Source organism: Peromyscus maniculatus, chromosome 8 (genome assembly GCF_049852395.1).
Source record: "Peromyscus maniculatus bairdii isolate BWxNUB_F1_BW_parent chromosome 8, HU_Pman_BW_mat_3.1, whole genome shotgun sequence".
Classification (NCBI taxonomy): domain Eukaryota; kingdom Metazoa; phylum Chordata; class Mammalia; order Rodentia; family Cricetidae; genus Peromyscus; species Peromyscus maniculatus.
The window spans coordinates 51,679,730-51,801,625 of record NC_134859.1 but is presented as its reverse complement, the minus strand read 5'-3'; the positions used below and the strand labels follow the sequence as shown (position 1 = coordinate 51,801,625).

The 121,896-nt window shown below is 42.9% G+C and overlaps 2 protein-coding genes and 1 long non-coding RNA gene across 5 annotated transcripts; 1 reads left to right on the top strand and 2 right to left on the bottom strand.

Moving 5' to 3' along the window:
• The first annotated feature begins 1,110 nt into the window (after positions 1 to 1,110).
• Positions 1,111 to 15,500, top strand: LOC107400764 (uncharacterized). 2 transcript variants are annotated; one of them, XR_013041693.1, is made up of 2 exons: positions 1,111 to 2,422; positions 14,789 to 15,500. It is a non-coding gene; the product is annotated as an uncharacterized LOC107400764 (long non-coding RNA). The 2 variants fall into 2 exon arrangements; XR_013041692.1 differs by lacking the exon at positions 1,111 to 2,422 and adding an exon at positions 7,319 to 8,307.
• Positions 14,829 to 39,530, bottom strand: Myh1 (myosin heavy chain 1). 2 transcript variants are annotated; one of them, XM_076542628.1, is made up of 40 exons: positions 39,440 to 39,530; positions 39,147 to 39,179; positions 37,521 to 37,764; positions 37,284 to 37,427; positions 37,007 to 37,163; positions 35,773 to 35,800; positions 34,903 to 35,017; positions 34,716 to 34,808; positions 34,539 to 34,602; positions 33,784 to 33,882; positions 33,592 to 33,695; positions 33,335 to 33,473; positions 33,003 to 33,121; positions 32,765 to 32,914; positions 31,780 to 31,950; positions 30,237 to 30,549; positions 30,069 to 30,145; positions 28,899 to 28,986; positions 28,692 to 28,809; positions 28,319 to 28,442; positions 28,096 to 28,232; positions 27,739 to 27,994; positions 26,109 to 26,351; positions 25,822 to 25,998; positions 24,909 to 25,054; positions 24,741 to 24,831; positions 24,261 to 24,650; positions 23,578 to 23,704; positions 21,842 to 21,960; positions 21,457 to 21,653; positions 20,153 to 20,336; positions 19,718 to 19,883; positions 19,504 to 19,628; positions 18,775 to 19,083; positions 18,487 to 18,690; positions 18,065 to 18,190; positions 17,807 to 17,977; positions 17,138 to 17,242; positions 16,926 to 17,021; positions 14,829 to 15,089 (listed from the first exon to the last, which is right to left on the bottom strand). In XM_076542628.1, exons 3-40 carry the CDS (start codon positions 37,722 to 37,724, stop codon positions 14,937 to 14,939), a joined length of 5,829 nt encoding a protein of 1,942 aa, XP_076398743.1. In that variant the 5' UTR covers positions 37,725 to 37,764; positions 39,147 to 39,179; positions 39,440 to 39,530; the 3' UTR covers positions 14,829 to 14,936. The 2 variants fall into 2 exon arrangements, with proteins under 2 accessions (XP_076398743.1, XP_076398744.1); XM_076542629.1 differs by lacking the exon at positions 39,440 to 39,530 and having other exon boundaries at positions 37,521 to 37,760; positions 39,147 to 39,399.
• A 2,472-nt stretch (positions 39,531 to 42,002) lies between these two features.
• On the bottom strand, positions 42,003 to 68,547 carry LOC102914287 (myosin-2). The gene is made up of 40 exons (XM_076542630.1): positions 68,489 to 68,547; positions 68,324 to 68,366; positions 66,343 to 66,566; positions 66,099 to 66,242; positions 64,631 to 64,787; positions 63,546 to 63,573; positions 63,350 to 63,464; positions 63,163 to 63,255; positions 62,555 to 62,618; positions 62,337 to 62,435; positions 61,427 to 61,530; positions 60,839 to 60,977; positions 60,420 to 60,538; positions 60,182 to 60,331; positions 58,942 to 59,112; positions 58,545 to 58,854; positions 57,875 to 57,954; positions 56,437 to 56,524; positions 56,233 to 56,350; positions 54,529 to 54,652; positions 54,306 to 54,442; positions 52,797 to 53,052; positions 51,006 to 51,248; positions 50,718 to 50,894; positions 50,490 to 50,635; positions 50,318 to 50,408; positions 49,839 to 50,228; positions 49,085 to 49,211; positions 48,021 to 48,139; positions 47,711 to 47,907; positions 46,903 to 47,086; positions 46,657 to 46,822; positions 46,432 to 46,556; positions 45,983 to 46,291; positions 45,695 to 45,898; positions 45,031 to 45,156; positions 44,784 to 44,954; positions 44,598 to 44,702; positions 44,394 to 44,489; positions 42,003 to 42,283 (listed from the first exon to the last, which is right to left on the bottom strand). Exons 3-40 carry the CDS (start codon positions 66,544 to 66,546, stop codon positions 42,131 to 42,133), a joined length of 5,829 nt encoding a protein of 1,942 aa, XP_076398745.1. The 5' UTR covers positions 66,547 to 66,566; positions 68,324 to 68,366; positions 68,489 to 68,547; the 3' UTR covers positions 42,003 to 42,130.
• Between the last annotated feature and the right edge of the window lie 53,349 nt (positions 68,548 to 121,896).

Sequence of the window (121,896 nt, the reverse complement as noted above, 5' to 3'; positions counted from 1 at the left end):
CTGGCCAGAGTAAAAGCCTCCGTGGAGTGGAGGAGGGGATGGTACAGAGAGCAGTATGTTGTTTGCTAGGGTCAATGATGACAAGAACAAGCTTAACCTTTTGTAGACTTTCCAGAAAGAGTCTTGGTCTCTTGTTATACACAGTGATCTTCTCAATTTGGAGTTGGATATGAAATCTCCCACATACTGTAGCTTACTTAGAATCAGTGAAAGACTTATGGTGAGACACGGAAGCTAAGACATGTTTTCAAGGGACAGATATTGAAACATTGGATATTAGCATTTGTCTCTTCAAATGCTGTTTTATGACATTGTTTTTGCGTTTTTCCATGAAGCACTTTAAAATCAGCTACACACTGTACCTTAATGATTGCTGCTAAGCAGTAGATCCTGAAAGGACATCATCTCTCTACTCCTGTCTCAGTGGTCCTTTGTCACCTTTGTCACAAGCCTTCAAGAAGCCTCTGATTTGGTGTGTGGTGTTGGGATCTGTCCACACAGTAGTAATTGCCTCCAGTGTCAACCAGTGACATTTATTTCCTTGGAAGCAATACATTCTCTACCTTTTTTTTCTAAATTGTTATTACCTATTATGTTAAATATAAACTCTTTAAAATCAATTATTTAATACATGGTAGGTTTTCTTTATTCTATATGTTCTTCCCAAGATTCTTAATCACACCTCTGCACTTGCATACGATGGGGGACCCACTGAGTGCTTTGATTTGGTGGAAGAGTCCTTGGCAACCATGGCACCTAGGGGCTTAGGTTCTAGATAGTAACAGCCAGGGGACGTTAGCAGCTGACTGGAATCTGTCCTTCTGGTTTTACTGATGAGGAAACTAAGGTTCAGCAAGGTAAAGGGTCATCTAGGATCACCAAGGTGGTAAGTGACAGTGGAGAGCTATGAGCTCGGCTATCTAAATCCAGGTCTAGTGTTAATTCCCTTGCAACACATGTGTTTGAAGACACGGAAAAGCTAGCAGGCTTGACCCTGGGAGCTGGAGTCAGTGAAAAGCCTGCACTGGCACCTGGAAATTTTGACTTCTGGAACAGTACTTTTTATTTTAGCATGTAGCCTCTTTTATTGGTTAAACTGTTCACATTCAATATTCAATATTCATGAGGGTTGCTTTCTTAATGAAGTTCCAACAAAATGTAAAAGAGAAATTGCATAAAATTCTGTTTGAGTAAAGTCAAAGTTTTATGAGAAGCTGATTTTAAAGACCAGTTGCTCCTATGCCCAATTATACACTAGAAAATAAATAGTCACTCATTAAACTGTAACACTAGAGAGAGCCCTTTGTTCTTTGGAGGGTAGTAATAAATTTCTCTTACCTCTTGTGTTACCAGATGAAGAAGGAGGCAAGCTTGAGGCAGTCAAGTACTGTTGAAAGAAAAAACAGAGATGCTGGGCATTTTCTTTTCTTTCTTTTTTTTTTCCCCATTTAATCACAAATACTAGAACTGTACTGTATGCAATGTCTTTTTCAGGGATGTTGACAGTAAAGCTTGGGGAGGGATAGCAATCTCCCTTAAATGAGAACTCACTCACATCAGGGGTGCAGAGCTAGCTGTGTATTCTGCCACACATACATACCTTTAAGGATTTGAGGAAGGACGGGACAGAGGCACCCCAGCTCCACTTTTATAGAGACCGTTCTGCAAACACAGCAGCCACCTCAGCTGTCCTAGCTGGGGACCTACTTGGCCAAACCATTTTTGGCAATCTCTTTGCACAATATTCACTGACTGTGGCTGTGAATGGATATAATTAGAAATATTTCTTGCCACCTATAAATAATTTGACAGAGGATGATCTAGGGTTCTTTATAGGCATTTGATAGGGGATGGGGATCCAGGGCTTTCAGAGGCTGTTGCTCCGGCTTGGATGTTGTATCATTCATCACGGAATTCAAAGCCAGGTTCCTACTTACTCTCGTGCCTATAAAGCTGTTTTGACAGGATGAGCCTGACGTGAGGGGAGGAGGACTAATTGATCTGTTAGTGCTTGGAGCCATGAAGGAGTCTGGATTGAACTTCAGCTCTGCCGCTGTGTTTGGAAGCACTGAGTGATGGATATTAAGATAAAATTCCTAGGCAAGGCTGGGTGTTAGAAAGATGGGTGATAGATTCTTTTGAAGTCTGAAAAGTCTGAACACGAAGGAGAAAGCGAAATCTTAGGTTAGGCAGTGGTGATGGGCAAAGCAGTGAGGCAAGGCAGGGTTAGAATGGATAAAAACTCTGCTCCCTTTCTGGAGGATTTGCCGTGGATGTCTCCCACTCATGTTTCCACAGCAGGGGCAACAGGCTCCTGTGTGATGCCCCATGCATGTTTCTACTGCATCGTGGAAGGAGGAGATGCAAACACAAGTTCCTAGGGCATGGGCAAATGCTCAAGGCTAGCTGTAGCTCCAATGAGGTGGGTACTACATACTTTTACTTAAGGTGGGAGGGAAGGCATGCTGTCCACAAAACTCTCCCCGTAGACAGAGAAGGTGGGTGGGTGGCCTCCACACGTGCCCTTGAAAGGCAGAAATTGGGTTTGGCTAACTTGATACAGGCACAGCTGTTGCCGAATATGACAGGAAATCTACTCACTCTGACTGCCCCTGTGATCTGGCGTGGTATTTTCAACTGTCGCCTCCTGACTTAAATTGCTAATTCAGGAGGTGGCCATTTTATAATCCTGTTATGTAGAATTTGTGTTTTACATGCCGGCAGGCTAAATCTTTTATGCTTTTAAATCGTCTTTGGATGTAATGCTATGAAATAAGTGATCAGGGTATTTTGTTGTTGTTGTTTTGTTTTTTTTCTTTTTTAACCTTCATGGCAGTGACCCACACAAGTAAGCAGCTTACTCAAAGTGTTAGGCTCTATACCACCAAGAAAATTGTTCTGATTCTGAGATTTTCACAACTCACTTTTCACACCTCTTTTGGAAGTTTTGATCACTGTTATAGATATAATAACTATTTATTAAATCTATTTGGAGCTGGAAGATGAAAGAAGAAAATCTGAATGAGACCAAGGCAGAGAGTACATTAGTAGCTAAAAGAGACAGACTGTGTGCCTAAGTATCAGACCTTTAATTAGTTACAATCTTGAGAACCCTGAAACACGACAATGACAACATAGTGGCAACCAGCAGGGACCACAATAGTAGACATCAGAGAACACCATGGAGTGTGGGCAGGGCGAGGAGAAGAGACACTGAAGGAGGATGGAGACAACACGTTTGGGCTTGCTTGTCTAAGGGGTGTCTAAACAGAGAACACAGAAAATTCACCTGAGCTCCCTTGTACTCAGGAGGTTCCTTCTGACTACTTACGTGTGGGAAGGACCGCCTTATTCCAAAATAGAATATATTTTGGATGCATTCTTCAATAGCCTGATAAACACTTTTTGCTGGCAATTTTTCTCCCATTATCCTCACAGATGAGCAAATACATGTTTCTGAGGCTTTGTAATTTTTTTTATCCATTGCAAACAAATCTGGGAGAAATTTAACAGTTTTAACCTCACATGATCATAAAAGTTAATTACATATTATACATTATTGTGTTAAACTATATCATTATGTGTGAATTGCTATACCTTCTCTTTCCTGCACACACTTCTGTAATCAAACGCTCAGGACAGGGTCACTAGGGGGCGCTAAGGTACACATTCCTCCTTTAGGGAGGCAGGTCACAGCTGTACCGGGATTCCTGAATCTTCAAAGGAGTTAAAGAGGTCGTAAAGGACTTTAAATTTTGTAACAGAGTTGAAACCTGGACCTAAGATATTCATAGCCTAGTTTCTATCGTGTCCAGCCATGACAGCACACCAATAAAGCTTCTTCAAATCCAGCAAACTCAATTGGTATTTGTTTTCTTTTAACTTGCTCTGAGACTCCCACCATCATCACTGCTGGGGAAAGTTATGGATCCATTCTTACGTCAGTCATTAATTGCGATCTCCGTTCTTCTTCCAACACATGGTGTCTTGCCTTGGCTTCCAGTTTGCTTCCCCTTTCCCTGTTCTGCCATGTTAGGTGTGTACTGCTGTCATATTATGTTTTTGACTCTGAGAGGCAAGATCGTAGGCTCTCATAATTCTCCTTCAGACACACTTCATTTGATGGACCCTTCCCCCACCCTTCTCCTTCCCCTTTCCCATCACTCAGCTTGATATGTTGCTACAACGTCCTATTGCACATACCAGAAATTGACATTTCCAAAGCCAGGAAGCAATAAACTAAAACCACGACACGCAGAACTATGAAAAATACATGAGTCTGAAAGACAGAAATATGTCCAGACTTGCGTTCTTGTGTTGCTGGATATAAATGGGAAAATTCTATCTTGGTGACATAACATCATTTGGCCCCAACACGTGCAGGACTTTTACTCACTCATCACTTCCTTGCTTCTCTACACCTTTCTTCTTCTTCCTCCACTAGGAGAAGCACCTGCTGGGTGTTATAATTAACTCTTAGGCACAGAGCTTAGTAAAATATCTCTCAGGAGGGGAAGAAGGGGATGCTTCAACTTTCTGTCACAACCCTGGTCTGCTTCATTCTTTAGGGCCCCACCGATTTGGGGGGTTGTGTGGTATTTGAGAGATTTATCTTATTTCCTCCTCATTGTCTGACGTTTCAGACTTGAGGAATCATATGCTGTCCTCACTATTCAGGCAACATTAATAATGAGTGTTTGAGAATCTAATTCCTCTTGTATTGATGAATTATAATGAAAATAAATCAGCAGATAATTTTAATTATAGCTGCTGTCCCCTTAAATCCTCACCTGCTTAATTTCAGTGACAGCAAGGTTCTCTTTGTTGTGTTGCTATAGGAGGAGGCCTTGGAGGTTTTAAAAGCCACAGTAACTTTTAGGATTTATTTTTCTCTTTGAGTTTTGGGTATGGCGCTAGGACACCTTTAATGCAAAAAAAAAAAAAAAAAGGACTAGGGAGCCACTGCCACAACTGTTGGCAGCTGGCTACCACCACAGAATTGGAAGGAGAGTACACTATATCCCCAGTGTCAGGATATCCATGAGGAACGGCTGTAAAGAGATAGGATATACTGCAAGGAGAAATGGAGTCAATATTTTAGTTTTCATGTACCAGTTGTTTGTGGATATGTTGGGAGTCTATAAGTTTACTGTGCAAATGGTTGCCAATTGGTTAAAAGTGTTGAAACTAAGAAAATATTAAAGAAAAATGGATTTTTCTTAAAGGTATGTTGCATTTGGAGAAAATTCAAAAATAAAATATGACTAAACACAGCTACCTTTATTGAAACAAGTAAAACAGATGTCAGTCTAAAATTTGGACTTGTCTGGAGTAACAGAACAGAGACATGGATGTCACGACTTAAGAGGAGAGGTGAGTTAGGATGGAGCAGGAGAGAGAAGACAAGCAGTTATAACTGAATGAGAGAGAAGATGTGGTAATTTGGGGAAGGAGGGAAAGAGAGAGCAAGTGAGAGAGAAGATAGTGTAATAAAGGGGGTTAGAGATGAAACAGGGCAGAAAGTGAATAGGAGCGGCCAGCTGGAATGACTGGACGACCGAGAGGAACCAATTCAGTAGCTGAGGAGGTGAGGTAAAATAGACGTGAGCAAGACAGCAAGCCTGGATGAGGAAATGAGATGCCAGCAAGCAGTCACTGCACTTGGGTGGTATGCTAGGATGTGCAAGTGAGTGGAAGCCATAGGACAGAACAAAATAGATGGAGAGGAAAGATGAGATGGCTTAGAATGCCTGAATAGTAGAGAGGAGACTAGATATAATACACCAAACCAAGAGATGGGACAGGATCCAACAATAGAACAGGAGAGACAAGAGAGGATCTGTGGTTGGGCCTGGAAAGAAAAGCAGGATGGAAGACACAATCAGATTAGGGTGGAGTAACTCAACTGGATGAAATTGGAAGCAAGAGCCAAACAGAAAAAAAGCATCCAAGTATCAGTACCTGCTTTAAACTCTATGATAGGACAAGAAAGATCCCAAGCCTGCACACATGAGGCTTACATTTTCATGTGGTGGAAATATATCATCTATAGTTTTCAGTATATGAGCAATAAACAAAGAAACACATGACTGGGAGATATAAACTCCTCTTTAAATGTTTTATTTTAAATGTATGGTGTTTTGCCTGCGTGTGTATCTGGGTACTATGTGTGTGCTTAGTGCCCTCAGAAACCATAAGATGATAGCAGATCTCCTGAAATTGCAGTTAGAGATGGTTGTAGTCTGCCAGGTAGGTGTTTGGAATTGAAATCAGGTCCTCTGGAGGAGCAGCCAGCTATGCCATCAACTCTATAGCCTGAGTTATGAACTATTCTTCAGTGTGTACTAAGATTTTCTTAAAGAAATGTGATTCAAGTAAGACTTTGAAGATGCTTAAATCTTAACTTCTACCTTAGTTACTTTTCTGTTGCTGTGACAAAACCCCAATGGCCAAGGTCATTTATAAAACAACTATTTAATTTGACTAATGGTTTTTGAGAGTCCATGATGGTGGAGTGAAGGAACAGCTGAGAGTTCACATCTTGATCTATAACTGTGAGGTAGACAGAGCTATCTGGGAGTGGTATTGACTTTTGAAGTCTCAAAGCCCACCTCCACTGACACATCTCCCACAAGGCCACACTTCCTCATCCTTCCCAAACAGTTCCACCGGCTGGTGAACAAGCTTTCAAATTTATGAGCCAATTCCATCCATTCTTATTCAAACAATCACAGCTTGTCAAAGCATCAGGGTAAGAGGCAATGAAGGTTTCTTGAAGATGAAGAAACATGATGTGCTAAGTCCCTAATCGATGGACCTGAAAAGTTAGTGCAGCTGAGTCATAAAGATGGAAGAGGAGAGTATCACCAGCAAAGTAAGCAGTCAAGGACTCTTTTTGTGAAGAGCAAAGGGGTGGTTTTAAACTAGAAAGTGATGTCAAATGTGATTAACCAGTTTCCGTCTACAGCTGCCTGCTGTCAGGTAGTCTCCACTATTATGGATTCTTAACTTTGTGGAATCATAAGTCAAAATAGACTTTCCTTTCAGTTGGTTCTGGTCATGGTATTTTGTCACAGCAATAGAAAACCAACTAATAGAGAACTTGATTTATTAGGTACGGGAAAAAATGAAAAGAAAATATAGATCTTGAGCATGAGCAACTGTTGTCTTTCACTGTGGTAGAATATGGTATTAGATACAATCACGGTCTGAAGACAACAGAGAAAGGGCATGAATTCATTTTGTCTATTTTAGGTTTAGAATGACTATTAGCAGAGATTGAGCCTGGATCTCAGAAGAAGAAAGAATTAGATATAAATTCACTTAGGGAGAAGAATGAAAGTGAAAATGGAGGGGGCTTTGCAGCATCAATTCCATCCTGAGATGCAGAGTGTGATGCCTACGAAAACACACTGAATGAATTTGGTTGTGTATGGTGTTATAGTGTATCACTGTGTATGGGGCTGATGCCACAAATTGTTTTGAAATATAAAGACAAGGAGAAGCTTTCTTGGAGCATACATTCATAATTACTACTTAAAAGATGTATTTTACCATGTGAAAGCATCAGAATTCAGCCAATACTCATACTGAGAAAATAAAGGCTGAATTTTACTCCTATGGGTTTGAAAACAACCTACAGGGGGAGGGAGATATTATCCAAAACACATCCTATATCTTTTTCCAATTTAATCTCATTATATTGATTCTTCTGAATGGCAATAGAATGAATATGAACCCTAGAATCAGGATCTGGTTCAAACAGCTCAATTTCTTTACTTGTAAAAGGGAAAAAATACTATCATTTCACTGAATTATTGTAAGAAGTAAACCTTTGATAAAGTAGTCAGAAGAGTACCTGCCATAGAATAAGACTGTAGCAGCATTCACTTCCATACTAATTAGTCATTCACCCCATATCAACCCATTAACCCATTAAATTATGTCATATTTACAATTATTTTTAAAAAATTGAAGGGCCTAAAATGTGACTTGAGTCTATCACACTGAGTTTCCAGGAGCATCTGGAGATTTGGCAAAGGAAGATGATAAACTGACGAAGAAGAGAGAAAGGCTGTCCAGAGACACAAAGATGGCCAGAGGAGATTGGAGTCTTAGACACCAGAGAAAACAACCATCCAATAGGAAAAGACGGTCAGAGGCATTCCATCTTGGTGAGAAGAGTCAAGTTAATTAAGGACACAGTGTTTGGTTTTGAATAAGAGATCATCAAGGATCATAGAGACATAATTGAAGGAGAGCAGAGGAGCAAGAGCTAGGAGAGCAGGAGCTGAAGAGTAGGGGGAGGTAAGAACATGAATGTGACATATTGTACATACATACCCGGAAAGGAAAGCTGAGAAAATAGACAATATTTGGAGGACAGTAAGAACAAAGGAGAATTTAAAAGAATTCAGTACATTTGAAGAGATCTAGGAAGAAAATAGAAAACAAAGATACTCCACTGAATAAAACTCCCAGGAGGTTGGAAGGGCAAGTCTAGTGCCAAGTAGAGGAGGGCCCTCTAATTTGGAGAAGAGAGTTCCTTGTATGAAGGAAGAAAATGGCAGTAGAAATGTGGGGTAATTCCCACTTCTTGGCATTCATTTTCAGCCTTTCTTATTTTAAAATATTTTATTGATAACAGTTACTGACATTCAAGGTTTACAGTGTCAGCGTGATGATTTTTATATATGAAATGTATTATATATAATGCATGTCCCCATCAATTACCACACCCTAATCAATATGTTTATCATTACACATGCTGCATATTAAATCTTGAGAACATAGTCATCTCTTGAGAGCTTCATACCCTCTCACTAACATTTGTCCATTTCCCCTGACTCTCGGCCCCAGGAAATCACCACTATATTCTCTGCTTCTATGAGTTTGGCTTTTAAGATTCCATACAGAAGTGAGATCATGCAACGTGTGTCTGGCCTATTTGACTTAGCATAATGTTCTGTGTTCAGCCACTGTAGCTACAAATGGCAAGGTCTACTTTTTAATGACTAGAAATATTGCATTGTATGTTCTAGAGCAGTGTTTCTTGAATTCCCCCCTCCCTTCACTGAAAAGTGTTTACACAATACTGAATATACAGTTCAAACATCCTGTTAAAGCATTTTATGCCATTGGCACCACATTGTACATACATTTACACTGTGTATCTGTTAACAAGTTATTGCATCTGTAGATATTTTTAATACTTTTATATTTTAGCTTATTCTAGAATTAAAAGTTATGTAATCATTACACTATTAGGGTATTCAAGTGAGGAGTAGCTGCTCACACCTCTAATCCCATCACTAAAGAGGCTGATGCAGGATCGCTACAAGCTTGGTGGGGCCAACCTGGGCTACAGTGTGAGACCCTGTCTCAAGAAACAAATACAAACAACAATATTAGGGTGTTCTGATGACTGTGTACTTACCTTAAGCTGTGAGTTTATAGTTTTAGGTCTCCATGTTGTGACTTAGAGTTCTTTAATTTTAATGGGAAGGACTCTCTTCATGATTTCTTGTAAGATAGCTCTTACAGTGATGAATTCTTTCAACTCTTGTCTTCCTAGAAAAGTCTTTAAAAAAAAAAAAAAGAAAGAAAGGTCTTTCTTTCCACTCAATTCTGAAGGATGGTATTTCTGCGTACAGCATTCTTGCCTGGTGGTTCTTTTAGAACTCTGAGTATGCTACTCCTCCACCCCCACACCCCAGCTTCTGGTTTGTGGAGAAGTTCTCTGTTAGCCTCCTACAGATTTCCTCCTACAGGTCCCCAAGAGAACACTTTTCTCCTGATGCCTTTAAAACTGTTGGCAATCTGATCATAGCATGTCTTAGAGTCTCCTGTGGGTTACCCTTTCTTGGCATCCTTCAACTCTCATGGTTCTGGATCTACACCTCTCCAAAGATTTGGGGAAATTTATCCACTATATCTTTTTTTTTTTTTTTTTTTTTTTTTTCGAGACAGGGTTTCTCTGCGTAGCTTTGTGCCTTTCCTGGAGCTCACTTGGTAGCCCAGGCTGGCCTCGAACTCACAGAGATCCACCTGGCTCTGCCTCCCGAGTGCTGGGATTAAAGGCATGCGCCACCACTGCCCGGCTATCCACTATATCTTTAAGGTAGCCTTTTGCTCCCTTTTCCCTCTCTTCTCTTTCTGGCACTCCCACGCTCACATATTTATATGCTTGATGGTGTTCCATAATCGCTTATGATTTCTTAGTTCTTTTTTCCTTTTTTTTCTCTTATAACTGGATACTTTCAAATGTTGTGTCTTGGAGTTCACTAATTTTTCTTTTGCATGACTGAGTTTGATGTTGGGATTGGGTCTTTCAGTTATGTCCTTGTGTTTGAGGTCCGTTCATCAGAGAACACACACAAACTTTCATGAAGCTGAAAAGGAAGTCTTTATTGCTGGCTGGTGGCTGCATGGGGAATGTTCCCAAATCATGCAGCCCCTATCCTCACAGTTCTTTGTATTTTATGTACAAAACACATCCTGGTTTACATACTTTGGTCAGCAAGAATAGTTAGGGTGAATCAAAACTACAGAAGCCAATGGCAATGGTTAGTACATGCAGGGACTTTCCTGGATCCTGGGACTATGGACCAGTCTTTGATGGACAAGGTCTTCCCATTTTTGCAGGTGTTGGAGTCCATAAGCTGGGCTTTAAGGTCAGATTGGTGCCTCTAACATGGCATCAGTTGTGCTAAGATCGGTAGACTGTTAAATTTGTATGCTCAGCTCCTCGATTTTTCTTTTGTTCTTTTTCATTGTTCCTTTTTTAAAAAATATTATTAAGCTCCTTATTTTGTTTATAAATTGTTGTCTCAATTTTGTTTAGTTGCTTACCTCTGGATTTTAAGAATGTTCTATTTTATTATTTCTTTAAGGTGATTATTTGAATTCTTTTTCATGGTCTTCATTGATCACCATTTCTCTAGTTGCTTATTGGAGCTTTATGTATTCCCTTTCCTAGTGTTGTCCTTGCTTGATCATTATCTGTGTAAACTTACATTAGTGTCTGCACACATAAAAGAATAATTACAAGTTTCAATCTTTACACATGGGCAAGACCTTACCCTGTTGCACCCCAGGGCTCAGAGGATTGCCTCTGAGTTTGTGGCTGAATGGGGTTGGAACCGGATTCCATGACTGCTTTGGGATCTGTAATATGATCTGCATTTGGCAGTTCTATTAACAGGGTCTCAAGGAGATGTGTCTTTGGGTAGACGGACTAGACCCTGGGACACTTTGTCAACAGGACTGATGCTTCAGAATTTACAGATAATAGACTTGTTGCTAACAGATATGTTTTTGAGGGTCCCTATAAAGGCTCTTCTGGGCCACTGAGTAGTTAGTTCTCTGAGAATGCAATGCCAGCACTGAATACAGGATAGAAGAGTTGGAACTGAATCACAGCTCCTTTGGGGTTCATAGCAGAAGATGGGATACCAACCTGTTTCTGCAGGCAAAGGTAGGTATGTCTCTCTGTGAGTCACTGGATACTTAGGCTGTAGCTCAGAGGTGCTGGCACTGAATTGCAGTGTTATTCCAGCATCCACAGCCAGAATGTATGTGATTGAGTCTGTCCTTCCTGCATCCCTGGGGTGTGGTTCTGGTAGCAGAATCAAAGCCAAATGAAGCTATCGCCCAGTTCAGAAGGCATAGAAATGCTTTTGGCATTTGGCCAGAAATGCTTCTGGACTTATGGCAATGTTAGTGAATCGGTCACTCAACGTGTCTACCCTTTTGAAACAGTCCTCCTAGGTTTAGACTCTATCAGGGTTTCATTTACCACCAGTAAACTGTAGCTTCTCTGTAGCACATTAATTGCTGTGGGGAGACAAGTCTGGAGCACTTCTATTATCTAGTGTCTTGATCTAATTTTTCCCTTTTACACAGAATATAAGACCATTTGTTGAGGTCAAAAAGGAAAACAGGGTTTTAAGGAGACTGGAGATTTTAAATAAGGAGCAATTTTTAAAAGGGATTTAACAAGCTTACTATATAACCCTAGCACTGAGGGGTTAGTATGCATGAATTTGTAATGGTACCATTTTCTCTCAGATGTGGAGAAGGCAACCACAGGAGTTATCACAATGACTGTCTTTCTACGTGGGTATAATGGGGAGGGGATAGAGAATGACATAGGAGTTTAGGGACATGCCAACAAAGTGATCATAAAGCTGGGTTATGAATTTTTGCTCACTTGGGAAGAGAAAGATAAAATGGTATTTGATGGATATGGGCCATGTGGGAAAGAATAAATGCCAGAGAGGCCAATGGAGGTGAAGAACTGCTATGCTTGGGATGGTCCAACAAGCCAGCTCTGAATTCAAGGGAATGATGCTTGACTTAGTGACTTGGGAGGCTGGGAAGTTTTGATAGTGTGTTCTAGAGTGAGACTGTGGAAGGGGGAGACTAGAAGAAAAGGTAACAGAGGTGGAGGTCAGTGTATTGGGTACCTTACCCATCAGACACTGGAGTCTCATGGGGATGTACTAAGAACTGAGTGGGAAGGGAAGACAGGGACCAACATCTTTACTGAAGGAAAAGCCAGGGGATGTAGCAATGGGTTTGTGCAACAGGTAAACAGCATGAGCCTCAAAGGAAGACAAACTAGAGGGCACACAGCACTGGGGAGTTGCATGTATGTATATGTTTACATAACAATTCCAATCTAAAAGGCAGAAATCATGAATTAGGTCTTTAAAAATAGTACAGGCTGTAAGTCTTAACGTGGTACTGGCAATTGATAGAGGTATTATTTCTAGCTAAGGACAAAGGAGAAGACTGGGAGAGAAGGAGAGGAGAGGGGAAGAGAGAGATGGAGGGGGAAGAGGGAGAGAGAGAGAGAGAGAGAGAGAGAGAGAGAGAGAGAGAGAGAGAGATGGAGAGAAACAGAAAAAGAGATGGGAGAGAGAGAGAGAGAGGGAAAGAGCACATGCAGATTTCAGCTTAAGCTTGTGGGTGGGGTAGTGTCAACAGTATGTAGACATCTTGTGTTTTTCAGCACCGTCAGGATTAAGTGAAGGTCCAGCTAATATTTGCCAGCACCGTCAGGTCCTTTGCTCCTTTCCTGCCTCTTTCCTAACATCTGTCCACTTATCTACCCATTTCCCCCAGTAAGTCAAGAGCTAGATGGAATGGCAATGTGATCACGGCATTAAATATTAACCTTTGGCAGAGAATTGGGTGGGAAAGACTGTTAAAACCACCTTGTAAATTGTTTTAAAGCCTACCTCAAGATTTAGCATTATAATTACTCATTGGCTCCAAATAGAGGCTCCTATCAACCTAGCGAGAATCTTCTAGGAGCTGAGGTCTAGGATGTCACACAATTTAACCTATTGAGTAATAAGGTTAAAAATGCTTAATCGTGCATTGTTCCATTTTAACTGGTTATATATTGTTCTCAAAATACCTTAGTTATATTTCTAGTTAAGCCATTTACTGTTTTATTTATTCACGGTCTGCTAAAATTGACCTAAATAGAAGGCTGGTGCTTATCTCAGCACAGGTTGAGTTGTGGTGGGTATAGTGATGATGATAACAACTGTCATAGCACTAAAGAAAGCATCTCTTTGATCTGAAATATCTAGGCGTTTGACATTTTTAACCAAAATGTAATTATATATTGTGATTTTTTTTATTTGCTGCAATTCATTAAATGTCAGAGGTACTTTGGACCTCAAAAGTTAGGATTTCTAAGTCACTGTGTGAGTTTCACATAATGAGCTGTTAGTGGTGAGTGGGGTGCTATATACTAACTAGATTTTTCACATCTGCATAGTATATTACATGTATTTTGTGGTATTGAGGTTCTAGAAAGTTTAGAGTGTCCAACATGCATTTAAGGTATATTTTTAAACAAATATATGGTGATTAAAATATTTAGAGTTGAAAGTATCACATTTCATTTTGCAGTCTTTTCAACCATGCTATCATTAAGATGCTTTGTATAATGCCAGACCATAGCAAGCTGGAGAAACTAATAAATATCAGAAATACTTTCCATTAAAGGAAAGTGTGTGTGTGTGTGTGTGTGTGTGTGTGTGTGTGTGTGTGAGAGAGAGAGAGAGAGAGAGAGAGAGAGAGAGAGAGAGAGAGAGAGAGAGAGAGAGAGTAGGAGCAGAGAAATGGCACGCAGTATATATGTAACTAATGTAAAAATACAACATGTATATGCTAATTGACTTAGTGCTATCAAAGACCGGAGGAGGCCTAAGATACGGAAGTTTCTAAAGGATGGAAGAAAATAAGAAATCTTCTTAATTCCTCCTTGTCATTCTTAAATGTCAAGCTGGGAGCAGGTGCAATAAACAAGTGTCTGAACATCTGTAGATGACAAAGGTCACATGTCTCTACATCCAGATGACTGTGAAATGGAGAGCCTGTTATTTCAAGGAATCTTAACCCCAGCTTACTGATTCTGTCATTATAGTAAAGGATTTGCATTAAATATTTTTGACAGTATTTAAAGATATTTTTTAATCTTTACTCTGATTGTATGTGTGTAATTACCATTTTAATTTATTTGTACTCCATCTTTTATAAAGGAGATCAATAATCTCATTAACAGAGGCCAGCTGATGGGCCAAGCAGGGCTCCTTGTGCATGCCATGGCATGCCTTTAGGCTTCACCCTCTTCCCACAGGCATGGGTGGCACTTACGGGGCTTGGCCTGCTACCCTCTAGCATGTTTCACCTCAGTGACTAAGCACTTTGACATAAACTTAAGCAAAATGTTTCTCTCTCTTTTTCTCTTCTTCATGTGTACATGAAGACCAACTGGCATGGAGGAGGGGAACAAAGAGACTCACGAGTTCTTGGCAGATAAATTTTTTATCTCCAAAAGCCATAAGTACAAAATAGAGTGACAAAGATCTTCACATTTTGCTCATCTCTTGGTCACTTTCCTGCATTTGGATGAATTACTCTTCGCTTATAATTTTGGTGTGAACCTCTCGGCTCTTCACCCGCAGCTTGTTGACCTGGGACTCGGCGATGTCAGCCCGCTCCTCGGCTTCCTCCAGCTCATGCTGGATCTTGCGGAACTTGGCCAGGTTGACATTGGATTGTTCCTCCTGTGAATGGGAATGCATTTATGAGGGGAAAAAATGTTTCCATTTCTAGGCTCTTGTGTCAGTGTGTCTTGAGTGTCTTTTTGCTTAAAACCAATACACTCCAGCAAATTTTCAAAGAAGTCTAGAGAAGTGTGTGAAATTTTTTCTTCTATTAACTCCCCTTATGCTTTTTGAACTCATTGATAAACACAGGTAAAGCTGCCTCTGAACTTTTGGAAAAGCTGAAACTACTGTGACTACGGCACATTCCAGGCTTTGTTGCCATTGCTGTTAAGGCTCTTGAGGACGGACCAGACTCCAACAAGCAATCTCTGTAACACCAAACTGAATATAAATTATTGCCACTTGGGTCTTAAATTATCTCTCACTTAATAAAGTTCAGATATTAAACATGTTTACTATTCTCTAAAATAGTCTGAGTGGTCTCTGATTGTGCTTGTAGGTACAGCAATGAATTTGGAAAGGCCAGTTTTAATTTAGTCTCCAGTAATCATTCTTTTTTAAAACATCTCATTAAGAACTCTCGCAAAATGTGACATTCAGCTTAAGAACATTTATGGAGCTTAGAATCACTTTAAATAGGGTAGCTCAGAAAAGCCCTTGCATCTCCCTCTCACAGAAGAAGAAAGGAAGAGCTGGAGTGAAGAAAAGCTAAGTGGCTTGCCAGAGTGTGGGTGCGGGGCGCACGTGTGGGCATATCTGCTCTCTCGTTTTCCTTTGCTGCCCCCTCCTCTTTCTCTTCCTCTCAGAGCTAAGAGGTCAGGGGGTCAACAAAAGCCACAGTGGACAGAGGACCTCATGTGCAACTTGTGGATACACACATTCACAGAGAGGCTAGTGACACTCAACTCCTTCAGATGAGTCACAGAGGGGTAAATGCGGTGACGTAGTGCTGCCGTCACCTACTGGTTGAAACATTCCTGAGCTTTCTGGCCTCCATTACTATGAGACTTTGGCTGCTCACTGGATCTCTCCACCATGTATACGACAATGCCTTGTGTTTAATGTAACTAAAGTAGAATTCCTGTTTTCTTCTCACCCTGATCATCTGGTCCCCTTAGGTTCCCATTTCAGTAATGCTTATATCACCCACCTGGCTACTCACACCACAACTTGATGGATTGATTACTCCTGCTTTGCTTCCTTTTACCTCCTACTGGCAAATCCCCTACTCTATCTCCAGGACCAGTTCTGAATCTCATAAATTCTTTCTGTTTTATTCCTGCTGTAATGCAAGCCACAGACTCACCTGGAAACTTTCCCAACAGTCTGCCTACATTTACTTGGGTTATCCAGAAATCTTTTCTCTACGTTGTAGCAAGGACACTCTTTTGAAAACATAAAGCAGGCCACATCTGGCCTGGATGGGAACACCACCCCTTGCTTCTGTGGCCTGACTGTACTTATTTTAAGATGCAGGCTTCTTACCAGGGCCCAGAAGACCTTGTGACCTGCCTTCTGCCTGGTTCTCTAGCCCCAGGTGCACTGTTCTTCTCCTCCATCCTTTTGTTTCTTGAACCAGACTCCTTACATTGCTCCTTCTCCTCTCTAGAGTACTATAGGGACTATGTTTTGATTGATTGAGTCTGATGCTTACAACTGGATGCCAGGTCCACCTTCTACCCCCAGCTGTACCCCCATCCTCATTCTCCCTAGGACATTTTTCTCTGGCTTATGAAGTGCCAGTTGCATCACGTTCTTAGACCCTTGTTAGGTCATTTCTCTTTTATACTTCCTTGTCTTTCTTATCTTTTCATTTCAGTCCTGTAACTACTTTGGCCTCCTGTGGTCTGTGAGCTGGAGTCCACCAAGGCACGTCAGGGATTTGGAACTCACCGCTTCCTCCGCCTGTCTCTTGTAGGCTTTCACCTTTGATTGTAGTTTGTCCACAAGGTCCTGGAGCCTGAGAACATTCTTGCGGTCTTCCTCAGTCTGAAAGAGTTTAATGTGTCAGTTTCTCGAAAGTTTCCCCTCGCTTTCTGTACATACGGTTCTTAATGTCTTAAAGACGGGGGTAGGAACCCAGAGAGGCCCCGCTCTTTCCTTACTTGGTAAGTGAGTTCCTTCACTCTCCTCTCGTGCTTGCGCAGACCCTTGATAGCTTCAACGTTGCGCTTCTGTTCATTTTCAACTTCTCCTTCAAGTTCACGGACCTTCACAAAAAGGTGGATTTAAAAAAAATTTTTTTTTTAGATTTGTTATTTTATTTTGTGTATGAGTGTTTGCCTGTATGTGTGTATGTACACCACAGAGGTCAGAAGTGGGCATCAGATGCCCTGGAATTAAAGTTACAGACAGTTGTGAGTTGCCATGTGGGTGCTAGGAACTGAACCTGGTCCCTATGCATGAGCAGCAGGTGTTCTTGACCACTGAGCCATCTTTCCAGCCGCTAAAGGCAGATTTTTAAAAAAATATTTCCATATATAATATAAATTATATATATATATATATATATATATATATATATATATATATATATATATTTAAAAGTATTTCCTATCATCTAACCAGTCAATGAGTTTCCACTTCTTCAAGTGGCCCACTGATTGATTTGTAGTTCCTGATGTCTTAGTCCAAATGTCCCATCCTGAACTGTCAGGCAACAGGGATTATCTACCCTTCACCTCAGGATGCCCTACAATGTCTAGCAGTCTTAGGTATTGAAAGTCACATGCTGGAGTAGAAAGAGAAGAATACATGTTGACCGGGAAACTCACCCTAGCCTCCAGTTTCTGGATCTGCTTCTTGCCGCCCTTCAGTGCCAGCTGCTCAGCCTCGTCTAGACGGTGCTGCAGGTCCTTCACTGTCTGCTCCAGGTTCTTCTTCATCCGCTCCAGGTGGGCGCTGGTGTCCTGCTCCTTCTTCAGCTCCTCCGCCATCATGGCAGCCTGGTGAGTGGTAAGACAGAGTTGGTTAAGAGCTGGCAAGGCCCGGCAGGATTCAGATTTGCCATCTGCATCTTGCCCTCTGCTCACATCAGTGATGGCTTTCTTGGCCTTCTCTTCTGCATTGCGGGCTTCTTGGACGATGTCCTCCATCTCTCCCTGGATCTGGGAAATGTCCGTCTCCAGCTTCTTCTTGGTGTTGATGAGGCTGGTGTTCTGTTTAAAATAACAAACACATAAATACTAAATGTTGAAGGATGAAGTTAGAATACAGGATGTCCAAATGAACTTGTAAACTAATTATTGACTAACATCCCTCAGAGTTTCCATACATTAACTGAGTTAACAACATATTTTTAAAAGACAGTCAATTCTGCATGTCATAGATCAGATAAATGTTACCCCTTGCCAGTTAAACATGTTAAACCTAGTTCTTCATAAAAGATTATGGATAAATTTCCAAATACGATAAGATATGAGCAAGAATTTACCCTTCATACTTGTAAACTTACCTGGGTGTGCAGGAGCTGCACGCGCTCACTGGCATCCAGCAGCTCCTGCTCTGCAATCTTCCTGCTCCTCTCTGTCTGCTCCAGCGTGGCCCGCAGCTCCTCAATCTCAGCCTGCAACAGGTTGGCTCTGCGCTCAACCATGGCCAGCTGTTCCTTCAGGTCCTCCTGGCCTCGGAGAGCATCATCCAGGTGCAGCTGGGTGTCCTGTGCAATAAACAATCAATGAGACACCGTGTCCTCAGGCTGAGTCACCCCACTCATCTGGGACCATGTCTTGGTGCCACCTACCTTGAGGATGCCCTGTGTGTTCCTGTAGTTTCTCAGGGCCTCGGCAGCCATGCGGTTGGAGTGGTTCAGCTGGATTTCCATCTCATTGAGGTCTCCCTCCATCTTCTTCTTGATCCTGATGGCGTCATTCCTGCTCCTGATCTCCGCGTCCAGCGTGCTCTGCATGGACTCCACAACTCTAATGTGGTTTCTCTTGAGCTGGTCGATCTCCTCATCCTTCTCGGCAATCTTCCTGTCAATCTCAGACTTGACTTGGTTCAGCTCCAGCTGGATGCGCAGGATCTTTCCCTCTTCATGTTCCAGAGATGCCTTAAGAAGAGCAAGAGGAGATATCAGCAGAAGAATGGAAGTGTGCAGTGTCCTAGGAAAGTTAGACTAACCTTCCTCACTAGTTCCTGTCTGTGTGCTACCATCATAACCCTTATGTGCATCTTTACTCCGTTGCTATGGAAATGTCCAACGTGTGTAATTGTTGTTTTTATAGTCATCTATCTCCCCAGACCAATGATTCCCGTTAAGGGAGGACCCTCCTCTTACTCATCTTTGTTTTCTGTTTCTACCACAGTTCTTAATATGTATTTATAGTGCTTGTATTCATGTTCAGTGTTTATCTTCATTCTCAGTGGAGAAAACCAAGAATAATTTCTATTTCTTGATTCACCAATCCTTGCACCCCATAGAGCCTAATTCCTCTTGTAATTCTTGTAAAATGTACAATAGAATGTCTACCTCTGCTTCCTCTAAAGCAGCCTGGAGCTCGGATTTTTCCTGTTCAATTTGCTTCTTTATTTTTTCCAGTTCATGGATACGTTTCCCTCCTTCTGCGATCTGTTCCGTGAGATCAGAAATCTCCTCTGTTATGGAAAAAAAAAATAGGAATGTATTTAGAGATGGAAAGCATTCTTTCAAATCTCTTATAAAAGAAAATGTGAGATGCACTCACGTTGCAAATTCTTATTTTCCCGTTTCAAGGTTTCAAGATGGTCTAAGGATTCCTCATAAGCATTCTTAATCTTGAACAGCTCTGTGCTGAGGGAGCGGGCCTCCTTTTGAGAGGCTTCAAGCTCAGCGTGGGTTTCTTCATACTTCTGTTTCCATTCTGCCAGGATCTGAATAGCAAGGGATGAGGAAAAAAATGCAACAGATAAAGTTTGATGGGGTAGAAGGTAGAAGCCATGCATTCTAGAAACTCTGAGTTTGATCTGAGTGATCCTGGATTGAAAAATAATTATGAAAGAGAAGAACTAATAAAGCTCGGGTCATCCCTGCTCACACAGTCCCTGCCAACGGACAAGGGCAGCCGAGCTGAAGACAATGATTAAGTGGTTTGGAAAGCTGATCACATTAAAGCCTGGAGAAGGGAGATTTGGAAGCAGACCTTGTCAAAGTTTCTCTGCTTCTTGTCCAGGGCAGCGCAGGCCGCGTTGGTCCTCTCTACGTCAATCATGAGGTCCTCCACCTCATTCTGCAGCCTCTGCTTCGTCTTCTCCAGGGAAGCACACTTGGCGTTTACGGCTTCTACATGCTCCTCAGCATCCTGCAGACGCTGAGCCAGCTTCTTCCTGAGGAGTGAATATGGATAATAGATGGGAACAGTTATCAGTAGAACTATTTCAAAACGGTTACAAGTGAGTGTTTCCACGGCCAGACTTCCTCAATCAGCAAAGCTTGTTTTGTCCAGTGCGTTCTCTGGAAACTTACTGTGGTTCTCCTGATACCAGCTGCTAAGAGCAGCCAAATCTCATCATCGCTATACATCATGGACTCTGAGCCAAAACTTCACACATCTTTTGTAGAACTTAGAATCTATCTCGAATTACTGTCAGTGTGTCTGTGTCTCCACTGAGTTTTAATGCTCAGAGGGTAGAGTTTATATCTTATTAGTCTTTGTATTCTCATAGGCCAGTGCACATATTAAGTACTCTAGCTGTAGACTGCGTTGAATTCAAATGAAACACTCTTGATTTGGTCTGCATAGTTGTATCTCTTCTTTTTTGCCAGCTTTTTGTTAATCCATCAGTTAGAGATCTCTCCCAGAGTCAATATAAATATAGCTGTGAGAGTTTCTTTCAAAATCACCTTTAAGCATCTTCTAAAACATTAATTTCATCAGTATATAGGTTGTGCATTATTCAGAAAATGGATGCATGTTAAACTAGCTGTTGAGTAAGGTTCTTTCTTACCTACATTCTTTCTCACAAAAATTCAGCCTTGAACTTTTGAATTGTGTTGACTATTTAGTCCTTTATAAAACAGTGTGCTTCCTCCCTTACTGCAGCATCTCTGTCTGTACCCCACATTTGTTCTTAACCACATAGTTCTATTTCCTCCTCCATCGTACTTTTGTATGTAAAAAGAAAGAGCTATTATCAATCCAGATTATTTTTCTCTTTGTACCCATACCCCTAGGCCAATTATTCCATTAGTGGCTGAGAGAGAGGAGAAGCACACGAGAGGATATAATTAACTGAGTAAGTTATTATAACAATTCTATCTGCACCTCTGTAGACAGAATGAGGTCAAAAGTTCCCCCTTTGAAAAATTACTGTTCAGCTTCCTCTTGCCTTGCACCTTTTCTCCTTCTGCCATTCTTTCCGTGGACTACCTAGGTATTTGTACTTCCTGTTTAGATCGATGTTCGTATGGGTATATATTGCCACTTTAACCAAGTCAGGCACATACTTGGCCTCCTCCAGCTCCTCTGTGCGTTGGATGGCATCTGTTTCATATTTTGTCCTCCACTGGGCCACCTCACTGTTGGCTTTGGACATGGCCCTCTGCAGCTCAGCCTTGGCTTCCTGCTCTTCTTCATACTGTTCCCTCAGTAGGTCACAGTCATGGCGGGAAGACTGAAGAGCATGAGCCAGGGCACTCTTGGCCTGAAAAGTAAGAATTTAGTAACATAATTTTATGTGTTCAAATTGGTATTTATTCTCTAAGCTCTTAGAGGTCACTGCAAACACACACACACACACACACACACACACACACAGTAAAACTACACATGGAAACATAAACAACCACAAGAACAATGATAACCATAACAACAAGAATCCTTCCAGCTCACCTTTATCTCCTCTTCAAGTTGCCTCTTCAGCTCCTCAATCTGTTGTGTGAACGCCTGTTTGCCCCTGGAGAGCTGGGACACTAGTGAGTCCTTTTCATCTAGCTGGCGTGAATATTCACCTGAAAAGACCAAGGTCCAAAAAACTCAGCCTGATTTTAGATGTGAAAACTCTAAAATAAAAGCTGAAGCAGAGAAAAGATGCTGAGCTCTAAAACGAGGTGAGAGGTATAGATTTTATTAAACCTTTAACATCCACTTCACTGCTGATGAGCAAATAAATCTAGGTCAAGTGAGACTGGGGGGGGTCTTTGAGCCAAATTTCCTGTTTATGATAATCAACCAAAGAGGTTTGGGGAGATATTTAAGATGATCTGATCACAGTTGAAAGAGATGAAGGAACACCTGGGAAAAAAAAAAGTACAGCGAATGGACATGACACCCAGATGCTTTCTGGCCAAGGGTATTCTGTGTTACAAAGTCACCTGAAGCAATGACTTTGTGTGTGTTGTGAGGGGGTGCTTAAGGGAGGCTGAGGAATGGCAATCTTCAAATAATTGACCCTGTAAACAGAACTGATGTTCAGGAGAAGCTCTGGGAAGCATGTTCATGTTTGGAAACAAGCAAGCATCTTTCTGTCCCTGGAACAAGTTGGTTCTGAAAAGTAAACAGTTGCTAAACCAAATGGCAAAGAAAGCCTTTCAGTGCCCCATGTGAAAATTAGGAACTTGCAAGTCTTACCTGTTTGGAAATTTATTAGGAAGCATTCACTCTTTAAGATCATACTGCTGGTAGGAATAAAAACCTGTCCTGAAGAGGGGAAGTCGCAGGGAACATGCTAACCTGAGAACAGCTTTTGTTTTATGCTGGATGTCCTGTGCACCTTAGTAACAGTAATACAGTCTTTGAGTGTCACAAGACCGAGCAACATTGGAATGGTGTTGCAAGAGTGGTTCCAGGACACTGTCACCTGCCTGCTACTTTGATAGCCCATGTGATCTATGAACCAACTTTCCATCATGTTAGCTCTGACTGAGGGAGAAAAAACTTCAGTAGAAAGTCGGTGAAGTCAGTAAGAGGTGTTCATGCAGAGGCTTCCCAATCTGGCTGGTCAAGAATATAATCTCACTTGTGCTCCTGGCTGTTTCCTTGCTGAACTGTGCTCATCCCTAGCAATTTGTACTTGGACAAAGTACTCCATCATTTCCATGACGTGTCATCTTCAAATGGGGATAACATTATGCAGACTAATGAGAAAAATGAATGCCAGTTAGCTTGTGACAATACTTTTGAAAAGTGAAGAGTTACTTTGGAGATATACTTTGTATTTGATTAATTCTGTTTGTTTTATTTTGAGGTCAGGTCTTGATACATAGCCTAGGGCTGGCCTGGAGTTCACAGTGTATGTCAGGTTGACTTTAAACTTAGCATCCTTCTACTTCAATTACCTGGGGCTACAACTCTGGATACGTGCCTAAATGTCCAACCCATATTTAATAACTTTTTGGTTATGACCAAACCTGCTACAGGATGTCCACAAGCAAGAGTGACTATATCAACCAATTTACCTACCTACCTATCTTCTGAACTACCTATCTTCTGTAAGACAGCAACCTTATGCCATTGACCAAGAATGAGATACCTCCAAGGAAAGAACCATATGAGCTCGAGTAATTCAGTACAGTTTTCAGCAAATTGGCAATCTAAGGCACATTTGGGGTTCCAGAGAAACAGCCTACCTGACTCGGTCTGCAGACGCCCTCTCTGGGCTGTCAGCTCATTGATCAGCCGCTGCTGTTCCTCCTCCTTGGTTTTCAGCTCACTCACTTGGTCCTCCAGTGTGCGGCACATCTTTTCAAGGTTTCCCTGCATTCAAAGAGTTGGGGGAATCATTCAAGCAAGTCCTCGTACCAAAGAGAAGTTGGAGTGATTTAGACATCGCAATTGGTTTGAGAATAAACTGACTTTACAGAGTAATAGTGAGCATTGGGGGTCATGGGAAGGATAACAAGACACATGCTCTGAGCACACTGCTTCTACACTGTTCTGTGAATCCAGTGCCTTCTCTAGATTTCCTTAGCTGTGGTGTAAGATAATGATGCCTGATTGAGCTCATCACGTGTTTGTGAGAAACAAATTTTGTTTGAGCTTAAAGGAAAAAGGAAAAGCCCCATGATTGACATGAAGCATTTTAGAACCTCAAAATGTACAGCTGGGTAGTATTTTTTGTTTTCTGAAAGAGCTCAGACTTCACTTTATTATTTGGGTATGGCTATTCTCCCTTAGGGTGAGCACACCAGGCCTACTCGCCATTTCTCTAGTCCCAACTTGTGATTCCCCTCCTTCTGTCGGTTCCTAATGACTTGTCCAGGTTCACACCTGTCTTACAGAAATCTCCTGGACTTTTAGATCATGTTTGTACCTTGGATTTGGAAATAACTTCCATGTTACTGGCAAGGTCATCGATTTCCATCTTCATCTCGCTCTTCTCCTTCTCCAGCTTCTGCTTGACACGCTGCAGATTGTCAATCTGCTCCCCAAGTTCAGCCACACTGTCCGCGTGCTTCTTCCTCAGGGTGGCTGCTGTGGCTTCATGCTGCAGGGTGGCCTCCTCCAGGTCCCTGCGCATCTTCTGGAACTCAGCCTCTCTCTTCTTGTTCATCTCGATCTGGGCTGAAGTGGCCCCACCGGCTTCTTCCAGCCTCTCACTGATCTCCTCCAGTTCCCGGGAGAGGTCAGAGCGCTGCTTCTCTGCTTTGGCTCTGGAGGCTCTCTCTGCCTCGATTTCCTCCTCCAGCTCCTCAATGCGGGCCTGGGGGGTGGTGGAAGTACAGACTCAGCTTCTTGGGTCAGTCCTTTTTTTTCCCTGATGAGTTAGACTGATGGAAAACCATTTACTTACTTGCAGCTCCTTGATTTTCTTCTGCAGCTGCATGCCGAGGGCCTGCTCATCCTCAATCTTGCTCTGCAGATTGCTCATTTCAAACTCTTTCCTATGGGGAAAGCCCTGGTGTCCGTCACAGAGCCATTAATAGTCCCTTCCCCCAAGACATTTATCCTCATTACTTACTTTTTAAGCTTTTCATCAAGCTGCTGTTTGTCATTTTCTACATCCATTGTGGACTCTTGGGCCAGTTTGAGGTCCCCCTCCAGCTTCCTCTTTGCCCTTTCAAGATCCATCCGGATTTTCTTTTCTTGTTCCAGAGAGCCTTCAAGCTAAAAGTTAACAATTCGTGAATGTAGTCCCTAGAATAGCATGGCATTTGCCCCAGGGTTAAACTTGGTGACATTATTTCATAGTGTATCAGATGGTCTCTGGCAGTTTTATGAAATAGGAAGATCTTCCTCATCAGTACTGTCTTTGGACTGTGCTTAGACTAAAGAGTCAGTGTTTAAAATGTGAAATGTGCAACATGTACCAGGATTACCAGTGAAACATCATGGCTTCTATATCTCCCACTGAATCAGTCCACTGTGAGCAGTATTTCCCACACATGATGGGCAGCACAGGGATGTTTCCACACCATGACTTTGGCTAATGTGTCCTGTTCACATACATTTCCAAAAATTCTCTGTTAGATGTCAGGTCAACATGTGCAGCCAGCTTATTGCCCACGCCCTTAACCAGTATTTCCTTTCCTCCCTCTGTGCATGAGGCCTGTTGGCAGGTTGCTGTGCTTCCTGCTTAGATATGTGCCTTCTCCATTGTGTTGCTGAAGCCACCAGTGTCTCTAGTTCAGCTAAAGACTGTTCTGTTCATAGACATCTTATTGAACAAACCCTCATTGCCTTGAATTCTTTTCACTCATAAGATAATCAATAAAGACAAGTAGCTGTGAATAACAGATGATATGAAGCAATTATGCTCTACAGTTCTTGTGTGGGGGAAGAGCTTTGTTAATGCTCAGTGCATCACGAGGAGACAAGCTCACGTTTGCCTAGTTATAAAAAATTGTAAAAGGTTTCTATGGTATTAGACTCACATCATCCACTTGCTGTTCAAGCTTGATTTTGGCTTTGGTCAGGGTGTTGACTTTGTCCTCCTCTGCCTGCAAGTCATCCAGGGTCTGCTGGTGGGCCTCTTGGAGGGCCTTCTTCTCCTTGGTCAGCTTGGCGATGGTTTCGTCCAGGCCTGCCATCTCCTCTGTGAGGTTTTTCACCTTCGGAAGCAAACATGCTTTGTATTACATGTTATGTTTTAATAGACTGGCTCTTATGGTTTACTTCATAATTTAAAAGGGTCATAACTTTCCATGTATATATCCTATACCTTGTTCTCTGTGGCATGCTTCTCCTTCTCAACCTTGGCCAGTGTCAGCTCCAGGTCGTCGATGTCTTTCTTCAGCTCTGAGCACTCATCCTCCAGCTTCCTCTTCTTGGCGGTCAGCTCAGCGTTGATCTCCTCCTCATCCTCAGCTCTCTCTGTCACCTCCTTGATTTTGGCCTCCAGCTGGATTTTGGTTTTGATCAGCTGGTCACACCTTTCCTCGGCGTCAGCCAAGCTGTCTGCTTCCTGTGGAGAGATAATAGACATTTTTAAATTTCAGTTCCCTGGACCTTTTAGATTTTATTAATATTTTGAAAGCAAGCAAGCAAAGTATGTTTGAAGGCATCAGGTTTCTTCTGAATAGCTTTCTACTACTGAGCAAAATTGACAGAGCATTGACTATGCACTTGAATATTAACAAAGAAATGTAAGACATGGTTTCTGGCCCTGGTGAAACTATGATACTATTGTTTTGCTATAACATACATCAGCATATAATTTCAAATTGGGCTTCTTAGTTTAATGTTTATTTTTATTAATGTTTACAAAAGAAGACATTAAAATAAAGAACCAAATATCAAGATCTTGTTAAGAGGACATCAAAAAATGACTTAAAAGGAAAGAGTGTCCTCCAATGGCAATGTAGCTTATATTTTAAAAAATGGATGGAAGAACCAAGGAGAATGGGTCGTAGAGACTGGAGGTACTTTGAGAAGTATAAAGTATTAGCCTTGTTTCTCATAAGAAAAAACACATACATTCATATATAATACATATGTGTGTGTTTACTATAGTTGGATCAAGCTTAGGCACCCTCTTCAATAATCTCTTTATTCTCGGTGGTGTGATGAACTTCTCCTCCTCTTGGAAAACCTCAGTCTATACAAACTACAGTAATGATACAAGCCAACCTTGATGTTTGCAATTCATTTTGTTACATATTCAGAATACATAGACCCTGTGGGACTGATTGCTTCCCCTTCTGAATTCCAAAAACTCAAAAGTAAACTTTTCATGTTTCTGTGCTTGATTATGATAGTAGTTTGGGGGAAACAAAAATAGATTAGATGGTAGCACCTGGTCACATATTATTTTTCAAGTCTCTGGATATTTATTGGGTCACCAGAGTGAGAGTATCAACCCAACATCTCATACTGTGCATAAAAATGGACACTACCTACAGAAAGCCTTGCCATGTTCCAATTCTTTCAGGTAGTCTAAAATTTCTAAAAGAAAATTGAGTAGAAAAATTTTAGAGGACTGTAGGTTGAAAATTCGGAATATTAGTTTGGGGTTGATACATTACTATTACAAGGTCCTCTCTCTATCCACTACTAATATTGTTCTTTTGGCATTTGTCAATGGTAGAATTGTGGGAAAGCAAGTATTCCCCGTATTTCCCATCCTCAGTGTGCCAGGAAAAGTAATTTTAAAAAAGGGTAAATGTTTTGTAGTTCCTTCTGGGCAACTGAGAACCCTACTGCACTGATTTCCAGCAATGTTGTATGGAATGTTATAGAACACTCAAAGGAGTTGTCCATTTAAAAGGTCGGTAGCCAGTCACTTCATTTTGTGGCATTCTGGGTCATCATTGAACAGAGATTTTAGCATCAGAATGAGCTTTGAGACTCACAGACTGAACTTGGAGCTGCAGATCATTTTTCTCTTGCATCAGAGCTACCATCTTTTCTTCCAGTTCTTTCCTTTTGGCCTCAGCCTTGGCAAGGTTTTCTTTAGCTTTTTCAAATTCTTCCTTCATGTTGGCCATCTCCTTCTCTGTCTCTGCACTCTTAAGCAGGGGCTTGATCTTGAAATACAGCTTCATCCAAGGCCAGTGCTTGACATTCATGAAGGCACGGACATTGTACTGGATGCAGAAGATGGACTCTCTGTGGAAGGAACAGAAATGTTCTAAGTCAGATTCTAATGGGAACCACAATGAAACGGACTAGAACAATGAACTTAATTAATATGTTGTTCTTATTCACACCTTCTTTCCACCATCTTCTGGTACTCCACTCTTGCCAAGTACCCTCTGCACATGGCCTGGGTTCGGGTAATCAGCTGGGCCAACTTGTCATCTCTCATCTCCTCTAGGAGCCCCAGAAGACCAGCTTTGAAGAACACCTGTGTGTGGACAATGTTGAAGATCAGAAACTTCATACAAAATTCAAATGGCAGGAAGACATGAGGCTGGATTTCGAGAGGATTACCTTGGTGTGACCAAACTTATATTGAGTGTGGTCAATGTCGATGGAGCCAAGGAGCTTCTCAGAAGCCTTCTTGCTATCGATGAATTGTCCCTCGGGGATGGCACTTGCGTTTAGCACCTTGTATCTGTTTAAACCAACCAAATAAATGACATAGCTGTTGTCACCAAACAAATCTCTCTACCATAAAAAACACCAATGCTGTTGGGTAGTCTAACAGAAAAAAGAAAACATATGACCCTTTATCTATTCTTTGTGTAGTCAAAGAACATCACAGTGTGTCCCCAAGTCACTTGAATACATTACTTTCCTCTTTGTTAAAAGGAAAAAGCAATAGTAAAAGCCCCAAAATAATTCACAGTGAAAAATATCCAACCTCTGCTTGAAGTCTGCATAGAGGATCCTGCTTGGGAACCCCTTCCGGCAGATTCGGATGCCTTCCAGCACCCCATTACACCTCAGCTGATGCAGGACCAGTTCATGCTCCATGGCACCTGAAAAAAAAATACACATGTGTTTCACGGTCGAGTCTCTAAAGCAAACACACTGGGACATGTCTGTGTAGATACCGGAAGTGTCTTACCGGGGGTCTTAGTTTCATTGGGGATGATGCAGCGTACAAAGTGGGGGTGGGTGCTCCTCAGATTGGTCATTAGCTTATTCAGATTCTCCTATGGAGTCATAGAATATCTTGTTTAATATGTACTGTTTCAAGCACTCATTTATAGACATAATGGCCATGGGCTACCACTCTGGTTCAGTTCTGTTGAATAGTATCAAGGTTTGGATTTTCCAGAATCATGTCTGGAATTTCTAAGGTCTTGACATGCCCTCCTGGTTTCTGTTTTGTACACCAGGAGCATGTTTCCCTGTTAGCTGCTGATGAATTTCCTGGCACGTGTTATGTATTTATCATGGCACTGCAAACATACAAAGGTGCCCCATACATACACGGACCACGTATTGAGATACTTGGTCTGGATTTGCTCCTAATCCGATGTTGCCTCCAAACCTCCCATTTCTTCCTTTCCTTTCAGAAACTCTTTTCTTATCCTACCACACAGCTCCATAGAAAATGTCTATTTCATGCCTCCTTCTTGGAATTGACAAAAACTAACAGTCATATTACTGAGTATCAAAAGCTTACCACCTTTCAGAGAGAGTCTTTCAGAATAACAAGAACTTCCATTCTTCAAGATGTAATTAAGGGCTGAGATTGCCAAGAAAAAAGTAAAATTTCCTTGAAGACTTTTTTTTTTTTAAATCACATCTGGTTTCTTATATTCCCTTCCTCTGACTCACTCTCCAATTCCGTCTACTGTTCACCTGTCCTCCACTTTCAAATCTACTCATTGGAGGCCTCCGCTAGTGTATACGTAGGAATCTAAATCACTTGGAAGCTCTCCAAAGTTCTAGAAAACTCATGATATAGGCAGTCCTCTCCTGTTGGAGATTTTTAAATGCCAAATGACCTCACTGCCGACTTCCCAAATTGAGTGTTTCCATCTGAAGCTTCTGTAGCTCACTCCTGACCCTTATCTCATTTATTGAGGTATTTCTTCAAAGCTATTCTGACCTTCCCTAAAAATCAGGTATACCTCTGTCAGCTGACCCACCCCACCCCACCCCACCTCCATCACATCCAGTTCCAGAGCTTTTGAGACAATATCCACTCCCCCACCCCACCCCCCATATACAGCAGCATGAACTCTTAACATCCTAAACCCATCTAAGGAGAAAGTGAAATTTGTACCCTGAAGAGAGCAGACACGGTCTGGAAAGAAGAACCCTTCTTCTTAGCGGCTTTCTTTCCACCACCGCCACCAGACTCTGAGGGGGCAAGGAAAGTGCAAAGAGTCAGAAGCCAGGCTTCTCTGCTTAGAATTTCCACATTACATACAAATCGCTGATTGACAATCACCTGCTTCAGCAGCTGCTGCTGCCCCAGAGAAGAGGTAAGCCAGAGTTTTCATTGAAGACTTCTGGTACAGCCCCACCACCGTCTCATTCAGGGGGTCCTTGTTCTTGTCCAGCCAGCCAGCGATGTTGTAGTCCACGGTCCCCGCATAATGCACCAGCGAGAAGTGGGCCTCAGCCTTGCCTTTGGCGGGCTTGGGCTTCTGGAAGTTGTTGGACTTTCCAAGATGCTGTTCATAGAGCTTGTTCTTGAAGGAGGTATCTGTTGCTTTGGGGAACATGCACTCCTCTTCCAGGATGGAGAAGATACCCATTGGCTAGAAGGATAAGTACAGAAACAAATGCCACATGAAATCTGTCTGCTCACGGAAGTGACAGATGACATGAATGGCCAGATTCAGACTTCAGTTCCACAGAGCTAATGAAAACTCATTTGTGTGGTCAGAGGTCACTGACTTAATGAGACCCTTAGCTATGACAAAGAAAGACAGATATGCTTTTCTGGACTTTGTGTCTACCTGAAAAGTCTTAGAGCAGGGCCTCTCAAAGTGTGGCTTCCTAACTGGTAGCACTTGAGTCCCTTGCTAACAATGCAGACGCCACGGCTTATTTGGCATTTGCTGTAAAATACTCATGGGGGTGAGAGCAGGGGACACTGTTTTCAATGCTTGGGGTGACTTTGACACAGCTGGAATTTGGACGTCTCTGTCTACAGCATTAGAAATTTGTATTTCAGAGGTCAATAGGTGGGAATCTAAGGATGTCAGAGAAGTAAAACTATTCTAATAAGTGCTAAATTTTTACATGGAAATAGCTTTCAACGTTAAGGCTGTGGGTAGACATAGGATTCTGGACTCTGTAGAACATATTCTGTCTCAAAAGTGGGGAACAAGGAGAATGGAAGAGTTGGAAGTTGAGGGATGGGTGCTGTGAAACATTGTCATCTGGACATAGCTGACCACTGAGCTCATGATCTCAGTAGCTGTGTTTACCTGTCCAACACCTGCAGGAGATGGGGACTGTTAACCTTTCACCTTGGATGGGAGGTCTCATAGGCCCTGCCCTTCCCTGAGGAGCTTCAAGCAGCCAGTGGCAGTTGGGGAAGAAAGGGGTCTCTTCTTCTGTGGTGTCGCCACTGGTAAGCTGCCCATGGTGTGGTAAGCCATCCCCTCCCCCCACGCTCATGCATGCTCATGGAAACTCAGTGGGTCTAAAAACAAAAAAGGTAGGAGAAAGACTTGTTGAGGAGAAGGAGTTCAGAGTTGAGGGGCAAAAGAGGGTAATATGGAGGTGGGAATAACCAAAATATGTTATATACAACATACATTTTATATATATATATATATATGTGTGTGTGTGTGTGTGTGTGTCTGCAAAACTGTCAGAGAACGAACATTTTTTTAAAAGAAAAAATTCTGTCTCATTTTACCAGCATACTTCCCTCATTTTGTGTGTGGGTAGCAATCTTCTGCCATCACACACACCAAGGTTTTTATTGGTTTTTGTTTAAGCACCATACAAGTGTGATCTGAAAAGGGTATACTAACCTTCTCGATGAGCTCGATGCAGGCAGCCAGGTCCATCCCGAAGTCGATGAACTCCCACTCGATGCCTTCCTTCTTGTACTCCTCCTGCTCCAGCACGAACATGTGGTGGTTGAAAAACTGTTGCAGTTTCTCGTTGGTGAAGTTGATGCACAGCTGCTCCAGGCTGTTGAACTAAATAAGTGGAGAAGCAAATTAGCCTCCGATTTCTAATGAAGGCATCTCTGGCCTCACCTCAGCTGGGCAGGCTAACTGATCTCTTAGGATGGTGGGGTTTTTTTTGTTTTGTTTTGTTTTGTTTTTTTGTTTGTTTGTCCCACTTGTAGTAAACCCCTTCATTCAAATTTCATCTAGTTATCAATATGCTCAAAGAAAAAGATTTTCAAATATGAGTTGAGCATGAGACCAGTTAGAAATACAACTGGTAGGTAGAGAGTCAATCACTTTGACTGACCGGATTGTATAGCATTCTTTCTTAGGCAGACATATTTGAGTTTACTCAGTTGCTGTTTCCATCCACTGGACCCGGTCATTGCAGCCGTTACCTTAGTGACAGCCTCTCTGATTAAGCAGACAGGAATCTCAGGTTCTGTGTCTGTTTGCCATCATCTTTCCCAGTACCATTTGATGCTATTGTTGGCTAATCATCTTCTCTATCATTTACTGATTGCTGATTGTGAATTGGGGATTATACTAAGGGCTCTAAGTGCATCAATCTCATAACTGACGAAAAGATCCGCAAGAGGGTGTTACATAGATCGGTAGGTCCTCCTTGAAATGGTGTAATGGCACATGCCATTCCTACTGTCCCACAGAGAGGAAATGACAGAGCCAGAGTTTAACTCCAGAATCTACACTCTTTCCTAGGTTTCCAGTCCTCTCATGTGAATCGATTTATAATGTGGTTATTTTTCATAGCATTCCCTGGATGACTACAGGAACAAGACTCGCAAATGTTTCTGCTACTACGAAGTTTCTGCCAACTCACATCAAAGATCTCAAAGCCAGCGATGTCCAAGACCCCGATGAAGTACTGCCTGGGCTGCTTGGTGTCCAACTGCTGGTTGATGCGGGTGACCATCCACAGGAACATCTTCTCATAGACAGCTTTGGCCAGAGCACCCACGGAGTTGTACACCTTCACAGACAGGGTAGTTCTTGTTGGCATCGTTAATGATGTCAAGGAGGTCTCGGGTATGTGCGCTTCACAGAGGGCATGCATTTACCTGCTGCACTGTCTGGCCTTTGGTGACGTACTCATTGCCGACCTTGACCCTAGGGTAACACAGAGCCTTGAGCAGGTCAGCAGAGTTCAGATTCTGGAGATAGGCAGCCTTGTCGGCAACTGCAGAAACATAATTCAGGGTCCCAATATTACCTTCTCTAGGCCCCATAATCCTCAGAAGCAGAGCGTTGAGTAGATTGCTTTGTATGTTCTGTGTGGGGATAAACTTGTGTGTTCCCACTAGCAGCTCAGTTACAGAGGAGACAGGAAGGTATTTTCTCTGTAAACCCATGTAGAGAGTTTAGTTTGGTTTTGACTGTTCAAGTTTGGTACCTTCGGTGCCATCCGGCTCGGCCTGCTCCTCTCGCTGCTTCTGCTTGAACTTCATGTTCCCATAATGCATCACGGCTCCCGTGAGCTTATAGATGGAGACTCTTTCATCAGACGTGAAGCCCAGAATATCAATGGCACTCTGTGAGGAGTCACGAGAGGATAAATGTAAGGGTGGAAGACACAACTTACTTGGCAGAATTCATAGTTTACCCTAACTAGGCTATTGCTATCATGCTCATACATAATATGTGACTTACATCTGTGGCCATCAACTCTTCTTGGTCATCAATGCTGGGCACTGTGATCTCCCCCTGACTGACAAAGGCGTAGTCATATGGGTTGGTGGTGATCAGGAGCATTTCTACGTACGTAGGATTCAGGGTATATGTTTAGTATTAGAAAATGTTAATGAAAGCACTAACTTCTGTTTATGAATTTAAGGTTATTACCAATTAGATCTGGCTTCTTGTTAGACATGATCTGATAAAAAATGTGGTAGCTTCTTTCAGCTTTTAGCTGGAAGGTGACTCTAGACTTCTCCAGAAGATCTGTAATGGAGAGTCAACATTAGATTAGAGGGGGCTTATCAAGTAAGTGTCTTAGAGTTGTTTTAGAATATGAGGTCTTCAGCTAAGTCTTCTGACCCCTGGAGATCGTAGCTCAATGATCATGAGGTACCACACACTACATCTCTACAGACACGGAGTTCCCTCTGACCACCTCTAGAGTGAAGATAAAATGTACTTGCCTAAAGGAACGCTCACTTCTCATAGAGAAGAACCTTGACATTTAGAATATAATCTAGTCCTCATACTGCTGCTTCCATGAGTCTCCTGGAATTCTAATAGACAGGCTACTAAGGGAAATAGTTACCAAGGCTCAGAAATGGAAGACTCACATACTTTGAACCCATTGGCAACTCAAATACCCCTGTGTTACCTTGCTCTTTGAGCATTTTGAAAGTGTAATGAGCCAGGATATTTCAAACGAGTCCAAAAATGCCTGGCAGTTCCTACAGAATCATTAGCTCATGCCTGGGTGGGTAAGAGCACACTGTGGGCTTTGCCTAAGGCTGGCACTGACTGCAAGCCTGCTTGGCAGCAGAGGTGTTTTCTGGGCTCCATGCTAAGCAGGCGCTGCAGAGTGTTCCTCCAAACCCTCGTTTGTTATTCTTGGATTCTAGTTAGAAGGTCCAGTTACTCACATGTTTCAATATCAGCAGAAGCCAGTTTCCCTGTGGTACCAAAGTGGATCCTGATGAATTTACCCTTGGAAGGGAAAAGGATGATGTTAGCATCAAAGCCCGAAGCACCCAGAGAGGAGTGAATGCAGTGTTTCCGCTATGGTTTCAACTGAAGTCAGAGAAGACTAGGAGACTCACAAAGCGAGAGGAGTTGTCGTTCCTCACGGTCTTGGCGTTGCCAAAGGCCTCCAGCAGGGGGTTGGCGCTGATGATTTGATCTTCCAGGGTCCCCTGCAAGGGAAAGATCAGTCCTCACATCTCAGGCTCAGGGCTTTCTTGCCTGAGAGCCCCAACAGAGCCTGGACTCTGTGACAGTCAGACTTACCTGCATTTTGCCAGAAGGGGCCTCCTCCTTTTTCTTCTCCCCAGTGACTGCAATTGTTGCAAAGTACTGGATGACACGTTTCGTGTTCACAGTCTTCCCGGCACCAGATTCTCCGCTGTCCAATAAAGACCAGTATGTGGAAAATTAAGCTTTGTGGCCGATGAAACTGTTTCTGCCAACAGTATTTTCTCTCTCCTGCGTCTGCCTTTACATCTCTGTCATAGTTGTCTAGGTTAGGTCTTTTCATCCCACAAATAACTCATATTGTTTCCCTTAGTTTGCACTGACAAATAGGTAAATTCATTTATTAATTCATTCATATGGTGTGGGTGCTTAAAATGTTCCAGGTTCTTTTTGAGGTGCTGAGACTTGTTCTTGAAGAGTCCACCAAGCAGCCGCTCAACAGCTGCGTAGTGAATGGAAGGATGAGTAAGGAACCCTAAGTGATGTGTGTATTCCTTGCCTGCCTTAGACTAGAGATAAGGCTCCAGTTAGATCTCACAGGGGTTAGAAGTTCCCTAGGTAGGCCTCCAATAACATGGCTGGTGCTAACCCCAGATTACCTTCATTAGACTGTGTGCTACCCTCTGCACTGGACTGAGCTCTGGCCAAGCTCCAAGAGGGAATTTTGCATTCCCTGCTTCTGGGAATGCCACATGACAATCTCAAGGCTATACTGACCAGCAACATATATTACAGCATTGTTGTTTTACACCTGGACTCAATCTACTTTCTACAGTGAGTCCCAACCAGTTCCTAGTTCCTCACCAATTGTATCATTTCTTTCAGCACTAACTAATTTCCTCTTTGAGTTTCTCATTTTCCCAGTGAGAGTAAAACACCAGTAAGTTTCAGAAGAGAAATACATACGTGATCAAAATAGACTGGTTCTCCCGATCTAGAAGAAAAGCAGTGTATAGTCAGCACATGTATTAGTCACATAGATTTTTCTTGAGTCTCTGTGTCATATTTTTCATGGAAGTTTCTTTTTCTTTGTTTTTATTGTATTATTGTAAAGTTATAGATAGGATTTATTCTCTGGTCTTTTGAGTCAAGATGGAAAACCATAAAATGCTGTCATAACTACATCACCACAGGAAGGGTATCCTCTCGGTTTCATACAGAGAATAGTATACTCCAAAGTCAGACACACACCTTCACCCCAGTGTCCTTCTGTAGCTCTCAATGGCCCACTTCCCACTGATAACTAGCTGTTACTAGAAATGCATTATGTGCTCTGGCTTTACAAGTTAGAATGGTGATGCTCAAGCCAAGGTCAAGATTTCATTTCCAAATGGGTGGATTCACCTCACAAAGACAGAATTTCTTGTCCTGTGGACCCAGACTACAACCCTATGATTAGCCTTCCTCGAATTATTAAAGGGTGATCATGAAGACATCTTAAAGGGATTCTGAAAGTAAAATCCCTTGTGGGGTGAAAAACTTCTAGTTATAAAATGTCTAGGGACCCCAAAAACCATCTTTACTAAGCAAAAGCCACCATCAAGAACACATCCTGAGGACTTAAAACATGACAGTACTTCCAAAAGTATCCAGCACAAGTGACATTGAATGGAGGCGGTGTGGGAGTGGATGGCATGATTTGCACTCCTGTCCAAGCCATGTGTCCCTCAGTTACCTTTTTCTCATTATTCAAACACACAGAGGGAAGCACACTCTTCCCGAGCAAGGAGACTATAAGATACTGAGCGGCATGAAGAAGTTGCAAGCTCTGCTGAGGTAGTGGAGGGAGGGTCAGAAGCAACAGAGTTCAGCCCCTGGCCTGATCATGTCTGCCTTTCTCTACTTTTTTTTCCCCCGAGACAGGGTTTCCCTGTGTAGCTTTGCACCTTTCCTGGAAATCACTCTGTAGTCCAGGCTGACCTCGAACTCACAGGGATCCGCCTGCCTCTGCCTCCCGAGTGCTGGGATTAAGGGCGGGCGCCACCACCGCCGCCCGGCACCTCCCTCTGCTTTTGAGAACACCGTGTTTCATGGATAATCATGAACAACCATGAACAATTGACTCTTTCTAAAGGCCTTTTGGACTCTAACATTGTTGGAGTATAGGTGATGAAAATAGTTCATATGAAAACTCACTTACCCGTCAGCATGAACTGGTAGGCGTTGTCAGAGATGGAGAAGATGTGGGGCGGGGCCTCCTGGCGCTTTTTGCCTCGGTAGGCCGCCACCACCTCTGCATTGTACACTGGCAGCCACTTGTAGGGGTTGACAGTGACGCAGAAGAGGCCCGAGTAAGTCTGCATCAAAGCGGGGGGGGGGGGAGGCATAATTATTGGATGGCACATTTATTATCTACTATTTAAGAAAAAAAAAAAACTTAATTACTCTGTTGAGCGAAAGGGCGCGAGAGAACTCACGTAGATCATCCAGGCTGCGTAACGCTCTTTGAGGTTGTACAGCACCGCGGGCTCGTGCAGGTGGGTCATCATGGCCATGTCCTCGATCTTGTCGTACTTGGGAGGGTTCATGGGGAACACTTGATCGTCTTTTACTGTTACAGTCTGTCCATGAACAAAAGATTTTAGGTTAGGAACTAAGTGTCAGTCAAACTAGCCCACTGGTGTGGTGTCACCAGGTCCAGATGTTTTACTCACAGCTCCACCTTCGGTCTTGGCTGTGACCTTCCCCCCTTCCCTGCTCTGCACCGTGGCTTTCACAAAAGACTCCTTAGCATCCACCACGAACACGGACGACTTGGCATCAAAAGGCTTGTTCTGAGCCTCGATCCGCTCCTTTTCAGACTTTCGGAGGTAAGGAGCAGCCTCCCCGAAAACGGCCATCTCGGCGTCGGAACTCATGGCTGCGGGCTATGGGTGGCAGCCCAGAGAGAGAGCCTGCCTGGCAGAGGAAGAAATGGTAGAAATTTAAAAACTGGGCTATTAGAATCACATGCATTTTTTTTTTCATTCCCTGACAGTTGGGTGAATGCATTGCACCACGCCTAACCACCTCCCTGGCTGTGGTGTGGTTGAAATGTCAGACTGTCTGTTCCATGCCAGTGCTGACAAGTACTTAATCATGCATTTGGATGTAGTTGTTTGTGGATCACCTACTGTGAGAGATGTGGAGGCTGCTTCCTGAGCCTTGTTTGTTATGTATATTAACCTTTAGAAGCTGCCTACCATCAGCTCATACAGAACCCAAAGTGAAGAAGATGCTAAAATGTTCTCTGGCTCTTTGTACTTTTTTTTTTTTTTCTCTTTCCCATTGGAATTTCAGCACCTTGCAGCAGGGAGTCCTCCTCTTTCTGGCATCCTTCACACCTCTGAGAACACATGCTGGATGCTCAGAGCTGGCTGCCTTGGTAATAGAACAAGCCGGATATGTGGCTAAAGTTTTAGGAGCTCCCTTGTATGTGGAGAGCTTTGGTTTTTATTTCCCTTAGAGACTCAGCAATTACAAAGATTACACACTAGAAGAGAAAGCAGAAAGGTGAAGAACTTGGTTTGGCCTTGTTTTGTTAAAAACGACATCTTTTTGCAGGCCTTTTATCCCATGCCTGCATTTTGGCAAACTTCATTATGTTTTCTTGCTCCTTTACTCATATTCTTTTAAATGTTTTTCCTTTAAAATCCACTTCTTGCCATTCACGAACCCTGCCAATAGGCTTTATACGTAATCTGTATTGTAATTTTAAATGGTACCTCTCCTGGGAAAGCTCTGTTGGGTAAACTTTTCCCCATTTCTCCCTTCAAACTGCAATACCTAGTATCAAAATTAAAGTGCTTTGTCTTGCTGAAACCATTTTCTCACCATTTAAATTTTTACTTGACTGATTATGAGGCAATCTGCAGATTTACACTTTGTTAAGGCAAGGGTTGATACAGTCTGTCTATCCATCTAGACATCATCTCACAGTTCTTATTAATTAGTGCTAAAAGCTATAACATAGGATGCCTATGTTTTTTCCTTTTAAATGAGTAAAGCATGTTACATTGCATGCTGTAATCACTGAAAAGACAAACTACAAAAGTAGATATAGAAAAACCTCATGCACAAAGCTCCCAAGACTCTGAGAAAGCCTCTCATACACTGCAAAGGATCTGGGTTAGTGAGATCTAGTTTCCTAAGTCCCCTTGGAGTTTTCCAAGAGAAGCATGGTCAGCCATGACATTGAAATGCTTTTCATTTTTCAACCCCAACAGACACTTTCCAAATGCTAAAGAAGATTCCTTGCACTCAGAATGAAGAAGAAAAGAAAAAAGAAAAAAATCCCTTACCTTTAGTGATGTAACCTCAACGGTGGGTCAGAACTGTAATAAAAAACAAAAAACAAAAAACAAATGCCTTCTGATTAAATGCTAGTGACTCCCAATCAGAGCACAGTTCTTATCTGAAGAAACCAGCAAAGGACTGGGAAGACCACAACATCTAATTACAATTGCTACAGAGTAAGTTGGTGCTTCACTGGAAGGCCTGCCAGGGGCAGTGGGAGCCAGGATGTGTGGCATGCACACTAGCAGCCAGGCATCCCTTCCCGTCCACACAGAGCCCTGTCCTCACACACTCTTACCTTGAAGCTTTATGAGGAAAGACAAGTCATTCTCATTCCAAGGGTACTTTTATAGGATCAAATATGGAAAACACGTAACCTCCTCCTCTTTCTTAAAGCATATTTGGCAAAACGTGTTTTTGGCAATGAAGGTCTCCAAGCCTAATTCCCCTCATATTAAAGATGTTTGGATATAATTAGAAATATTTCCTCTCACATTGGGTTAAGTATATGAACCAATCTCCTATAAATAATTTGAGTTGTTGGTGATAGGAAAATGATCCGTCCTTGGAATAATGTAAGGTGTTGTTTTAAAGACTGCTGAGTTCTGGAATCCCTGGACTTTGTTGCCTGGAGCTCTTGTGTTTCACTGAGTGCCCTGTGTGAAGGCGCTTCAGCTGCCTGCACAATTGCAATATTATACCACGGAGGAAACTCTCTGCTTCTTCCCGAGTGTCGCTAAAACACGCTGCTTCCTCCCAAGAAGACAGGACTTTTTTTTTTTTTTTGCAGTTCATTGTCCTTTTTGAAGGATGCTTCAAAGCTTAATTTTAAAATCCTGTTGATGAAGAACAGCCAAAGATAGACAGCTGCTTTTGTTTCCTGCAGTCTGTCACCTCTGACTCACTGTCAAATCATCCTCTTCCCACTTCAGACCTACCCCAAACCGCTGCCTAGCCACACACACATTCTCTCATTAAGAAAAAAAAAAATCAAGTTGCCTGTGAAACCCTCTTTCCTCTATGAAATGGATATGAGGAAATATTAAAAACTGGGTACTTATTGTTTATAAATGCCAGCGAGTTTGACTTCTCCAGCAGCCCCTTGGTATATATTTAATTTTTCACTTACAAACAACCCCTCAGCATTGTTTCCTATTTTAACGTTTGTTCGCTTTGCCATCTGAATGGCCTTGATGTCACATGACTGCAACTGAGCCCCCAGGCTCTTGTTTGGCACCCAGCTGTAGTCCACTGATGAGGTAAAACAAGTTGCCCCGTGAAAGTAGATCTCTATCTAGAGATGCAGGTTGTGATAATCATATGATTTTATTACTGCATGGGACTGTGTGATCCACATTTCTCATTTTTCTAACAAAGCAACCAAGCTCAAAGAGTAGAGGAGAGTTCCACAAGTCACACAGCAGTTTAGACTTTGGGTGACTGAGCTGGGCTCAGCACACTCGCTGGTGACACTCCTCTTTCTAGAGTGGATTGACGGCACCAGGAAGGGTCTTGAAGGGCTGTGCATCCACCAGGAGCTTTCCTAGCCAACTATTAGCTGCTTTGCTCCATCAGGTATATCACTTTGCTTCTTATGTGTTTGTTTCTTTATTGGGTACCTGTAAAATGCGGCTAACAGTTCTCAGAGCGAACATTGTCATAATTCTCTGAATAGGATTTGATGGGAATTTTAAAACGGACTTGGGTTCTATTCTGAGAAAACTCTCCAGGGAAAAGAAAGCAAGGCCTTTTTGTTGTTGTTGTTGATGATGATGATGATGATGATGATGCTGCTGCTGTTATTACTACCAAGTTATAAGATGCTTAAGCATTGATGGGTGAAGTGGGGTGGGGGAATGAGAGACAGACCAATACAGCAAGAAGAGCAATCCTGTGTTCTTCCTAAGACCAGTGCAAACCGGCTTACCTGCTAAGTTGCCTCCACGTGTTTGATAGAAACCAGTCTCAGACTTGCCACTCAAGCCAAGACACTTTTGCTTTCGGCTCACATGGGAAGTTAGCATTTAGCTTTTCCCGGGTGCTGTCTAGGAAGGCTGTGTTTTTGGCTGTGCATCAACACTGTCTCCAGTTCTAAAATGTTAATCTTCTAGGAAAATGTCTCAGTAATCTAGATAGCAACCATGTCTGTTTTTATATACATTTGAGTAAACTGCTTTGAGATTCTTGGTCTGGTCTCTTAGTCATGACTATAGGCTCTTCATATGATTATAGAGGAGGCTATAAAGATCATGAAAAGTAAGCACACAGCTTATTGATACCAAATTATAACATATAGAATAGTGCTTTCTATGTGTCCAGATTTGATAAACACCCTACAGCTTTCAAAAGAAAGAGTTATTTCCAACTGGTGACACAGGAGACCCAGTGCATATACTGTGGGTATATTCATGGTATTAATATTAATGTGGGAGAGAGTTTTCATGAGCTAATGAAGAATACTTGGTGTTTGCTCTCTTTATGCAGTTGTTAAACAAGGAGAATCAATGACATGATTAGTATGAATTATCTCTGTAGAAATATACTTAGCACAATTCCTTGTCTAGACCTGGAAAATCGGGTTTGTGTGATGGGATGTAGAAGCTACCTGGGATTTGACAGTACCAAGATACCAGGGACCACTAAAACGAAATAGAAATGACTTCCAGAGTTCTGTTCATTGGGACAGGCTTTCTTGATAAGTGACAACTTTATCAACTTAAAGTGTCTCGATAAACCAAAGATACACAGGAATATGTGCATATTTCTTAGCAGCTGGGTGGATGTGGCTATTAAACAGCCTGAGATTTTTCAAACTTTGACACTGCTTTAGGAAGGTGACAAAAGACAGGCCAGCCTAAGGATATTGCTCGCAAAGGAACTTAGGTTCTTTATTTCCTTGCAATAGGATGGAATAGAATCCTACAGGGACATGACCAAAGGCTTCACATTTTGTGCCTCCCTTCAGTCACTCCCCAGCATCAGGACTTGCTCACTCTTCACTTATAATTTTGGTGTGAACCTCTCGGCTCTTCACCCGCAGCTTGTTGACCTGGGACTCGGCGATGTCAGCCCGCTCCTCGGCTTCCTCCAGCTCATGCTGGATCTTCCGGAATTTGGACAGATTTGTGTTGGACTGTTCCTCCTGAGAATAAAAACAGAATTGTGATAAACCCATGCTGTAATCTTTCTAAGCTCTGTAGACAGGCAGAAGCAGAATTTGGCATCAACAGAGAAGTAAAAATCTTACCCTTTCCAAGATCCTGCTTACCACTGAAATTGATTTTATGATTAGAGATCCGAAAGTTATGTCATTTCAATTTTGTAACCAAAATATCTTTTTGTAAGGATTTTGTGTGTGTGTGTGTGTGTGTGTGTGTATGTATGTATGTCGGTCTGTTTTCATTTGTGTATGCAGACACTCTTGATGACCAGAAGAGGGCGTTGGATCTCCTGGAATCTGGAGTTACAGGTTGTTAGCTGCCTGGCATGGGTGCTTGGAACCAATCTCAGATCCTTTCAGAGAAACAAGTGCTCTTAATGACTGGACCATCTCTTCAGCCCCAACAACCAAAATATCTGAATGGACATATGCCATGAATAAAGCAAGGAAGAAAAAAAATCAGAGAAGTCAAGAACATAAACAAGGCCAGCTGGTTAATGCTAGCTCTTTGGTGATAATTGTTAAGTGAAATTAGTGATTCCTTATCATATTAAGGATGATTTAATAGTCATTTAAACATTAAAATGTCCATTGAAGTTTACTATAGATTATTTTGACACAAAGTGATTATTTCCTCCTGCTTTTGGTATAACAGTTGTATTGCCAGATCTCCGAATAAGACGTTGCATTGTAGGACGTGAGCCTATTTATCCAGTGATAGACGATTCCTTCAGTTAAGTGTGGGTTTTAGTATGGAGTGGGTTTTAGTATTAGTGATGTATCCGTGCTGTGGCTGCAATCAGGAGTAAGGATGCCTTCATTTCTGCCCACTGTCCTCCCTTGGACGGGTTTTGGTATGAGGGTTATGCGAGCTTTGTAATGCGAAGTGGAATGCTTTGCATCTTTTCTCCTGCTCTTGAACAGCTTACACAGCTGAGGATTATCTGTCCCTTGAAATTTGAAAGACCTATCCGGACCTGGGTCCATTTCAATAGTAATTCCGATGTAACTCCTTTGCCTGACTTGGTGCTCATGTTCTCCAGAAAAAATAATCAGTGTCTTTGTGACCTGAGCTCTTTGAATGGGTTTAATATATTACACTAAAAACACTTCTCTGTGTACAAAGCATGTTTCCCTTTTTATTAGTGGCATGCTCTTTGCATTTCCTCTCATTTTCTTCATTAAGCTAGCTATAAATGTATTTGTTTTATTAATTCTCCCAAAGTTATCAGGTATTATTAAAATGTCAAATTAGAAAACAGCATACTCAAATCAGCTAATTACTACCTTTATCTTAACAGAACTTCTTGCTTCCATTTGTGTTATGAGTATTAATTTCTAGATTGGATATGAATTTATTCATTTATTTTTATTTTTGATTAATGCTAAAAGCCTACAAAGCAATTAATTAACCCTCTAAACAGCTTTAGCTGTGTTCCATATATTTGCAAAAGTCACATCTTCCTTGTAATTTTATTTATAATAAATAATTATCTGGTAATCATGCTTTTTTAATGTCTATGTTAGCCCAAGAGTTATTTTTACTTTTACTTTGTATTTTGTGTGTGCAGACATTTTGCCTGAATGTATATCTGTGAACCACTTGTTTGCCTGATGCCTATGGAGGCCAGAAGAGGGTGTCAGAGCCCTGCTAGAGTTACAGATAGTTATGGGTGCTAGGAACTGAACACAGGTCCCCTGGAAGAGTAGCCCGTCCTCTTCACTGCTGAGCTGTCTCTCCAGCCCCCAAGAATTATTTTTAAGTTTGCTTGTTAACAACTAGGTGTCTGGGGATTTCTGCTTATACTTCTTATATCTGTATCACTTCATCCAACCATAGCCCTCAAGAACAGCCTTATTATTTCTGTTTTTAATTTTGGGAGGATTTCTTTGGAAGTTGGGGTTTTCCCTTAAAACCAACCTATTGATACTTAGAAACAATAAACAAAAAAGTACAAAGATATACAAAGCCCTGAAGTACAGAGTCTGTATACAGCAAATGCTTCTTTACTAAATGAGGTAGTAAATCAAATCCTTCAGTAGCTTTTCTCAGTTCTAGAACTTCACTATTCCCTCTCCTCAGGATACTCACAGCCTCCTCGGCTTGTCTCTTGTAAGATTTCACTTTTGCCTGGAGTTTATCCACCAAATCCTGAAGCCTGAGAATATTTTTTCGGTCTTCTTCTGTCTGCAAGATTGTTAAGAACCACAGGGCATTACTCCCAAAGCAAGTGCTATTACTGTGTCCCACACATATCTGAAGGGGGCTTCCTTGCTACCAAGGCCCACCGCCTACCTGATAAGTGAGCTCCTTCACCCGCCTCTCATGTTTGCGCAGACCTTTGACGGCCTCCACATTCCGCTTCTGCTCACTCTCAACCTCGCCCTCCAGTTCACGAACCTACAAAAGGGAAAGCTCTGAAGAATTTTGATCCAATGAGGTACTGGAAACACATGGAAATGGACAAACACAGGGACCCACCCTGGCCTCCAGTTTCTGGATCTGCTTCTTGCCGCCCTTCAGCGCCAGCTGTTCAGCCTCGTCCAGACGCAGCTGCAGGTCCTTCACTGTCTGCTCCATGTTCTTCTTCATTCGCTCCAGGTGGGCGCTGGTGTCCTGCTCCTTCTTCAGCTCCTCCGCCATCATGGCGGCCTTATTAGGAAAACAAGAAAGCTATTGATATCAGGAGGCTTCACTGCTCACTCTGCAAAAATGTGACTCTACTCACGTCAGTGATGGCTTTCTTGGCCTTCTCTTCTGCATTGCGGGCTTCCTGGACGATGTCCTCCATCTCTCCCTGGATCTGGGAAATGTCTGTCTCCAGCTTCTTCTTGGTGTTGATGAGGCTTGTGTTCTGGTTAAAAATAAGTGTTACATTTTCTATGTTATCAAAGTACTTAGTGGTAGTTATTTCTTGAAAAACATAAGATAAAAATGTGTAAGTAAAAGAAATGCCCTTTAACATTAAAGAATTCCGTTACATACCACAGTTATAAATAGAAAAGAATAAAAAAAATGTTGCAGAATAGTCAGCATTTTCATGTGCATTAGAAGTAGATGAATCAGCTTTATGATTTTATAATTGTCATCTACCAATCAGACTATCCACGCACATAAATAATATTACAACAGATGTTTGTAACATGCCATTTCTTCACAATAAAAACGTCAATGTTGATAGTAAGGGTAAATAGATATAAATAGGCACCCTTAAAATGTTCTAGGGAGAAAATCAATAACAATTGCTAACATAAAACAGTGAGAGATTTCTCAAAGTAACACAGTGAAATTGGGCAGAAGTTAAAATCTGGCTGTTATATTAAAAGTTCAGGCTTTTATGTTCTGAGATGTTTAAGTGTTTACTGCTGGGAGGTCTTTGTACAAAACCCTACCTGGGTGTGCAGGAGCTGCACGCGCTCACTGGCATCCAGCAGCTCCTGCTCTGCAATCTTCCTGCTCCTCTCTGTCTGCTCCAGCGTGGCCCGCAGCTCCTCAATCTCAGCCTGCAGCAGGTTGGCTCTGCGCTCAACCATGGCCAGCTGTTCCTTCAGGTCCTCCTGGCCTCGGAGAGCATCATCCAGGTGCAGCTGGGTGTCCTGTGCAATAAACAATCAATGAGACACCATGTCCTCAGGCTGAGTCACCCCACTCCTCTGGGACCATGTCTTGGTGCCACCTACCTTGAGGATGCCCTGTGTGTTCCTGTAGTTTCTCAGGGCCTCGGCAGCCATGCGGTTGGAGTGGTTTAGCTGGATTTCCATCTCATTGAGGTCTCCCTCCATCTTCTTCTTGATCCTGATGGCGTCATTCCTGCTCCTGATCTCTGCGTCCAGCGTGCTCTGCATGGACTCCACAACTCTAATGTGGTTTCTCTTGAGCTGGTCGATCTCCTCATCCTTCTCGGCAATCTTCCTGTCAATCTCAGACTTGACTTGGTTCAGCTCCAGCTGGATGCGCAGGATCTTTCCCTCTTCATGCTCCAGAGATGCCTTAAGGACAGCAAGAGGCAATATCAGCAAACCACAAAGAAGCATGCTGGAGAGTTGTGTGCAACGCATCTGTTTACTCGCCCTATAGGTGGACTCAATTCTTCCCGGAAATGTTGATTGGCTAAGCATGCATCCTGTACCTCTGCTTCCTCTAGAGCAGCCTGAAGTTCACATTTCTCTTGCTCTACTTGCTTCTTTATTTTCTCCAGTTCGTGAATACGCTTTCCTCCTTCTGCGATCTGCTCGGTGAGGTCGGAAATCTCCTCTGTTAATGGGGGCGGAAAACAGGTAAGGATATGGACAAAGCATGACAGAGAAGAGATACCTCTCAGTCACAGGTACTGTTGAGAGAGAAAGGGCCTCACGTTGTAAGTTCTTATTCTCTCGCTTCAGGGTTTCTAGTTGATCCAGAGACTCCTCGTAGGCATTCTTCATCTTGAAGAGCTCAGTGCCGAGGGAGCGGGACTCCTTCTGGGATGCCTCCAGCTCGGCATGTGTTTCCTCGTATTTCTGCTTCCACTCTGCCAGGATCTGGAAAACCGAGAGCAGTGAGCTGCTGTGAAGGAGAGGGGAAGGTATGCGGAGCAAAGAGAGGATGCTTCGGGAACCACCTTGTCGAAGTTTCTCTGCTTCTTGTCCAGGGCAGCGCAGGCCGCGTTGGTCCTCTCCACGTCCAGCATGAGGTCCTCCACCTCATTCTGCAGCCTCTGCTTCGTCTTCTCCAGAGAAGCACACTTGGCGTTCACGGCTTCCACGTGCTCCTCAGCTGCCTGCAGACGCTGAGCCAGCTTCTTCCTTGAAGATTACATAAAGTTTTAGGGAGAAGAAACCATATGGAAAAGATGAAGTATCACAGCATTGAAGAATTTGGGAAGCTCCATATTAATTCTGTTCATTCATTCATTCATTTAACAAGAGTCACTGGGGGCCTCTTAAGAACCAGACATGACTATACAGCAGTGGACAAGATCAATGTCACCCGCTTAGTGAAGCTCACAGACAACTGAGAGAAATCAACATGCAGTCAAGTCTGAAGTTTCTTAATAACACCATTGGGATGTAAGTACTGTCAAGAGAAATAAACCATGGTGGTCGGAGGGCAAGAACTCTAGCCGTTTAGGGAAGGTCTTGCTAAGAACCCAGAGTGAACTAGTGAGAGACCTACGAGGACTGTTGCTTACAGAGGGGCCAGTTAGTACAGAAGCAGCAATGAACTTGCAGCACTTGGCAAAGAGCAGCAAGCTCTGTAGTTAGCAATTATGTTATTCTTTGCTACCTTAACTGTTAAGTCAGTGGGGCAGGGATATGTTCATCCTATTGGGAGATTATTACGATAGTCTGGAAAACAGAAGCTGGTCTGCAATGTTCTGGCATGGATGTGAAGTTTCCTGTACCATTCTCCCCCAAATGTGCACATACTTGGCCTCCTCCAGCTCCTCCGTGCGCTGGATGGCGTCTGTCTCATATTTGGTCCTCCACTGGGCCACCTCACTGTTGGCCTTGGACAGTGCCCTCTGCAGCTCGGCCTTGGATTCCTGCTCCTCCTCATACTGTTCCCGCAGCAGGTCACAGTCGTGGCGGGAGGACTGCAGGGCGTGGGCCAGCGCGTTCTTGGCCTATGGAGATGGTCACACCTTCATTGCACTAGACAGTTAAGTACTCAGTCCCCTTAAAGTTGATGGAGCTGGCTCCTTTTAGGGTCAGCCACCAGCCTTAGATGAATCATCACCTTTACTTCCTCTTCAAGCTGTCTCTTTAACTCCTCAATCTGTTGGGTAAATGCTTGTTTCCCCCTAGATAACTGAGACACCAGGGCTTCCTTCTCATCCAGCTGCCGTGAAAATTCACCTGGGAAACAGAAGAAACAGCACTGCTGTTCTCTAAGTGAAGAACATATTCCGAAGTCCATTTGAGAAGTAAATTTAACTCTCAGCACCCCAGGTTGAGAGTTTGGATGATTAAATTATCTGCTGACATTTTCAGACTCTGCAAAACCTCTAGGTCCTCTAATGAAACTTTCCTAGCAATCCAGATGAATAAATATAGTATAAATTCCTTTTTCCTCCCAATAGTGAAATCTTTCTTGTACAACCTTATGCAAAAAATGGTACTGACTGTCAAAACAAGTATCTATCTACTTCTACAGATGCGTGCATATGCTCATTAGTGAGTGAGTGTGTGTGTGTGTGTGTGTGTGTGTGTGTGTGTGTGTGTGATTGCTACAGTATACATGTGAAAGTCAGGGGACAACTTTATGGAGTCAGGTCTCCCCTCCCACCTTTATATGGGATCTGGAGATTGAACTCAGCACTCCAGGTTTGTGAGGCTTTACCCACTGAGCCACCTTGAAGAGCCTCCAGAGATGATTGAGAGACGGCCATGTGTGTTGCCCCATTCCAAGACTTAGTTCATGCTGAGCTAAACAAAAGGACATGAAGGACTGGGGACATAACTTCATGGCAGACTACTTGCTTAGCATGTATGAGGCCCTGGGTTTGAGTCCCTGAGCTGCAAAATAGGAATAGCAACAACAAAAAATACAGGCTGAGACAGAAGCCCTGGGCTCCTGTTGGAGTGATTTCTGATCCCAACAACTGCTCTGTAGATAAATCCTCATGACCTTTCTGGATCAGAGCTTGAACTAGTCATGACCTTGGATGCAGGCTGAGCCTGAGCCTTCCAGTGAATCACCCACGTTCTCAGTTACTTATATTAGGTGCTTACATCACCAAGTGATTTTATTCTTAACTATCTCATCTCTATGCTCAGACACCATCGAAGATGGAGATTTACCAGATTCGGTCTGCAAGCGTCCCCTCTGGGTCGTCAGGTCATTGATCAGTCGCTGCTGTTCTTCTTCCTTGGATTTGAGTTCACTCACCTGGTCCTCCAGGGTGCGGCAGAGCTTCTCTAAGTTTCCCTGAGAGAGAAAGAGAGAGAGAGAGAGAGAGAGAGAGAGAGAGAGAGAGAGAGAGAGAGAGAGAGAGAGAGAAGGGGATGACAATGCTTGGAGAAAATAAGCATTGTTGTGTCTAGTCTTTCTACAAAGGAGAAAAATATTGGTTTGAACAAATAAGTCAATTATCCTATAAATTAGGTAATCTAGGCAACGCCTTTCCTTTTATTGAAGTAAAATTATAAAGCTATGTGCAATAGTAATATAAAAATTTGGAGATTAGATTCTGATTTGATGACTCTCTAAGAATTATATGGTCTGTTCTCTAAGAGGATATTAAAAACACTTCACTGCTTTTACATATACTAGAACATGGCCATATAGTAAAAAATATGAGAGACCTATTCCATCCAGCTGGAAACCTGGATGGAGAACACAGGGGACCTGTACTCAAATCACCTATTAGCAATGTGATGATCTGATGTGTTTGCCTTCTTTGTATCCCATGTCTTGGTATGTAAAACTTGTATCATTTCTCACCTTTCTGTAATACTGCAAATGACAAATGACTTGATGTATGTGAAGTGCCCTATGCAAACTGACCTATCCATATAGATTAGCATCATTAATATCAATTTTCCAGCCATGTACCTTGGCCTTAGACACTGTCTCTACGTTACTGGCGAGGTCATCGATCTCCATCTTCATCTCACTCTTCTCCTTCTCCAGCTTCTGCTTGACACGCTGCAGGTTGTCAATCTGCTCCCCAAGTTCAGCCACACTGTCCGCGTGCTTCTTCCTCAGGGTGGCTGCTGTGGCTTCATGCTGCAGGGTGGCCTCCTCCAGGTCCCTGCGCATCTTCTGGAACTCAGCCTCTCTCTTCTTGTTCATCTCGATCTGGGCTGAAGTGGCCCCACCGGCTTCTTCCAGCCTCTCGCTGATCTCCTCCAGTTCCCTGGAGAGGTCAGAGCGCTGCTTCTCTGCTTTGGCCCTGGAGGCCCTCTCTGCCTCGATTTCCTCCTCCAGCTCCTCAATGCGGGCCTGGGGGGTGGTGGAAGTACAGACTCAGCTTCTTGGGTCAGTCCTTTTTTTTCCCTGATGAGTTAGACTGATGGAAGCCATTTACTTACTTGCAACTCCTTGATTTTCTTCTGCAGTTGAATTCCAACTGCCTGCTCATCCTCAATCTTGCTCTGCAGGTTGCTCATTTCAAACTCTTTCCTTAAAGGAGAAACACAAGATAGAAATTCTGTTCATCGCCAACACTGGAAGCAAAGCCCTAAGCAGTTCTTTCATGCTTACTTTTTGAGCCTTTCGTCAAGCTGCTGTTTCTCATTTTCAATATCCATGATGGACTCCTGGGCTAACTTCAAGTCACCCTCAAGTTTCCTCTTGGCTCTTTCTAGGTCCATGCGAAGTTTCTTTTCTTGCTCCAAGGACCCTTCAAGCTAAATGAATATAGTGTTGCATCAAAAGGAGCGCATAGTTTCCTTTAGAAGGAAATCATTCCCTTGATAATACACAACTTACATCATCTACTTGCTGTTCAAGCTTGATTTTGGCTTTGGTCAGGGTGTTGACTTTGTCCTCCTCTGCCTGCAGGTCATCCAGGGTCTGCTGGTGGGCCTCTTGGAGGGCCTTCTTCTCCTTGGTCAGCTTGGCGATGGTTTCGTCCAGGCCTGCCATTTCCTCTGTGAGGTTTTTCACCTTTGGAAGCAAACATGCTTTGCATTACATGTTATGTTTTAATAGACTGGCTCTTATGTTTTACTTCATAATTTAAAAGGGTCATAAACTTTCCATGTATATATCCCATACCTTGTTCTCTGTGGCGTGCTTCTCCTTCTCAACCTTGGCCAGTGTCAGCTCCAGGTCATCGATGTCTTTCTTCAGCTCTGAGCACTCATCCTCCAGCTTCCTCTTCTTGGCTGTCAGCTCAGCATTGATCTCCTCCTCATCCTCAGCTCTCTCTGTCACCTCCTTGATTTTGGCCTCCAGCTGGATTTTGGTTTTGATCAGCTGGTCACATCGTTCCTCTGCATCAGCCAAGCCTTCAGCTTCCTGGAATTGGCAATACAATCAAAATTAGGAAGAAAGAACAAATATATTTCTATGATAAGACTTTAATTTCCTTAGGTTGGTCTATTGGGTATTTTATGTTCATTTATTTATATTCTCAATGACTTTTGTTTCATAAACCACCTACTGTGTGCAATGCATTTTGCATATGTGTGAAAAGGAAACTATGTTGTTTTCCTTTCCTTTATGACAGTATGTTTTTATAATCAATGAGAACAGTCATCTCTCAAAGGCTGATATTAATTTAAAACATAATTCATAATTTTCGACATCAAACACATTGTTCTATGGTGCTTTCATGAAATTCGATGGGTAGGTGTGGAAGTGTGTAGGAATCAGCTTACAGTAGAAACAGCAGGAGGCAGATGGGGAAACATTTGTGCAGGGAAAGTACAAAGTACTACAGGTGCTGATATATTTTTCTTCGTGATACTGCAGAATGGCCCTACTTAAGACGCCCTGAATCCAAACTGAGGTGTAAAGTATTAAAATAAAATTTCTTGCAACCTATTTTTTCCCAATTAAGGAGAATTGGGAGGACAGAAAATGAGAAACACTGAATATATATATGTGTGTGTGTGTGTGTGTGTGTGTGTGTGTGTGTGTGTGTGTGTATAAACATGCTAATGATCCACAGCCATCACCCTTTGACTGCCTAAGAGATGATGATGTGCTCCATGTCACGAACTCAGCTATGTGGACAGGATCTGAGTAACTCTCTAGGGAGCATTAGAGAGAAACTGGATACATATTTGAAGGAAGCAGAAAGAAGACCACCTCTGTAAGCCTGGAGGAGTTATCACACTGCCCCAACTTGACAGAAGAGACCAATCTTAATAGGAAGTGTATATGCCAGGTGATGAGTAACGTTTAACCCAAATAGTCCTGTAAGTTACATTCCCAGTTCAATGAAGTATTTCTAAGATGGCTGACCCAGAAGCAAGCAGTTAGTAAATTTGATGGAATAAAGGTTGGGTGAAGGCACACCAGCTTAGATGCAAAGATAGAATTGTAGGTGTGATACAATAAGTCTCTGCCCATGGAGATGGAAGGAATAACAAGCGTGAATTTTTGAGGTCAATAACAAACAGTAATTCAGTACAGCCTGATGTAGTAGAACACTGTGGCCCATCAGCTGTCTATATGGTAATATGAGGCCAGTGGATGTCAAGATGTTGTTCAAGGAAGTTTTAAAGGAAAAATCTCTCTCCATGTCGTCTTCCTCTTAATATATTATTTGGGATTGAATTGTGTTAATTACTTTTGAGGACTGTCTTCAAGCTGAACAGAAGCCACAATTCCTGAAGATTGATGACATTGTGTGGACGACAGACAGTTATACCTCCTTGTCACAGCACTGGTTTGTGTGTGTTCATTGGGTAGTGGGAGAAATGTGAACATTTGGAGTCTTTAACCATCTCTCTACAATGCGTGTCTCCCTGTCAATTATGCATCTCACTTATTATGGCCAGAGTGCTAGCATTTAATTCTGATTAGTGATACCCAAAATAGAGCCCCTTACAAACTTACAGCTTGAACTTGGAGTTGCAAATCATTTTTTTCTTTTAACAGTGACACCATCTTTTCTTCCAGTTCTTTCCTCTTTGCCTCTGACTTGGCAAGGTCATCTTTGGTTTTCTGGAACTCCTCCTTCATGGTGGCCATCTCCTTCTCTGTCTCTGCACTCTTCAGGAGAGGCTTGATCTTGAAGAAGAGTTTCATCCAGGGCCAGTGCTTAACATTCATGAAGGCGCGGATGTTGTATTGGATGCAGAAGATGGACTCCCTGAAAATGCAGTGGTTATTAATTAGATACTGTGTGGATGATGAGGCGAGAGTAAAACTCTGGAGTGAGGATTGGAGGTTCTGTCCCCCTCCATCCCATCCAATTCTTCACTTGCATTCAACCTTGCAGATTGGAAACGTTATATTTTATGGTGATGGTCAAGAACTTGTAACCATCCATTTCTCTATATCAGTGCATCTCAAACTTGGACATGGTTAAGAATCACCTGAAGAGATTATTAAAACATACTGACTCTTGAATTCAACTTCCAGAAATTCAGACTTGGGGTATTTCGATGGACATGGAATTTTACATTTTTAATAAGATCACAAAAGTTACCAATGACACAAATTGAGGACTTCCCTTTGGGAGGCATTGCTGTCCATCAGTGCTTCAAATACTCTAAGATAGCAGAAGGCAGTAGAAGGGGTCATGGCCCTTGATAGAGGTGGTGTGGGAGACTTCAAAAGTCAGATTTCTTTGACAGTCTCTAGTTTTACAGTTTTAGTGTTGTGAAGTTTGCATTATACTTTATGGTGCTACATTTGCCTTAATCTAGGTTATTTAAAAATCATTAACCACCATGTATAGGTACCTAGCCAAACACAACATCGTGGCAAGTAATAAAAGTTGCCTCATGTAACTTGTACATGTATGAATATATACTTGTTCATATGTGTGGATGTACAGGTGCTATGTGACATGTTTCTCATTACTGGTCCTGAGACAGGCTCTGTCATCTTTTAGTTCTTCCCCTCCATCAATTAGACTACCAGGAAGTCAACTCCTTTAATGACACTGTCATAACTTTCTGTGAAAAGTTCTTCACAAATACCCTATTTTAAATTACAATAGTCCAATAATAGAAATGATTCAACTGAAGAAATAGTTTTCTATACTATGTAAAACCAATTTTCTGAAACTACTACACATTTCAAGGTCCCTATTTAATGATCTGTCTAATAAAATGGTGCCATAACTAAATAAGGATAAAAATTTATCTCTGCCTACTCATTGGTATATTTTCTCCATTAAATAAAGAACTATCTATGTTCAATACTCCTCAACTCCTCACCCAAACACTCAGGATATATTCAGTGCTGACAGACCTTAAGTTCTCTCCCACTTTCCCAGGCAAGTTTTATTTATTCCTTCTTACTTTGGTCTTCTTGTCACAGCTAAGTCCTAACTGTCAGCCACCTTGAGTGTATTTCTGAAGACACAAGATGTGAATCAACTATACATTTTCATACCTTCTCTCCACCATCTTCTGGTACTCCACTCTTGCCAAGAACCCTCTGCACATGGCCTGGGTCCGGGTAATCAGCTGGGCCAACTTGTCATCTCTCATTTCCTCTAGGAGCCCCAGAAGACCAGCTTTGAAGAACACCTGTGTGTGGACGATGTTGAAGATCAGAAACTTCATACAAAATTCAAATGGCAGGAAGACATGAGGGTGGATTTCAAGAGGATTACCTTGGTGTGACCAAACTTATATTGAGTGTGGTCAATGTCGATGGAGCCAAGGAGCTTCTCAGAAGCCTTCTTGCTATCGATGAATTGTCCCTCGGGGATGGCACTTGCGTTTAGCACCTTGTATCTGTTAAAGTAAGTGTAGTTTGTAAAGATTTGTCTTATAAACAGTAGCCAAATTCTAAATGATTTATTTAAAATTCTAAGCTTTTTATAATTATTGTTCTTGTTCACAACAGATATTATTTACATGGTTTCTCAACCTATTGGCTATATATTTCTAATCCATTGTGCCTTCCTTTATAGTTGCAATCTCTCTTTCTCTCTCTCATTCTAGCCAGAGTCTCTCTACATATAGCCATGGCTGTCCTAGAACTCACTGTGTAGACTAGAATAGCCTCAAATCACAGAGATCCACCTGTCTCTGCTTCCCAGGGGCTGGGATTAAAGGTGTGCACCACCATACCCATCCAATTCCTTTCTTTATTTTCCTTTAATTCCTGGAGACCCTGTCCTCAAGGATTATACAATTTTGTTCACATTTAGGAGTACATGGCCTATGCAATATAATGTGTTATCTTTGTTTGATAAATTTGCTTTAATGGAAGATCATAAGTCCAGGAAATCTGTTTTTTTTTTTTAATTAATGGATATAGCAACACTATTAACTAAAGAAAAAAATCTATGTATTTGAGGAGGAAAGGGGAGGGGAAACATGGGAGGAGCTGGAGGGAAGAAAGGAAAGGGGGAAATGATGTAATGATATTTAATAATAAAAAAAAATAAAGAATACAGTAGATGATGTTTTCAATATGAGAAATGATCCCATCGGCCTAAGAGCAAACTTTGGATGCCCTTCGGTCTGGAGCACTGCTATTCTCTGTCAACTTAACCATCTCTGACTTAGAGGAGATCAATGCCCTGCAGCTGCCACCCAGAACTCATTCTCGATTCTCAAGATCGGTTTATCAGGGAGGAGAAAAAAGATCTAACCAAGGAACTGTCACCACGACATGCCCCCTCTTATTCTGGGGGATACTGGGAAGCTCTTCTGTGAGAGAGAACTGAAATCAAACAAATTGAGAAGGTGACCTATTAGTAACTAGCTCTACAAGTGACATCCCAATCCAGTGACTTGTTAGCTTTGACCTTAAGCAAGTAATTTGGTCTCTCTGACCCCTACTTCGTTTGTCCAGAAAACGAGGTCATAGTAGTTCTTTTCTCACCTGTTCCATGGTGAGGGTTAAATGACATTAAGTAATGAAAAGATGTAGTTCTCCTAATTACTGAGGCGAGGGGACATATCTGTGAGCCTTAGTGAATCTAGCGAACATTTTGCACAGCACTTAACACATAGTTTTTGGGGGAGTGTTTTTGTTTGTTTGTTTCTTTTTTTGTTTGTTTGTTTTGTTTTGTTTTGTTTTTGAGACAGGGTTTCCTTGTGTAGCCCTGGCTGTCCTGGAACTTGCTCTGTAGACCAGGCTGGCCTCGAACTCACAGATTTCCACCTGTCTCTTACTCCCAAGTGCTGGCATTAAAGGCATGAGCCAGTACTGCCCAGTTGTAAGTGTTGTAAGACTCAAAATCTTTCATTCTTTTGTGGTCAGTTAAAAACATTAGAGGCACACTTTTTACTAAGTTGCTTTGCTTACATCAAACTTGTTTATACTAAACATCAAAGGCACATCATAATTAGGAGAGCCTGACCTCTGCTTGAAGTCTGCATAGAGGATCCTGCTGGGGAACCCCTTCCGGCAGATGCGGATGCCTTCTAGCACCCCATTACACCTCAGCTGGTGCAGGACCAGTTCATGCTCCATGGCACCTGGAAATACATGTTTATTTCACAACAGAACACAACAAAGGACACGTGGCAGTCATGCTTTGTGCTTTCCCTCTAGAGATTCTTACCGGGAGTCTTGGTTTCATTGGGGATGATGCACCGCACGAAATGTGGGTGGGTGCTCCTGAGGTTGGTCATCAGCTTGTTCAAGTTCTCCTGTAAGGTCAAGAAACCATTGTCAGACTATCAGCAGAGGGATGAGCAGTCAGTGATAGCTGTAAAATCAACCTGTGGCTTGGGTTGACTGTCTGCATAACTGGTTTTCTTTCTTTTATTTAGTGTATGTGTGTGTGTGTGTGTGTGTGTGTGTGTGTGTGTGTGTGTGTGTGTGTGTGTGTGTGTTGTACGTGCGTATTCATGCATGTATTCCACTCCTGTGGAGCGTTAGGCCAACCTTGGGTGTCGGTCCATAGATGCCTTCTACCTAGTGGCTGAGACAGGGTCTCTCACTGGACTAGAACATTGCCACCTTGGCCAGAGCTTGGGGACTTAGGATCCTCTAAGGATCCATGTATCCCTGCCTCTTGCCATTGGTAGAACTGTAGAGGCACACCACCATATCATTTTTATTTTTGTGTGGGTTTTGAGAATCTGAACTCAGACCTCCAGACCTGCAGGACAAGCACTTCACTCCCTGAACTCCCTGCCGTTGGCACAGGAGGGCCGGCTTTCAATCAAAGAAGACCTTTATCACTTCTGCAGAGATGCTCTTCCTCAGTCCATCTTCCCGCATTCTTGTTGGCAGGAGGGATGGATATGAAGAAGGCTGGCATATGCTTCTTCTCACTTTGCATCAGTATTGCCCTGCTTTCTTCCCGGACCTTCAGCCACCCAACTATATTTACCTGTTAGATGGTGCCTCCATCTTTTACTAAATTCTATGGTTCTTCAATAAAGAAGTACAAACCTGTACCATATTTGGACCCTGGACATTTTTTTCTACATTTCCATCAATAAGAAAATAACCTTATAGCTTGGTGTTGACCACTGATTGGATCAGTAGCAATAATATCTTATTAGCTTCTTTGTAGGTTAGCTGCTAGGTTGCATTAATTTTATTTGTTTTGATGTTGGTTTAGTTTGGGGCTTGCTGTCTTTATTATATTCTCACAAGGCATCCCAGACTGTTTTCTAATTTTCAGTCCTTCTGATTCTGCCTCCCAAGCCCAGGCTTACAGGAGTGCAGCACCATGACTAACAGCTTCTTTAGTTTCATTGATGTTTTCTTACTCTTTTTGTACATGGCTTCGGTCCTTGTCACCCAACTAGATTCTGAATGGTGTATCATTAAGTTCTGTAAGGTTTCCTAAGAGGTCCCCTTCATTCTATGATGGCTTAGCATGAGAGGTGAGATAAGCTAATGTCTGCATGACTTAAATCTCTCCCATTTCATATTAACAGAAGTCGTAAACGTCAGCCCTTTTCTAATGTCTCCTGGAAAGTGTGATCTCATACTTCTGAAGCCAAATTCTTAAGGTAATTGGAGGTGTCACAGTTTGTTCTTACTCTGAACAGGGCAGACACGGTCTGGAAAGAAGACCCCTTCTTCTTAGCACCTTTCTTCGCAGCCCCACCGCCACTGGCCTCTGAAGACGGGAAAAGATAGCGTCATTCAAACACAGTCTTGAGTCAGGGGGCTCCATCCTGCTCATTCCTGTGCTTTCAATGCTCAAGAGGCACTTCCCCCACCCCAGCAACTTCCTCCCACCACACTGATCCTCTTGAAATCTTGTTTTTTCAACTAAGTTCACACCCACTGTTCTCTGATTCATTATCTTTATGGAGATGATAAGAACAGCAGTCACGTAATCATGAAGAGGTGGACCTTCTGATACTAATACTTGGCGCACAATGACTTCAAAAATCATCAGTAGAAACTAGCACTAAAAGGCAGAATTCGGTCACTATATTGTCTTTAATATCTCCAGATGCTTCACCTTCATTAGAATGGGGGAGTAGGAGAGAATTACAGAACCCCAGGCTTTTCATTGGTTGAGAACTAGATAGTTCCTTTCTGGCCATTATGGTAAGGTCCCTGTCAGGAAGGAGGTAAGTAGCTTACTATTCAAGGAATGAGGGGTTTAGCATGCCACCCTTCTGCTGAGACTATCTCACCAGCCTCAAACTAATAGCTCAGTTGTAATATTTATAGAAAGTTAAGGCTTAGAGGCCTCACCTGCTTCAGCAGTTTGAGCTCCAGAGAAGAGGTAAGCTAGAGTTTTCACTGAAGACTTCTGGTACAGCCCCACCACGGTCTCATTCAGGGGGTCCTTGTTCTTGTCCAGCCAGCCGGTGATGTTGTAGTCCACGGTGCCCGCGTAGTGAATGAGGGAGAAGTGGGCCTCAGCTTTGCCTTTGACCACCTTGGGTTTCTGGAAGTTGGCAGACTTTCCAAGATGCTGTTCATACAGCTTGTTCTTGAAGGAGGTGTCTGTCGCCTTGGGGAACATGCACTCCTCTTCCAGGATGGAGAAGATGCCCATCGGCTGGATGGAAGGTGAGACAAAGGCATCTGAGTAACCATGAGTAACAGAGTACATGGGAAGGGGCTCAGAGCAGACAGAGTAGGGTACCTTCTCGATGAGCTCGATGCAGGCGGCCAGGTCCATCCCGAAGTCGATGAACGTCCACTCGATGCCTTCCTTCTTGTACTCCTCCTGCTCCAGCACGAACATGTGGTGGTTGAAAAACTGTTGCAGTTTCTCATTGGTGAAGTTGATGCACAGCTGCTCCAGGCTGTTGAACTGAATAAATAGATGTGCTTATTTCTCTCTGAAATTAACTGGGCATTTTATTCACAATACTTTTTAGATGATCGTGTCAACCTCATTGGTCAGGAGACTCTCTTTTGTAATACAAAACAAGGAAGTATGGAAGGCTTGAGGCTCATGGAAGTCACTGTTTGTTGCTGTTTTATAGAAAGTCTAAAGTCAGCATTAATACTCTTTTCTTGAATTTGCTTAAATTTACACATATTTTTTTCTGAGTTTCTACTTATTCTCCCTATGTTTATTCCAGTTGCCCCCATGTCTTCCAGGGGCCTCATCTAAGAGCAAATTCTCAGTCCACAAAAAGCTGGTTCAGACCCTGCATTGCAGGAACACCACTGTGGTCAGAATTTCAAGTGACTGAAATTGTTATTTAGTACGAAATGAAAAGAGTAAACAAGACACAACAGATCACGTATAAAATAACAACACACATTTGTATCTTTAAGAACCCTACCAAATGTCAAATGAATTAGATGTACTGAGTAGAATTATGTGCTTTTCCTTGCTTCTCTATATTTTCCGTTAAAGCCAAGTTTTATTGTAATAATCAGAAAGAAGATAAACTTTTAAAAAGCTATGAGCAGGAAAATGTATTTCATGATCAAATAGAAATTTTTATTTCATGATATGACATTAACAAGCGTTAAATTTTAATTGCATTTAATTAATGATGATTCTAAATTATTAAGCCTTTCTCAGCCTTTATTATCTCCCTAAGTATTTCTCAGTGATTTCTGCACTCTCAGAGCGTATTATGTGTTACTAAGTTTCACTGCGCTATTTAATATCAGCTTCCTTTATATCTTGGGGTTTTAGCACCCCTCCCATTCCCCAATCAAACTCCTTCCATTTAGCCATGAGTTGAAGGGTCTTCATTACATGTGTTGTTTGTCATTTGCTACAGGAAATGACAAGTAGGTGACAAGCAAATCTCCTTTAAGTCTTCATATGACAGACAGTGGCAAATATGTGTCCTAGTACTCGGAAATTCTTAGTAATAGATTCACCACTATAAAGATGCTCCATCAATCAAGCAACTCACATCAAAGATTTCAAAGCCAGCGATGTCCAAGACCCCGATGAAGTACTGCCTGGGCTGCTTGGTGTCCAGCTGCTGGTTGATGCGGGTGACCATCCACAGGAACATCTTCTCGTACATGGCCTTGGCCAGGGCACCCACTGCGTTGGTCACCTTAAAAGATGAAGACAGAACTCTTGAAGTTATATGAGGAGTGTACCATGCTTTCATCCCTTTTGGTGGCTTTTAACTACATACTTACCTGTTCTACAGTCTGGCCCTTGGTGACATACTCATTGCCAACCTTGACCCTGGGGTAGCAGAGGGCTTTGAGCAGGTCAGCAGAGTTCAGACCCTGAAGGTAGGCAGCCTTGTCGGCAACTAAAAGGAAGGGTGGATACAATGGTATTAGGGCCCAAAGAAGCCCATTTTCTTAAGAAAATGTAATCTTCATGTATGTTGCAGTGTTTTCAGTATATGATAGTCTTGCCTATGTTCTCACAGAGTTCAAGACCTTGACTACCAAAAATCATGTTCATTCTTGACATAGTATATTTTTTAAGCGCTCTATAAAGCCCAGATCAAAAATGTGAGTTTGCCTTCCTAGGAAAACTCAGGGTAACACGTTAAGGACATGAGTTTCAGATGAAGCACAAAGTCAGGTGGAAGACACAACTCTACCTTCGGTGCCATCCGGCTCAGCCTGCTCCTCACGCTGCTTCTGCTTGAACTTCATGTTCCCATAATGCATCACGGCTCCCGTGAGCTTATAGATGGAGACCTTTTCATCATTGGTAAAGCCCAAAATGTCAATAGCACTCTGCCAACAAAATCAAGATGATAACTGTTAGGTTATGGTCTGTTGTTTACAGCTCCTGTTCCCATTCTTCCCTAGCTGGCCAAACTGAGGAAACCACATCAGCAGTACTGGAGGGAAGGGCATGGAAAGGATGCTCACTGGAGCAATGAAGTGATAGGTGTGTGTCACCTCACGGGTCAAAAAGAAGCCTCGGAGAAAAACACGATAAACCTCAGACACTTATTATTTTAAGAAGTCACACCTGGAAGTCAGCAAGGACTTTGGCAAGCTCTGAGGTGATGGTCAAAGCCTGTTGAGGGACAGCATCTAACCCCAGGGGCCCAGTGTTTGCTTAACCACCCTCCACTCTTCCTTTGCTGTTTCTCCTGGAGACTCTGAAGAGTTATCGGAGTGAACCACCTCTCTGCCCCAGCAAAGTAATCCCTAGCATTGCTCTGTGTTCTACTTACATCTGTGGCCATCAGTTCTTCCTGGTCGTCAATGCTCGCCACACTGATCTCCCCTTGGCTGACGAACGGGTAATCGTATGGGTTTGTGGTGATCAGTAGCATTTCTAAGCACATGGAAGAGAGCAAAGATGAGCACAGTCACTGTCTTCATCAAAGCAACAGATTTCCAGACAGATTCTAAGGCCACTACATGGTAAGAGGGCGAAAGATGATTGACGTGCACTGAATACCTGGAGGATGGTTCCCTGTCACTGGCTAATTTTTAAACATTGCTACAATATAACAAATGGTATGCATGTATGAAATTTTCAAAGAATATAGATTACCTCATATTAGTATTTCTAGTGGCTAGTATTTAAAAATCAGAAATGAAAGCAGACTAAAGCCTCAAAGGGGAAGGGATATTAAGTAAATTTTGCCTTTCTCTAGGGTGGAGCACTATGCCACCATCCATAATACTGTGGAGCAATATTAATAATAAGAAACCACGACACACTCAGTAAATATATATAAATTACAAAAGTGTAACCATAACTTCAACTGGGTAAATTGTATGCATTTATCTATACATAATGATGTAAGTATAGAAGGTAAGTAGAATGATATTTATCTAGGTGTTTACATGGTTATTTCATAGTGGAAATTGGAGATGGTTTTTCACTTTCCTTTCCTTTCTAAAGAATTTTTATGATAAGCAAATACAAATTTTAACCAACTTACAAAGCTTCCCTTTTTAGTTACTGAAGACTGACCTTGGGCTCAGCTCTGAGCTATATAAACAACCCTGTAAAGCTATTTTTTTTAATGAAATAAAAAGAAAAAACTCAACAAAATTCTGACATGGAGTATCAGGGTGAGCATTGACAGGTATCATGTGGTGACTGGAGAGGAACTGACTGACATTCCTTACCAATCAGCTCTGGCTTCTTGTTGGATGTGATCTGATAAAAAATATGGTAGCTTCTCTCCGCCTTAAGCTGGAAAGTGACCCGGGACTTCTCTAGCAGATCTAGAAGGAAGCAGATATCAAAAGCAGGAGAGCTGTAAAAACCGACACGGTGAGCAGGTTTGCCTTTCAGCAGCTTGAGCAGTCCTAAGCACAGAATGGCGCTACAGACGCGCACTCACATGTCTCGATGTCAGCAGATGCCAGTTTCCCCGTAGTGCCAAAGTGGATCCTGATGAATTTACCCTTGAAAGGAAAACGAACATGTCTACTTTGTTTTCAATAATGTCAAATCACTGAAAATGTTCAAAACACTTGGAACATGACTGCTTTGATTTTAAACCATGTCAGAGACTATTTACAACAGGAATAAAATATCTATCTTCCATTTTACAAGTAGAAGGATTTTATCTTTGATTTAAGAATTTATGGGTATAAATATAGGAGGTGATGCTGTGCTAATTAGCTTGAATTAATTAGTCCATGAAGTATAAATATATTAAAACATCCCATTGCTTCTCATAAATAGATGCATTTATTGATAATTAAAATAAAAAATAGAGTATTTTGCAGTGTAAGTAATAATAATAACAATAAGAATAAGAAAAATTCCAGAAAAGAGTCACATATCCTTTAGGCCAGAGTTTTTTGATCTGTGAAATAAGCCAAAGAAAACCACAGTATAATATACTGTGAATGAAAGATTCAAAGACGGCATCAGGGCCATCCTGCAGCAGATTTCAGCCAATGTGCCCATCACTGTACCCATCACAGTGTATAAGAGACTCACAAAGCGGGAGGAGTTGTCGTTCCTCACGGTCTTGGCATTGCCAAAGGCCTCCAGCAGGGGGTTGGCGCTGATGATTTGATCTTCCAGGGTCCCCTGCAAGGGAAAGATCAGTCCTCACATCTCAGGCTCAGGGCTTTCTTGCCTGAGAGCCCCAACAGAGCCTGGACTCTGTGACAATCAGACTCACCTGCATTTTGCCAGAAGGTGCCTCCTCCTTTTTCTTGTCCCCAGTGACTGCGATTGTCGCAAAGTACTGGATGACACGCTTGGTGTTCACAGTCTTCCCGGCCCCGGATTCTCCGCTGTTAAATCAAAACAATCAGAGGAGGCTCCACATCTAGCAACTTCCACATCCGTGAAAGGAAGCATGAAAACCTACTTACGTGATCAGGATTGACTGATTCTCCCGGTCTGCAAAAGAAATTGCAGGCACTTAATGTCGTTTCGAACCCCATTGTAAATGACTAGAACAGTCCAAGGGTATGAAATTGATATTTCTCGGTTTAGCAGCCTTAGGGCCTGGTGCACACTGGCCTAGCATCTTTCCAGTTCCCCTCTCCTCTGCTCCCCTACTTAGCACACACGCACCCATTCACACCAAACACGATCACTCTTACATCTTCCCAGAACATTTCATTCAAGGGGAGGGGTGGAATCCTGTGATGAAGAAAAATGCCTTGGTCTAAGGGGGCGACTCTATGGCTGCATTTTCCTGAGGCACAAATACTCTACCACCAAATCAATATCTAAACTAGCCCTGGCTTTTCCATCCCATTTTGATGACAACTTAAGTTAGTGACTCCTTCACGGTGGGCCAAAGGACTAATGAGACTTGGACATTGGAAATGTTTTGATGGATGAGGAGCAATAAGGGGGTAAAAGTAGACGCTTTGACGGTATCATGGTTTCATTGTATTTTTAAAGGGAAGCAAGAATTTATTCTGATGCTTTACTCTGCCTAATGAATTCTCCAGGCCCTTGCCAACGGGGCCGCAGGTGCATAAGATTAAGCTAGCTGAGAGAAACACCTGAGAGGTAGAGTCACAACCTAATGTCCTAACATCAGAAACTCCTTAAAATCTGACTAGTTGGTTCTGGCAAAGGCAACACCCTGTGGACTGTTGGTCACAATCTATGACACTGAGGAGAAAAATCACAGAAGCAAAGTTTGTTCTCCTGCTTCTTGCCTTATGGTAATAGAGAACCAGTCTGTATGTGTGGCTGTGTCTATTTGTGCATGTATGTGTAACTGCACAGGGATGCTTGTATTTTTGTGTTCATTAAGTCTCACACTGTCAACCTCTGTTGACCTTTACACATTAAAGAGCTCATAGGCCTTCTATGCTATCTCACAGGAGCCTCTGAGAAGGGATCATCCAAAGGGCTGTGATGTAATTGATTCGAGACTCTCTTTAGGGATCTGCGGGGGAGAAAGATTAGGTACATACAAAATAGGCATGCCACTCACCCGTCAGCATGAACTGGTAGGCGTTGTCAGAGATGGAGAAGATGTGGGGCGGGGCCTCTTGTCGCTTCTTGCCTCGGTAGGCCGCCACCACCTCAGGGTTGTACACCGGCAGCCACTTGTAGGGGTTGACGGTGACGCAGAAGAGCCCCGAATAGGTCTGTGTAAGGAAAGAGAGAATGACTACCCAAGGACCCCTCTTGTCTGGGCAACTCACTTAGCTGGATTTTAAGAAAAAGAAACACTTTCCATGAGTACATTTCTTCCCGGAATCAGCATGGAAGCCAATGGTTGTCAGATAGCAACATCTTTGAGGGAAATAACAGATTTGGAGTTCCTATTGCTTCCCTTGGCACTCATCATGGTTTTCACACAGCAGGAGCATCAAAGTCATATCTGTCCATTTGATTTCAAGTGTGGACTTTAAAAAATGAGACATTTTTGTTGTTTGAAAGAAATGGGAATGTATTTCCTTTGCAGACTTGAGACAATTTGAATGTTTAAGAACATAAATTTGAACATAAATGTATTCAACAATAAGGGGTGATTGGGGACTTTGGAACATTTTGAGACAACATGATAAAAGCCCTTCGAAAACAAATGGGGCAGTACGTAGATGTAGCTGCATTGGGAAGCACTGTAAACTATTTTTGAGTTACAAAGTGACAGAGATCAAATAAATGCATCATGATTACCAGGCCGGGATTTAAAAGATGTCTGTCAGCTGGTTGAGGACTGGCACCCACCAGGAGCATAAATATCTGAACTGTGTGAATGTTGTCCCGCTGAATACCAGTACCAGCTAAACTGTATAAAATACGAATATATAATATACGACACTCAAAATGTTTATTATGTGCTAGGAGATATATTAGGTGCAGGACCCTGCAAGGCAGTCAGGCTACAACATAAATAAGATGGTGTTCCTTGAGAAATTCCCAGGTAACACAGGAGATGGAGAAGTCAGTGAATGACCAGGAAAAACATAGTCAATGTGAATTTTAAAAAAGGGGTACGAACAGCAGGACAAAGCACTCAAGTCTGCCTGGGGACCCTGGAAGGGAGTTCAAGGAGGGAAGGACCAGAACCAAACTATTGTTATGTGGGGAGAGAGTGAAAACGAATGAAATTTGATCCCTGAAAAATCGCATTTTTAAATGTTACAGTGTGTTTATCTTTTCCTTCGTTGAGATGATTCGGCAACAGCAATGGAGAGGGTGGGCGGCCTGAGTATGTTTGATCAACACATCCGTGGTCAAGGCAGACAGCAAAGACTGTGGCCTTCCCTTGGGCGAGGAGATAAAGTGTTGCTTTCAGGATGCGCCTTACATTCGCAATAGTAACTAGCAATTCTGCTAGTGACTTCCAGGGACTAATAGATACTTGTGACACATTGGTGCATCGGTGTGAGTGATGGGCTTTTAGGGCACGTGGTGATGGCCGTAACAACCCCTGGTGGAGGGCCACTCACGTAGATCATCCAGGCTGCGTAACGCTCTTTGAGGTTGTACAGCACTGCGGGCTCGTGCAGGTGGGTCATCATGGCCATGTCCTCGATCTTGTCGTACTTGGGAGGGTTCATGGGGAAAACCTGGTCCTCCTTCACCGTCAGGGTCTGGTAAATAGGAAATGTAACTATCGGTGTCAAGGGAGTGACCAAACCTTCAGAATGCAGCGCAACGAGGCAGGTACAGCGTGGCAGGCTCTCTACTCACCGCTCCCGCTTCGGTTTTCACGGTCACCTTCCCTGCGTCTTTGCTCTGAATGGTGCCTTTGACGAAGGACTCCTTGGGCTCCGCCACAAAGACAGATGTTTTGGCGTCAAAAGGCCTATTCTGGGCCTCGATTCGCTCCTTTTCAGACTTTCGGAGGTAAGGAGCAGCCTCCCCAAAAACAGCCATCTCGGCGTCGGAACTCATGGCTGCTGAACTCACAGACCCTAAAGGAGATTTAATAATAATAATAATAATAATAATAATAATAATAATAATAATAATAATAAATCATACAGTCTGCAATGCCCGGTATACCAGCAGATTTTTTAAAAATTATTATTTGATCTGTATGACTATCTTCCCCGTGTGTGTGTGTGTGTGTGTGTGTGTGTGTGTGTCTGTGTGTGTGTGTGTGTGTGTGCCCGTGCGCGCGCACGCGCGCGCGCGTATGCATGCATGCATGTAATTGTAATATGCACCATGTACATGTCTGGTATCTGCAGAAGCCAGAAGAAAGTGTCAGATCCCTTGGAACTAGAGTTACAGATGGTTGTGAGGCACCTTATGGGTGCTGGGAACTGAACTCGGGTCCTCAACGAGAGTAACAAATGCTCTTAACCACTGAGGCTTTCTCCAGTCCAACCAGCAGATCTTCACAGTGTTTATTTCAGGGGCCCAGTAGTAAATTACTCTAGGCAGTTCTACTGCTACCAGGCTGCAGCTGCTGAAGCAAACCGCACAAGAACAAAAATGCATGAGATTGCAGGGATATGTGTGCTCAGGGCTTGGACTCCAGCATTTCCCATCCTCTGAGACAGGCATCCTAGCTGGGGAACTAGGTTACAGGTAGAGTGATGATGCCAAGGAACGTGGGACCTTGGGTAAGTCTCTTGATCATTTGGAGCCTCAGTGGCTCCCTCCTTAGGGCAGGGATTATATAATACCAGCTTCTTTTCACTTTGAAGCCCTAAGGATAGGGTGATGTAAAGTGGGAAAACCATGTTAAAATGCCTACTAAGTAATTGGAAAGGGTTCAGGCTGTTACTTGCATATAAAATATCATTTACTCTAACGTCACACATCTTTCTGGTCATGTAAGGTAAGATAACTTTATTTCCTCTTATAGAGGAGATTCAGGCAAATTTACACAAAGTAGTTTTGGAAGAATTTTAATTTTGTTTCTCCCCCCCCCCTCCACCCCCTTTTGTTGGATGCTGGGTGGAGCTACTCCAGCATGATGTCTTTGCACACTAAACCAAGTTGAATTTATGAAGGAGATAACCCACACCCACCCTCATCCTTGCACATCCACGTGGCAGGGCTCCCAGGGCTCTCAGCTTCCTTGTACAGGACCTGAGACCTGGCAGCTTGTCCTTCACTACTTCTAGGTACAGGTAGCAGAACAATGGGAGGTGGGAACACTGGAATCCTGCTACAGTCACTGTGGGATCAAATGCTTGCCCCTCGCTTAAATCTACTCCCTCAGTCTCTCTCTTCAGAGATGCAGCATGCACTGGTGATAGGGCTATGGAATACCTTATTTCCATATTCAAAAATTTCACTATATTTTGGTTTTATAAAGTAACTTCTTCCAGGCCTATCAAAAAGTATTAAAGAACCATTGTTCTAAGAACTTCCTTTTATTATTTGTTAGAAATCATGTTTACTAAATGACTTCTAATAGCAGGATATATTTTTACAAAAATCTGAGCCTTTCTACCAAGAAGATTTTAGTAGGTTTTTTTTTCAGAGACAAAAAAAAAAAATCTATTAAATTGATTTTTGCTCACATGTCCCAAGTCACTTTGCTACAAGTGTCCGAATCACCAATGCAGGGATGAAAGTCCTCCCTCCCCAGTCCCTTCCCTTAAATGCAGTTGTTAGTATTTCCTGAGTCAAGCACTTTCTCCAAGGATGCTAAGTGACAGGAAGCCAGAGGCTCTCCATCACACCTCCAGGGACTGGTTAGTCCCAACCTTACCTTATTGGTAAACGAGGAGCTGTGGCTGGGAAATAAGAGGGTCCTGTATGAGAAAAGAGGAAGGCACTCGATTAGTTGAGAGATAAAATCCCACTGGCTAGGGCACCGGCATTCACAGATGTGAGCTGCAGCCGAGGCAGTGGCCAGTGTCCTTCTCCCACCTACCTTGGAGCTTTTTAAAGCAGGACGAGTCAGCCTTGTGCGGGACTCTTTTATATGGATAGCTATGGAAACAATGCAGCTGCCTCTTCTTTCTTAAGTCAAAAGGAATTGTCTGGCAAAAACCCTCCTGGCAATCTGGCGTCTCTGCATAATTCTCATTCATATTAAGAATGGTTGGATATAATTAGAAATATTTTTCTTATTGAGTATGTGGATAAATCTCCTATGGATAATTTGAGAAGATTCAGGCTGCTGGATAAAGACAGTGGCCAGCCCGCAGGATACCTGGCTGCGCTCACAGCTTCTTTTTGGCCCCACCAGCCAGCCAGGCACGCCATTCGTCCCAGCCTCGCATCACTTTCGCATATTTCACATATTAAATGATATAAATAAAATATATTTCTTTTAATTTTACAAGGCTTCATTTTTCACCTGTTAATCCTTTCTCTCCAGCCCAGTGAAAAATGAAGTTGCATGCATGTAACAATTGAAACAGAGAGGAAAAAAAAAATCTATCTTCTCTTTGTTTTGCCAGCATTCTGGGAATGTCTTGGCTCTTGTTTAAAAAAAAAAAAAACAATTGTTTTGGCCGAGCTGTTCCTCTATACAGCAGCATGCCATTCCCTGCTCCCTTCTTCTGGCATGCATGCAAGAAAGAAAGTTGAGTATTTCCTAGTAGTAAAAGATGGTTTTTGAGAGTACTTCCCAGTGTTTTTTCTATCATAGCACATTAAGAAAAAAAAAATGACAACATAGTGCAATACCCCAGAGAAGTGTGGGAGAGATTTGGCTGTATATATAAATGGCTTGGGAAGGCTATTTCCTTATATCTTCTTACCTTCTTTTGTTAATAAGATATAGCAAATATATTATCTGCCATATTAAGGAAAATATTAAAGACTGACTATGTTTTGAATTTTTAAATAATATCTTTTTAAAACTTTTCAAGAGAAACATGAGCTAAATCTCTCTCTCTCTCTCTCTCTCTCTCTCTCTCTCACACACACACACACACACACACACACACACACACACGCACGCACACACACGCACATGCACACATACACACACAACACAAATGCCCATACCTTGCTTTGTGATCAAAATATGACACTTTCCTATTCAAAAGTTTTTAAGTGGGGGCGGTGGTGGCACACCCCTTTAATCCCAGCACTCAGGAGGCAGAGGCAGGCAAATCTCTGAGTCTGAGGCCAGCCTGGTCTACAGAGTGAGTTCCAGGACAGTCAGGGCTGCACAGAGAAATCCTGTCTCAAAAAAACAAAAAGAAGAAAAAAGAAAAGTTATTAAGCAATGCAGACAGTTTCTGCATTCTTGATAATTAGCATTATGGAGACCTTTGCACAGGGAAGGAAGGAAGGCCTGGCCACATTTTTTTTATATCTGTTAGAATAATGTATGAAGACTTTACCCAGGTTCCTTTTCTTCCTTCACTAACAAAATACAATGTGAATTTTCTGGGATAATGGAAGCAGAATGTTAACCCATTTGAACTCTTTTACACATCATAAACTTCAAAAGTTGATGAAGCCATAATTTTTAAAACATCTACATGCTAAAATAGTCCTCGGCTGCTAAACTGGTCAAAGGGCACATTAGTCACAGACACAGAGAAGTGCCTGATACAGTCAAAGCTCACGCTTTGAAGCTATCACTCTGAGCTATCACCCAGGAGAACAATTCCTCCTTTCCAGCACCTTCCTTCCGGCTGGCTGCCCTCTGGGCATGGTGCCCTGCCCCAGGCATCCTGGAACATCAGCTTTCCAGCAATTACAGGGGTCTCTTGACAACGGCAGGGCCCATCACACTTTCAGCTGGCTGCTGAAGTCCTTCCTGGTTCCACGGGACACACGGGCAAAGACACCATTGTGCTTGCCTCCTGTGGGGAGAGAGGAAGCACAGCCAAGCTACTCTCAAGGGACCCTTGTCCAGTTATCTCACAGCTAAAGGCGGTCCCAAGGTCACGTCCCAACTGCTACTCTAACACTGAGTGGATCAACATTCCGCGGTGCATCTGTAACTTTTTTGAGGCTGGGACACACTGGCTGGGCAGTTCTGCTTTGGTGAGCCATGCTGCCGGTTTCCATTTAACAGATATCATTAATGTCTCATCTGATATTTTGATATTCTCTTATTCCATTTCTGCTCCCCATGAGCGTCTTCCTTAAGCATTAAGTGGTTCTCGTTTTGTGTTGTTTCTGAACTGATCTTCATTTTCAAATCATTTCATAGTGACTCCATCATCTCAGAACGTATATATTGTTTCCTCCGTTTATGAGCTCCCCCCCTCCCAAATGCTATGCAATGCTGTATTACACAAGTAGAAATTACCTGGTGTAGCACTTTTTAGTGTAAAGAAGAAAATGCAAAGCCTCCATTTCCCAGCGATGGAGAGACAAGCCTTAGTTGTCCCCTGTGCCTTTGGCTTCCTGACTTGTGGCTGGTAAATATTCTCTGACATTCTCTGACCCTCACTTTAGATAGAGGTCGGTCACTCGGGTTAATGTACTTACCACTCTGGAAACAAGTCAAGATAAACACCCTCTCTGTGCTTCCTGGATTCCGGCACTGCTCAAATGAGTCAGGGTCTCATACTTTCCATTGGTCATCCCCTGAGCCATGTGTCACATTCAAGACTCATGACAACTTTGGAAATAGAGGAAATTCAAGAGTAAGCATCGGTCTATGCTGTTCAGGGAGGTTCCCAGGGCACTGGCCTTGTCTACAGGAGGGCTGGGTTTAGAGATTTGAAAAGACACCAGCAAGGTGGCTCAAGTCACCTAAAAAACAGCATGACAGCAAGATTTAAAAGTACAGTGTCCAAGTTCTTTGCAATGAAGAAGTTGTATTTTATCCTTGTTCATGGGACTGAACTAGGACCTCTCAATGTGGGTGAGAGTTGTGTGGCTTGATCTGTTTGTGGGGACCCTGGCAGTGGGACCAGGACTTATCCTGGGTATATGAACTGGCTTTTTAGAGTCTATCCCCTATGGTGGGATGCCTTGCTCAGCCTTGATGCAGGGAGAAGGTGCTTGGTCCTGTCTCAACTTGGTATGCCAGCCTGTGTTGACTATCCAAGGGAGGACTTACCCACTCTGAGGAGTGGATAGGGGGTGGGGTGGGAGGGAGGTGGGGGGGGTGGGAGAAGGGGAGGGAAGGGGAACTGTGGTTGGTATGAAAAAGAAATTTTAAATTAAAAAAATACAAGAATGGAGCTAACATTTAGAAAGCACCCCCAAACCTTAGTGTGCACACTCGGGATGCTCCCCATATCTTTGCCTTAACGTTCTTGTCCTTCACAGCTGACCTGGAGTTACTTTTTGATGACATGTAAGCTATATGCCCTTGGAAACTTAATATGCCTTCAAAAGACTCCATTTCCTGCTGTATAAAAGGATAAGGAAGTGCTACCACATAGCAGTATTTGAGGACTAAGTGATAAAAGATCTAGAAACTTAGAACAGTGTGTGGCACTCCTTGCTCACTCAGTTGATACCAACAATTGGGATGACAATGGCCCTGGTGTTTTATTCATGCTTATGTTGAACTTCCTGCGGCAGTATGACTTGTTTCCTTGTCGTCTCAGTTACCCAGCATGCACCAGATCCCATATAAGTGCCCACTGCACTCACGGAATGTACTCTGCTCTTCCAGATCGCTCTCCATGTTCATCATGGTCAAGCTCAGATCTCACCCACATATTCTTCTTGGTCATTCCATCTAATGAAGGAACTGTAGTTTGGTTTAGAAAGAGACAAAAAGCTGTCACATCATGATAAATGTGAAGAAATGATAGCTTAGGCTAGCTACTTGGTAGGGGTGGATGGGAAAATGGCCTAACTGCTGGCCTCTGGGGAGGAACTGGATGCTTGGTAACAGTGGAAGGCTATGCCTTTTGGTACCCTTTGAGTTTTGTGCTTGGTGCAACCAGAACAAACAAAAGTGAGAGGAAGAAAGGCTTCAAGTCCCCACAGGAAGAAGAACCAGCTTCTCTTGTTGCTTTTAAAATAAAAGCTGATGATTTCTCAAATGATTATCTCACCTAGGAATTGAAAAGAACCAATTGCAATTGAAAAACGTATGAACATAGAATTAGAGACAGGAGACAAAGGCCTGGAGGAGTCAAGACTGAAGATGTGCATTTTCAGGAGATCAGCTCTCTCTCTCTCTCTCTCTCTCTCTCTCTCTCTCTCTCTCTCTCTCTCTCTCTCTCTCCCTCTCCCTCTCCCTCTCCCTCTCTCTCTCTCTCCCTCTCTCTCTCTCTCTCCCTCCCTCCCTCCCTCCCTCCCTCCCTCCCTCTTCTCTTCTGTAGACCAAACTCCCGGTTTATGGCTCTATAAGCAGAAAGCAATGACTATTGATACTCTTTTCTAGGAATTCGCTGTTTGGTTGATCCGAACTTGGTAACTATGCACCAGCAATCCACCTGTAAAAAATATGTCTGAGATTCCAGATAGAGAATTTCCTAAAGAATTCACTTTATAAAGAAAAAAAATGGAGCCACTGAGATGGCTCAGCAGACAAAGGCTCTTGCCTCCAGACCTGATGACTTGAGTTCAGTCCCCAGGACCCACAAGATAGACAGAGAAAACCAACTCCCACAAGTGTCAGAGACAGAGACAGACAGAAAGAGAGACAGAGTATAAATAAATACAACAACAACCAAACAAACAAAATGACAGCCAGCAAAGCACCTGAGGATTCTCATGATTTAAAGTTTGTGAATCAGATGATGCAATCATTCAAAAGCCATTTTAAATTTGGTTTTCTGTATATGAAGAGACTTTGTAGTTGTTCCAGATTTAACCTAAAAAGATTTCAACATTATTTAGGGCTATATTGAAATAGGTATAGAAGATGGAAGTTTGTGTCTGTGTTTGCTCACAGGTGGAATTGCCCAGGAAATTTCTGATATCCAAAAGACTCCAGCTTTGAATGTAAAGAACTCTATGAGGTGCTTAGGACAGAACAAGGTGGGCCATACCCCACCTCCCCCACCCAGGAATCCACAGCAATAAGCGCAACGTCTAGGTGTGAAGGAACTTGGTGACTATGGAGAACTCCAGGAGAAGAGACCAACTCCCTTGAGACTAAAACATCGCTTTGTTTCTTTTAATTTATAAAAGTATGTAAGTATATGAACATGCCATAAATTTGAGGAAAGAACAACAAAAGAATGAAAAAGAGAAATTATTTTGTTTGCTTGTTTTGAGATAGGATCTCATTATATATATATATAGCCCAGGCTAGCCCCAAACTCCGGATTCTCCTTCTCAAGTGCTGGGGTGATAGGCCTGTGTCACTACACCCATCTTCAGAAATGGTTTGATGAACATAAGAAAAAAATGCATTCACTTGTGTGCATGTCAGTATTCAGTTATTAGCTTGTGTCAAGTTAATATCATTATGCAGTTGAGGAGTATGATAGTGTGAATACAGGGCCTACATTGCCCCCATCCCTATATGGGCAGACATCAATGCACACTGCTTGAAGAGCTAAGGAATCAGCACCCATTGTTTCAGCAATTCCACACTTTACGTAGTGTTCTTAACCTGTAAATACCTTCTGAGAGTCACTTTTTTCCTCAACAGCTCCAAGCGTTGGATGGGACAGATAATCTCTCTTTATTTTTCTCTGAGAAACTATGATCCAGAAGGGAGTGAAGTGTCTCGTGTGATCACAGTGAAATTGGAATAAAGATGTCCTGCCCTATGCTCCTGCTTCTGATGCCTAATGCATACACCTCTGAGTCTAACTCCAGGCTAGTCTAACTCCCTTGGGCTGCTGGTTGGCATGTAAGTTACTAAACTGCTAGCCTTATTGGGGCATCACACAGCATTTTGAGGAAGATGATGTATAAATTAGTAAACTGGTAGCCTTGTTCAGGCACAATATAATATTGTGACAAGGTTAAAGTAATAAATACAACAAGAGTTATTCGGGAATGCAGAAAATTTAAATAGCGAGCCCAGAAAAGATGGAATAAAAGAGTCATCCACACCCAGTCTTCGCTCCCCTCTACCTTCTGTCTCTTCACACTCAACCTGCTAACAGTACAAACAGAATTCTTTTATTATGGTTTTATGCAATCTTGTTAGCATTTATTATTATTATTATTATTATTATTATTATTATTATTATTATTAATGGGTTTCATGATGGCGTTTCCATACATGTATGTAATGTATTTTGAGCGTATCCTCCTGAGAGCCCATGAAGGAATGCATAGGATTTGACAGGTACAATCCTGGGAAAAAGAAATTCTTGATGCAAAAATGGAAGCAGAAAGAATGAACCTAGAAGAGGGGAAATTCGAAGTCTGTCTGGGGGAGTCTTGTGTGAGGGAGGAGTCCAGGGAAGCAGGCTGGGATGGGATGAGTCAGAAGCCGCTGCTCTGACTGACTCATTAAGAACGATTGTCCTGTTCCAGAATTCCACAAGGCTGACCAGAATGTTTCCTTTTTGCCTTTGTCCTCATCCTGTTGACCTCCCTTCACCCCCACAAACCTTCTGCTTGTTCATGGCTGGTTGCTCCTCCCGCTATTTGGAGACTTGAGTCTTGCTCTAGGCCTGGCCTCGAGCTCACGGTCCCCTTCCCTCAGACTCCACCGCACCTGCCTCCCCCCACCGTATTTTGTGTTTTCCTCATTTTTCACACAGTTCTGTACTCTCAGCTTGGTTTTCCCTCCTCCACATGTGTACCAGCTGCACTGATCTCCCCCATCCGACTCCTCCCCTTGTTCTTCCCCAACCCCAGAACACATTCAGGGCTTCTGTCAGGGCTCCTAATCTTCTACCTTTCCTCCTTAACCAATGTCTACACCCATGTGGATCCTTCTTGAAACTGAAAACAACAATGCTTTGCTTCTGCCCATTTCCTGGGCTATCCCATGAGCCCTGTGTACAGCCTGGGACAACAAAAGGGTTTTATGGGGCTGTGAGCCAAACAACACTGTCAAGGCCTGAGGATGTAGTAAAGAGATAGAGGCCTTGCTTGGTGTGAGTAGGACACACACACACACACACACACACACACACACAAACACACACAAAGGCAGATTTGGCATGAATCTAGAATAGTCCACCAGTGAGTTCTTCAATGATCTTATATAAGACTTAAAGTAAAGTCTACCCAACATTTCTTTGAGAACTTTTATTTTCTTTGACTATGATAAGATTTCTAAAGTTAACTTCTAGAGCTGGGGGGGAAAAGTCACCGAGTGACCTAATTCTGTTTTCTTTATTTCAGTTGCAACAAGGAAAAGCCAAGATGCTTTTGATTTTGTTTGCCGATCATCTCCTACCAAAAACAAACAAACAAACAAATAAACAAAAAACCTAAAAAACTACATCCATGCCCTCCTCCAAAAAAAGAAAAGAAAGTGTGAGCTGGGCTGAGCTGGAGTCTCATGGCTGAGGAAGGAAAGATTTTTGTTCTTTCTGTGAACCGGACATTTCAAGGAGACCCACGTGTGGGCTGGCTTCCTTTTCTTCCTGGTTCTGGCTTGCTCTGGGTCAAGTAACTGTTCTGGTGAGGAGCTGCTGAAAGGAAGGCTGTGTTCCAAGGCTGAGGGGTATTTTTAGGGCTTGAGGAGGAAGGGCTTTTTTTATGTGAAGAGAAGGATGGGCATGTCATCCAAAGCTCTGGTCCTGTGGAGAAGCTGAAACTTGGCACCGTTCAAGAAGCTAACCTCGAGAAGATCAAAGCCAGAGGCCTGGTTTCCAGAAACCAAATGCTGGAGACCAGCTTCTTCTGGTCCAGCTAGAAAATTGAACACAGACATTTCCATGGATTTTCTCAATTCTTGCCCCCCTTCTATTATAAATCACCAGCAAAACACACATTTGTTTGTTTCGATTGATTTGTTGGAAGGTAGTGCTTTATATCCTGTATTCTTTCTTCCTTGAGCAAAAAGAAAAACAAACTAAAAACCACTGAAATACCCATGATATAGAGTATCCTGTGGGAAAGCATTAGTTAGCTAATTCTGTCCTCCAAGTAGATAGCCTGTGAAGACCCGATGGACTGAACTCAACAGCCTGTATGCATGTGGGTGAGGTGTATGCTTCTTAACCACACTACTGTAGTTTGCGTCTGAAGTGCCCCCAACCACCATGGACTTGGTCCCAGCTTTGTGGTGGAATCTTCAGTTCTGTGGGACACTGTGAATGTGTTCTTGGCCTTCAGGGCTAGTAACACTCTGACTTTTCCTATTCTTTCTTTTGTTACCTCTCCACGATACAAATGGCTTGATGTGCTGTCTCTCTACAGGCCCAAACCAATGGGGCCAATTAGTCATAGAACATTTAAAACTGAGCCAAAGCAAACCTTTCTCTTTACAAGTTGACAGTCTTGGGTGTTTGTTACAGTTACAGGGAGCTGACTCACAAATATGCTCAACACTTACACACATACTTAACACAAAGTACATTACAGGTTACAAGAAAGAGAAAGTGGGAGTAGCAAAATTCCATCTTTCCAGGATGATTCAGACTCATTATGGGGTGCCTAGCTGTTATATAGATACTCCATACTAGAGTCATATTAAAGCAAATTCTTCTAAGTTGGCATTAAGAAAAGACAATAGGATGGACATGATGATGCACACCTTGAGTCCCAGTGTCTAGGAGGCAGAGATAGGCAGATGTCTATGAGTTTAAGGCCAGCCTGATCTACATTGTAAGTTTTATTCCATCCAGGGATACACAGTGAGATGTTGTCTCCCCAAAAAAAGGGGGGGGGTCAATAATGATTTATGGGAAATACAGGAACTTCTGGGAACTGTCCTGTTCAACCTTGTGGTCTCAGTTTTACAGAAAGTCTTTATCTCTCCGAAGATTGTGCTGTTCATCCATCCATCAATCTGTCATACAGCTTCTGTTCTCTGGAGACCCCCAACTGACGTGGTGACAAGCACTGCCACTGATGCCTGAATTTGCTGCTTGTAATGTATTGGAAGTAGATGGACCTCGAGTTAGTTTTCCTGGATAACTTCCTGTTTTCTTCTATAAGTCCAAAGATTACTCATTTCTAAAATGTGCAGATTTCTCCAGCCATTCCCATCCCTGCTGAGGCCCCGACCACGTAGCACCTATTCAGCAAGGTAACTGAACTGTCTACAAAAACTTAGGCTGTATTTTGCTGCTATCACAACGTAGGTTTCTTGAACCATGGGCATTGCTTGTGTTCATTTCAATATTCTCTACACACACTGCAATCTCTACACTAAGGAGTACATGGTTCTTTAGTGACGTTTAGTCCTGGGCACACATAAGAACTGCCTGCAGATTCTTGAATTCTGTGTCCCGGATACCAGCTCCCAAAGTGTCCCCACACCAACAGCTTCAGCCTTGCTTGGGAATTTGATTCCCAAATTATTGTGTCTGAAGTGCCCCCCAACCACGATGGACTTCGTCCAAGCTTTGTGGTGGAATCTTCAGTTCTTTGGGACACTGTGAATGTGTTCTTGGCCTTTGGGGCTAGTAACACTCTGACTTTTCCTATTCTTTCTTTTGTTACCTCTCCAAGATACAAATGGCTTGATGTGCTGTCTCTCTATAGGCCCAAACCAATGGGGCCAATTAGTCATAGAACATTTAAAACTGTACAAATTATCAAACCCCATTCCTGACCTACTGTGTCAGAAACTCAGGGTTGAGACCCAGATTCTATGATTTTGAGGTGCACTAAAGCTTGAGTCAGAAGATATAGAGAATTCAGGAAATCTCAGGGAAAGTACTACTATTTGATAAATATCACAAAGTCAAGGGTGGGGCCAATTTAGCTTACCATTACATCTCCATCTCCAGGGCCTATCTGGACACCCCCAAATATGTTGAATTTTAAAAAAAGAAATGCAGTTTTTTGAGGCCCATAAGTTGAATAATGAGCAACCATATTTCTCATGTGTGCTGGCTTTTACAAGAAGTAACTGCAACAGGCTCTTGGAAGATGAAATACTCCCTCTGAAGGTGCCACTTACTGCCAAGCATCAGTTACTGCACAAAATGTGCACTTGTGGCTTATCAGGGAGTTCCAGCTAAGGATCTAGCTATAAAGAATTCTGGGGGAAAAAAAGCCAAAAGGTCACACTTTAAAAGTTCAAATGTCTGGCCGGGCAGTGGTGGCACATGCCTTTAATCCCAGCACTCGGGAGGCAGAGGCAGGCGGATCTCTGTGAGTTCGAGGCCAGCCTGGGCTACCGAGTGAGATCCAGGAAAGGTGCAAAGCTATATAGAGAAACCCTGTCTTGAAAAACCAAAAAAAAAAAAAAAAAAAAAAAAAAGTTCAAATGTCTTCAACAAATAAAATTTTGTATTTTTTTCTATGAGAAGTTGTTCTGTTGAGTTCTGTGCACTCTTCTGAACTGTAGTGAGGACAGAGCTCTCCACACTGCAGAATAAAGAAAGGGCATCCTTCTGCGTAGAGGGTAGACCAGAGGTAGGAGTAACTAAAGCTGCAAGGGACCACTGTCTCCCAAAGACATGGTTTGCATGCTCTTTACACAGTCGATTGCCACATGCATATCATTCGGGACAAAATAGGGAATGCACCAAGGCATTTAAGAGTTCACAACCCAGAAGAGAAATTAGATCCCTCCTCATCCTCCACAGCGCTGCAAAGTGTTTACCAAACGTATGTTCTTTAATTTGTCTATTTGCTTGAATACAAATTTACTGTCTTCATTTCTCATAGAACCCACGTGAGAGTTCTCATTCACACCTGGGTCTGACCACAAAAGCGTCTCCCATGCACAGTGAAGACAGTCAACATATCTTTAAGATAGTGATGAAGAAAATACAAACCTAACATGCATGTTACTATTCAAAATGTGGACCCCACCTTAGGTGTCCATTTCCTGTTCTCAAATGATGAGCCATGTCCTAGGTTCTTGTGGATCAACACAGTTCATATCCTGATGATGAAATTTACCACTGGGTGGCCTGGACCATATTGCTTTCTTTAAAAAAAAATCTTTTAAGTTAATTTATTCTTTGACCATATGATAGATAGATAGATAGATAGATAGATAGATAGATAGATAGATAGATAGATAGATAGGATATATCCTACCTATCTCTCTGCGTGTGTGTGTGTGTGTGTGTGTGTGTGTGTGTGTGTGTGTGTGTGTGTAATACATTCTGGTTACACTCATGCCTCAACTTCCTCTCATCCCCACTAACTTCCTCCTCCCTCCCATCAAGTCCCACCCTACTTTTCACATCTTTTTGTTTTGTTTTTCTTCATGACCCACTGTGTTTAACAGTGGCCACTCACGGCCTCCCACAGAGCACAAGTGTAACACTGTGCACTGGTGTATGGGTAACTCACCAGTGGCCCCATCACTGAAGACAATGTCTTCCTCTTCTTTAACAGCCCCTAACCGCTATTAGCTTCCCTGGGTGAAACAGGGCCCCATAAGCCCTCCGGGAGACGTGACTGAATGTTTACTCATTCACTATGGTGTAGGCCCTGTTGCAGAATATTCCTTTACACTGTGTGAAGATGTGTCACTGTGACTGGTTTAATAAAGAGATGAGTGGCCATTAGCTAGGTAGGAAGAGGATAGGCAGAACTTCTGGAGACAGAGAGATCTGGGAAGAAGAAAGGAGAAATTGCCAGCCAGGTGCAGAATAACCAGGATGGGCAAAATGGAGATGAGGTAACAAAGGTGTGGAAGAAGGTAGATTGAAAAACATGGGTTAATTTAAGTTATAAGAGCTAGTTAGAAGCAAACCTAAGCTAAGGCTGAGCTTTCATAACTGATAATAAGTCCCCGTGTCATTATTTGTAAGCTGGCAGCCCAAAGATAAAGCACAAGGCCCTGTGCAGGCCACGGTGGCTACTGTGAGTTCATGAGAGTCACAGTATTTGTCAGTCCCCTTCCTCTGGTGTGGCTCTCACACCCACCTCCTCTTCAAAGTGCATCTCATTACATCGCTCGTTCTCAGTGTCTTGACAAGCAAGCCATAAGTCCCTGCCTTAACCACCTTCTGCTGCAAAGAAAAACTTTTGACAGCTTCTGCTCCCTCCTGATTGTAACAGCGGGGTGACCAGAGGACAGAGTGGACAGGAAACACTCAACACGGTGTGCGGTGTGCTAGGATTAGCTGTTGTGGGGCTAGAACATTCTAACCTCATCTTCTTCAATCCCCCCCCCCCCCCAGCTAGAAATAATCATTCAAGATGGAAGTTTCCGGCTGTCCTAGAAGCTTGAAAAGAAGTCATGAAGGACTCAGGTGCTTTGGGTAGATTTTAGATTTCCTCGGACGCTTTTGAGAAGGTGAGAGGTCTTCGTCCGGCCCTCCTATCTTCTTGGAAAATAAGAGAAAGATTAATGATATTGACATTAGCTAGAATAATCAGCGTTTGCCCTGCATCATCTCACGTGATACTCTGAGCAGTGGTTCTCAACCTTTCTAATGCTGAGACCCTTTAATATAGTTCATGTTGTGGTGACTCCCAACCATAAAATTATCTCGTTGTTTAAGATCCAAAAGTTAACCTGTAAGCCCCACCTGCCCAAGGACCAGGTAACTTCCTGGAATGCTGGGAGTTGTAGTTCTTGGAAGATAACAGCCGAGCCACATGGGAAAATATAGTGACTGTATGAGTTTGTCTATAAAAGTCCCTACAACACATGTCTCATTGGCACTTAGCTGGGAATTCCAAAAAGTGGTCCTGACCAAAGTCCATCCTGGTCAGTATTGAATTAGAGCTTGCTTCAAATTTGGCTTAAAATTGTGGAACTGTTTTTTTTTTCCCTTTCACAGATCTCAGTATTAACAGTTGCTGCTTCATAACTATAATTTTGCTACTGTTGTTAATTGTAATGTAAGTATCCTATATGCAGGATCTCTGATGTGCGACCTCTGAAGGGGTTGTTCCCCACAGATTGAGAACCACTGTCTTTCAGTCTTTATTATATGAGCAAACCAATTACCTGCAGTGTTGAAAAATGGCTTTTAATAGTTCCAAGAACTGTTGACTCATAACCTTGAAGCTATAAATGTCTTTATGAACAGTGCTATATATGTTACATTTTAAAGCACTTGGCTTGTGTTGTTTGTGGGAAGCTGTGTCTACGTAAAGTAGCAAGGCCATGTTTGTCCTAAGGAAAATTTTAGAGGCAACCTTGTGGTAATTAATTCAGCAGGACTCCCCAATATAGCTCCAATTAACCCAAACGGTATTAAGGGACTTTGAAAAATAGGAGCACAACTCGAGGAATTTCTTCCCTGTGGCAGTGTATTTCACAAATAAAATTATAAACACAGAAAATAACTTTAAAACATGATGCAGGACTTGATTTATCCTGACAGAATTGTCGTTTATCCTGTTAAAGTCATTTTAAATTCCATTCTTATTACTAGAGGCATCAGTAATTTTAACAAAAGGAGTTTTATGTATGGAAATAAATATACCTGATATATTCCTAGAATCACTGAACATTTTTCAAAACTGTGTTTCAAACTCTCCCTCTGCTGAGATGAAACGGACTTTTCTGTGTATCTTATCTTTTGTGTCTTCCATGAGGAGCACCTTCTAGTGTGGAGAAGCCTGGGCAATCATGAAACCTGGGAAGACAGCTGTAGTAAGATCATGTGCCTGCCCAAGCTTCTAGCATCCTAAGGCCAGGAGGGGAATACTTGGTCCCGGTTTTTGTGTACAGATGGCTTCTCCAATGGAAACATCCTTCATTTCCTCTCCCGACCCCTTCTCTCTCCTCTTCCCCACCTCCCTCTCGCCCCCTCCCTTATTCTGCCCTTCTCTTTCTTATCCAACACCATCTCCCCAACGTTCACCAATGACTTGCTTCCATAAACCCCACAGGGAATGGTCATGAAAATATCTCAGTGGGCCCAGGCATTAGATTTTTGCTTTCCAAACTGTGCTAATACAGACTTGTCAGCAGAGTTTAAGGTCCCAGGTTACAGCATTCTTTGTTTTAAGATTTATTTACTTTATGTGTATAAGTGTTTTGCCTGCATGTGTGCACCACATGCATGCCTGGAACCCATGGAGGTCAGAAGAGGGCATTGGATCCCCTCGAACAGAAGTTGTGGATGGTTGTAAGCCACCATATTGGGGCTGGGAACAGAAGGCAGGTCCATTGCAAGCGGGGTCAGTGCTCTTCACCATCTCTCCGGCCCCAAGACATAGTGTTCTTCTCACACTTTAACTCTTGCTTTGGTTTTGCTTTTTTCCCTCATACAAAACAAAAACAAAAACACTGCAAATGCAGATGGGTGTACACAAACTAGGCCTGGAACACAATCAGAAAGTCTCTCCTTTCCTCACCAACTACTTCTTCTTGGGGAACTGGGCTTAGGGTGGCAAAGCAATAGGTCTGGACTGAATGAGAATCCCTTCTAGCCAGCAGGGATCTGGCATGGCCTAGCATCCATCCCTTCTCTTACGACAGGCTTTCCTGGACTTCCTTGATGAAGTGTTTCTCTAGTCCCCCAAGGCTCTTCTTTCAAATCCCTTTCCTCAAGCTAACTGAGTGGTAATGAAGCTGGTTCATGTTTTACAGTCAATAATACACTGTTGTGTACATCGGTGATCTTTTAAACTTTAGGTAGAGTTATCCATGAGTGCTCTCCATTTCCCTTATCCTTCCGTCTCACTGTAAGCAGTGTAGAGCCTGGCCCTCTAGACTAGTGTGTGCACACTTTTAATAGGCACATATGAAATGTCTCAGTTAAAAAAGATATTGGCCAGACATGGTGGTACATACTTATCATCCCAACAGTCAGGAGGCAGAAGGATCAGTTCAAGGTCACCCTTAGTTAAATACCAAGCTCCATAAGATCCTGTCTTAAAACAAAGAAAGGAAGAAGCAATAAATACAAAGAGAGAGAGAGAGAGAGAGAGAGAGAGAGAGAGAGAGAGAGAGAAAGAAAGGAAGGAAGGAAGGAAGGAAGGAAGAAACTGTGTTCTACATAAAAACATTGTTTTGTGTGGGCAAACATACTAATAGCTGCTGTGTAGTGTGAATATATTCTATTTCATTTCTGATGGGCCTCCACTCTTGCTCTCTCCATTAGAAACTATACTGCCGAGAACTCTCTCACCCTTCCTGAAGGATGTTTTTCATAATCTTGTTTTATACAATTAGTTCTCTTTTATTGCAGCTAAAATTTAATTTTGTATAACATGAAAATTTAAAGTATACTTTAAAACTTATTATATGTATTTATTTAGCATTGGCAGTGAAGCATGTGTATTAAATATATACGCAGCAGCCAGAGGACAATTTACAGGAAATGGTTCCCCTGCTTGACTGTGTGTGACTTGGGGGTTGAATTTAGGTCATCGGGCTTGGCCACAAGCATCTTTACCTGCTGAGCCATCTCTCCAGCCCTTAAACTTAACTTTTACAAGGTAGCTATATGTTAGTCTCCGATTATTTAATGAATCCAGTTCTTCTTTGGTATCCAAGGGGGAGTGGGTCCAGGACCCCCACTGGGTGTTACAACCCACCAATAGTCAAGTCTCCTCTATACGATGACATGGTGTTTTCTTGGTTCCCTCTCAGATTCTCTCATGTATTTCAAAACTTCTCTAGCCTGTTTATAATACTTAATGCAGTATAAAGCCCATAAAATACCTGCTAAACTCTACTTGGGAAATAACAAGGGGCAAGTGTCTGCACTTATCCAGTACAAACACAGTACAAATATTTCTTCCTTCTCTGACTGGCTGAATCTGCCTCAGAGGAACTTTCTAGATGGGGTGGGTTGACTGCAGCCCACCTGTGTACGGTTGAAAGTACTAAGTTTATCATGAACTAAGTTTATCAAAGCTGTCGACCTGGCTTCAACTTCTCCCATCGATTCGTGTTCTCTGTCCACAGCTCTGGGTTTGGACCAGTCCCACACTCCAGCCATGTTGCAGCTGGAAGAACAGGTCTTCAGACATGCCTACTTGTTGGCTTGTTCAGGCATCTTTATGCTTCCTATATGCTTTCTTTTCTAGCTGAATTTCAGTACTTCCTTCCCATCCCAACTTCAACTTCAAAATTGTATTAGCAATTTTAATGAACCTAGAACTAACTTTGGATGAAGATGCTCAGGTCTGTGTGTTTGGAAGCATGCATAAATTAGAGTCAACACAACTACGGTCAAGACATAGAACAACTGCATCAATCATCAAAAAAAAAAAATCTCCCTGTCCACCACTTCATCACCATCATAATTTCCTCCAGTTGTGAAACTTGACCCTGATGATCCCTATGTGTTCTCTGCCACGGAATTCTCGTCTCCTTAAGAATAGTATATAATTGGAAACGTATAGTAACATAACTCCCTGAGGCCCGCTTTTTGACTCAGCACCCCTGAGATTCTCCAAGTTCCTTATCATGTCAGCCATCTGATCATTCTTCATTGCTGAGATGCACCATTACATAGATGTACCACAGTTTACCCATCCTCCTCCGCCAAGGAGAATTCATAGTGTCTGCAGTTTGGGATTGTTATGATTAGCACTGTCTTGGGCATCTGTGTACTGGTTTTTATACACATATATGTGTGTTTTTTTATTTCCTGGAGTTAAATCAAGGATTGACAAGCAAGTATAGATTTAACTTTATAAGAAACTGCCAAAAGCAGCAGTTTGAGTTTTAGCTCTTCCATATTATTTTTGGTAGTTGGTACTGTAATTTTTGGTTTTGTTTGTTTGTTTGTTTGTTTGTTTGAGACGGGGTTCTCTTTGTAGCTCTGTATAGTTGTGGTGGTTTGAATAAGAATGGACCCCATAAGCTCATAGATTTGAGTGCTTGGTCATTAGGGAGTGGCACTGTTAGGAGGTGTGACCTTGTTGGAGTAGGTATGACCTTGTTGGAGGAAGTGTGTCACTGGGGGTGGGCTTTGGTGTTTCAATTGCTCAAGCCAGGTCCAGTATCTCTCTCTCTCCTTCCTGCTGCCTGCAGATCTGGATGCAGAGCTCACAGCTTCTCTAGCACCATGTCTGCCTGCATGCTGCCATGCTTCCTGCCATGCCGATAATGGACTAAACCTCTGAAACTGTAAGCCAGGTCCAATGAAATGCTTTCCTTCATAAGAGTTGCCACAGTCATGATGTCTCTTCATAGCAATAGAACACTGACTAAAACAATAGTCAAGGCTGGCCCAGAACTCAAGAGATCTACCTGCCTTGTTTCCTGAGTGCTGGGATTAAAGGTGTATGCCACCAAGCCTTGTTGATATTGTGTGTAATTTTTTTCTTCTTTTTAAATATATATTAATTTAATATATGTTGTATATGTTGGGGTTTTGCCTGCATGTATGCCTACATGAGGGTGTCAGATCCCCTGGAACTGGAGTTATAGACAGTTGTGAACTGCCACATGGGTGCTTGGAATTGAACCTGGGTCCTCTGGAAGAGCAGCCAGTGCTCTTAACAGCTTGGGCCATCTCTCCAGCTCCTTGTATGCAGTTTAATTGAAGTCATTCCTGTAAGTGTGAAATGGTACCTCATTCAGATTTCATGGCGTCTATCTGATGACAAATGGTGTTGAACATCTTTTCATGTTTTTTATAAACCTTTCTTATATTTTCACTCATGAAGCATCTATTCAAATCATTTGCTTATTTTTAAGAAATTACTATTCTTACTAGTGAATTTTAAAATTCTTTATAAATTCTGGATGCAGGTTTTTTGTTTGGCTAGGCCATCCTCTTGAGAATATGTACCATTCGGTCACATAGGACCCTACACTACCAAAGACTCATGCTGTTTAATGTTTGGCTGTTGCATCCTTGAAATATTTTTTCTTTGTGCATGAGTGCGTGCATGCATGTGTGTGTGTGTGTGTGTGTGTGTGTGTGTGTGTGTGTATGTGTGTGTGTGTACTGTGTGTATGCATGTATGTGTGTTTGCATGTGTGCACACAGGTGTGGGCAGGTGTGCATATATGTATGTGCCTGTGTGTGTGTAGAGGCGTGGAGTTGATATATGGAATCTTCCTCAATGGTTCTTCCACTTGGTCTTTTTGAGTCAGAATCTCTCAGTAAAATTCAGAATAGGTTCCTATGCCCAGTTGGCATTTATGTGGGTTCAGAAGACACAAATGATAGTCTCTCAAATGGACAGCAAGTACTTTAATCTGTGGTCCATCTCCCTATATCTTGCCATCCTTAATGATGTCGCAATGAGGGTCCCATGTTTTCATTTTCTACTTGGCCCCAGAACCAGGTAGCTGCTCACATTTGTTAAATGTGACATGTAGTTGCTTTTGGCCTCGTCACGGCTTGTCTTTCTATTCTCTTGACATAGTCTTTTTCCCAGAGCAAAGTTTTAAGCTTTGATGAAGCCTAAATGTATCAATTTCTTCTTTGATAGCTGGTGCTTTGAACTCTTTGATGGCGGAAGTTTCTCGTCTGTCATCTTGTAAGTGTGTTACGGCCATGTTTCTCATTGAGATATATGAGCCATTTTAGTTCCTTTTATACAATTTATGAGACTTGGTTTTTACACCCAACTTCTGATTGGCAATATTTTGACTTGCAGATTAATTTAGGACGAAGGCCACTTTACAGTGCAGCATCTTCCCATCAGAGACCACGATGAGACTGTTTTCCGTCAGATTCTTCTTTCATCTTCTGTAAAGTTTCATGTTTTTCATTCATATGTGTCTCACACATTTTTCCTAGTTGACTGGTGGGGATTGTGTATTTTTATTGCATAAGATCTGTTCTCTGTGGCACCCCCTGAATCATAGATAAAGAACTGAAGCAGCAAAGTATGCCAATGAAGAATTGAAGTAAAAAAGACAGTTATTGCCTTCCCCCTTGATCTTACATCCCAAGGACTACCAGTTGTTTGCTTCAGGCAGGCTCTGAGAGAGACAGTCAGCCCTTCTCTTCATATCCTGGTTCCCTTATGAGCACTGGGGATGGGGGTGGGGTAAGGTTGGCAGGCAAGTCCTGCTGGAATGATGCCTCTGGCCAGCAGTGTGGGGAGGGAACTGGCTCCTCAGAGAACTGCCTCTAAACTGCTACAAGGTACTAAGGGCTCTTGTTCTTAGCTATGGGTTTTAAGAGCTAACTGCACCAGGCAAATAAGCACATTTTATCAATTCATATTTAGTTAACTACTAGCTAACTTAGCTATTGAGAATTTTTTTTCTCACATAAGGAGGACTCTGGGGGTGGGCCCTTGCTGATGTTAGCTCAGCATTTAGCAATGCCATTGGAAACCCAAACTCTTCTTTTCTTTCAGATTTTTTTTAAAAATAATCTTTTTTGATTTGGAATGACTTTGAAGTCACAGGGAAGCCGTAAAGAAGATACAAAGGTTTTACTTGCACTTTACCCAGTTTCCTTTAACACATAAATCAAAAGTAAGAAATTTGTATTGATACTGTGAATTAAACACAGTTTTCATTGGCGTTTTTGTCAGTTTGTCCATGAGTGTGCTTGTGCAGTTCAGAATCCGGCCCCCGCCTCATTGTCTCTAGTCCCCAGGTCTCCTCAGGCATCTCTCAGGCTCTCATTGTCTTGGGTCTTCACTTGCTTTTTCATGGTTTTGGCATTTCTGGAAGAATGTTGGTTGGATATTTTATAAGACATTCCTCAGTTTGATTTGTCTAATGATTTCTCCTGACCACACTGAGATGACTCGGGGAGGACCACCGTAGACATGGAATGCCCTTCTCTGCATCATATCAAGGGATTCATGATTTTAGCATGACGAACAACAGTGATGTCAGTCTCTCAAAAGCTCACCTCTGTGGTGGTTTACTCTCAGTGTCGACTCACTAAATTTGGAGTCACCTAGGAGACACACCTCTGGACCTGTCTGTGGGCTTGTTTTCAGAGGGCTTTAACTAGGAGGAGGAGCCAGCCAGGCCTGGTGGACCGTGTATGACTCAGGTACTTACAAAGCTGAGGAGAGAAAATGACTATGAATGTGGGTGGTACCACTCTGTGGTCTGGGGGCCAGGACTGAATAAAAAGGGGAAGGGAAATCCAGCTGAGTACCAGCAGTCCTTGTTTTCTGCTTCCTGGACTGCTCACATGTGAGGTGTCCCAGTCACACATTCGCTCCTCCATAGCCCCCCAGGCCTTGCCTGCCCTCGTTTACTGGGAGCCAAAACAAATCCCTTCTTCCTTTGGTTTGCTTCTTGTTAGATATTTGGCCACATTAAAGAGAAAGTACCAGATCTAACTGGTGATGTTAAACTTGACTACTGTGGTAGTCTCAGCCAGATCTCTTAGTCATTTTATTATGGAGGACTTAAAACATAACGTGAAAAAATTGGCCCGGGTGGGTGTATGTCTATCTGGTTTCCACAACTGTTGGTGTTATATCATTTATCTACACATTTATTCTTTCTACCAGCTTCCACTGGGCAACTCAGAAGCAAGTTCTGGGCACCACATTTAACCTATGAATACTTCAATGTGAGTCACTAGTAGCTAAGGACTTTTAGAAAAAATAGTCATTAACAGCGTCATTAAAACTGTAACTGTAGTTTGTTTCAAGGCTGTTTCTGTTTTTCCTCTCCACCCTCTTAGCAGGGAGTTCTTCATCCTTGCTGGTTAACAGCTGCCAGAGAGCATCACTGCATTCAGCCATCACATCTAAGTTCAAGGTAAGACACAGCAAGGTGAGGTTAACAAGAGATCAGAACTTTCTCCCCCCTTCTCCCATTGCATACGTTCATTGGCCAGGGCAGGTCACGTGGCTACCACACGTAACCGGGGAAGCTAGGAAATCCAATACTTGGCTTTTCAGCCTCCCTAATTGAGGACGGCATGGGATGATGGGGTTGGGAATTGCTACTAAGTGAACCAACACAAAGTTTATCTTTCACACTAATTTGAGGGAATGGAAAGGACTTGGTTGGCACTTCCCACCATTCTGTGAAACTAGTCATTAGGACCAGACAGGGATTGAGCAGACCTGGCAGTTGGAGCCATGGCAACGCTCAAGTTACTCCCGCCTTTGGCTTAGCGAGGCCTTACGGCTGTGGCCTAGCTGCACCTATTAACGGAAGCTGAAGCCCTGACTGTGGAGCTGGAGAGAGCGGGGCTGGAGTCTGACAGCCAGGTTAATTTGTCTTCAGTGACTCCAAGGCGTAGTTGTTAGGGAAAGTCATTTTGCAGGGCAGGAAATCAGAGCGATGCTAGATTGCCCAATACCTAAGTTAGGAGGTGTTAGAAGCGCTATCCAAGCAGGAACTATGGAAGAAGTGCTCCGTGGAGATGACTATAGCAAGAATTTTGTAAAATGTTTAAAAATTACTTAGAAATCACCGACTTTCAATGTTCTATAATTTAACATAGTTCTAAGAATATATTTTTTAAAAAATAAACTGACATGCCATTGATTCTAAGGCACATCTTGATGCCAAGGGATGGATGCGTCTTAATATTGATGGGATGGGTTTTCCTGATTAGACTACATATGCATCTTTGGGATCCTCAGTCATGATCTGTTGTTTTTTTGAACTCTAATCTGATTGATATCATTGCATTGTATGTGTGTGCCTATACAGCACCACCAGCCAGTGCTTACCAAGAAAGACCACACTCTCAATTTTTTTTTTCACCATAAATTGCTTTGTTTGTTCAGATTTTTATGTGATGGGGTCATTCGGTTTGTCCTTCAAGTCAACATAGTGTTTTCGGATTTACCCACTTTATGGTACCTCAGTACTTGAACCCTTCTTTAAAATCCCCTAGTAGCAGCTTGTTATAAAAATGTTTAGCCATCCATTCTCCTGCCAATGGGCATTTGAGTCATTTCTAGGTTTTTACTGTTATAGTAAAGACTCTAGGAATATATATATATATATATATATATATATATATATATATATATATGGATTTTTTCACAGACCTACATGTAATTTCTTTGGGTAAGTATTTAGACTGGAGTTGCTGGATTGTAAAGCCATCTTATATTTAACTTTATAATAAACTGCCAGGTAGCTTTTCATATTGGCTTTACCATTTTACACTCCCACCTGCAAGGTGTGAGACTCCAGTTTCTCTGTGCCCTTATTTCATAACACTGAGTACTACTCATCTGCTAATTTTAGCTTTAGTTTCATCTGCTAGACTTAAACATCTTGCTTTGATTTTAAATTTGCTTTTGCTTGATGACATGATGTTGAGTATCTTTTAGTGTCTTGCTGGCCATTTGTATAGCTTCTCTTGAGAAGTTCTCGATTAAGATTTCTGAGAGCATGGCTTAGTGATAGTATATGCATTTGCAAAGCCCTGGCTTCAATCCATAAGGAAAAGGAAAAGGAAAAGGAAGAGGAGGAGAAGGGGAAGGAGGAGGAGAAGAAGGAGAAGAAGGAGAAGAAGAAGAAGAAGAAGAAGAAGAAGAAGAAGAAGAAGAAGAAGAAGAAGAAGAAGAAGAAGAAGAGGCAGCAGGGTTCTTTCCCTTATTGAATGGTAGGAACTCGACATACTCTAAGTGCTGATCTTTTTGTCAGCTGTGTGTTTTGCAAGAAACAAACACCTATATGAAGAAATACCATCAGTGCTGAAGCAACCTGAACCTCAAGTCAAACCACTAGATATGAGCTTCAGCAGGCTCTGCATTTCCCCTAGTTCTCCTTCTGCAGGACTTTGGATTCTGTGATATTTTCCTCTAGAATGCTGGAGCCCAGAGAGGATTTAATAAGTTGCTCAGTGCCACTCAGCTTGTAAGGGGCAGGACCAGGACTCCACTGACATCTGAGAAGTGAGTCTGGGTATGGAGCGCTGAGGCAGAGGTCAAGATAGAAGAACAAATCAAAGCCATGTCAGAAGTGGGAAGCCAATGAGTCTTTAAAAGCTGGCAGCCAAGGTAGACCAGGGCTCTTCCTTGGGATGGAGAACAGCTGCTTCAAAAAGTTGCTTTACCTTTAAAAGAAATTCCCAGTCATTTTCTTCTGACTTGCTTTTGGCGGTTAAATAAAATCAAGGAAGAAGAAGGCACTGGCTCCCTTCACTTCCATTTGGGGGCTCAGATTTATGTTTAGGCTAGGTAAAATAAAGGAATTTGGAGCTTCCTAGTAGTTTATAAGTATATGATTTGACGGAAAAAAAAATCAAACCAAACACACTAGTGACAAAAATGGAAGGTAAAATCAGCCAACATCAAGTTCTGAGCTCAGGGAACAAGCCCCTTGTCTGTGTTCCAGGAAGGAGCGAAAATGACATATTTCAAATCCGAGCTAATTCTTTCCTTTTAGCTAAATTGCTCATGATTGAACAGTCCTTTTATGTGTCAAGAAAATGATCCTTTCTCTCCCTGATCTTCCATTAAAAGCAGTGGGACAATTAATTCTTCCTACTGATTAATCTGATAATACAAATTCTTAAACGTGTGGAACCCAAATTTAGAGCTTCCTCTAAAGACCACATATTCAAAAGAAAGGCGATTCGTCAAGGACCCGCTTTAGAAAGCCGCGTTTGAAAGCTCAGACAGTTCTAATGAAGAAAGAAGAACAATGGCGGGAGAAGTGTTTGATTGGGACAAAAAAAGTTTTAAAGGGGTGGAACTTTTCAGAGGAGCTAAAACCAGATTAATGCACAAGAAATGGATGGCAAAAAAATAACTCAAGAAAAAAATATTTCAAATCAGCCAACCCTCAATGACAGGTCTCTTTTACAAGTATTGGCTGAAGTATTTTGCTTTACTAGAGGGTCCTGTAGAGGAGGTTGATCTAGAAGCTTGCATCGATAAGAGAGACTCTCTCAGTAAGACCACAGGTTCCCAAGAAAACTTCTTGGCCTTGGATTGGAAAGCAAGGAAACAGAATAGTCTAGAAGGAAAGAGAAAGGACATGAACCCAGTGTGATAGAGATGTCAGTCTGGACATGTTGTATAGACCAGCATGGGAGATCAAAGAGGTCAGAGACAAGGGAGGTTCCTGACTCAATGGGAGGCAGGCCGAGGGGAGGTGAATCAACTCTGAAGCAGTCTCGATAAGAGAGCATGGGCGGGCTGAGTGCTGCCTTTTGAGTTTACTTGTCAAATACAACCTACCTAAATTTAACAGGCACATCTTGGAATGGCTCCTTTTCTGCTCAGGAGCTCACTGGTTTCTCCAGCTCCCGTTTGAGAAGAGCGGTGTTCTCTCAACCATAGGATTTATTTCATTGCTTCTCTTTGCATCTGTTCCCTCCAAACAGTTCTTTGGCAGCATCATGAATCTTCCTGCCAGCTTCACCCTGGGCAACCACTTCCACTTAAAACTTGGAGCTATGAATCACTCACTAGCCAACAGTCTCTTACTCATACAGGACAGAGTGGGGCAGGGGGTGGGGGGCACTCCTTTTTACTCTACCATTGGACATTGTCTTTCTCCCAGTCTCTTCAAAACCAACACACTGATCTTGATCTATGAAAACTTCTTTATTGGAGAATTACAAGGGAGGATTTTGATAGTTCATATAAGGCTAATAGTGACTATGTTTATTTGAGTGTTATATTCTTATCACAATACTGAGTACTTGACTTAGATGGTTTTGTTTAATTGGTATAAGTCTATGGGGCAGGTGTTACCATGACCTCCAGCTTTTAACAGAGGAGTGTAAGCCTGGAGAGATCCCATACTTCCCCAACCTCACAAGTCCTCTAACTAGTGAGTGGGTTCAATATCTGCATCTCCAATCACCATGCTATCTTAGACTCTCAAGGGAGAATCTCCTTTCCCCACTCCCTGAGTCATGAGTCTTTTCTTCCCAAGCTCCTTCATATACAATGTCCACCGGTTTTCCTTTGGAAACTTATACCTGCCTTCAATACAAGAGCCATCTCTCCACACATCTGTACCTGTTTCCTTACACTGCCCCCAGAGTGAGTCTTGGAAGCTTGATTATCATCCAGATCTCCAGGTGAAGAAGGGATGCTTACTAATAGGCAGACATTGTAAGGGGGAGTGGATTTTAGCTACATGGTAGATGCATGTCCATCCCATTTCATCAAATACATTTCCTGTTACAGAGGGCCTGCCAGCATACTTACTGAATGGGTCATCAAAAGTAAGCCAATTTTCCCAATATACATTCGTTTCTTTATCAAATTAAAAATGTACATGGACTTATAAAAAACTAGTATGAAAGTAGTGAATTGTTCAAAGAAATGGGGTTTATTATAGGGTTTTTCATGCATGTACACATGTAACAAACATACTCTGGTCATTCTTGTCTCCCCATTGCTCCATTTGAACTTTTCCTTTTTGAGATGGGTTCTTGCTGTGTAGTCTAGGCTGGCCTTGAACTTGAACTTCTCATACCTCAGGTTCTTGAGGACTGGGATCACAGATGTGCACCACCATAACAAGCTTCTATTGGTAGACTTTTCAAGGAAGCTTTTTGTCTATAGGGAGTTTGAGAAGAAAACTCTGAATCCCTTTAAGCTCCTCATTGTAGATGTAACCAACCGTCTTATTAAATAAGAAACACAGAAACAATGTAAAAGAGAAGGCCGAGAAGTCAGAGCTCAGAGCTAAAATCTCACCCTTCCTCCTGCTGTCCCAGCTTCGCGAAAAGAGACCTACTTCCTGTCCGTTCGTATTTTTAAAGTATGTTGTTCTGCCTTCTCATTGGTTGTAAACCCAAACACATGACTGCCTCGTCACTGTCTGAATGTACAGCCCCCTAGGTCTTAAAGGCATATGTCTCCAATGCTGGCTGTATCCCTGAACACACAGAGATCTTATGGGATTAAAGGCGTGTGCCACCACCGCCACACTCTTGCTATGGCTCTAATAGCTCTGACCCTGAACACACAGATATCTATGGGATTAAAGGCGTGTGCCACCACCGCCACACTCTTGCTATGGCTCTAATAGCTCTGACCCCCAGACAACTTTATTTATTAACATACAATCAAATTAATATTTCAGTACAAATCAAAATAATATTTCAATACAATTAGATTACCACCACACCTCATTTCCTGTCCCTACAGTTTTCCGACTGCTAACATCTCCCTTTAGTGAGGTACACTTATTACAACTGGTGAGTCAACAGCACTAACTGAAGGTCAAAGTTCACATCAAGCACCACTTATTGTATGTATGGTTTTGACCAAGAAAGTCGTACAGCCATCATTATAATGTCACAGAGGCATTGATTGTGTTTCCAGAGGTAGTGTAGATTAAGACCATGATGAGGTCATTTTCTTCGACTCTGAAGGCACCAGCTTCTGCATGCAAGTCGGTGGATCCACTGGGAGACAGAAGAGCTGGAGTCTTCTTGATTGGGAAATGGTTTATTTCACAAGAATATCATATAATATTCATGGCAAAGCAATGTAGAGTATTTGTGATACACACATTCTCCCCAAACCACAAAAAGTAAATTCCTGCCATCTGTGTGGCACAGAGGCTATGAGCCTGGGGTTATAGACTTAAAATCACCTGACATTCCTTTAAGTTTTGTGACAACATCTCAAAGTCAGGCACCTTCATACCCCTGCAGTGAAATAATCACATAAATACTAGAGAGAAATACCTCTACATCATTCTTAAATCAAAATTGTCACCCAAATGCAAAGTGTCTAAAAAAGAAAAAGAGCTTTTGTCTTTTCCATGCATCTTGAACTTCAGAGTTGCTGACAAGGGACCACGAACCCAGACAATCAATATATGACAAAACAAAATAAATGCTTTTGTCAAAAGGACAGTGGGTCCACAGAGGGACAATTGGTTCATGTCTGGCTTGTCACCAGGAATGGATAAGGGAGCAGAGCTGGTGAGCACTGACAGCTAGTATGAGAAATTTTCTTCAAGGGCTGGCGTGTAGCTCAGTGGTAGAGCACTTGCTTAGCATGCATAAGACCTTGCCTTCAAGGTCCAGTACCACCAGGAAAAAAATCAAGTGTATCAGATTGTCACGAGCAATTCCAACTGGAAGATGAAACAGCAAACTTGTCTATTATTTTACTGAAAAGGCAGAGAGATCCATCGGCATGAGGCAAAGCTCCATCTGGAGACTCAGTCATAACTCTCAAGTGCTCACAGCTTTCGGTGTTTCTGCCATGCCTTGTGTGCTCTGTATTCTGTATTGGAGATGGGTGTGAGGAGAATAAAGGCTCTGTCCCTGGAACCAGGAAGAGGAAAGTCACCTTCCTATAGCCTGTGTGGGTGCCTACACAGAAGCCCAAAATGACTGGAAAGGGGAAGAAGGGCTGACTGGTGCAGAGGCAAGCAGTCCACAAACTCAAGGGAACCACCACTGACGGAAGGCAAAGCTGCATTTTTGTTTTAAATAGCATGTCTACTTGGGGGCCATAGAGAGGGGCCCAGGGTGAACTGGGGTATAGGCCCCCAGTTGAGATGTCCTGGTGGGGACAGTGGGGGGGGGGGAGAGGGAGAAAAAGATGAGAGGTGGCTATTTGACTTTGTTAGTAGCAAGTGGCGCTCACATCCCAAACTGAAGTGCCTGGAAGATAGACAGGCACAGCTGGTGACCTCAGCTGAGTCTCCTGGGGACTGCTGTGGTCACAGAGCAGTTTTTTTTTTCCTATCAGGCCTAGCCACAGCCCAGCCCCCATTACCACCTGAATCTAAACCCATCTGAAATCATTTCTACAAAGAGTCTGCTGTTGGCTGTGCTCAGACATGCACCCACAAGTAAAAATGTACTTCTCCGGCACAAGACTGCATTCTTGAACTTACCTTTTTGGGGTTCAAGCAGCAAATATTCCGGGGTTTTAACCACATGACAAAGTAAATTCACAGACATTCCCAGGTCTTCTATATCCATATGTGAAGATAGCACATGAATTTTTAAAACCCTTTATTGAAACACTCATGAATTCCCAAAAGTAACCACATTATAAAATAACAAGGATGAATTTTCACCCCACTGAAAATATCCAGGTTATCAGCAGCCAGATCAAAGCCAAAACACCACCCATTCTCCAGCAGCCCCTTAATCATGTTTAAACTTAATATATTTTAGGAATAAGGCTACCAAAAAAATGCAGTCTTTCTCTGACATAGCATGATGGTAATTTTAGAGTGAGCTGTTAACTTGGCCCTGTATTCCACCATTGGCCGGCTTCTTTTCTCCTTCTGCTCCTAAAAACCAAATCTTAAGCAAAAATCTGAACTACCCATTGAAATTATTTGCATCTTTCGGTCCATCAGCAGATGCTGTTAAATGAACTGGCAAATTGGTGAGAAGCAGAGGATATGAATCTTTATTAAGCAGCAGTGAGTGGGCAGAGGAGCTGAATATCATGTAGCAAATAAGTGGGGCCGTCCCTCAGTAATTTGATTCAGGATCCTAAGCACACACCCTGGGCAGAGCTTGTCCGTTAACAGCTTCCTAGGGGGTTTTGCTTTGTGAAGGTGATTATCATAGAAGAAATTGGTTTGTTTTTTTTTTACTCCATTTATACTAATAATACCAGATCTTCTATATTTTATAGCACATTGATATTATATATATATGATCTAATTATATTTACATAGCAATTCAGATCTCTATCCACCTGTATACATATGCATACATAGATTCAAGCAGTATATACATGTTTCTGTAAATGAGATTTGAACTGAGAGTGAGGCATGTGACCATGGGAGTGGCCAATGTGCTTTTAAAGATGAATGGAGGACTATGCTTTTCCAGTTTTTTTTTTTTTTTCCTTTTCTTCTGGAACAGGGATGGAGCAGTTGGAGATGGGAGTAGGTGAGCACAGGGTTGGGAAGGGGATACCTAGGCAAAAGGATGGGAGATTGAAAGATGGTGAGAATAGTTGCTCCTGCTGGTGTTGCCTATTAAATAAGAGGCAGGAGGTCCAGCCTGAGGTAGTGGGGGGCACTCTTACAGCACCCCTTGGCTCCTTACTTATTCCCAACCTCTGCTGGGAGAAATGGCCAGAAAAGTGATTATCATTGACTTGCCTGCTTCCAGGTGGTGCAGCATTTCTGTTCCATTTCCTGCTACCTGTGACCATGCATTGTCTCCTGGGGTCATGTGTCCCCATCAGTGACCATGCTCACTCAACCACATGCCTATCAGAAATAGCAAACACTGGTGTTTCTTTTTCTTGGGTGTCACCAGCAGCCAAGGAAGACTGATGAAAGTCAGCCTTCACGGGCTTCTCATTATGGTGTCCTCTCACAACAAGCTTGCTTCACCCTTGACACATGGCAGACTACCTTCTTGCTAGTGCTGAAGAACATTCGTGCACGAGTGTGTGTGTGTGTGTGTGTGTGTGTGTGTGTGTGTGTGTGTGTGTGTGTGCATCCATGTGTATCACACTTTCTTTTCTTTATTTGTTTACTGAACAGTGGACCCATGGTTTCCCCATCTTGGTTATTGTGAACCGTACTGCAGTGAACCGTGTGAATGCAAGTATCTCTTCAAGGTCTTGATTTCAATTCTCTTGAACAAACAGTTGAAAATGAGGCTGCTAGTTTAGATAGTAGTCCAGTGGGGCTTGTTGTTTGTTTTGTGGTTGAGACGAGGTCTCATTTAGTCTAGGCGATCCTTCAATTCTCTAGGTAGCTGAGGATAACCTTGAACTTCTGGTCCTCCTGCTTCCACTACCCAAGTGCTAGGATTACAGGTATACACCACAACACCCAGTTTCTGTGGTGCTCGGAATTGAACCCAGGGCTTCCTGCATGCTGAGTGACCACTCTACTGACTAGGCTATTCCTCCAGACACAGGAAGTTCTGTTTTGGATCGCTGTGAGAAACCTTCCTGCCCCCTTTTTTTCTGAAGTGGGTTGTACAGTTTGTCAATAAGTAACTTTCTCATTACAACCTCCTTATCATCATGGATGGTGTCCACATTCCCCAAGAAATGACCGTGCCAGCAGTGACAACAGCTTAAGCTTTTAAATTTTGATAGAAAAAAAATACACCAGGAAACAATTTAAATACAGAGATGGCCTTGCCTTTGATTCTTAAAAATTGGTGTTTCTCTGTTTTCTCATTGTACTGAGAAACCCAGGGCCTTTACCTGTTAGGTGAGCACTCTTCTACTAAGCTGTATCCCAAACCTTCAAATGAAGGATTTTTATCTATTAAAGATGCTTTGCCCCTTTTCCTTCCCAGGGATGATGCAAAGTCAATACTTTAAATGTATTGCTCCCCCCCCCCATGTAGTATTGAAGTCTAAATCCAAAACCTCGCACCTGCTAGGCAAGTGCTCTGTACCCCTCCCTCAGATCTATTGCTTTTGTCTTCATTTAAATTTTTATTCCGGATAGCTGAATGTTACAGGTGGCCTTTGACCCTTTGTTTCTCTCTGCCCAAAAGGACTGTTGGAAACGAAGCCTTTCAAATTGGGAAAGCCTGTGGCTACAGCAATAGTCAAATTACATCATTAGTCTGAACTTGAGAAACACCGAGATCTGGAAAGCTCCACGTTGGAGGTTACTGACAGGTGGAGACCAAGGCAAGTTGCAAATGTGCTTCTCTTAGTGGAAAAGTGTGAGGGTGACTGGTGATTGGAGACGGAGTGAACGATGGAGGAGGGGTTAAGGCTGAAGAAGTCAGAGGGAGGAGGCCAGTGGGCAGGGAAAACAGTGCAGACTTGAGGAGGGAGGATGCCGGTGCTTGGCCTGGGAAGTCAGCAGGGAGAGTGGATCTGATGAGAGCTGGTCTTTGGGATGAGACTGGAAAGAACCTGGGGTGCCGTAAATGGATGAAAAGATTGCTAAGGTCAAGGGAAGCAGGATGGACAGAAAGGGGGGAAGGGAGCAGAGAAACTAGTCTCCAGCAGACCCACCTGCCCTCTTCTTGTTGTAGAATTTTGACCATCAAATAGCTGCCATGGGAACCACCATGGCTGGATACTGGGCATCTTCTATCAGTTTACTGAGCCACAGAGCAGCCAAGAGCTTGGTTCCTAATTTGTGAAATGCCAAGAAAAATTAAGGCATTTGTCTCATCCACTTAAGTCTGAGTCTGAGGACTGAGGGGAGAACCTGCCTCACACCAAAGTGAGTCCATACATTTGATCAATTTCAAGAAATATTCTGTGTCAAGTGTCCCAGAAATAGCACATAAGAATGTTAGTATTGCAGATTTTGTTATTAAATAGTGATGATTCTTTTGATAGAAATAATCATATTTCTTCTTTACCAATAAATTCATTAAAACATAAAGATCTTAGCCAAGGACTTAAAATAGGCCGGCTAAAATGACACTGTCCCAGTGTTACCCCTGGTTCATATGAAAAAGAAGCGAGTCAGCCTAAGAAATGAAAGGTATCTGCTAACACCAAGAGAAAAATGGCTTTTCTGTCTTTCCTCCTGAGCTTTCCAGCATCTCTGTCCCTGACTCGGTGGGCACATCTGAAACACAAAGTGCTAAGGAGAGTGTTGTCCTGGGAATCTCGAGGTCAGCCTGGTGAAAGATGGTGCGTGTTGAAAGACAAACCACCTTCATCTGGAACTTGTAAACCTGAGCTGGGGACACATTTGTCACATAGCGACCTAGAAGTAAACAGAGTGGCTGCTCCCTCAGAAATAGGATTTTCATCTGCTGAGGGGGTTGGGGTAGATCTTCTGGGTGTGGGGTAGACCTGTCCTCTGTGGCCCATGCCTCTGGCTTTTAAAAACACGGGTAGTAGAGGAGTCTCACGTGGTGTTGGTGGAGATATAAACCGAGGCTACATCTGTAAGAGGGCTACTTCAGAGTGTCTACCAACGTGGAAAATGCACACATCAGTTGGGTGAGCAGATCTACTTCCAGAAGTTAATTTAGTCACTTTGCACAGGCAGGCCAAATAGTTACCTAGTTCACAGGTGTTCAGTAAACACACACACACACACACACACACACACACACACACACACAATTTGTTGTGACAGAGTTTGAAATGGAAAAGCAATGTTATCTTTCATCACTGGGAGATTCAGATACATTGTGACTATCTCAACATTTTTAAAGAAATAAAGAAATAATGAATGGACTTTGGAAATGAATTTAAAGATACCTGTCCTAAATCCCCCCAAGGACACTTTGTGTTTCCTAAGACATTTCATAACTGGATCTTTGGACTTTCCCAGTTATAAATGCAAGAAATGTCCTTGAAGAGTGGGTGATTTGCATTATGAGAAGCAAGGCTTAACCTCAAATGCTAGCATCACCCCTGGAGTGACGGTGAGTGAAGAAGAGTAGAGTAGCCCCCAGCCTCCTGCAAGTATATTCCCTGTCGAAGCTTTCCACAGACAGCACTCCGACATGAGGGCCTCTCTCTGTGGCTGCACTTAAACGGTGACTATGGGAGAATCGCCAGCTGTCTCATTTGAAAACTCTTTACTTTGATTCTTTGCTAGTTTGAGCATAAACTCTCTAGCTCAGCAAAGTTCACTCCTTAAATGAGATGAGACCATTCTAAAGAATGTGTATTTGCGATAATCAGGATAGGATTATACTTTTCATCTCGGAAGTGTGTGCAGATACTCTGAAAAGAGTCATTTAGAAATGGTTTTCTCTTGAGTTACACTATGAGACCAGAAGGGTCAAACACTAGTGCTACCCATGTGTCAGTATGTGGGAAGGCACACTTTCATCCCCTTAAGCTACTTTATTTCTTTAATCTCATGTTTCTATTATTTTTTTACTCTGTACGTTTCTATAAACCAACGGGGCAGGTTACACTCTTTTGCAACTGATAGCCTTCCATTCCCACGTCCTTTATGGAAGAAATGATAAAGCCTAATAAATGTAACCATCTGTCATTAAAGAGAGAAGGCAAGCCTGCTGCTTGTTTTCCTTTGCCTGCATCCAAGAGCACTTAAGGATTTGTTTCAAAGAAGCTGCTGAAAATATGGAAACTTGACATCATCAGCAAACTTGCTGAGATGTAGGAGCTGGGCTTCCCAGAACACTCCCTCAGCACCTCCATTGCTGTCCCTACGCCAAGTCTTGGCAGGTCGGTCACAGCTCTCAAACGACGGCCGACTCTGACATAGTCCGACTTAAAAACTTACGAGAGTGCAGCTTCTGATTGGCAGATAAAGGACTGCGGGGATCGTGGTACTGATGCTGTCTCCTGACCTCTGAGAGGGAAGGGATTGAAGGCGATTAGTTTGTCACTCCCTAATGTTAGCTAGATCCTGCTGCCATCATTCCATCTTCTTGACAGGCTAAAAGAAGCAAGTCCCTACTTGTAAATTTGGACTCCTCAGTACAGGTGGAGCTCAAAGCGCCATGGGTCAGTTTCTTACATAGCAACATTGTTTGGCTTCTTAAGGCTTTCAAATTTAACACCATTCGTTTATTAAAGGCTATATTCTTCAAAAGCTTTAGATTCTCATAAAAGCAGGGAAGCTAATAATCATTTCCCCATTATTGACACCATATTATTATGGTACATTTCTATACTTGATCTCAGTCAAAAAGCTGATAAGCAATTAGGATTATACATTTCTTATTATTTGGAATGCCACTGGTCCATATTTATTAGTAAAGTCCATACCATATGCCTGCTAGTCCTTGAGTTTAAAGTTCATTAACTTTTGCCTAATTCTCACTTTCTGTTCTGGGATGCCATGCTGTATTCAGTTATTAGGTGTTTTCGGGATCCTCTTGGCTGTGGCAGTCTCGGGTATCTCTTGTTTGGATAGACCTCCTCATTTTTGAGAGTTCCTGCTTGTTGTATTTCACAGGACATTCCCCCATCACCTGAGGCTCTTCATGTCTAACACTGTGTGGTTTGGGGGCATGAAGTTTTCCAAGGTATCACCATTCCATCCTATCACCTCACATCCGAGGACGTGTGACCGTTAACATTGACTTGACTCACCTAGCCACTGGAATGTCTGCTGGGTTGGTCCAGTCCACTATGACTTCTCTGGTCCTTCCATGCTGTGCTGTTAGTGGGAAGTCAGATGGCTAGACCACAGCTGAGGGGGTGACAGTAACAGTCCCCATCCTGGGGGCAGAGCATCTGCACAGATTGTATGGAATACTTCTGCATGGAAATTGACCTCTTACCGCTTAGTTATTTGTTCATATCAGAGCATATTTGTGGGTGTTCGTTTTATACTTTGGGTGTGTTTATTTGGTTACTCTAATTGTCCCAACCTTGGCCTTTTGGAGGCCTCTCAATTGGCTTCTAGGCATCTCACTGTTTTCATTGTGGGCCGTTTATTTCTTTGTTAGTTCCTTCTGACTTTCTGACGTTGTGAGATGCTCCAAACTCATCTTGCACACTGCCCTTCTCAGTTGGATCTGATTATTGTTTCAAGGATTCCCGGTTGTCTTTATTAAGCATGGTTTTAGAAGCTACTGTCTGGACACTAGATGTGCTCATCGCTAATGGGCAGTTATTTGGGGGAACTTCTCAGCTGACAAAGCAAAGAAAGTATGTGTGCATGCTAACCTATATGCTTGTACTATGCATGCTAACCTACGATTCTTCTAAGTTGAATACATGGAAGTTTACTATTTATGTTGTAAACACTATGGGTTTCAACAAATGCCAAGTGTCATTTATTTACCATTAGAGTATGACACAAAATAGTTTTCCTGATCTGACCGACCCCCCCCCCCGCGACACACACACACACACACACACACACACACACACACACACACACACACACACACTTCTCACTTCCCCAATCCACCACACTCCAATTCTTGATCTCCTGATAAACATAGATTTTTCCCACTATCTATATAGCTTTTTTTTTTTTTACAAAAAATTCACATAATTAGAAATAAACAATGTGCAGCTTATCCAAACTGATTTTTCTCATTTACAATGTGCATTTAATCATGTTTTGGTAGCTCCTTTATTGCTTAATAAGGTTCTGTTTAATGGGTACAGAGCAATTTGTTTCTTTATTGAAGGATGTCCTTGTAGTATCCAGATTTGGGGTGATGTTAATGGAGAGAGAGAGAGATGAAACTTTTGCACCACTATGACCAGCTAAGAAAAATGTTTTTCTCAATAATGCCACCACTGAACTTTTCAAATAGTTGCTGGTTTGATGAGATACCTATGTGTGTATGAGATGTATATTCTTCAAAGAATGGAATGAATACCTTGAGCTGGCCTGAGATATTTTTCCCTCAAAGCTCCTAGTGAGGCCTCCCTGACAGTCCTTTCCCGTTTCCTTACACCCATGGTCTTTCAGAATGCAAAGGAGCCTGGTGCACTTATACTGGGTCCTACAGAGGCTACCTGATCTCCAAGATGATCATCCAATGGTTGGAGTGGTGCTCAGTTCTGCCAATTCCTGATTCAGCAGACTTTTCACTGTTTGATAATCAAACATTATTATAACTTTTCAAAGCAAAGCTTTGACATTCATTTTGAACAATGGCCATCTTTCCAATCAAAATAAATACCTGTCAACATTATCTTTGTACTGGATAATTTTATGTCCACTTGACATGAGTTAAAATCATTTTGGAAGAGGGAGCCCTAATTGAGAAAATGCCCCCATCAGATTGGCCTATGGGCAAGCCTTTGGTGCATTTGGTGCATTTTCTTGATTGATGATGATTGATGATTGATGTGGGAGAGCCCTGGTCATTGTGGGTGGTATCATTCCTAAGTTGGTGGTCCTGGGTTTTATAAGAAAGCAGGCTGAGAAATCCATGAGGACCAAGCCAGTAAGCAGCACTCCTTCATGGGCTCTGCATCAGTCCCTGCCTCTAGTTCCTGCCTTGAGTTCTTGCCCTGACTTCCTTACATGATGAAGTACAAGCTATAAAGTGAAATAAACCCTTTCCTCCCTAAGTTGCGTTTGGTCATGGTATTTTATCACAGCAATAGAAATCCTAAAAGACAATCTATAACCATTCTTTATTCCCTTTCCAGTGATTTAAATGGTTCCTTTTTCCATATCCTAAAAACAAAACAAAGAAACCCCAAATAAACAGCATCATCTGTGATTTCCATCCCACTGCATTTAAGGAGCATAAGTGATTTCTAACCTCTAAGTACTAGATGTTGTGACCCTATAGATCTGAAACAGCAACAAGTTCTCCCCAGGTACTACTTAGAGACTTCTAAAGTCTACTATGCTCAAAGGTGGTCCACAAGCGGGCGACATCAGCTTCCCAGGGAACATGGTCCTTCTTCCAGCCACTGGATCAGAATCTGTATTTAAGAAGAAACCTGGATGGTCTGCACACACAGTAAAAACCTGCTCCCCAGCCCAGTGCTTTTAATGTACACTTAGTGTAGAAAAAGCCAGATGCAAAATTCTTCAGTCTTGTAAGGAAACAGAAGAAAAATACATTTTCTGGAATCTTTTCATCTCAATACACAATTATTGGGTTGGATTTTTTTTTCCCTTGTCTTACCATCCCTTTCCTACCCTTTCCTCTTTTCTTTTGTAGACAGAATCTTACTCTGTGGTCAAGGCTGGCCTTCCACTCATGATCCTCCTGCCTCAGCCTCTCAAGCTCTGGGAAGATAGGCATGCATCACTGGCCCATTTCTTACAGACAATAACCAATGCATCCACTGATAGGAGTACTCAGTCCTGGTGTCTTTACTCCCTCTGTTCACACTTACAGCTACTTAAGTAAACACCTGTGTGTGCAGACCAGTCTTACCTCACTTTCTGCAGGGACAGAGCAGAGTTCAACAGCCCGTGAACTTACAGAATACATTAATAAAGGAGTTCATGTCAGCTCCATTCAGTGTCAATGTTAATGACAGCTTTGAGAACACAGTTATAAAATAAAAAAATATATTGAGTCAGCAGCATAATTCTGAAAAATGAAATGCTACACAGTGCAATAGAAAGCATGAATCTCCAAAATTAACTTCCATGCATGGGTATCTGATAACTGTCCATGTCAAGTTCTGAACTGTAAATCAGTTCCCAAGGATAACGGGCTGTCAGCAGATTGACGGGGGTAACAATTGAGATACATCTCAGCATCTTTTTAACTGTATTTTAAGCAAGATTCTACAGTAGAGACACCAAGTCCCCCGTCCTCCCTCTTTTGGGGCTTCTTGTCCTCTGAACCGCTGATGTGCAAACTCTGTTGTGGGGTACACCTGCCTTGTAGAATATGGGACTTTACCCATCAAAACACTACATTAATACTCCCCCAAAAAAAAACCAAACGGAAAGTGTAAAGTATGCTTCTGTTCAATGCTAAGGCCAGGAAGCAACTGCTACCAAAACGCAGCGTATCGTGTGGCACCATGTGCACCCACCCTGGCCTTCGCTGCTCTTCTCAGTTGTCCCATGCTCACCAGAGAGCTCCGCAGAGCACTCAGCCTTCCTGTCACCTTGCTGTCATTGACCCCTCATTTCTCCCCAGAAGCATCTGTCTCCTGTTTACCTAGCAACGGTCTGCTTTTCCTTTGAATTCTTAAGATTTCCTGACTTACCAACTTACTGGACTCTGTCGTGACCCCTCTCGCTCACCTGTCGGCCACCTGCTTTTGTTGGCTGTCTTTAAATTTCCTGTCTCTTCTCACTATTTCTTAAGAAAGGTATTGGAACCTGTCTTTGAACTCTGGCACTCTCGTGAGTGATATTGATAAAATGGATAGCTTATTGATTGATTATCCTTTATCTCTCCCTACCAAAGTTTTTTTTTTTTAATTGCAGTATTTCTAAGCAAATTCCTGTGCAGTAGTGTAAAAGTGAAGCAGCTCGGGGGATTTGATCAAAAGGCCTGGGAAAGACTTTGCAGTCCTTCGAGATGAGTGGAAGTGGAATCAGTCTGTCAGTGGAGCCAGGAGGAGGCTCCAACAAGTCACAGAGTGGGAGGGGTCTGAGGTCTGAGGGTAAATTCACTAGTTTCCTGGGCTTGTAGCACCTAATGTACATTGCTCACTTACACACACACACACACACACACGCACACGCACACGCACACGCACACGCACACACACACACACACACAGGCATGCATGCATGCACGCCTGTCAGGCAGTGATAGTGAAATTCCTTTCACAGGAGAACAAATAGAAGCTTAGTCACTAATACTAAGCATTCTGTAGCTGGTAAACTGCAGAATCAAGCTAAGAACCCAAGTCAGAATGTTGGTCACACTGAGTTGCCTCAGAGAGGACAGTGTAAACATTTTAGACAAATCTTGCTTCTTTCGTCTTTCTTTCCTCCCTTTTCCCTTCCTCCCTTCTTCTCCCTTCCTTCCTTCCTTCCTTCCTTCCTTCCTTCCTTCCTTCCTTCCTTCCTTCCTTCCTTCCTTCCTTCCTGTCTTTCCTTCTTGGATGTAAACTCACACATGTGTCTGTTTCTAGGTAAAATGCAGAGGGAGAATTTTGAGGGGACTCCTACAGAAAACCTTGTAACTACAGAGGTTGGGTTAGGTTAGGTAGCCAGTAAGGGATCATGGGGGAGGACAGGATCTCCCAAGGAAAGGGAATTGGATAGTGTTATGGAGAGATAAAATGGAGATAAGAGAAAAGGATTAAATAGGAAGATTGGAGAGAAGGTTAAAGGAGAGAATAGAGAGAGACAACTAACACTAAAAGCCATTTGAAAAGCCATATTGAAAACAACTATAGAAGCTTCCTAAAATATATACAGATACAAAATCTAAATGGAGAGACCAAATAGTAGGAGAGACAGCATCCCAACTAGACATTTTATGCTACCAAGTAAAACCTCCAGTGCCAGGAATGGGTTACATCTTGAGTCATTAGCCAAAGGAGCCCCATTGAATCCCCCAATCATCATAGGCTATTGCCAAGGCTGTTGATTTTCCCCCACAACCTGATGAATAGTCCCTACTGCTGAAGACAGCACTTACTTATGTCACAGAACCCAGAGAAGTCGAGCTGGTCCCTAACTAGAAACTTCTCCGCTACAGACTAGCATCCGTGGAGCTAGAAGGTACTTTGCACACCACCAGAAGAGAAAGATAATCATCATTGTCACCAAGCTGCAAACCCTGCGACCTACAGCAGTCACCTAACTGCAAGTTATACTAGTACAATAGTGACTCAAATGTTACAGGAGTAACCAACCACTTTCTGATTGGATTTAAGGCCCACTACACGAGATGATACCCGTAAGTGGCACCACCAAAGTGACCAATAACCCGAGACTAGAAAGGTCACAGGCCTAGGGGAAAACCAACTGTTATTCTGCTAAAGGAACGTGGCAATAAAATGACTCCTAAGGACATATTTCTAAACCCATAGATCAGATCAGGACTGATGCACATGTGAAATCGTAAAGACTGTGGCAGCACACACAAGACCTGCACAGGTTCAAGCCTGATGGGGCCTCGGCACTGAGAGGAGGAAGTGGACACAGGGTTCTGCCCTTAAGAACTGTTTACAGGGGATACCCTCTGGCAGAAGGAAATCCGTTTTCTCCAATAGAATGTCACTGAGTGTACCAACCACACTCCAGGGCAGGCTCCATGCCTAGGAGCAGTTGGCCACACAAAACTCCATGGTTTTTCTGTAAGCACTTTTTGTTTGGGCAATATTTTTGTCTCATTTGCTTTTGTTTGCCTGCTTTGATTTTTGTTTTTGTGGGTTTTTTTTCTTTTTTGAAAAAAAAAAAGAGAGAGAGAGAGACCATAAAGTTAAATTGGATAGGGAGGTAGAGAGGGTCTGGAAGGAGTTTAGGGAGGGAAAGACATGAACAAAATATATTACATGAAAACATTTGATTCAAAAATAAAAAATAATAATATGTAATATAAGTAAATAAAGAGAGGCCAGAGGCCATGAATTTGAGAGTGGGAGAGGGTACATGGATAGGGGTTGGCAGGAAGAAAGGGAAAGAGGAAAAATGCTATAGTTGTATTTTAATTTCAAATTTTTTTAAATGTGATGCATCTCATGTGACCAAGCAAGCCCTCTCAGCTAGAGAAACACACACAGAGAGAGAGAGAGAGAGAGAGAGAGAGAGAGAGAGAGAGAGAGAGAGAGAGAGAGAGAGAGATCTATGCAATTACGCTCATCTTGTGTTGCTGCTTGGGTGGAGGAGAACTGGAAACAACTGTGTGTTCATTGGTAGAGGTGTGGCTATGGACACTGAGCACAGCCTGCCTGGGGTACCATGCAGCAGCTGAAGAAAGATGAATGGGCTCTTACGTGCACTTGTGGAAGTGGACTCCAGACTTTGTGGGGTAGAAACAAGTTGCGGACACATACAGAGCACCACTGAAATTTAATAGCACATACCTAGATGCTCTACAGTGTCCGTGTGTGTGCATAACTATGAAAATGTACATAAAGACAAGAAGGGCAAGAACAAGAAAGACCAATTCTAATGTGGAAGGATGGGTAAAGAGCCTTATCTATGTATAACTATGTATTTAAGGTCTAGAAGAGGCAGGATACACCTTTAATATCAGCACTCGGGAGGCAGAGGCAGGTAGATCTCTGTGAGTTCAAAGCCAGTCTGGGAGTTCTAGATCAACTAGGGCTGCATCATGAGACTCTGTGTGTGTGTGTGTGTGTGTGTGTGTGTGTGTGTGTGTGTGTGTGTGTGCATGATATGTATTTAAGTATTTCTTAGCCAATGAAAAATTATTTTTAAAGAGTGAAAAAATGTCTGTGGACATTATACATCAAGGCGATGGTTCTTAATTTGGGGAGGGGGGCATGAATATCTGAAATTCTGATGAAAGATTTCCCCTAAACATTCTATAAAGGCCTGAAATTGTGTTGTTGTTGCTGCTGTTCAATTTCTGAGAATGTCAAAAGTCCCTGAAGCCCAGCCCTAGCCCCCTCTGACTTCCTGACCCCAGGCCGGGTGCATCTGAGCCCATGGTCCTGGGGATCACACACAGGTCTGCTCTTTCACCCGGGTTCGCCCAGAGGATCAGAACGCCCTAGAGCTATTTTTACGAGCGTCAGCCGCTCTCCTCCCCAGATTGAATTTCCCCAGAAGGTAGATTTTCGCTGACATCTTAATACTTGGAAGGGAGCAGCTGATCCTTGAGGAGTAAGTGGATGTAGCAAATGGCCTGTGGAGCCACAAACAGAAGCTGACCTGTGTGAAGGAAGCTTCCAATGTTCCTCATCTGCTTTTAGACACCATCAGGTCCTTTTAAAAGTTCTGCAGTGTCACTCTCCCACACACAGAGATGCCGTGGTTTCCACCTTGCCATTAACACAGATGGGTTCTTAGTGACTTTGCTTATACATTTTTAAAGAAGCAAGAGACATAAAAGAGCCTACTTCCACTCCTAAAATACCAATCAATATTCCTTGCACTTTTCCAAAACACTTGCAGGATGAAGGTTTGTACTCTTCCCCTTTGGGTCTGATTTAAAGTGTTTTAATGGCAAAGCCAGTCTTCCTGAGAGCAGAGCTCCTCCGTAACACACTTTTTATTAAGTCCCAGCACTGCCAGCAGATTTACAGTCTGTACCAAATCTGATTAAATGCACTGCGCTGTGCCTGCTTGTGCCGTGAGCGCCCTACACACAGGGTCCCCAGGGAAGAGCTGTGCCTTCCCAGTCCCCCATACACATAATTAAAATGCTTTTTAAAAATTTAACTCAGAAAAGAGAAGTCTGGATATTATATAGTATCATCTAAGAATTTCAGAGATTGCTTTTTAGAACAAAATGAATTTTGTTTCTGTACTGGGGTTTGAACCTCAGATCTTTGCATCCTAGACAAGCCCTCTGGCACTGAACTTATACCCCTAGCCTGGATCGTGATGAATTGTGTCAATGGAGATGCAGCTGGCTGAGTTTTTAGTCTTTTGCATCTTTGAGAATACTTTCAGTGGCTGGTGTTGAGATCCAACCCTGAGCTGACCTAGCCGGCCTTTCCAGGCTCATCTCTCGCTGCTCGCCTTTGTAAACTCTTGCTCCTGACCACACTGGTGTCCATTCTCTGGTTCAAACCGTTTTCTGCTTCTACATCTTTGTCCATGCTCTCTGGCCTGACTCGGCATGGTCATCATTTTGGTTCATGTGTGTTCCAATTTTTCACAGATTCTCCCGTAACGCAGTTACTGTTCATGCCCATCACTAGCTCTCAGTTTTTGAACTGCTTTTATAATTTGGAGAAACAAACCCGGAGCCTCATGCCTGATCATGTCCCCGGCCCCCTTTAGTCCCCAGTCAGTGTCTGCAGAATCTTGTCCCTCTCACTCCCGTGAAGGTTGAATTGTACCTTCCCTCCACAAATCTTGGGAACATTTGCTATAATGCAGGCATTCCAAATTCTGAAAAGTAAAAGCAGAATTGTTTTCCCATGGGTTTACACTTGTGTGAGATGGGATGACCAAGTGGACAACTAAAGACAGTATCTCCAAAAAGTGAAGAGACTGAAGCAAAGGGATGTGCTGAGTGACAAGGGAAAAGAGTGCCACTGGGATGTTGATGAAAGTCTCTGATGAGGATGGAACCGAATTGCAATCTATACCGTAGAAGATACCAGTTGAGAAAACATCAGGGGAAAGAACATTCCAGGCAGAAGGAACAGCAAATGCAAGGATCCTGGATAAGAGCTCAGCACGTGGGTGGCCACGGGTTTCCAAGCAAGCAAAAAAATTCCTAAAAGATGTCCCTCTGTCCTGCAGCACCTAACCCATAGTTAGGCGATCAGCTGCTTAGTCAAAAGACCCTCGAGGTGTCTGTCAGCTTCCTGTGACCAGCACAGTGGAGGGCACATATTAATACGGGGAAATGAGTGAATGGGTTCGCATGAGTAACTCCCTGCCCATTCGCCAACCTAAACTCATAACTATACTTGATCTCTACATGGCAATATTTACCAGCACAACCTTGTTATTTTCGCCAATCAACCTGAAGCAGTAAGCATTAAGCTCATCAATAGCTGGGTAGAATTCGTTTACAACTAACTGGAAAGGTCCCTTTAGGCACATGGGGCACATCCAGAAAGGCTATTATCTATTATCTTCCAGTTTGTTGCAGTAATGTGAGTTTCTAGTTGGTTTCTACTTCTTTATTGAAGAATCAACCCTTCCCCCCTTTTCATGTAAAGAGTTGAGTTGGACTCTTGGAAGTCAATGGGTGAGGAAAGTCCCATTGCCTCTCTTTGCATGAAAGTCTTCCCCTGGTAACCTTATGTGCCACCAAACCCAGTGTCCTGACAAACGTTGCTTGAACCACTTTTCATGAAAACAGAATTCACAATTTGGAGCCTTACACTTAAGGCTGAGGGCTTGCCAATAGACCCACTCTGGGTCTGACCTCACTTTGGCTTTTAATTTTGACTTGGGTAGTGTATTTTCTGTTCAGTCACCATTAGCCATGGAGTCTGCAAGTGAAAACTAAAATTATGTTGTTCATCTCAAAATTCTAATTGTACTTTTCAACTGGAGTTCCATCTACACAGCAGGTATTTTGAGCACCCAACATGTGCTTAGAACCGTGATGCTAGTACCTACTGTGAAGGGGAGGAGGACCAGGCAAAAGTGAACAGCTATGCTTCCACAGAAGGCCAATCAAGAGCACCAACATGGAAGGGGCAAGGCTTGAGGCTCTCCCAGAGTGGCACAACCCTAATGGTGGGAGGAAAGGTCACTTTCTCGAGGTCTGAAAAGGCTTCCCTCAGATGGAGACGATTACAATTGTTTGTTTGCTTTTTTAAAGACTGATTTTTATTTATGTGTGTAGGCACACATGTGTGTGCACACCTGTATGCAGGTGGCCCTAGAAGCCAGAAGAGGGTATAGGGTATAGGGTATAGGCTCCCCTGAAGCTAGAGTAACTGTTGGTTGTGAACCACCTGATACGGGTACTGGAAAATGAATTCTGGTCCTCGGCAAGAGCAGCAAGTGCCCTTAACCGCCATTGATCTCGCTTCTGCAATTTATTCCTAAAAGATAGGTCTTTCTGAAAGAATGAAGGGGGAATCATCCCAGCAGGAGGAACACAAAAGCCATGTTTACCGTGTGGTCTAAGAAATCATAGTGGGTCCGGAAAAAAATCAGCTGCCCAGGGTCACCACTGGATAGGGCAAGGGGAGAATGAGCACAGAATGTTCTAGAGAGACAGGGAGAGATGGAGGACAAAGGGCCTTTGACTAACCCAACTTGGGATGCTACAATGATGCAGATGCAGTCCTCAGAAAAGCTCAGTGCCCTCCTGCTCATCCTGCCATCAGCCATAGCCTGAGCTCGGAAGAGCAGCTCGCAGGAGGCAGACATGGGCTTTGACGCATGCCTGGATGGAGGGTTTATCTGAGGCCCCAAACCTAATGTATTTGTGACTTAAACAAGTTGTTTCCCCCTCCAGAGGCTCTTCATTCACAATGCAGAGGGAGGACTAGAGCCTTCTTCCTAAGTCTGAAGGGGGGGGGGCAGGAGAAAGTGTGTGAGAACTCAGCACTGCGTGGCAAATGGGAGTACTCAGAAGATGTGGAATGAGTTTGTAATCATAAGCAATGAAGAATGGTGTCTGTTGAATAGCATGGATAACAATATGCTCTCCTAGATAGGGGTTAACAGAGAAACCCAGGGTCAGGCAGATCAACTGAGGTCGCTTGACCCGATAGAGTTTCTGAGAACATCCCCAGCAGGATCTGTAGCTCCGGCCCCATCTCTCAGCCAGAGTCAGAGTCAAGAAGCCATGCCTGGCAGGCTCACTCTGTCCTCAGATTTCTTACCCCACAGGCATCAAGGAAGGGGAGCCCAGGCCTTGGATTATAAGGACATTCTTGCTTCTCCCTGTGTAAGAGGATAATGCCAAAGGACGCTGGCACCAGGCACAGGAATGTGGCCTGTCCAAGGCTCCTTGTCCCCACACAAGATCACTAGGCGCTTGCTGGTATTAGACCCTGGGGACTGTTTAAGGTCCTTGTTTCTTTCTTCTGGTTGTTATTGTTTAACAACCGTGTTGTACAAGTGCATACAGTACATAATTTTGCCTCTTGGGAGTGTTTGACATGTTTAAAAAAAAAACATTTCAAATGTACTTTTTCAGAGCAGTTTCAGACTCTCAGCAAAACTAACATGCCATCCCTTACCCATCCTGACTCATGCATGTCTGTCCCCAGTGTCAGTGTCAGATGGTAGCGTTTGTCACAGCCAGCCTGCCCCCTAAGCCTCTGCTTTATAGCAGGGTTCACTGTCCGTTGTGTGTGGTCCATGAGAGTTGCCGCTGGCTTTTCCCGCTAATCATTGTCCCCCAGGGAACACAGGCACAGCCTGGGCAAAGATTATGATGCTAATTTGGTTCCAAATAACCGATTTTCTAAAAGAAAAGAAAGAGAGACGTGGAGGAAGGGAAGAGAGAAGAGAGAAAAGACCAGTTATTTGCCCAGGCAAAGCCCACTCTGGTTTCTGAAGCTCTGTGGAAGCTAATTGCAATGCTTGATTAAAATGTCCCATCTCCCTAGATCAGCACATCCCATCCTGCCTCTGGCTCTGGGCTTTGCTCGCCCCAGAGAGGGTAACACTGCCTTTGGATCTTTCTTGTATGGCTTTCCCCCTGCACAACTTCCAGGACCACATGGTGAGCCTTCCCACGCCCTGTAGATTTAGGGGCAAGTTTGATTCTGAAGCAGGAAAAGACTCTCAGGAGAGGACTTTGTCTAGTGCTTGCGATGATTTATTTTATTTTGAGTTCTCTTACAGAGTTCTCGTAAGGAAATACAAGTCCACCCCCAGCTTTGACAGGTGAAGCCCTCTGGAAGGCTGGCTGTGTGGTAGGAGCCAGGATGACACTGAGATGTCCTTCCAAATCAGGACCCGAACAGCTGAGGAGCTCCAGTTACCCAAGAAGTGAGTGACAGGGACACTTCTTCTGCCAGTTGGAGGCAGAGACAGAGTAGGGCAAGGGGGGTAATGTAGGCAAGGACAAGAGGAGAAAGGGCAGATGGGAGGTGGGGGTGCTAAGCTGTGACCATCCAGAAGTCTGGGAGAAGGCAGTAGAATGCCCTGGTCTCTGACTATACCCCTGCTATGCCCTGGGGAACAAGGGTGGTTCCCACTGTGAGTCTCAGGGGATCCTTGGTGATTTACCAACTGAAATGATTGACTCCCCTGGGATCCTCAAGACACACTCACAGAAAGTGACTGTCTGAAGTGAAGACACATGCACATATGCTAGCAAGTAGAGTCTAGCCTAAATCTTTGATGCAGGATTTAAAAGGTACAAAGTCTGTTCAAGCTGAATTAGAAATGCATGCCCACTGAACTGTTCTTATTTTATCTTGGTTTTGTTCCTTCATGCATTTTTCCAAAATGACTGTGGTACTATTAAAAAAAAAGTTATTCTAATCACAAAATTTTAATTGGTTGGAAAATTTGCAAGAACAAGGTTTAAATTTTTTTTTTTTTTTGAGAAAGAGACAGAAGGATAGAGTCAAGGGGCTCACCTTGGCTAACTTGTGGGCTAGGGGCAGAGCTGAACTGAGAGATGGGAGACTGTCGACTCTTTTAATATTGCTTGACATGTCCAATTAATGTAGATGATTACATGTGTCATTACATTTTTAAGTAAATTCAAGAAATAAAGGTTTTTTCAAAGCATCATGTTTTGGAAAAACAAGGATGTTTTATTAAATTAAATATTTTTTAACTCAACATATTTTACTTGTGCAAATATTCTAACTGAACATTGTTTCCTTAACTCTTTAAAAGTTTTGTATTTATTACATGTGTGTGTGTGTGTCATGTGATGTATATTTGTGGCTATGCGTCTAATGTGTATTTGTGGGCTGTGTGTCTAATGTGTGTTTGTGGGCTGTGTGTACGATGTGTATGTGTGGGTATGTATACCACAGGTCATGTGTGGAAGTCAGAGGACCCTTCCACCTCTACATGTGTTCCAAGGTTCGAACCCAGGTCATCAGGCTTGAAAACCAGAGCTTTTACATGATGAGCCATCTCACCAGCCCTTGCTCCCTCAACTCTTTAAAAACTCCTTCCTGCTAAATTTGCATGTCATTTTATGCAACAAAAGCTGAGGTCTGCACCTGTCTCTCCATATAAACAGTGCAAGCCTTTGTGTCACAATGGATATGTATCTCTAATGAATTTATACCCACACATCAGACATTGGAATTAGAACTGTAGTCCCTGAAAACAGCTTTTGCTTTCCTCTATAAAGACATGTTGACAGGAAAGTTTGGTAAACAATGTAATAAGTATCCATGACCTACCAGTCAGATTTAATAAATGTTTTACTTACTTCAAATCTTTAAGATTAATCACAATAATAAATACTACAGTTCTCCCTTGCTTTCCTCCGAGTGGCAGCCGCTTTACCTTCAAGCCGGTGTGAACATTCCTGCCCAGTGCTTTATATCTTTATTCTATGTTTAAATGAAGAAACGCCTGGCCTTGGGTTTTGTCCAGAAGGGCTGTTTTGAAGGATCCCATCCTCTCATTTCACCGAAGGGTTCTCCAATCACTTCCTTTTTCAAATTTAATGTGTGTTGTGCCTAGGTGTGAGGTGTGTGTGTGTGTGTGTGTGTGTGTGTGTGTGTGTGTGTGTGTGTGGTGTGTTTATGTGTGAATCTCAGCAGAAATACCATGGCACAGTATATGTGAAGATCAGAGGTCAGCTCTCAGGAATCTGTTCTCTGCCTCCACCCTGGGCGCTGAGGACGGGACGGAGGTGGTCAGGCCTGTGTGTGAGTGTGTCTGCTCACCAAGCCACCTCATCTGCCCTGCCATTCCTTTCAAATCGCTGCTCCCAAATTTGAAAACCAGGAAGCCTCTTCATCAAAACCCCAATTAAGGATAATTTATCGCTCAAATCTCAAAGACCTTTCTCATCCTGAGGCTGAACTCAGAAGACAAGGGAATACATCTTTACCCCCTCTTGTTTCAGAATATTACATGTCAATTTAGACTGTATTTATAAAGAGAGCAAGATTAATTGTCTTATACAAAAAAGGAAAGTAAGTCTCAGTAAGCGGAGAGATAGATTGAAAATTCTGAGTCCTTAAGACCCCGAAGAGCTAAAGGTGGCATTTAATTTAAACTGTGCCCTCTGGTGTGACTCTGAGCACTCTGTGGTATCATTCTCCTCCACTTCTACATCAATTTCAGTCTTTCATCAGCAGATTCCAGGTGACAGATGGGCAGCCTCATTTTAACAGTCTTTTGGTTAGGCTGAGCTGTGGCCTTTCCAGAAGGGGTGAACTAAATCACCTGGTCCTTGTGTCCACCTGCCTTCCTCACTCCTGAGGTGGGTGCCACCAAGGCCTGACAGACTCTGTCCTAGTTAGGGTTTCTATGGCTGCCATGAAACACCATGACCAAAAAGCAACTTGAGGAGGAAAAGGCTTATTTGGGCTTACAATTCCATATTGTAATTCATCAGCAAAGGAATTCAGGACAGGAATTCAAACAGAGAAGGAACCTGGAGGCAGGAACTGATGCAGAGGTCATGGATGAGTGCTGCTTACTGGTTTGTTCCACAAAGCTTGCTCAACCTGCTTTCTTATAGACCCCAGATGTTTCGGAATATTTGTTTACACCGTAAAGATGTGTCTCTGCCTAAGGTGCCTTTTGATTGATTTAATAAAGAGCTAAATGCTCAATAGCTAGGCAGGAAAGAATAGGCGGTACTTCCAGGCAGAGAAAGAAACTGGGAGGAGAAATCTAGGCATGTGATTTCACCAGCAGACTTGTAGCCAGTTGGATGTGTCATACTAAGAGGAGGTAACCAAGCCATGTGGCAGAATGTAGATTAAAAAGTATTGGTTAATTAAGTTGTAAGAGCTAGCTGGGAAAAAGCCTAAGCTAAAGCCAAGCTTCCATAATTAATAATAAGTCTCTGGTTCATTATTTGTGGGCTGGTGGTTCAAAGATAGCCTGTCAAGAAAGCTTGCTAACCCCAGGACCACCACCCACAATGGGTTGGACCCTCCCCCATCAGTCACTAATTAAGAAAATACCTTACAGTTGGATCTCATGGAGGCATTTTCTCAACGGAGGATCCCTCCTAGTCTGTGTCAAGCTGACGTAAGGTTAGCCAGCACAGACCCCCTGAGGATCAACCCCTGCCCAGTTCCTGTGACCTCTGTAGTTTCTCCCGTCGCCCCTGCAAACGGAGCTCACCAAACATCTACAGCACCTACCCCAGCCCTTCCCAAGAACACTCAGCCCTAGGTGTCTTCAGGTGTGATGCAAGCCTGTCATGTGACTGACAGCTAACGGAAATCGGTCTGCTACTAAATCCGTTACAGTTCAATTTGAACTTCGAGGGTTTTACTGCTGGGGACACAGCTTAAATGGTATTGTGGAGAGTCATTTTTAAAGACATGTTAAGGATGTAGAGCGGTGCATGTAAGGAAATATTATGAAGATTACATGTGAAAGAAGAGATTTAGGAGACAGTGGTTGCCCAAAGCAAAGCCTAGCTTGGCTTAGACTGCTAGAAGTCACTGGATGATGTGAACGTTAACTCTAGCTTTGTCCTTTTGATTCTGTGGGTCTTACTTTACCTTCCTAGAAAGTAGAACTGTTGAGCTAGGTTAGGCATTGTGAGCCCTGCCTTTGAATTACCTGGGCAGATTTGCAAAATACTGATGCGTGGGGTTGGTCTTCTTCTTTCAACCAGCTCAGTGAACAGCCCTAGGGGATGGTCCATGCTCCAGGTTTTAGCACACTTCCAAAATTCCTTCAATGACTGTAATGTTCAGGCAGGACTAAAAGCCACTGGTCCAGATGGAATCTGAGGTTTCTCACAGGAAGAGGATTGACTGACCTGTTCATGTAGACTATAAACGAGACAGTGGAGGGGGTGGCCCTTTCAGGTGTAGCCAGAAGAAGATTGGCATTTACCTGCTGATCAGGTCTGCCTCATCACTGGTCTGGAAGCTTCCTGGGAATAGAGGCTATGTTTTGCCAGATCCCCCCATGCCATTTGCTATTGAGGAAGTACTCAGTGACAGGGTTCCACATTGCTATTTTAGAATGTGTTTTATCAGGGCACATAGGATTAATCAAGTGATCAAAATTTCATCGATGGTCACCCAATTCACAAGCAATTGATTTTTGTTACCAGAACTGGTTATTCACCTATAAAGGGAGCTTTTCTGGGTTCAAAAAGCATTCTTTTCTTGGCAGATGAGGTCATAATGTCACTGGGCTCATTCACCGGCACAGACCCAAGGCAGCCAAGCTGAAGTAAAGAAAAGCAGCTTATCTGGGTTCACAGTTTAAAGGTTTTAGTCCAGGAATGGGGAGACCCATTGCTTTCAGGCCTCTGATAGGGGTGGGGGACAACACATCTTGGCACGAGCTCATGGCACAACAAAACAGCTCACCATGTGGTTGGGATGTAAAAAAAAAAAAAAAAAAAAAAAAAAGTAAGTGGAAGAGAAGGGGGCTGGCATACCCCCATGACTGGAAATCTTCCTACTGGGTCCCACCTTTTCAAGATTGTCCTACCTCCCAGTGGCTATTGTGCTGGACAGCAAGCCTTTATTACACCAGCCTTGGGGCCCATTCCAGATTGTATCCCCGAGGGAGCACAGAGCATTAGTTTGATAGTCTCGGTGGCCATCTTTATCAAAATCTGATGTTCTGTTGGCCATTTCCACATCAGGGGCCCAGGTCATTCGACAGAACATGTTGAACCTCCGGAGATACACTGATGTGGTTCATTTCCCAGCTGCTCTTTCCCAATAGCCACTCAAGCGACCACCATACCCCCGTGTTTACTCTCCCCGTTACCACAACACGCAGTCTCCCAAGTGTCAGATACTTTGCTGCTTGCTAACGGCACAAGGGGAGAAGCACATTAATCTCCTGAGTAAGGTCACCCCAGATCACTCTCCAAGACGGCCTCTTCTGGAAAGCTGCCCTGTGCACAGCTAATCCCTTCCTTCTTGCAGGCTTGCTGACGGAGATGACACCTGCTGACCTTGCGTGTTTGAGAGCCACCTATTTTGAGGGCGCTGGTGCTCTGCTCACCACCTACAATTACCACGACTAAAAATACTGGGGAGTGAGAGGAGTCTTCGAGGGGACTTGGCGCCTGGACGGTCCTCCTCCTATTTCTGTGCCCCATGTTTCAAGACTGTTGCAGAGCAGCCCATCGCCAGGAAGACTGAGCCCTTCACAGTTGATGGGAGCCTTGTGGTTATGTCTCCTTCCCCCGGAAAGGTATCCAATAGTGGCTTTCCAGTTAGTTCCATCACTACTTAGCCACCATGTGCAGAAACAGCATCTTCCTAGACATCAGCCAGCATGCATCTTTCCCATGGTAATGCAGGCTTCCATCTCCCACAGCTAACGTGATCCTTCCACCTCCAGCAGTGTGACTGAAGAGCTACTGTGCAAACCTCGGCTGAGAAAACTTTGGGCCATTTGTGAAGAGAAATAGACTAGATTGAGGCAACCACTTTTCACAGGATCTCACTCCTATGTGGAATCTATTGGGATCTACAAGAAGTAGAAGGTGTCACTGGGTGGTGGTGGCACATGCCTTTAATCCCAGCACTTGTGGGGGCAGAGGCAGGTGGATCTCTGTGAGTTCGAGGCCAGCCTGGTCTGTAGATCGAGTTACAAGACAGCAGAGGCTACACAGAGAAATGCTGTCTTAGAAAACAACAACAACAACAACAACAACAACAACAAAACCTGGACCCAGTGGTTAAGTCAGGGAGTGAGGTTGACGAACTGGGGTATAAAAGAGACTATTTTCGTTTTCAAGCCTTTGGTGCTGTTTTAGATGGTTTCTGCATGATCACATGACCTTCTGAGTCCCTTCTCTAAAAGCCATTGAGTCTGCTGAATTGGGGGTGTGTCTTATTTTTCTCTATAATCCCTTTGCTTTTCGTTCACTCCTATTGGTGGCTTAGAAACACTCCCTTTACGGCATTGCCTCAGGATAAAATTTCCCACACTGAACTCTCCAGGCAAATGAATATAATCCTTGGGTGTTGTGGGGTCATTTCTAGTGGAGTATTTGTAAATTGTATCACACACTTTCCTGCCTTCTCTCTACACATTTACTATGGTGAATTTCACATACCTTAATGTGCACCTATTAAAAGTTCGGTAACGGCATATTCACAGAAATGTGCAGTCGACAATTGCTGTTTAATTTTAGAACATTTCGACACCCTCAAACAAATCAGCCCCTGTTAAGCAGCAATTTCCATTCTCTCCTCCCCTCCCCTTCTGGCACCCACTCATCAAACTTTGGTTTGTGTAGATTTGCCTGGTCTGGATAGTTGGCATGGGTAGGATCATATACTGTGTGGTCTTTTGTTCCTAAACAGTGCAATCAATAGTACTTACCTGTCTTGGCTACCTTAGCTCCTTGGTATTGATAGGCAGTTAGTTCTGTTCACTGTAACCTCAAGAACTATTTAGACAGGGCACTGTCTGCTTCCAGATCTCATTGTCAGGGATCTGTTGCTAGGCCATCAAGCGACCTCTTGATATGATCCTGTGATCCTAAATTCTTGTTTTAACCATAATTTCCTCCCCTGCTCTCCCACCTCTCTCTCTCTCTCTCTCTCTCTCTCTCTCTCTCTCTCTCTCTCTCTCTCTCTCTCTCTCTCTCTCTCTCCCCCCCCTTCTTTCTTTATTTTTCATGCTTGTCCTGTTAGGGTGTAAACTAGATCAAGCCTGAGGCTCACAGTGTAATTCCACCATGGATTTCTTGGGTGTTTTTTTCTTCTAGGGTTATCAAACAGACCGAGGTACCCTCTTCTTCTCCTGCTGTCTTGAGTATCTTATGTCATTCACTCATCTCAATTCCATCTTAGCAATGCATCCCCTACAAGGATGTAGTAATCTCTCTGATTTAATCGGCATCAAATCCTTTGATTCCTCATATCCTTCCTCTGCCATTTCTTAAAATAGTCTGTAGCACTCAAGTCAAGGATACTTATTGACCTCCCTGTCTCCAACGCTGCATAATCCTGCAAGAACACTTTCCCCTATTCTCCTTAAGGGGCACATATAATCAAAATGCTCTTAAATAAGAACCTGTAGGTAGGGTGGTTCAGGCAGCCCTGAAGTCAATGGGGCACATTGTTGCCAAGTCCAGGATCATCTGAGTGCCTGCTAGGGAGAGGGGAAGTTTGATATCTTGACAGTCTTGGAAAGTAAGTCCCTGTAATTGCTTTACTTATCTCTTGGGATGGGTTGAAGACAGAAGAGTTGGATTGGGGGCATCACCACAGTTCTGGGTTCTTGTCACAGTACTTACAAGAAGCTTTGAAGATTGAGTCAGCTTGGCAGGGAGGGGGGTTTCCGTGAAGGGAACATGAATTGTGCGATGGGGATTTGAGATTTGGGAAATGTTCTCCAGAGAGGCATGGGGTTGTGCTCACCCTTGCTAAACGCTTGGGTCATTCTGAATCTCTAGAGGTCATAGTAGTTCAGTCTCTGTCAGAGAAACCAAGCCTTTCATAGGGCCTGCCTTGGGCTAGCAAAAGGATGGTGTGTAGAACAGTGCACAGGAGGCGCCTGTGAACATCTCCCAAGTGACAAAATCTCCCAAATCGAACGTGAGCTGTTTGGTGGAGACGTGGAGGAGGGTTCTCAGGCCAGACTCTGCAGAAGCGCTGTACTTTATGACCCAACTGCCATGCTTG

What these genes read in the sequence shown, in the direction of transcription:
- Myh1 (XM_076542628.1), bottom strand. Translation starts at nt 37,724, where the DNA reads ATGAGTTCCGACGCCGAGATGGCCGTTTTCGGGGAGGCTGCTCCTTAC. An exon ending in CAAGAAGCCAGATCTAATTG is followed by an intron (nt 33,696 to 33,783) that starts GTAATAACCTTA and finishes CTACGTACGTAG; the next exon opens with AAATGCTCCTGATCACCACC. An exon ending in TTGAACAGCAAGTGGATGAT is followed by an intron (nt 25,055 to 25,821) that starts GTGAGTCTAATA and finishes GTTAACTTTTAG; the next exon opens with CTTGAAGGCTCTCTGGAACA.
- LOC102914287 (XM_076542630.1), bottom strand. Translation starts at nt 66,546, where the DNA reads ATGAGTTCCGACGCCGAGATGGCTGTTTTTGGGGAGGCTGCTCCTTAC. An exon ending in ACGCTTGCAGACCGAATCTG is followed by an intron (nt 48,140 to 49,084) that starts GTAAATCTCCAT and finishes TCTGTTTCCCAG; the next exon opens with GTGAATTTTCACGGCAGCTG. An exon ending in CCAAGAAAGCCATCACTGAC is followed by an intron (nt 44,955 to 45,030) that starts GTGAGTAGAGTC and finishes TTTCCTAATAAG; the next exon opens with GCCGCCATGATGGCGGAGGA.